General features: G+C 41.4%; 2 protein-coding genes, 1 long non-coding RNA gene and 1 pseudogene across 13 annotated transcripts; 2 read left to right on the top strand and 2 right to left on the bottom strand.

Moving 5' to 3' along the window:
* Window positions 1–52,897: 52,897 nt before the first annotated feature.
* On the bottom strand, window positions 52,898–95,842 carry GAD1 (glutamate decarboxylase 1). 4 transcript variants are annotated; one of them, XM_070241995.1, is made up of 18 exons: window positions 95,619–95,842; window positions 92,021–92,351; window positions 90,449–90,592; window positions 86,979–87,041; window positions 81,147–81,305; window positions 79,521–79,763; window positions 74,593–74,683; window positions 67,768–67,880; window positions 66,520–66,635; window positions 66,359–66,438; window positions 66,080–66,134; window positions 64,670–64,786; window positions 63,411–63,475; window positions 60,390–60,468; window positions 59,133–59,282; window positions 56,968–57,075; window positions 55,392–55,481; window positions 53,115–54,567 (listed from the first exon to the last, which is right to left on the bottom strand). In XM_070241995.1, the coding sequence occupies exons 3-18, from the start codon at window positions 90,528–90,530 to the stop codon at window positions 54,394–54,396; spliced, it is 1,785 nt and encodes a 594-aa protein (XP_070098096.1). In that variant the 5' UTR covers window positions 90,531–90,592; window positions 92,021–92,351; window positions 95,619–95,842; the 3' UTR covers window positions 53,115–54,393. The 4 variants fall into 4 exon arrangements, with proteins under 4 accessions (XP_001498306.1, XP_070098096.1, XP_070098095.1 ...); XM_070241994.1 differs by lacking the exon at window positions 95,619–95,842 and adding an exon at window positions 92,810–93,164; XM_001498256.6 differs by lacking the exon at window positions 95,619–95,842 and having other exon boundaries at window positions 52,898–54,567; window positions 92,021–92,060.
* On the top strand, window positions 95,099–112,980 carry LOC138918780 (uncharacterized). The gene is made up of 3 exons (XR_011428529.1): window positions 95,099–95,444; window positions 107,316–107,619; window positions 109,252–112,980. It is a non-coding gene; the product is annotated as an uncharacterized lncRNA (long non-coding RNA).
* On the top strand, window positions 100,824–103,653 carry LOC138918759 (large ribosomal subunit protein eL31-like; annotated as a pseudogene).
* On the bottom strand, window positions 107,281–135,805 carry ERICH2 (glutamate rich 2). 8 transcript variants are annotated; one of them, XM_070242003.1, is made up of 13 exons: window positions 135,667–135,793; window positions 134,919–135,049; window positions 134,757–134,802; window positions 127,947–127,982; window positions 126,936–126,966; window positions 126,686–126,734; window positions 126,423–126,459; window positions 124,231–124,326; window positions 121,686–121,834; window positions 118,606–118,793; window positions 112,996–113,053; window positions 108,355–108,426; window positions 107,281–107,479 (listed from the first exon to the last, which is right to left on the bottom strand). In XM_070242003.1, the coding sequence occupies exons 2-13, from the start codon at window positions 134,944–134,946 to the stop codon at window positions 107,358–107,360; spliced, it is 912 nt and encodes a 303-aa protein (XP_070098104.1). In that variant the 5' UTR covers window positions 134,947–135,049; window positions 135,667–135,793; the 3' UTR covers window positions 107,281–107,357. The 8 variants fall into 8 exon arrangements, with proteins under 8 accessions (XP_070098104.1, XP_070098102.1, XP_070098098.1 ...); XM_070242001.1 differs by lacking the exon at window positions 134,757–134,802 and adding an exon at window positions 135,455–135,528 and having other exon boundaries at window positions 135,672–135,771; XM_070241997.1 differs by lacking the exon at window positions 134,757–134,802 and having other exon boundaries at window positions 134,919–135,528; window positions 135,672–135,805.
* Between the last annotated feature and the right edge of the window lie 4,848 nt (window positions 135,806–140,653).

Genomic DNA, 140,653 nt, shown 5'->3' with positions numbered 1-140,653 from the left:
GGAGGATCAGTCAATCTGAGCGATGCCAGACTGAGAAGCACATTTGGATGTCCTCGGTGTTCCTGCTGCTGGCTGCCTGATCCCGCTTCCTTTAGGTGGCCAAGTTGTATTCATGCTTTTCGTACTCCATTGCCTCTTTTGCTCCTTCCCTCTAAAACCCACAGATACGGCCGCTGCTCAGGGATCAACGTGACCATCTCTAATGGTAGATCAATCAGATATCAGAATATGTGTATTCTGATGTGAAGCAATGTGAAATAAATATTATCACCCATGAAGTATTCTAGCCCGAAACGTTTAATTTGCTTCTATCACATTTTTAGTTAGATTTTACAGTTTACAGGAATACAGAGGATAGAGGAACAAGTAAAATGACATCACAAGGAAGCAACTAGGCAAATACAGGAGGCAACTGTTCTTCAGAACTGCTGGCCAGTTCTTTTCATCGTCAGAATAATAAGAAAGGGACTATACTGGATTAAACGAGATATGAAAGACATAACCAAGAGATGCAACAAAAGGTGTTGAATTGGGGCCTGGTTTGGAGAAATTAGCTGTAAAGGACATTTGTGGTTCTACTGGGAAAATTTGAATACGTACTGAGTATTAGAAGAAAAGCACTTATTGGCTTGGAAAAGTGGCAATTATTGACTAAAAAAAACAGATTACAAGACAGAATATATCTGTAAACAATATGAAAGTATTTTTGTAGACAAGATACATATTAATACTTATATACATATGTGAAGATGTGGGAAGACATGAACCAAGAGGTACAGTGCTGATCTCTGGGTGATGAGAGAGATGTTTTATTTTTTGTTTTTGCTGGTTCTATATTCTATAATGCTCATGGAATGTTTCTATAACAATAAAACAGTATTTAAAATTTCAAAATAAAAAATCGTTTCTCTTTGCTGTCAACAAACCAATACTAGGTTTTTAGGAGGTTTACACATAAATGAAATCTCCAGTTATTATGCTCCTCAAGGACAGACTGCAGTGGGGTCAGCTCTGTGTTCCCAATGCTTAGCAGAGTGTCTAAGAGCTAATTCAACAAATTAATAAATTTAGCACAAAGGAATAAATAAAAAACTAGGGGCCGGCCCGGTGGCGCAGTGGTTAAGTTCCCACGTTCTGCTTCTCAGCGGCCCGGGGTTTGCCGGTTCGGATCCTGGATGTGGACATGGCACCGCTTGGCACACCATGCTGTGGTAGGCGTCCCACATATAAAGTAGAGGAAGATGGGCATGGATGTTAGCTCAGGGCCAGTCTTCCTCAGCAAAAAGAGGAGGATTGGCAGATGTTAGCTCAGGGCTAATCTTCCTCAAAAAAAAAAAAACAACAACTACATTTGATGATAATGTTCTTCTTCAGCTTGGCAATTATAATCTTCATGGTGGTGTCATAAGCTGTTGCTATGTCAGTGATCAAAATTTTTCTTTCCCAGATGCCTGACAGTAGCCACGGTTTGCAGAACCCAGGCTGCAGGCATTTGGGAGTTCATGAGTAACTCCAGCCCTTCCTTAGAGCTGTATTGTGTTTCACCCCCACAAATGACTACCTACTCTTCCCCATGCAGGCCATTTACTTTCTTACCTTCTTGATTTTATTCATGCTAATCCATATGTCTGGGATGTTCTTTCCTACATTTTCTACTTAGAGAAGTTCTAACCATCCCTTAAGGCCCATCTTGAATGTTACTTATTTATCCCTAAATTCAGAATGAGTTTCTCCTCACTCTGAGTTACTGAAATAGTTCCTTCATTTTTGGTAACATCATCATCATCATCACAGGCCTGTCCATCATTCAGGGTGAGGCTCATGTTTTTTTCGTCTTCAGATCCTCAGTTTCTGGTTGAGCATTGGGAACATGGTAGCAGTGTTTGTTGATTTGAATTGAATGTGTGTAAGGAATAGCTGCAAAGCCTTTTCTTTTTCGGATCAGTTAATAAATTACCTCTGCTGCTCCTGTTTGTGCCTCATCAAAACCTGTGTTATTTCTTTAGTGGCAATTGGTAGAGGGTAAAGTACAAGGATCACCTGATTTGGGACTGAAATAATGTCACTACCCTTGCTCCAGTTTTCCTTTTTTAGTTAGGGAACAAGCTCAGAGGACAGAGAATAAAATCCCAAAGATGTTGCCAAAGCTGATACAAATAAATACAACATGATGTAGGGGAACACATGGGAGATTACTGTCCAAGTCAGTTTCAATGGAAGTAGGAATCTGCTGCAGGCAAGTTGGCATTCTGAAACATCACAGGCAGCAGAGAAGCAAAGCCCAGCAAAAGAAAATATCTACAGACTGAAAAATCAAACCAGAAGAAATCTATTTTCTGGAAGAAGCATCTGAGATGCCATTTTGTGTGTCTCTTCTGGGTTTCATTAATTCCGAGTTCCCATAAATAAGCAGTTTGTGATGGGGGCGTCATTGTGTCATACTGGCTAGTGTAGCCTAATATTTTTGCCTCCAGATTGCCCTGGGAAAGTTTGGCTCCTCAAGCATTTGGATGACAACCACTCTGCACAGTCAGACAGCAGGGCTCCCTCATCCAGGACTCCCTCCCGACCGAGTTTGTTTTGGTAAGGGAGCAAATCTCAGAAGGGGTCACGTTATGGGCCACGAAGCCCCAGCCATAGTTGACTGAAGTAGAGTCCTGACCTACTGGCAACCAACACCTACACTAACCAGTAACCTATGAAGTGGCCTGTTAAGAAAAGCTCTGCCCTCACCCCTCAAAAAAACTACAGATGGTGACTAGAAAGGTGAATCATATTTTCTCTTTGGGAACTTGGAACTGGGAAATACAAGAAAAGACTCAGTCAGTGTATATTTATTTGCATTTTAGAATGTAAGCTCCATGAATTTCTTGCCTGTGTGACTACTACTGTATACTTAGTACTAACAAGGGGCTGGCATAAAATAGTTGCTCAATACACTTATGTGGTGACAGTCAAGAAATAATGTACAGCTGAAATCTCACATTGATGTAAACTATTATGAAATCAATTAAAAAAATAATTACTCAATAAATGGTTGTTGAATGAATGAATGATGAATGGTCATGTTAATGGCAGAGTGCTAAGCAGTGGTTCTCAAGCTTGGATATGTACCAGAATGATCAGGGAACTTTGTGAAATTACAGAAGGCCAAGTGCTAGTTTACTTCAATGAGCCTGGATCCCAATAGTCTTTATTAATTTCCAGGTGATTCTAATACACACAAAATTTGAGAACTACCCCACTAGAGCAATGCTCGATAAACCCCTGCTGTTTTGTGGGCAATGAGATAACAAATGAGAATCTCTAGAGCTGAGAACGATGCTCCTAGGCATCAATCACAGCGACAAGGCCCAATTTGCCTTGTCAACTGATGTTCTTGTGTTTCTTTGATGTTCTCATCAATTTTATCATCAAATTTTTCTTTTTATTTAGTTTTTTTAAACAAACTTTTTATTTTGGAATAATTTTGGATTTATAGGAAACTTGCAGATAAAGAGTTCCCGTATGCCCTTCACCTAGTTTCTCTTATTGTTAACGTCTCACATAACCATGGTACCTTTATCAAAACCAAGAAACCAACATTTGTACATTAGTGTTAACGAAACTCTAAACTTAATTCAAATTTCATAAGTTTTTCCACTAATGTTCTGTTTCTGTTCCAGCATCCAATCTAGGATCCTATACTGCAGTTAGTTGTTCTATCTCCTTAGTCTTCTCTGGTTTGTAACAGTATCTCAGACTTTCCTGTTTTCATGACCTTGATGGTTTCAAAGAGCACTGATGAGGTGTTTTGCAAAATATACCTGCATTTGGGTGTGTCTAGTGTTTTTCTCATGATTAGACTGTGCTTTGGGTTTGGGGGAAGAAGACTACAGAGGTGAAGTGCCTTTTTCATTACGTCATATCAGAAGTGCATGCTAGTAACATGACTCATTACTGGTGATGTTAATTTCGATCACTTTGTGAAGGTGCTGTCTGCCTTAATAGTAAAGTTACTATTTTTCCCTTTTTCCTGGAAGTAAGTTACTTAGTCTAGCTCACCCTCATGCTCCACCTCCTGGAGGGGAGCATCCACAGAAATAATTTAGAATTCTTCTGTAAGAAATTTTACCTCTTCTCTCCTTTTTATTTGTTCCATCATTTTATTTATATCAGTACGGGCTCATGTATATTTATTTTGTACTTTGATTATAATCCAATACTATGTTATTTGATGGTGGTGGGAATGCAAAATGGCATGTTTTGTTGTTTAAATTGTTCCAGCTTTGCCCATTGGGACCACTTTCAGGTTGGCTTCTGCGTCCCTTTCCCAGGCTCCCAAGTTCTTTTGTGTGGTAAAATACACACAACATAAAATTTACCATCTTAACTATTTCTAAGTATATAGTTCAGTGGTATTAAGCACATTTACAGTGTTATGCAACCATTCTTTGTTATTTGAACATTTCCCTACTTTCCGGCACTATAAAATGCTCCAGGCTCATCTTGTATTTTTCCTGTTCCAGCCCTGCAATCAGCCATTCCTCCCAGGAGCCCTGATTCCTTTAGTCAGAGAATGGTATTTAAAAACCAAGATCTGGGTGCTGGGTGCTCATTGCTGCGGAAGTGTTACTGCTTTTAGGCCTTCTCATCAGAGCTAGGAAACATGTGAAATATATATATATGTGTATATATATATACACACATATCTAGAATTATTTCTATGTCTATTTGTATGTACACTAAATATGAGTTCATACTGTCTTCAACTCTAACTGAGAACCAGAGGATTCATTCTAGCATTTTCCCTTTGCTTATTTGTATCTTCTTTCTCTGACAGTGAGAAACCTAGCTCCCATTATCTACCATTTATTTACTTATTTTTTTCAACCTTAGTATACGTATAAAGTAGTTTCAGAATTGTTAACGCATACTCCTATGAGAAGCTAGTCCTGGTGGCCTAGTGGCTAAGATTTGGTGCTCTCAGCACTGCAGCCCAGGTTCATTTCCTAGTCAGGGAACCGCATCACTTGTCTGTAGGTTGTCATACTGTGGCAGCTGTGTGTTGCTGTGATGCCGAAAGCTATGCCACCTGTATTTCAGATACCAACAGGGTCACCCACGTTTCAGTGGAGCTTCCAGACTAAGATAGACTAGGAAGAAGGATCTGGCCACCCACTTTCAAAAAAAAAAATTGGTCATGAAAACCCTGTGAATAGCAGTGGAGCATTGTCAGATATGGCACTGGAAGGATGGTGAGAGAATGGAAGAAAAAGACGAGGCAGGGTTTGGCTCTGCAGTACACAGGGTCACTAGTAGTCAGAATTGACTTGACGGCACTAACAACAAACTCCTGTGAGAAACAAATTTACCAACTGGAGTATTGTATTTATATACAGTTTTTTATCTTTCGCTTTAAGTTTTCCAGTCAAAACATCATTTTCCAAAGTTACGCAGGTTGGTTCCTTTTTCCCTCTACGCTCTTCAGTACAGTGAAGAGATACGGCAATATTTACCTGTGCAGTACAGTTAGATTCATTAGTTCTAGTCTGTATTCCATCCTGGGATCCCTGACATCCTGGTTGATTTTCTTTTGATTTGCACACATTATAATTCATTCTTTGTGATGTACGGTTCTATGGGTTTTACAAATGCATGTATCCACTACCCTACTACCATACACAACATTTCAATCATCCTAAAAATTCCCTTGTGTGTCCCCTTTGTGATAAACCCCCTCCCTTATTTTAACTCCTGATAACCACTCATCTGTTTTCCATGCTTATAATTTTGCTTATCCTAGAATGTCAAATGAATAAAATCACACAATCTGTAGACTTTTGGATCTGGTTTCTTTCACTTAGTAAAATGCATTTAAGATTCATGCATCTTGTGTGACTCAGGAGCTCACCCTTTTTGTTACTGAATAGTATTCCATTGTATAGATGTACTATGGTTTGTTTTTCCATTTACTTGTTAAAAGACATCTTGGTTGCTTTCAGTTTTTGGTGAGTATCAATAAAGCTGCTATAAACACTCACATATAGGATTTATGTGAACTAAATTTTTAATTCACTTGGTAAATAGCTAGGAGTGGATTTGCTGGGTTTTATGGTAAATTTATATTTAACTTTAGAAGAAACTGCCAAACTGTCTTCCAAGGTGGTTATACTATTTTGCATTCCCGCCAGCAATGAATGTGCATTCCTACTACTCCGCATTCTTGTCAGCTTCGTTATTGTCAGTTTTTGGATTTTAATCATTCTATTAGGTATGTTGTGGTATCAGATTGTGGCTATAATTTGCATTTACCTAATGACAAATGCTATTGCACATATTTTTATATACTTATGTGCCATCCATATATTTTGCTAGGCAAAGTGTCCATTCAGATATTTTGACCATTTTTAAATTGCATTATTTTCATATTGTTGAATTTTAAGTGTTCTTTATATGTTCTGGATATGAATCCTTACCAAATATGTGACTTACACCCAGGTTTTTCCTTCTCTTAACAATGTCAGTCACAGAACAAACATTTTTAATTTTCAAAAAGTCCAATTTATCAATTTTTTTCATGTATTGTGCTTTTGGTATTGTATCTAAAAACTTATTGTTAAACCCAAGGTCACACAGATTTTCTGTTTTCTTCTAGAAGTTTTATAGTTTTACAATTTACATTTAGGTACGTGTCCATTTTGAGCTAATTTTTGTATAAGGTGTGAGGTGTGTGATGAGGCTCATTTCTTTTGCATATCGACATCTGATTGTCCCAGCCCATGTTTTGAAAAGACCATCCTTTCTCCGTTGAATTGTCTTTGCACTTTTGTCAAAGGGAATCTCTAGAGCTGGTGCAATCTTCCCAGCAAACAAGCTCAATAATAAGGCCCAAAATGTACTAATGCTCTTGCATTTCTTTGACATTTCCATCGCCTTTACAACTACATGTATTTTTAACTAAAACCTCTATTACTTGAGGTAGACTGCCTGTCTGGTTTTTTGCAGATAGAAGAACCTACTGAAACAGCTTTCCCAGATCTACTTCTTTCAGCTGTCTCCTAGCAGCTGAGTCCTTCTAGCAACTTTGTAGGTGTCTAATTTTATGGAATGAGTGCTTAGGTTAATTATTACCTGTGGGCCCTTTGAAGATGAAGGTGCTGGTGGGACTGGTGATTAGTGCAGTCAGAACAATGTTGACCTCCTGATACCCATCTTACTTGCTTGAGGGGTTTTTTTCCCTTGATATTGTGGAGAGATGGAAACTCATGAGCTGTACCAAATTACTTCCTGAGAATGGGGAAGAGGTTGGTAGAGTTTCTATATGGTCCTGGGTGACAGAGAAGAACCTATCTTGCCAGCCTAGGCAGTGTATTTCTCCTTGCCCCTGCTCTGTATCATGGACAATATAAATCATTTCGTTAAAGCACAATATGTACAGAGATGTTAAGGGTGATTGTTGAAAGTCTCTTGTCTAAAGGTCACAACATGCTCTCAGGGACTTACAAAGGGTTTAGTAACACATTAGTCCTCATTCCCCCTAGAAATTACCCCAAGGGGATAGCTTTTCATGTTAAGATAAATTCTTCTCCCCATGACACTTAGATATGGGTGGGACAGTCATCTTAGTCAAATTGCTCGCCAGCTGTGAACCTGTGAAATCAAACCTGCTTACAAAATACAACGGCAGGACAGGCATCCTTATCACCAGAGCCAGGGAATTCATGGAAGGAGTCTGCATAAACAAACCTTGTTACTTTTACTAATTTACTACCTCAAGCCTAAACTCTGCTCAAATTCCTCACTAATTACATACACCAAAGCTAAGTGTTTTTGTTCTGTCAACTCCTCACAAACTTATTCTTTCTTTATATAAAAGATATAAAAGCAGCCTGCTTTACCCATCTTGGGGAACATCATTTTTTTCTACGATTTCCGGTCCATAGGTATTAAATTGATTTTTCTCCTATTGAAAAAATACAATGGTGGGACAGGCATAGGATAGACATTTCCATTCCAAAAGGGAGAAATAGGAAAGAGGAAAGGAGCAGCAGGTCCAGAACAAGTCTAAAACCCTAAGACCCATGGTGGGGCTCAGAGGTTCTACCTCCCTGACATACTGGGGCAGGTCTTGGGCACCCCAGACTCCAGGCTGCTCTGCCCCCACAGCTTGGCGGGATGCAGGCCTCTCTGCAGATCTCCTGGATAGACAGGGAGGGGGGTGGCCCCATGGCTCCACCCATGGGCATTGCTCTAGTTGGGGCACTCTGCAATGACCCCAACCCCATGGCAGCCCTCTGCCTGGGTGTCCTTTGAAATCCACGGAAAGGCAGCCACACCCTCATGGCTTGTGCCCTCTGAGCCTCACTCAGAGGCTGCCAAGGTTTACCACCTGTGCCCTCCCAAGCTGCACCTGTCGGCAGCAGAGGAGACCAGCATTGGAATCCAGAATTCAGGCAAGTTTTTTGCCACTTTATAACAAGGATCGCCTTTCCTCCAGTTTCCAATAACATGTTCCTCGTGTTTATCTGAGACCTCATCAGAATGGCCTTTACTGTCCACATTTTTATCAAGATTCTGTTCACAACCACTTAGGTATCCTCTAAGATGAGGCTTTCTCCAGAGCTGTCCTCCTTCTGAGCCTCCAGGAGAATCTTCTTTAACAGTCCATTCACAGTAACATAGGCTTTTGCTAGCATGCATCTCAAAACTCTTTCAGTCTCTGCCCATTACCCAGACCCAAAGCTGCTTCCACATTTTTAAGAATTTGTTGGAGTAGCACCCCGACTTCTTTGTATCAATTTTCTGTCTTAGACCATTTGGGCTGCTATAACAAAATACCACAGACTGGGTAGCTTATAAACAATGGAAATTTATTTCTCACAGTTTTTGAGGCTGGAAGTCCAAGATCAGGGTGCCAGCGTGGTCACGTTCCCTGGTGAGGGCATTCTTCCTGGTTTATAGCTGGCACCTTCTCACTGTATCCTCACATGATGGAATGGGCAAAGGAGCTCTCTGAAGCCTCTTTTTATAAGGCACTGATCTCATTCATAAGAGCTCCACCCTCATGATTTAAGCACCTCCCAAAGGCCCCACCCACCTCCTAATACCATCATTTTTGGGCCTTAGGATTTCAACATACGAATTTTGGGGAGACATAAACATTCAGACTATAATAACACTGTTAACAAATTATACTCACTTGGAGGACACACAGTTCAGGCATATCTAGGATTATGCAAAGTTCTCAGTTTGATAACTGCGACTTAAGTCCTTTCTTAAGAAAGCATATTGAAATGTAAGTAGATGAGAGTAATATTATTACAAGAATTCTTTGAACTTGCTTTAGTGCATATAAAATGTCATTTGCAAATGCTGGTACTTTAGGTGTAGTAACATATTACTTGATGTAACCAGGGGTCAAAAACTCATTTGTCCATGGAGGGAATGAATTGGGCTGGAAATGAGAGAAGTGGGAGTGCTGAGGGCCATGGGGAACTGGAGATCTCAAGCCCCTTCTAAAGAGACTAGCTACTGCTCATCTTCACCTAATTAAGGACTTTCAAGAATGTGGGTCCAGTGTTGCCAAATTGGATTCCTCAAGAGAAGCTAGAAACTTAGGGTTCTTTTATGGAATCAACTAATTTTTTAATGTTCATGATAAATTCACTTAAAAAAAAAAACAACACAAACAACACTGTGGGCCAATACAATGCAGACCAAACATATAAGTGTGGGCTGGATAGAAATATCCACAGGCACTCAGTCTGTGATCTCTGATTTAGACAATATACTAGACCGCTGTGCCAAGAATGGTCAGTACTCCCTAACATATAAAATAACAATGTCTTAGACGTGTTAGAGCACATTAGTATTTATGATGCAATGTCATATATCTTGTTTGATCCTTACCGCAGTTCTTAAGGTAGGCAGGGCAAGGATTTTTATTTCCATTTTATAGGTGAAGGAAGAGAGAGGTTCAGTGACTTGCCTACACTGGAGCACCTGGTAAGTGGCAGAACCAGATGTGGTACCCAAGTCTTTTGATCATTGTCCAAAACTCCTTCCACTACACTAATAATTAGAGGAATAGCAGTAGCTCTCATTTATTGGATAACAGCCGCATCTTCCTAACTCCCTTGACAGTTTATATGCACTATCTCTAATCATCAAAACAAGTTTGTTAGTGCAAGGTAGGTATCATTAACTTCATTTTTGTAGAAGCTGAGATGCAGAGAAGTTAAGTGATTTGTCCAAGATTCCACAGCTAGTAAATGGCAAAATCGGAGTTCAAATCCAGGCCTGCGGATTCCAAAGTTCCTACCCTTTGGCTAAACCATCCCGCCTCTCCCTGGAATGCAAGTGGAATTGAAGAGTTGTACCTGCGTTTACCTCCTCACCTCTCCTGCCCAGCTGGAGGAGGGAGATCCCAGCCCAGGGCCACGCAGGAGAACACTGGAGACAGCCTGGAGGGTTTGTCTTGTTTTCACAGTCCTGTGTGGAACAGGGTAGGGAAGTTAAACTGGGGACCTCACTATGAGCATCTTAGAATCTCTGAGCTGGCGGGAGGAGCTTCTGTGACCGTAGAATACATTTTAGAAAAGTTCAGAGACTACATCTAGGTTTCAGTCAGAAAACGTTAATGGTAATATTGCTGCACTGGTGTTTTTAAGATATTGTGAGGCAAAAAAACCACAACCTCCAATCTGATCAAGCCTCTGGAAACTAAATACACATTTTCAGTAAATACAGCACACCGAGGAACGTGTTAAACAAACCAACTCCAGGCTGTGGGATACTACAGGACAAACAGCCTGGTTTCTTCAGCAAATTAAATGCAAGGGAAAAAAAAACAAAAAGAGGGGCGATCTATAGATTAAAAGAAAAAGACCACTAAAGAGGTACATAAACAAAATACAATGTACAACTCTTGTTTGAATCTTGATTTGAACAAACTAACTGTAAAGACATTTATAAGGCAATCAGGGAAATTTGAACACTGACTAGATATTTGATGATATTAAGGAGTTACTGTAAATTTTTCAGGTGTGTTAATAGTTATTTTCTAGAGATACACACACACGAAAATTGTGAGGGCTTGGTCTTGCCTTGTGTCATTTGTGATATTTTAAGATCTCGTTACTTTAAAAAAATAACTTACTTATTAATTTTTGAATAGGTAATACACGTTTGTAACAAGATTCAACATATATAAACGAATGAACAGTGAAAAACAAGTGTCCCTCTCGCCACCGTGGTGGAGCCACTCAGTTCCCTTCCCCGAAGGCAACCAATGTGTAGCCTGTTGGAATCATTCAATGTAATTTATTTTGATGTGAGTAGTAAGTATAGATCCAACCTAATTTTTCCCCCAAATAGTTACCCACTTGTTCTAAAACTAATTAGTGAATTATCCAACTTTTCCTAGAAGAAATATCATCTAAAATACCATCTTTACCAAATACTAAATTCCTATATATTTGATTCTATTTATGGTCTTTCTATTTTGCCCATTGTCTATTCATGAGCTAGTGTCACATTTCATAAATTACTATAGTTTACAATATATTTCAATAGCTAGTAGAACTAGCCACGTTTCATTATTCTTTCTTTTCAGAATTTTCCTTCTGTTCTTGCTTTCTTGTTTTTCTGTGTGAACCAGATCAAGGGTTGGCAAACTTTTTCTGTAAAAGGCCAGATAGCAAATATTTTAGGCTTTGTAATTACTCAGCTCTGCCATTGTATAGTGAAAGCAGCAATTAACAATAAATAAATGAGTGAGAGTGGCTAGTGCCAATAAAACTTTATTTATAAAAACAGGATGCACTGGACTTGGCCCATAGGCCATAGTTTGGTGACCTCTGAAGTAGACAAATCAATTTGCTTAGTTAAAAAAGTGGTTTTAGGGTTTTTATTGGAATCTTGTTAATTTTATAGACAATTAAAGAGAATTGACACCTGTATGATGTTGACTCTTTCTATCTTAGAATGAGAAATGACTTTCCATTTGGCTAATACTCATTTGGCAGCCCTCAGTAGTATTAAAATTTTTTTTCCTATACATTCAAATATATGTTCAGAGTCAATATTTTAGTTCTCAATATTAGAGACACTAAATGTCTATATATTTCGATATTCCTTGGCCATTTTCTATATCTATAATTTTTTCTCTAATCCTCTTTATCTCTGTTCACCTGTATCATTTTTCTTGCTTTTCTTAATCTTGTCCTCCATGTCTCTTACTGTGTTTTCAGTAAAGTCTGTTCTCCTTTGTGTTGCCTTCAGTGTGAGCTGTATTGGAATGCTTTCAGTTGCAAGTAAGATAAGCCAACTAAAAGTGGCTTGTAAGTTGAGGACATTTTATTATTTCATGTAACAAAAAGTTTAGAGACAGAGAAATTCCAGAGTTGGTTAACTCATGGTCTCAATGATATCAGGGCACAGGGAGGGTGAGCTTCTCTCTGCTTCTCTTAACATTTCACACATGAAAACAAGATGGCTGTAGCAGCTCCACATATTACATTGCCATATGACAGCATATGAGAAGAGAATTCATCTTTGGCCTTGTATCTTTTTTAAGACCACACAACACTTTCTTAGAGCCCTCCAGAACAGTTCTTATGTTTTATCAGCCAAGGTTGTATCATATGCTGATGCCTAAACCAGACTCTGACAAAGGGAATAGCAGCCTTGACTTAGACCAACTGACACTTACCCTTGGGAGTAGGGAGGGGCCCATGAAGCATGTACTATAAAGCTTTAGTAACCAAGTCATGCTGATATTGGCTACAGTATAGACACACAGGTCAATGGTACAGAATAGATAGACCCACATATAAGGTTAATTGATTTTTGACAAAGGTACTCAGGCAATTCAACGAAGAAAGGATAGTCTTTTCACCAAATGGTGCTGGAACAATTGGACATCCACATGAAAAAAAGGAAAGAATCTCAACCCACACCTCACATCATATACAAAAATTAACTCAAAATAAATAATATACCTAAACGCAAAACTTAAAATTTTTAAACTCCTAAAAGAAAACAAAGGCAAAAATTTCTTATATAGGACACAAAAAATATAAACCATAAAAGTTGGTACATAACACTTCCTCAAAGTTTAAAATTTTGGCTCTTCAAAAGACACTTATTAAGGAAAAGAAAAGACAAGCCACCTACTAGAAGAAAATATTTGCAAAATATATATCTAATAAACATACACACAATATATAAAGGACTCTCATAACTCAGTAATAAGAAAACAACCCAATTTTTTAAATGGACAAAAACCTTGAATAGATATTTCACACATACACACATACACAAAGATGTACAGATGACAAATAAGGACATGAAAAGATGCTTAACATCATTAGCTTTAGGGAAATGAAAACTAAAACCACAATGAGATACCACTATACACTCAACAGAGGAGCTAAAATAAAGACAGTTGACAATACTAAGCTCTAGCAAGGATGCAGAGCAATTGGAATGCTCAAATATTGCTGGTGGAAATGCAGAGTGGCCCAGCCACACTGGAGAACAGTTTGGCAATTTCTTATGAAGTTAAACAAACATGATATCATTCAGTGATCTCCTTCCTAGATATTTACAGAAGGTAAATGTCTAAACAAAATGTCTATACAAAAACCTAAACACAAATGTTTACAACATCTTCATTTATAATCTAAAGACTGGAAACAACTTATTGTCCATCAACTGGTAAATGAATAAACACATTGTGGTACATCCAAACAACAGAATATTACTCACAAATAAAAAAGGAACAAACTACTGATCTGACCTGGATGAATCTCAAAAACGTTATGTTAGCTGAAAGAAGCCAGACAAAAAAGGCTATGTGCTATAGATTCTATTTACATTCAGAATGAATAAGCCAAAATTATAGGGAGAGAAAACAGATTAGTCCCTGTTAGGGCATGGGGGTGAGGGAAAGGAGCTGATTACAATTCCTAATTAAAGTGTCAGCTTGGCTACAGGATACTTATCTCCATCTCATATGAATCTAACTGCATGGGAATATATTTTATAACATATCAGTTAGACATCTTGAGTGAGACATTATTTTATTAGAAAATTAGAATTCTTCCATGAAATATATGATTTTAAAAGAAAAAAAGTATTGAGAGGCCAGTATAGATGTTTGTGAAAAGATAGAAAGTGGATAAGAAAAATCAAGACACTCTTCATAGAGGAAGTAACTATAGTTGTGATTCAAAGCAAACCAAATGTATTGCTACATATAATTTCAAATGGATCTCGGTAAGGAGTTGGGTTATGCTAAACAAAAGGCCTCAATAGCTTCCCCAATCAGGACGGGTTGAGGTGTGCGGGTTGGAGGAGGGGCTTCAGAGAGTTGAATTGCTCTGTGTAATGAAGGTGAGGGACTACGATACTGGGGAAGGGTAGGAAAGGGTGGGGACCAGGAGGAGAGAAGACAGCCATACCAGCATGGTGGGGCATTTGCATGGTGGAGGGAGGAAGAGTCAAGAGACCCCAGGGAAGAGCACCCCAAAAGGGTCTCCCTCTGACTCTGAGTGCCACTTTCTGCAACCATCAAGCCGGCTCTCAGGGCTGGAGTTTTCTAAGCAGGGACAGGAGAGCCCATGCCCCCAGGGAGCCTATCTCCAGGCAGCCCCCTCCAGCAAGAGGCAAGGATGCCACGTTCCTTAGGCCACCTCATCATTGCCCTAGACTCTGCCTTGGGGGAAGTGTCTCTGTTAGTCAGCCAGAAAGTACTTCTCCAGATCTACCTTGGAGGAAAATTTCTTTTAATGAGAAAATTCGGTTCAGGTAGAGAAAATTGATGAGCTCTCATGCTAGTATATTCCTTCAAGAGGATGCTCTCTGTCTCCATTAGAACTGAGGGCATGTATTCTTTCCAAATATATTTGATTCTTCTAATAGAAGAGTGCTGTCTTCTGTCTGTGCCATGTTTGGGGTATAGGGTTAGGCTATCTTAGGAGTTTGGGCTTAGAGAAAGGAATGGGTTGGCTTAAGCTTTGTCGCCCACTTTGCCTTCTAAAAGGTAACAAGGGGCATGGAGGGAAGCTAACCATGGTATTGCACACCACCCCCATCCTGAGGATCTTCATTTGCACCTGCTCAGATGTCCTATTTTAAAAATAATTTGTGTTTTTACAATACACTCATTTACAAAAACAATACCAAAACAAAACAAAGACAAACCAAAACAAAACTCTACTATAAAAGCATTCAAGGGTTTGTCAAAATGAGAGAAACCAATAAAGACTCCACTTTAATATCTGGCTCACCCACTCTAGCATCTGCTCCCTCACTATTTTGAACTCTACGTAGCCAAAGGGTAAGAGACAAGCAGCATACTTGTCACAGAGTTGGAACTGGGAAGTTTGGGGTAGCTAGATCTAACTTCAAAGAGGTGGGGAGAAACCTGTGACCCTGAATCTGTTAGTGGGAAAAAACTGCCAGTTGCCCTCAAGATCACTTACCTTCCTGATGGAGGCTGGAGAGGTGGGCCCTGTTCCCCACCTCTACACTTTACCTTAATGTAGCAGGTCATCGCCTTCTCCTTTCTCCACCTTGCACATTCTCTAGAGCAGTAGGGGAGACAGTGAGTCCAGCTCTGCCTGTGTAGGCTGGGACCAGGCAGAGGCTGCTATGGGCCTTGGTCACCTCCCGGCCCCAAACAGAAAGTGTCTTATGCTTAATGGCCCTGTTCGTGGTTAACCAGTTTTCCCTTCCTATCAATCCCAGAGAAGATGCAGCTAGCTCTGAGTGGAATGTGTACACGAAAATGAGTGTAGTAATCTTGCCTTGCTGACCATTGGACTCTGTGTCTTGGGGATGATAAAGTAGTACCCTTTCTCTCCTCTTCTACCCCCAACAGGGGAAGACCAGAGGGAAGGGAGAGCAGAGGAAATCTTCAGCAAGCCTAAGGGAATGAGGAGAATGCTATTTATAAGGAATCTCTACTTATCTTTAATTAGCACTCATGTCACTCTCTGATCACTGGAGTTGGAACTGGATTCAAAGTTAAGACACGAAAACTGACTTCTGGCTGGGCCAGCTCTCACATCCTCTCCTCCTTCTCCTTCCTGACCTCAGGACAGTTCAGCTCTAAAGGGAGTCGGCTACAGAACATTTTCTTAAAGTCAGTGGTACTTTGCCTTCTAGAAAGAGTTGCTAGTGTCCAGTGGACCCAAGTGGGCAGACACTGGGTGAAGGTGCATGTATAGGGGTACTGCCATGGTGGACCTAGGCTGGCCAGGGCAGGGCCAAAGAATAGGGGATGAGCTGCTTAAGGATTTGTTGTGTCTTTGTTGTTAATCTGTCTGGGAACTGAACTTGGAACTCCACAGTGAGTTCTCCCCACTAGGTGTGTATCTTGGAGAAGGGAAGCCCTTCACCAAGGAGTCTCTTCATGGTGCTTGGCTTGATGACATCACCACAGGGCAAAGGGATCACTTGACCACCCATGGTGGAAATATTCATGATGAGGTCACACAGCTGCTGAGGGAAAGTGAGGGAAAGGCTGGGGATAGAATGAGTGGGAAAGGAAGAAAAAGAATGATTGAATGAAGGGAAAGAAAGATCTAGCTAGTGAGAAAGAATGAAAATGCCCTCACCATCTCTAATCATGAACTCTCCCTCCACACACACACAGACTTGACGGAGGCCCTCCCTCCTTGAGGTTGATTGGGACACTGTAGGGCACACTGGTGCCATCTGAGAAGTGCTTGGGGTTTGTCTTTGAGCATGAAGAGAATGTCTACAGGAATGTCAAGCTGGCCATCAACCTCTTGGTGCGGATGACTTTAGTGCCTTCCTTCCAGCTATGCCACTGAAGGGGAACAGAATTTGCCACCCCAAAATATCTCTCTTTGGCATAAGGATTATCTTGAGCTGGTTATTTTTAAGAACTATCAAACACATAAAAATTTCTGAAAACCTAGTAGAAGTTACCCTTTTTAAGAGACAATCAGAAAATTTGTGAGGGTGTCTCCCTCTCTGTACCAAAAGAGGATGACTAAGTCTCTAGAAACCTTTAATAACAGAGAAGACAGTGATTTTAAATCTGCATAACAATCAAAGCTGTGCTTTGCCTGATAACCTCCCATAACTGACTCCCCGATCACCCAACATCTTTTTTTGTCTTTAACTGGAGATGGTATTTAAGGTGATGGCTTGGGCCATTTCGGGGAGTTATTCAGTTTTTCTGAGCATCTCCCATGTATACAGGAAGTATACATATTATTAAACTTCTTTTTGTTTTCCTCCTGTTAATCTGTCTTTTATTACAGGATGGTCTCAGCAAACAGCCTAGAAGGGTAGAGGAAAAATCATTTTTTCTCCCCAGCACTATGATGGTGCCAAAGTAATTCGATGGAAAAAGAATTTTTTTTTCTACAAATAATGCTTACTCACTGCACTTGGTAGGTGGTGTGGGCCTGGTATCCATTGATTCATGGTTCTCAGGACGGCAGAGGGAATAAATCAAAATCTGACTCACAACTAGAATATAGAACTATGTACTGGGGGGCTTTGGGGAGAAGCAGAAGAAGAAGAAAAGAACATTGGTAACAGATGTCAGCTCAGGTGCCAATCCTTAAAAAAAAAAAAAAAAAAATCTGAAAGCAATGTGCACGTCGTCCTCCACACGACAACCTCAGGTTGTTTCACTGTCGACTTAGATCTTAAGCCCAGTGGGTCCAGTGAGTATGTAAAGCTGGAGAGTATTGGCTTGAATGCTTATTTGTCCTCCTCAGGTTTCCATAGGGAGGTAATTTCCACATGCTTTCAGGATGGAAAAGTTAGGAAGGATCCTTTGAGCTTCTCCGTCCAGAGACAGGAGTGATATCATTGGAGGAGCGTCTGGGGAAGGAACTGAGCATGCTCAGCTCAGGCCCTTCTGCCTAACTCCTGCGTCCTGTCCTTCTTTTGGTTCTGCAGAGATTGAAACGTATGTGTTTACTGCCCCTAAAACCCAAACGTGGTGCTGAATTTGATCGCTGCTCTTTTATTAAGACCAACTATCCCGCACTTCAACCCATAAATGCCAGAATTTAGTGATGATGGAGACGACTCACATAGACCGTCTTTGCTTGAGCTCATTTAGTCTTATACCTCTATGCCTTTGCTCTCGCTGTCCCTGCTGAGAAAACCCCTCTTGCTGATTCTATCTTCGGTGAACTACTGCTCGTCTTTCCAACTGAGCTCAAGCATCACTACAGGAAGCCTTCCTTGACTACCTCTCATTTGATTAAACATTCTGTTTACTAGATATTTAGGTGATAAAAGTGATACACTCTTATTTTTAAAGGACACAAAGATGTATAATTGAAACAATAAAAAGTTCACTAACTTTCATTCTCTAATTCTCCTCCTCTGAGATACCCAATGTTAAGAGTTTGGTATGTATAGTTGCACTTCTTTCCCTAGCCAGATACAAACTGATACACACCTATGTACACACACGTTGGTCGTTCCTTTCCTGTCACACACACACAAAAGGGTCACATTACACACAGGACTCCACAATTTGCTTTCCTTCCCTCTTTCATTTAATAAGATATCATGGGCATCCTTCTATTTTAATTGTAATGTCATAGGTCACAATTTGATACTTGTACAATGCCTAATGTTATTGCTTTTTTTTTTTTAAGAAAAACTCGCTATGTTATCTAAGACTTCCAAGACAAGATGATTACTAGTGGTGTCTTACTCCTGCTTTAAATGGAAATGTATTTAACAATTTATTATTTAATATGATGTTTATTTTTAATATTTGCTAACTAATCTTTATCAAGTTAAGATGGAATCCTGCTAATTCTACTTTAATTCAAGTTTTTATTAGGAAAAGCTGAATTTTTCAAATGAATTTTTGACATATTTCTACTTAATCTATGACTTTTCTCATTTAACTTATGTTTATAGGTTTTTAAAAATGTTGAAGCATTTTGCATTCTTGAAATAAGCCTTTTTTGGTCATTGTATTATTGCTTTACCATACTGCTGGGTTCCATTTGTAATACAGTATTTTACTTATTTAGAAATTGAAAATATATATCTATAGCTGAAATTGCTCTGTAGTTTCTTTTTTCTATCTGTCAAGCTCTATGTCTCTATAGCACCCTAGTCATAACTCTATCATACTACTTATTACCCTGATGAGAATAATAAATCTAATTGTCTATGAATCAGCAACTGAAGAGCAGGAACCAGGTCATATTTGATTATCTGTCCTTTGTATTGAACATAATGCCTAGGACAAGGTAGAAGCTCAATGAATCTGTGTTGAATGAAGGAATGAACAGCTTTTAGAAACATTTTCCTGTAATCTAATTTTCCCTACTGTTGGTAGTTTGCCATATATTATATCTTTGTACCTCTTTTGTTCCAATGCCAGTAATGTCCATGCTTCTGTCTTCACTAGTTCCCTTGCAGAAATACCCTTGTTGACTACAATACTGCAGTTAAAATGAAGAAACTAGGGCCACATGTGTCAACATGGATAGATCTCAAAAGTATAAAGTTAAACAAAAAAGCCAGGATATGTATAGCATATGCTATCTATCTAGAGTTTTAAAAATGCAAACAACACTGTGCACATGGGCTAGTAATGTGTTGTTGGCTGTCCCCTGATTCCAGCCTTTCTGTGCTCTCTTCTGTATTACAAGGGGCTGGAAACCTATAAACTACATGTCACAGGCTCCCTTGTCACCTGATTTCTGGTTAGGTTTTGCCAGTGCCTTGCACTGACAAAGAGGTTAGAAAACAGAAGAAAGGTAGATGCTATTTTCCTTTCTCTTCCTGGCAGTGCTTCCAGAAATGATGGCAGCAGCAATAGTAGGAGTTATTGCTGAAATGAGCATTTCAGTAGGATCAGTGGCTATTCTGGCAGCAATAGTTCCAACTGATAGCAACTTAACAGGGAAGAAGCCAAGTGAGCAGATACTCTGATCTCATTCTCCTCTTCTCCTCAGCCTCTTGCCAGCACTTCCCACTGGCCAAGACCAATCGGAAGTCAGAGATCAAGGGAGTCCAGTGTGGCGGTCTGTACTGCTCAGTTGTCTGAGCACAAAGAAAAGTGGAGAGTTAATCTGGAGGGGAAAATGGATGAAACTGAACATAGCCCCCTTATTCTGTTTGCGTCTTCAGCCCTTTGTAACCAATTCTCAGTATTAAATCTCCCTTTATATGAAATACATAAAGTGGTTTCTATTTTCGTGACTGGACAGTCTCTGACTCAGTATAATTTATGGATACAAACATATGTAGCAAAGAACAATAACTTGCATGGGAATAAAAACTCCATCCTCAAGATAATGGTAACCTCTGGATGGAAGAGGATAGAATGGAATTGGGGTAAGTACACAGGCAGAATCCTGTGTATCTGAAATATTTAATTCCTTCCTTCCTTCCTTTCTCTCTCTCTCTCTTTCTTTCTTTCTTTTTTTCTTTGAGGAAAATTAGCCCTGAGCTAACATCCACTACCAATCCTCCTCTTCTTGCTGAGGAAGACTGGCCCTGAGCTAACATCTGTGCCCATCTTCCTCTATTTTATATATGGGATGCCTGCCACAGCATGGCTTGATAAGCAGTGCAGGGGTCCATGCCCGGGATCCCAACTGACAAACCCTGGACAACCGAAGCGGAGGGTACAAACTTGACCTCTATGTCACTGGGCAGCTCCCTGAAATATTTAATTTCTTAAGCTGGAAGATAAATATATGGATATTTCTAATGTTATTCTCTATGGTTGTTATATTATTCTCTATTTTTTCAAATGCCAGAACTATTTAACTATCCTCATAATTACATATGTGTGTCTATATATATATATATGAATAAGTCAATGAATGAACAAATAAATGAGACCTGACTCTGAATTCTGACTCTGTCATTTAATAATTATTTGAACTGAGATGAATTAAGCTGCTTAAGTTCTCTTAGTCTTTGCATCCTCATCCATAAGGATAATAGTATCTACCTTTCAGGACTGTTGTGTTGATTGAGATAATATATGCAAAGGTCCCAGCACAGAGCCTAGCACATGGCAAGCCCTCAAAAAATCATAGTTTCCTTTTTCTTGAACTTCCAGGAAGAATATGGGCTTGATTTTGATAAATTTTTAATTTCAACAATTGTGCTGTGTCTCAAGGAGGTGCTTTCATTCCTTTCTTTTTTTAAAGCCTTTAATGTTCCCTCTCTGATTACAAGAATGGTAGTTGTTCAGTGTAGAAAATTTGAAAAACACAGAAACACATAGGGATGAAAATTAAAATGTACTGTAATTCTACCCCTCATAACTGCTATAAATTTGTATAAATATTAAAAATTATGATAACACTATATAGTCCCATGACATGATTCTTTAACTTCACAACATAAGGTAAGCATTTTCCTGTGTCAAATATTCTATGACATCACTTCTGCTGGCTGTATAATATTCAAGTGGTTGAGATATTTAGGTTTCTCTAATATTTCACTGCTATAATTAATGCTGCATCGCACTTCCTTGTTGATAAATCTTTGCCTGCATTTCTTATTATTTTCTTGGACAAAATACTTGTGGAGATCTTAGTCAAATTATATGTGCATTTGATGACATTTTATGCCTATGGCTATCTTTCTTTCAAGAAAGATTGTACAAAAAGAAAGAAAGAGGTATTGTGCCTCTAGCACTGTTAGAGAGTACTACTGTTCCACACCAGGAATTGCTTTTAAAAAGAGAAACTGGATCAGACATGGACTTACTAGTGGAATCTACAATAGACTCTAACTGGTTTTATTGTTTTATTTTATTGAGGTAACTGGTTTATAACATTATATAAATTTCAGGTGTAAGTCATTATATTTCGATTTCTGTGTAGATTATATCATGCTCACCAACCAAAGACTGATTACCATCCATCACCAAACACAAGTGTCTAATCACCCCTTTCGACCTCCTACCGCCCCCCCCCCCACCTCCATCTTGTAACCACCAATCCAGTCTCTGTCTCTATCTGTTTGTTTGGTGTTTGTTTTTATCTTCTATTTATGAGTGAGAGCATATGGTTTTTGACTTTCTCCCTCTGACTTATTTCTGGTTTGATGTTTAAAGAATACCAGCAAAGTGCTGCATCTTCGAGGAGCAGAGGACTTCCATGGGCCGTTGAAACCTAATTTTAACAGGTTGCCATGCAGAGGGATTCCAGTCAACCTCTATCTGGAATCAACTAAACATAGATAACAGCTGGAGGTGATTTGGGAACCAACTGATCTTCCCGTTTCCTAAAGCCAGACCCGATAGTAATACAGTTGGAAAATGATGGAAAATGAGCCAAGTGCTCTGCTCCTGGCCAAGCCCTGAGACTTGGATTTCTTGTGTCTTTAACATTCAGCTGTTACGTTTTCCCTGCCTCCAGTTTGAAGGGTCTTAGACCCACTCTGAACTGTTTAATGAGAAAGAGAAAGATAGCAAAAAGCATCAGCTAATAAGAGCTTCCATTCTTTCTTAATTAATTTCTGCAACTCTAAACCTCTGGCATCTGCCAGTTTCACTCTGTATTGGAGCCAATGAATTTCAAAAATAATTAAAGTTAATGAGCTGCTCTTTGTGATAGGACCCTGAAAACTTAACAGCCATAATTAGTAGGAAGTACAAAGTGGGCAAAATGTCACTTGCTGATGAACACAATTTCCTCATCTTGTTGATGCAAGAATCCTGCCCATATGTGAAAGTGATGCTCTGCTGAGCCAAAGAAGATGTGTGAGAATGGGTTTACAAATTGAAAGCAAATTGAAGGACAAGTATCAATCTTGAAAACAATTTCCCTAGGCTAAAATCAGACCATTCCCCCAAAGTTCCAAAATTATTCTGTCAAAATATTGGTAAGAATTCATGGTAAAGTCTCTGGCAACCTTAGAGGGTCAGTCATCACAGCCAAAATAGAGCATCAAACTTTCCATCCATTAGTAACAAAAATAGACATGGAAATTGTGGGCTCAGAGGAGTCAAATACTAAATTGGTGGCAGGTCTTTTAGAGTTTAGTTTGGGCAGGATTTTTCAGTGTGAATTTCTTGAAAGCAAATGCAAGTAGAGTCTGGAAATGGTGGAAATGGCTCAGTGGCTGGAAGAAAGTGACAGATCTGAGCAGGTGGAAACTCATCTAAATGTGGGGTTTCCTCAAGGGATCCTGCACATATCTGCATTCTACTAAGATGATTTTAGGTGGTAAATGGCCAAACGTTTTTTCATCTTAATGGTTATGGATTTATTATAATTCATATTTAAAACATTTGAGTAGCACATCAAAATCTTCACTTTACATTTATAGGAATAATATACTTTTTCTTTCAAAATAAATGCATGTAAGTTTGAAAAATGGGATGAGTTTAAAAATTAAATATAAATGTAGGAAGAATTTGGTTCTGCCAAAAATCGAAAATTTGGAATGTTGGAGAAAATTTCAAGGTAACTATTCTAGGATCTTCTAATTATTTCTCGAGCTTTAAAATGTACTATATTTCGTCAAATCTAAGGTGTTAATTGTAAAATGAACTATTATTTTATCTACCATGAAGAAACAAGAAAATGTAGAAACAACTAAACTATGGCCTATGCTTTCTTAGCACTTAAAATTTTCTTTTATGTTTAATGAAAGCTCTCTTTTAGACTTACTAGGCATAATTTTTTATCATATATTGCAGTGCTGTTTCTGTGCCTTCCTGTATGTACAGTAACTTTTCATTTCAACCTAAATCATAGTGTAATCTTTTTGAGGACATTTTAACGACGATAAAATCTCAAGTCCTGTGGTACCAACAATTCACGTAACTCATATGAAGTGACAGCTGAGCGGCTACAACCACTTCCGCACGCACAGGCTGTGGCAAAGCTTTCTTGCTGCATCTGACTTCAAAGGAATAAAAAGGTGAAAAAAATGTGCATCTTAGACTCAGTGACATACAATAACACCTTCTTCAAGGTTCTTTTTAAAGGTCACTCGGAATTGTTTCCTTTCTTGTGTCCTGGGCTTTTTCCAGGAACAGAGATCATCGACAAAGGTGAGGTAATTTAGAAGGCCTTCAAGGAAATAATGAGTTGATATCAGAGCACTGTGACACTTCATATCACCCCGTGATGTATGGAGTCCTGACTCAGTCATAGCCAGGCTGGTGCTACTGGGCAATTTCATGCAGCATCTCATTGCTCAGTTGTGATATTTGTGCAAAACCCCAACCAACTCCAGAGTAGAGTTTATGCAGGATTTACCTTTGTGGCTTCATCACCCTCCATGCCTTGCACAAAACAGGTAATAGATGAACAATAGTTGACAGGACAGTTAGTTGTAGATACTTTACAATCTCACTCCTCAGTGAAATAATGATCTTTCAGTAGTGATATCCTCTAATAAATACTCACTAGGAGTGAGCATTATGAGGACTTACTATGGGCTCAAGCACTGTTCTAACTGCTTTACATTTGTTAACTAATTTACTACTTAACAACCCCAAGGTAGATACTGTTATTATCCTGATTTTACCTATGAGGAAACTAAGGCACAGAGCAGTCCGTTATCTTGCCCAGGATCACACAGCTGTGAAATGTCAGAGCCAGATTTAAACCCAGGCAATTTGGATTATCATTCATGCACTTAACCATTATTCTTTATTGCCTCTACCATATAATGCTGAAGATCTATAACAAAAGAATAAAAATGCATGTGATTGTCTAAATCTACAGCTACTTAGTAAATATATAAAGTAAACCATGCTCTCTGGATCCTCAATAAACATTTGTGTACTGATTGTTCAAAGAATGAAGCAGAAAGCAGTACTCCATGGTGAGTTAAAGTTAACAATAACAAAGCCCATGCTGTCAGCGAACGCGTTGGAGAAGGATGGAAGACTGGCCATAAGACTTTGACCATGAAGTTGAGGCAAAATGTCAAACCAAGGCAAAAGGTTGCAGGCTCTTCAAAACTCACCTATTGTAGATCCACTACTTAGCATTCAGGTGTCCTTGCATGTGCCAGCCAAGGGTTAAGTCCAGGCCTTATTTTGACCACACAGCCCTGAGACAGTATTTGGGATTTAGTGAGCTGCAGCAATGAATTACCTTGACCTGAAATGGAGTATTATGAAGTCTCAAGTCATTGTCTGGATACCGGCAGGCTGTGGTGAATACCGCGTTAGGGAAGTTAATTAAATTGAGAAATTGAATTTTTCTTTTTTAAAGAAATGGCCATTGGGTGTTAATCAGCTGTAAAGAAGAAAGCAGAAAGCCAAGGGAATCCATAAAAGCTTTGCCCTGTAAGCACAGTTACCTCACCTCTGACCTCCATAACTGAGAAAGAATTTGGCTCCTGAAATATTCTCTGTGAAGTTAGCCGCCTGAATCACTGCCACCAGCAAATGAGTTTTCTCTACTAAGAACGAATTCTCCTGAACTGCTGAAACAAAAGTCTGTGTTCCCAAGCGGCTATTATTTATTTGGAAGATTGCTAGAGATACTGCAAAATCTGTTCCCTATCCCCACCCCCTTGCCTGGAAGCTGCAAGCTGTGGTATTTAGCCTCTGGTCATAGGGAAGAAAACTCACAGAAAGGAAAAACCACGGAAAAAGTGATATGCCAGGGTGAAATGTGAAAACTGCCTCACAAATATGGAGACACACGTAAAATGAGCAAGGAATAAAGAAGGAGGGGCTTATTTCCTGCACTGCCTCGGACCTTTCAGATAGTCCACATGACTGAATTACTGATTTTTGATTGCACCAGATATTTGGCGGCAGGCAAGGAAGAGAGGCTGAACTCTACTGATTTTGAACTCTGACTCAGCTGTAGCAAATTACTGAACAGCTGCCACAGGTCGTATTCAGAAGTTTCCATTTCTCCCATGTCAATAGCCTGGAGATTTTCGCATTAAAATGTTAATATATATCACTGTGAAAACAGCTAGATGTTGCAGTAGCACTGCTGGTACTGCTTCTGCCACTACTCAGTACAAACTCTTGCTAAGTTTCCCTTTTGTGAAAACATATTCCCACCTGGTGAGTTGGCTGGGAATATCACAGGGTTGTATCACTTCCTCCAAGGAAACCATTTAAGGCATTGCTGCAAATCCTTATGTCACCTCCACGTCCTGTCTAATCACATGGTTCTATAAAAATAACATATTTGGAGAAATATCCCATTTCATCCATTCCTATCCTACCCCATTTAGTGTTCTGAACATGCATTCTATTTCAAATGAAATGCCCCTAGTCTGATGAATGCCGAAAATGGAATCCTTTTGAAGAAACAAAAACCAAATAGTTATACAAGTAACAATATTACTCTAGTGTATTTATATTTTTTGGCAAGTGCAGTCCCTGGCTCATAGTAAATACTCAATATTTATCAAACAACTAAAGCATAAATGTGTGGTGGATATCAGTAACGCAGCTAGACATTTTGGAGACACTCCCAACCTCATGCCTTGCTCACTGTCTTCTAGTCACTTTTTCTAATTGATGGCTCCTGACTGCTCTGGATCTCCCTGTGTCCTGACTCTGCTATGACGGCCAAGGCTCAGGTAGTGACCTGGAAAGCTCTTTCAGTTCCTTCCACATCCTTAGGAGCACAGGTTCTGCCTCCCTCTCCTCTCTGTGTTCTGGAGTGGGTTACCCAGGGGCTAGGGATGCAGGATGGGGATGTGGGGAGCACAGGGGCTTATTTGCTAGCTCCAGGTACCCCTAGATTCTTCCTTGGGGACTCTCTGCCTCTTCACCCTTTCACCTGTCATGTCCCACCCATCTGTCAAGTTTAAGGTGGCAGCAGCTACATCTATACAAGAGAGCCCAGAGACAGTGCCAACAGAAAAATGGACATAGGACATGGACAGTTTTCTAGGGAAAATACGCAAATCTCCAAGAAAAATAAGCAAAAAGAACAAATCCCATTGGTTGTCAAAAATGAAAAATCAAAAGCAATAGGATATACCTATGAGAAAGACAAAAAGTGAAAGGAATGAGGGAGAGGATATGGAAAAGGCATTCTCACTGCTTGGGGAATGTAAATTCATACGATTTACTGGAAGACAATTTGGAATATGTACAAAATCCTTAAAGAAGGATACTGTTGAATTCACGAATTTCACTTCTAGGAATTTTTCCTAAGGTAAAGAAATTAGACAAGATACATATATATATACATGGATGTACAATACAGCAAGATTTACTACAAAAAATGGGAATTTGGCTAAATAAATTTTGCTGTGTTCTTACAATGGAGTATTATGTGAGCATGAACATGATGATGTATATATATATTTGACATAGAAAAACATTTTGAATATTGTGTTCAGTGAAAAAACCAGATCACAGAGCAGTTGATTGGATATGATCATATTTTTGCAAAATATTTCTGGAATGTTTATGCTTAGATAAAAGTGTGGAAGGATATATACAAAATATTAACAGTGGTGAGAGTATGGAAGATTTACATTTTAATCTTTCTGCTAATATGTATTTGTACTTTCTGGCAAAGTATGTGTGCTATTTGAGTAATAAAAAAATGCTCATGTGCAGTGAAAAAAATATAGGTAAGTTCTCATTTTTCTATTCCTAATAAGAAAACCCACAAAATTATAGTATTTTAAAGCTGGAAGCTTTCTTAAAGAATACTTTAATGCCTTATTTTAAAAATAAGGGGACTAAGGCTCTGGGAAGTTAACTGACTTGCCCGAAGGTGTCACCCTGGGGCCATGTCAGAGTGAGGGGCTGAAAAGAAAAAACCTGCACAGTTTTTCCCTCCTGAGTAGGGAAAAACCCACTTCTCCCCTACTCCTGTGTCCTTTACTCTCACACGGAACACTCACTTCTAGTCACCAAATGTGTGGAGGTCTTTCCTCACAGCAAGCAATTCTCTGTGACACCAGCTGGTATCCTACAATTTAACTCAGTTCTGACACTACCTACCCAGAGATGGAGTCAGAATCCACAGGTTAAGGGCTCCATCCCACAAGACTGCTCCCATCCCACTTCAAAATTCAATCGCAAGCAGTAGGCCCCCAGGTTACCCACAACTGCTATCCGATTTGGCTGCAAATTGGAGGTTCCCATGACCTCCTCCTCAGTTTTGATTACTTTGCTAGAAGGGCTCACAAAACTCAGGGAAACACTTATTTACATTTACCAGTTTATTGAAGAATGTGATGAAGGATACACATGAACAGCCAGATGAAGAGATACACAGGGCGAGGTCTGGGAGGGTCCGGAGAGCAGAAGCTTCTGTCCCTGTGGAGTTGGGATGCATCACCCTCCCGATGTGGATGTGTTTGCCAACCTGGAAGCTCTCCAAACCCTATACATTTAGGATTTTATGGAGGCTTCTTCACGTAGGCATGATCAATCATTAACTCCATTTTTAACCCTTCTGCCTTCTCAAGAGAACCGAGAGTAGGGCTGAAAATTCCAAGCTTCTAGTCATGGCTTGGTCTTTCCAGTGACCAGCCCTCATCCAGGAGCCATCCAGGAGCCTACCTAGAGTCACCTCAATAGAACAAGACACTCCTATTACCCAGAAAATTACAGGAATTTCATGAGCTCTGTGTTAGGAACTGGGGGCAGAGACCAGTATATATATTTCTCATCATAAGTCCCAATATCACAGGGGCAGAGTCCGAATCTGAACCCAGAACAGCATCTCATTGCTCTTTCTAAAGTGACATGGTACCTGAGAAAGGGGCTCAAGCACAGAAGTGTTGCTAGGAGGGCTGTGTGGCCTGTGCAGCCCTGTCTGTGGGCACAGGTATTCTCTGGCTCTCAGATCTTGATAATGGCCCAGACCATGGTCTGTGGAACAGCTGAGGGAAAACTCTCAGAGCCTGAAAAATGCTCTACCAGCCTGCCTGACAAGCTGTATTTTCCCATTTGGCAGGTGAAATCCTCTCTAGAAAAATGCTATAGTATAAAGAACTCCCTTCTCTGAGATGTCAATGACATCTTTCATGAGGAAGTCTCTAAGGTGATAAACTAGATGCCAAGAATAATTAAGCAAGCCCTACAGCCAAGTGCAGACTAAATGGATGAGCCTCCATTCAGTGCAGGTTGGGCCCAGTGAATAGATCAGCTGAGATCAATAAAAGAAAAAATAATTAGAGATTCTTGCTCATGTGTGCTGCCCTTGCCGTGAGGTTAGTTCTCGAGGTGACATCAAGGGCCTCACTAATTCAACTCTGGCATCTGGGTGACACTCTGGATTGATTCCTGCATCTTTACATCTCTATAAGGGGCAATTAGCCTATATGCAGAGGAACCTTAGACAGGGCACCTTCCCCCAATGTCTCCACCCAGCCTCCACCTCCTGATGACACCCAGCCTCCCTTAGGCTTCCTCCAGGGACTTGGACCAAAATCCAATAAGATTTCAAATCATTTTCTTCTGGTCAGGCAAAGGGCCATCTTAACATCTTGGTGCTCGTTAGCAGAATATTTTCAGTTCAATAACAATACCATCTTCAGTTATGGAGTTGATGTGGCAGCTATATATTTTTCCTCAGCTGTCTTTTGTACTTTTTCCATGAATGGATCTTTTCTCCTGGCTTTCCAGGGGGCTCAGGGCTAGGAGGAGGACTCAAGTATGTCCTGGAAACTTACCCAAATGGTGAACCCTCCTTGCAATATTTGGGTTAGGTTGGGCTGTATATAACAGAAGAACATACAACATCTGGCTTAAATTGAGAACAGTTTCTTCTCAGTGGTGCTCCATCCCGGCTGCACCCGAGTATCAACTGAGGGGCTTAAAACTATTGATGCTTGAGTCTCAGTCTCAGAGATTCTGATTGCAGGAGCCTAAGGAATTAGATTTAAAAAAGAAAATAACCCCCTTTTCAATGGCCTTTAACCTTGGTGGCACGTTAGAATCACCTGGGGGTGATTAAAAAAGCAATGCCTTGCCCGGGCTCCACCTCGAGATGATGATTCAATTGGCCTGTGGAAGGGACCAAGCACTGGTAGTTTTAAAGCTGTCTCAGGTGATTCTAATATGCAGCCAGGGTTGAAATCCACTGACCTAGATGCTCTAAATTAGCTTAAGTGACCTGACCTGGATGAGTTCCAGAGTATTGAAAGCACTTGCAAATGAAATTGTTGAACCTCTTTGATCTTCTTAAGGAACTGTGAAGATTGTGTTGGAGGAATATTAGGGGTGGCTTTGGGAAGACATGAGGTGAGCAAATATGATCCCAATTTTCAAGAAGTCAAAAAGAAAAAAAACAGAAGGCGCTCTAATCTGTAGTTCTGGCAACTTGGCCTTAAGCCCAGGTAATATTTCTTCTTACTCAGAGTTGGAGAATGAGTGAGGCCCTTGGGGAGGAGAGGAGCTGTGTGATCTGGACAGGGTGGGGTGGAATGAGAGGAAGGGGAGAAGAACTCCCTTCTGTGGCATAGGAGAGGGGGGCAGGAGAGCGAAGAGCTTCTAGCATACGTGGAAAGGACATTGGGAACTCCATACTGAGTGTGGTGAAAATGAGATCTTTCTAACGCTCTGGGATTAGTGTAAGTCCTGCTGTTCCAAAAAGGGATAGAAAGCAAGGTATGCTGAACCCATGGGAGGACAGAGAAGCCAGCAGATTGCCCTGTGAGAGCTGGTGCCTGTGAGTCTCCGTCACTGGTCAGCCAGCTCATCCATTGTCCTTTAACCGGTTGGCCTCTGACGGCCTAACCACCTGGATTTGGGGGTCCTTTTTATTAGGTGAGCATCTACCTGTCCTAAAGATTTCTTTAAAGAGTTAAAAACACCCTGAAAAGGGCATTTGGCTTGCTGAAAGTGAGGAAATAGAATCTGGGTCCCCTGGCCCAGTGTTTTTTATATGTTGGGCCATTAGTTAGGACTCCCTGGTCATAGCTAATGGGACCCATTTCATTTACAATATTTATTCCACAAATATTATTCAGAGTCTTCTGTGCTTGGCCCTGAACTTACAGTGGAAAGACAACTATCAACAAGAAAACCCCAAACCAAATAAATACATAATTCTAAGTTGTAGTCAAATCGACAAAGACTAAGAACAGGATATTGTGTGAGAATAGTGGGAATGGGGTGGAAGGACAGCATTGGATTGGGCGCTTGGGTGAGGTCCCTTTGAAGCATAGGCATTTAAGCTGAGACCTAAAAGATGAGAAGGTATTATTTGGGGAAGAGGATTTCAGGCAATGGGAATACTATGGGGGAGGGTCGTAAGGAGGCAAATATATGGTTACAACATAATGAACAAGGACAGCAGGGGCCAGAAGTGAGGACTGAAAGGGAGCCCAGATTGTGGGGGCCTTGAAGGCTGCTGTGTAACAAATTACCCCAAAACTTACAGGCTTAAAACAATAAATGCTTATTATCCTCACGGTTTCTATGGGTCAAGAATTTGGGAGCAGCTTACCTGGATGGTTCTGGCTAGGCATCTCAGGAGGTTTTAGTCAAAAGGTTGGCCAGGAAGATGTGGAAGCAACCCAAGTGCCCATCAATGGATGATTGGATAAAGAAGATGTGATATATATACACAACGGAATACTAGGCAGCCATAAAAAAAGACAAAATTGTCCCATTCGCAACTACATGGATGAACCTTGAGGGCATCACATTAAGCAAAATAAGCCAGACAGAGAAAGACAAACACCGTAAGATTTCACTTGTATGTGGAATATAAACAAACTTACAGACAAAGAGAATAAATTAGTGGTTACCAGGGGAAGAGGGGTGGAGGGTGGGCACAAGGGGTGAAGGGGCATACTTACATAGTGTATGACAAACAATAATGCACAATTGAAATCTCACTATATTATAAGCTATTATGACAGCAATAAAAATTAAAAAAAAAAAATGTCAGCCAGGGCCTGCCTGGGGCTGGAAGATCCACTTCTGAAGTGGCTCACTTACACGGCTGGCAAGAAGAGCTTGTTGATGGTGGCAGTCCTCAGATCCTTTCAGCTTGGGCCTCTCCAAAGGCTGCTTCAGTGTCCTTAAGACAGAGCTGCTGGAGTCCCTCAGAGCGGGCAGTGTAAGAGAGCAAGGTGGGGTGGCAATGCCTTTTATGACTTGGTTTCGGAAGTCACACACTGTCAATTCCACCCCATTCTCTTTCTTAGAATTGAGTCACTAAGACGGGCCCACATTTCAGGGAAGGGAAGTTAGCCTTCACCATGTGAAGAGAGGAGTGTCAAAGAATTGGTGGATATATTTTATTTAATTAATTAATTTTTTAATTATTTTTTTATTGTGGTAACAGTTTCATAACATTATATAAATTTCAGGTGTGCATTGTTATATATTTCAATTTCTGTGTAGATTACAACATGTTCAGCACCCAAAGACCAATTACGATCCATCACCACACACAAGTGCCTAATCACCCCTTTCGCCCTCCTCCCTCCCCACCTCCCCTCTGGTAACCACCAATCTAATCTCTGTTTCTCTGTGTTTGTTTGTCGTTGTTTTTGTCTTCTACTTACAAGTGAGATCATATGGTATTTGACTTTCTCCCTCTGACTTATTTCACTTAGCATAATGCCCTCAAGGTCCATCCATGTTGTCACAAATGGCTGGATGTCATCGTTTCTTATGGCTGAGTAGTGTTCCATTGTGCATATATACCATATCTTCTTTATCCATTCGTCCCTTAATGGGCATTTAGGTTGGTTCCAAGTCTTGGCTATTGTGAATAATGCTGCAATGGACATGGGGGTGCATTTATCTTTATGCATTCTTTGGATAAATACTCAGCTGTGGAATAGCTGGATTGTATGGTAGTTCTATTTCTAATTTTTTGAGGAATCCCCATACTATTTTCCATAGGGGCTGCACCAGTTTGCACTCCCACCAGCAGTGTATGAGGGTTCCCTTCTCCCTACATCCTCTCCAACACTTGTTTCCTGTTTTGCTAATTATACCCCTTCTGACTGGAGTGAGGTGATAATCTCATTGCAGTTTTGATTTGCATTTCCCTGGTAGTTAGTGATGTTGAACACCTTTTCACATGCCTGTTGACCATCTGTATACGTTCTTTGAAGAAATGTCTGATCAGATCTTTTGCCCATTTTTTAATTGGGTTGTTAGTTTTTTGTTGTTGAGATGTTTGAGTTCTTTATATATTTTGGATATTAATGCTTTATCAGATATATGGTTTGCAAATATCTTCTCCCAGTTGTTTCGTTGTTTTTTCATTTTGTTGATGGTTTCCTTTGCTGTGCAGAAGCTTTTTAGTTTGATCTAGTCCCATTTGATTATTTTTTCTATTGTTTCCCTTGCCCCATCAGATGTGGTACATGAAAATATGCTACTAAGACTAATGTCAAAGAGCGTATTGCCTATGTTTTCTTCTAGAAGTTTAATGGTTCCAGGTCTTACATTCAAGTCTTCAACCCATTTTGAGTTAATTTTTGTATATGGTGTAAGATAGTGGTATAGTTTCATTCTTTTGCCTGTGGCTATCCAGTCTTCCCAACACCATTTATTGAAGAGACTTCCCTTTCTCCATTGTATGTCGAAAATTAGCTGTCCATAGATGTGTAGGTTTATTTCTGGGCTCTCGATTCTCTTCCATTGAACTGTGTGTCTGTTTTTGTGACAGTACAATGCTGTTTGGGTTACTATAGCTTTTAGTATATTTTGAAATCAGGGAGTGTGATACCTCCAGCTTTGTTCTTTTCTCCAGGATTACTTTGGCTATTTGGGGTCTTTTGTTGTTCCATATAAATTTTAGGATTCTTTGTTCTATTTCTGTGAAAAATGCTGCTGAAACTTTGATAGGGATTGCATTGAATCTGTAGATTGCTTTAGGAAGTATGAACATTTTATCTATGTTAATCCTTCCAATCCAAGAGCACGGAATATCTTTCCATTTCTTTGAGTCTTCTTCAATTTCTTTGAACAATGTTTTACAGTTTTCAATGTACAGATCTTTCACTTCTTTGGTTAAGTTTACTCCTAGATATTTTATTCTTTTTGTTGTAATTGTAAATGGGATTGTATTCTTAATTTCTCTTTTTGCTGCTTCGTTGTTAGTGTATAGAAATGCAGCTGATTTTTGAATGTTGATTTTGTATCCTGCAACTTGACCGTATTCATTTATTATTTTTAAAAGTTTTCTAGTGGATTCTTTAGAGTTTTCTATATATAAAATCATGTCATCTGCAAATAGTGATGGTTTCACTTCTTCCTTTCCAATTTGGATCCCTTTCATTTCTTTTTCTTGCCTGATTGCTCTAGCTAAGACTTCTAATATGATGTTAAATAAGAGTGGATATACTTTAAAAGCATTACATAGGTCATGGCAAGAGGCCAGTTGAAGCAGAACTGAGTGCTTTGTTATAAGGCTGTATGGAGCTCATGGATCCCTAGGACAGGAAGATATGAAGCTGCGCCTCAGCCAGGGCTAGGCCCAGGGGCTAGAATGCTGTCAGAACACTTTATCTTTATATCTAGTCCTCTCCTGTTGACTTCATTCCCCTTTCTCTTCAGATTGGCTTTCTTGCTTTCCCTGTCCACATGGTAGCACGTAATGTCCACATGGTAGCACATAATATCCACCGCCACCCCCACCCCCTGCTCCTGAGACTGTAAAACATTCATAGACCAACTAAGTTCAAGTCTCAATTCCAAGTTCCCGGGCCAGAGAATTGGATTGGCCAAACTTTGGTTAGATGTTCCCCTCAGGTCCAATCAACTGTGGCCAAGGCAGAGGGGACTTGTAGTATAAACATGGCTGCCAGTGGCCCAACTCTGTGGAAGGGGGTGAGAAAGGATGTTTCCTGAGAGAGAGACAGCTAGGTAGCACCCCAAACATGTCTACTTCAGCCTTTCTACCTGTCCTGTCAGTCTGTCATTTCATCCCACACAGCCAGTAGATTTTGTACAGGTGGTATTTCCATCAATCAGAGTCTTCTAGAAGTGGTTGAGACTTTGATCACAGGAATTTAAAAAGTGTAGCAGTCTTGCTTGTTAAAATGGCCTCAAGAAAGGACTCATGGAGCATTTTATGGGGCACTTTCAGAGACTTAAATAAAATTGTTTAGTCATAAAACAGTTGGAATTAATCAGTTTAACAAAAATATAAGAGGGCCATTTCAATGAGCTGGCTAGTGTAAGTCTTATTAAAATTAGAAATAGGAGCCCATACCTGTAGCGAGACAGAGCGTGAACAAACATCTTAATAGACTTATTAAAGTGTTTCCCAGGGCAATTCACCAGTGAAAGGCAGGAGCTTCTACCTTGGAAAAGCTGCCACAGAGAAAGAGGGCATCAAAAACTAAGTCTTGATGCTGTCCTTGTGGCTGTTTTCAGGCAGGGACTTCCATTCTTCCAGCAGGAAAGTCAGGTTGGTGGGCAGTTTCATTGGCTGTACCCACAGTTGCAGGAAGGTAAATTGACAAGGCACAGCCTGTGACATCAGATTTCAGAAGCCACTTGGCCCTCACTCCAGCTGTGGTACCCTAAGATGGGGAGAAAAATCTTTTATTCACTCCCTAGAGGTGATTTTACAGAATAATTTTCAATGGGAAAGGAACTGGCACAAGATGAATCATAAAAGCAAGCTTTGCTCAGACATGCTCTGAACATCTAAAGGTGAGAGGAGGAGGAAGGGGGCCAGGAGGTTACTGGGACTGAGAGCAAACTTTGAATCCCTAACACTTCAGCCTGGGGTCCGTTCTGAATGAGGAGTGTTTCCCTGCATTAAAAATGTCTGGGGAAAGTCTACTATGGCTTAGTTTAAAAGGGAAAAAAGTAGAGGAGAAATATTATTTTCAAGTACTTAAATGTAAGAAATCTTTTAATGGGCTTCCTCTAGAGAAAATAAAGATTTTCTAAGAAGTGGGCCACAGTTGTATGTTCTGGTCCAGGGTCAGGTTACTGAGAGGAAGTGGTGGTGGATCTGGGCACCATGTTCAAGGAGCTTTGAAGGGAGGTTGGAGCTAGGTTTGTTTTGGGTAAAGCAAATGGAGCTGACTTAGTTTGAGTCATCTTTGTGGTCTATTGAACTTTCACATAATAAACAAAACCTTGAAATCTTCCCTTTAATTTCACTTATTGTTCTTCGAATGCCATTCATGAGGTAAGGCAATCCATCTAATTGAGTGTACTTGTATAGGCAGGTGTTCCCATTAGAGAAATAAAAATCAACGGAAGATTGTGCTAATTTTCACAGCTAACAATATTGGCCTACATTATTGGACCATTATTATAGTTAGTTTGCTTTCTGTTTATCTGTTGGTGACTTTTTTTTTTGATGATAGCATTAAGTGTAATTATCAAGTAATCTTAGGGCATAAAAGGGAGCTTCATTCAACTCCTCAGTAATAACAGTCATTATTGTACTCTCTAAAAACAATCGGCTAGTTACTTGCAGCTTCCAAAGAGCTCCCCAATCCGGAAAACTGCAAATTACACAGTAATGATTATTGAGGTTCTGTGGTGACTCCAGTCATAATTTCAATGTAATTGGTAGAGCACGAATAACTATGAATTATGTCATATATACAACCTATTTACAGGGAATTCACATAGTTATTTGTAGTATGTAGTAACTTAAATTGAATGTTAATTTTAATAGAAATCACTTTTATACCTCATTTTCATTTGAATGGATACCATCTGTTTCAAGGTGCTAGCAGGGAGCAAAGTAAAAATGAACTTTGAAAATACAATTATTTGTTGTTTTCCACCTTTTCAAATCTAATGCCGAAAGCCCATGAGGGAAACAAAGACTTTGATAAGGTATTGCTTTCCAGGGCAGGGGATTATCAAAGACATTAATAGACATTAACTAAGAATATTAGGATTTTTTCGCTAAGCATATTAAGCTAAGAAAGCTCCTGGATTCCAGTTTAAGTTTTCAGAGTTTTGGTCATTGTCTAAGTTTAGGGTCATCCAGTAGCAAACTTTCAGACTAGGATTTGATGACAAGGCGTTTACTTGGGAGGTGACCCCAGGAAACACCAGTAGGGGAGTGGGGATGTGAGGTCAGGAGGGGAAGGAAGTGAATAAAGCGTGCATTCCCACTGTGGGCAATTGGTGGTTGGTGACATTGGGGAATCTGGAGACAATTAGGAATGAACCTCAGAGTTGTCCCAACCAGGGAATGAGGAAGTTGGGGTATTTACCCACCAACACCTCATCTGAAAATGGCTAGGGGATGCTTTGCAGGCATTGACTCTCCAGGCCTGCTATGAGAGTGAGCAGAGCAGGACAAGCAGGCCAAGACTTCTCCCTCAGACAGAGAATCACATTCTCTAAAGCACCACTAACCTGAGTGTTGTTCGTATGTGGCAGAATTTTCACTGAAGGCTTGAGGTAATAGAGGGCATTTGTATCTAAATGAACATACTCATTCCAAATGAACAGAACATTTAAACCGAATATTAAACATTGCTGTTCTTAAAGGTCCTTGCTATCCCTCCCCAGAGAAATTCTCACCAGCTGTCTTTCTTCTCACCATTTGTTATGGGTTGAATTGTGTTCCCTCAAAAACAGTATGTTGGAGTCCCAATCCCCAGGACCTCAGAATGTATCCTTATCTGGAGATAATGTCTTCACAAAGGAAATCAAGTTAAAATGAGGTCACTACGATGGGCCCTAATCCAATATGACTGGGGCCTTATAAGAAGGGGACATTTGGACACAGAGACAGACATACATAGAAGTAAGATGACAAGAAGACAGGCAGAAGACGGCCATCTACAAGCCAAGGAGATAGGCCTGAAGGAGATTCTTCCCTCAGAGCCCTCAGGAAGAACCAGCCCTGCCAACACCTTGATCTTGGACTCCTAGCCTCTAGGATGATGAGACAATAAATTTCTGTTGTTTAAGCCACTCGGTTTGTGGTACTTTGTTATGGCAGTCCTAGGAAACCAGCACACCATTGTACCCAGATCCCTCCTCCACCAAGACTTTTCTCTCCTGTAGTCCCACAATCTTGCCCTTTTGTACAACAGAGGAAGATTCAAATTTTCTGTGATTTTCTCATGAAAAGCAACTGAATTCTCTTTAACTAACTCTTTCCCATCTAGGTTTATCTGCAAGGAGCCTAGCTGTTCATAACCAATCCTGTCCATTAGGCTGTTTTTCTAAAACAGAAGAGCAGTTCTCTCCCTTCCAGTCAACTTTGTGGCTTACTAGAATAAACATCACATTTCCTGGCTCCCTTGCACCTAGATTTGGCCATATGACTACGTTCTGGCCAGAGGAATATAAACAGATGTATCTCATGGTGGCTTCCAGGAAACTTTCAAGGAAAATGACAGGACGTATGAGCCCTTTACCCTCTTCTTTGTCCTATCTTCCTTCTTGCTGGTTAGATTATGGACATGGCTGGACATGGAATCATCATTGGGGACCAGGAGAAAACCATCCCTTGGAAATGGAGGCCATGACTTCCAAAACAAGATAGAAGGAGCCTGAATCTCTGAGACCTTTATGGAGCAGAGCCACAAAACTAGCCCTGGGCTGCTCACTTTTGGACTTCTACGTATAAGAAACAAACTTCTTTTAAAAGCTGCTGTTTCCTCCCCACCCGACCCCCTTTCACAACTCACCACAATCCTAACTGATATATTCCTTTAGCTACAATCCCACCACAAATTGAAAAATTCCTTTAGTGTTTGCTAGTTGAAATTTCCAAGAGGAAGATAGATCTGTCTCGCCCCATCTTTTAATACCTGCAGCAGAGATGGCTGGCTTCCACTAGAGATTTTGTTTTCTTTCTTTTGTGTGGAATTGTGGTTGGAAAGTAGCTTCACAGTCTGGGACTACAATTTCTAGTCTTCCTTGCATATAGGTGAAACTGTGTGTGTCACTTATGAACCAAAGCTCCCAAAGAGCCCTGTTTTCACTTCTCCGTCCTTTCTTTCCCTGTTAGCCAGTTGGAAGAGATCTCTGAGGCCATAGGGGATGGTAGAGTAATTATATGGAAGGAGACTGGGATCCTGAGTTACCACGTAGAAAGCTGCCTGCCAATTATCACACTGAATTGTAATGTGAAAGAGAAATAAGCATTCTTTGCATTAAGCACCTGAAATTTAGAGGTTTATCTGTTACAGCAGTTAGTGTTGCCCTAATACAATGCAAATCTGTATATTAGGGTCCCCCTTCCCAATTATGGATGGGCTTCCTGTGGTAGACTGTAACTGCTCAACAATATCTGGTTCCCCTCTCTGAGGAAGGACTACAGTTCCCCACCCCCTTGATTCCAGCCTTGGCCATGTGACTTGCTTTGGACAATGAAATGTGAGTAGAAGTGATACACTTAATTTCCAGATAGAAGCCTTTAGGGGCCAAAGCATGATTCATCATCAGAAAGGAAGAAGTTAGCAGCTGGCCTGCAACCTATTCGACTTCTCCCAGGGATACAAATGGGTGGTAGGCAGGATTAAAAGAAAGGAATTATTCCTGGTAAATGTGCTGAGCACACCTCCTGATGACAGCTAGTGGAGAGGCTTTGCCTATGGAATGCTTTTATCAGGAGGTACTTGATATGTCTAGATTGTTTATGGTAAACAAATCTGGAATTTATGCATTTATGGGGCATGGCCCCCTGGAAAACTGTCAATCAGCCATGTAATAATTAGAGTATAAACTGGAGATATTTCATAACTGAAAAGGCTCCCTTTCTCCAAGTGAAGCCCTTCTTAAAACCCACCATTTTAAATGTGAACCAGAATGTGTCCTAATGCAGAAAGAAAGGGAGAACTGCGTTGACATTCCCAAATGTCTCCATGTTCACTGGTACCTTGAGATTGCCTGTATCCTCTGAATTATTAATACATTTTGGTATTGGGTAAGATCTACGATCCCTGTGAGTTTGATCTGACAATCCAACCCTTTCTATTACTTCAGTCATTTTCTTTTTCCTTCTGCTGTAGTGACCAGCAATGCTCCAGTAGGTGGCTGCCCCTTCAACCTGTCCTGGATTGAGGACAATTTGGAGAGGAACCCCCAGCTGACATGTTATGGAGATGGAGTATGATCAGGAAATAAACCCATGTTCTTTTTTTCCCATCCATGTTCTTTTAATCCGCTAATATTGTGAGTGTTATTTGTTAAGGAAGCATAATCTAACCTATCCTGACTGTCCTGGTGGGGTCAAGCACCTGCTCCTGGCCAAGTGCGGAGTTAGAATAACAGGCTTAGACCCACACCTTCATCAAGATGTTCTAGGCAACACAGTCCTTTACAAGGGGATATGGGCAGGTAGGTAGAGAGATCATGTTTACTGCCTTACTGCCGCTTTCTTTCTGACCACTGGCATGCTCCATAGTCCTTAGCAATAAGACAGAGCTGCTGTACTATTTAGGATTCTTTTGATTGTAAACTCAATTCAAATGGAACTGGACCATTATCTTACATCATACACAAAAATTAACTAGAGGGGCTGGCCTGGTGGTGCAGCAGTTAAGTGTGCATGTTCCGCTTTGGTGGCCTGGGGTTCGCTGGTTCGGATCCTGGGTGTGGACACGGCACCGCTTGGCAGCCATGCTGTGGTAGGCGTCCCACCTATAAGGTAGAGGAAGATGGTTACAGACGTTAGCTCAGGGCCAGTCTTCCTCGCAAAAAGAGAAGGATTGGCAGCAGTTAGCTCAGGGCTAATCTTCCTCAAAAAAAAAAAAAAAAAACTCAAAATGGATTAAAGACTTGAATGTAAGACCTGAAACCATAAAACTCCTAGAAGAAAATATAGGCGGTAAGTTACTTGACATTGGTCTTGGTGAGGATTTTTTGGATCTGACACAAAAAGCAAAGGCAACAAAAGCAAAAATAAATAAGTGGGACTACATCAAACCAAAAATCTTCTTCACAGCAAAGGAAACCAAACCATCAAGAAAATGAAAAAACAACCTACTAAATGGGAGAAAATATTTGCAAATCATATATCTCATAAGGGGTTAATATCCAAAATATATAAAGAATTTACACAACAGCAAAAAAAAATCTGATTAAAAAATGGGCAGAATATCTAAATAGATATTTTTTCAAAGAAGACATACAGATGGCCAACAGGTACATGAAATGATGCTCAGCATCACTAATCATCAGGGAAATGCAAATCAAAACCACAATGAGATACCACCTCACACCTGTTAGAATGGCTATTATCAAAAAGACAAGAAATAACAAGTGTTGGTGAGGATGTGGAGAAAAGGGAACACGTGCACTATTGGTGAGACTGTAAACTGGTAAAACCACTATGGAAACCAGTATGGAGATTCCTCAAAAAATTAAAAATATAACTACCATATGATCTAGCAATTCCACTTCTGGGTATTTATCTGAAGAAAAGGAAAACACTAACTTGAAACATGCACCCCCTGTTCATTGCAGTGTTATTTACAACAGCCAAGACAGGGAAGCCACCTAAGTGTTGCTCAATGATGAATGGATAAAGACTGTGTGGTACATGTTGTGTGTATACACACACACACACACACACACACATATATGCAGTGGAATATTATTCAGCCACAAAAAAGGAAATCTTGTCATTTGCAACAACTTGGAAGGACTTTGAGAGCATTATGCCAAGTGAAATAAGTCAGACAGAGAAAGACAAATACCATATGATCTCACTTATATGTGGAATCTAAAAACAAACACAAAATCAAAAAAACCCAAGGTCATAGATACAAAGAACAGATTGGTGGTTGCCAGAGTTGGGGGATGGGAGGTAGGCAAAATAGATAAAGGGGGTCAAAAGGAACAAACTTCCAGTTATAACACAAATGAGTCCTGGGGATGTAATGTACAGCATGGTGACTATAGTTAATAATACTGTATTGCACATTTGAAAGTTGCTAAGAAAGTAGATCTTAAAAATTCTCATTGTAAGAAAAAGAATTTGTAACTGCATCAGGTGACAGATGTTAACTAGATTTATTGTGGTGATCATTTTGCAGTATATACAAATATTGAATCATGTTGTACGCCTGAAACTCTTATAATGTTATATGTCAATTACACCTCAATTAAAAAAAAAAACCCTAAATTCAGACTGGCTGAAATAATTCCTTTTACTTAGACTCCCACGGACCCGAGAAGTCTTTTCCAGGCCCAGAATGCACATGTGTTGGTATAAAATACAGAATGGGTCAGAGGACAGATGGTCCCTGCCTAGAATGAATCTCATCACTGTATTTCTGCTGGCTGGTGCCACTGTCTTGAATAATAATGACCTTCTAATTGGCAGACCACTATCTTGAGGACCAATGAATTCCAGCCTGCCTCACCAGGCACCCTACTTCCAGACCCTACGCTTGTTGCTGACCAAAGATAGCTCATCAGCCGCTGCCAGTCTTATGCCTCTCTGGCTCCAGACTCCTGTCTTGAGGCTGGCAGCCGCCAAGTCTCCTTTGTCTACCCCAGCTCTCGGGGCTCCCTGGCTATGCAGGGCCACTTTCCACCAGCTCGGATCAGCTGCTGCCTCTACGCCAATGTGATGGGCAGCCTTTGAAGGGCTAAAACACCATTTACACCCCTGTGATGGTCAGGTGAAGTGAGGTAAATACGAAACGTCAAACCTGGGCTGGCCAGTTGCTGCCTGAGTGTAAGCCAGTTGTTTGCCCACTAGGTGGTGTCTGTTGAGCCTGAGGAGGGAATGAGAGGCTTCCTGTTAAAAAGGCACAAAGGAAGTGTTCTTTTGCTTTGCTTTTCCATTTCTATTCCCCCAAACACCATCACCACCCCCACTACGGCCAACCCCCAAAATAACATTAAAACAAGGCAGCTTTCTATTTCTCCCTCCCGAGAGGATTCTAGCTTCTCCCAGACTCCCCTGACCAGAGTAAGGCAAGAAGGCTGTTCTTTTACCTTAAGTCTGAAAGGATTGCCCAACCAGTTTCATTTGCTTTTAGGTTGTAATTGGAGCCACTAAGCAGCAGTAACCCTCACCTCATTCCTTTCCTTCCTTTCAGCTGATCGTCTCCAAGTCCCACAACTGTAAGCCACAGGTGTCATTTTCTTCCTTCCCCTCCCCACCCCCCTCCTCTTCTCTTCTCTCCAGGTGATTTTTCCCTTCTAGGAAAGGGTAGGACAACTTGCCTATGATCAAGAGAAAATAAGATCCTTGGTGCTTATTCTGTCATTACTGTAAATTCATTGTAAACATTTTTGAACAATCCTAACTCAGTGGGGTAAAACATGAACCTATTTTATCTGTCTTCCAGTCTCTGGTCCCAATTGTTGAACCACTCTTTCTCACCATGTGGGGCACCCCTTAGCAACAGCTTAGCTTCCATAACTTCCTTTCACTTTTGATTACTAAAAGATGGTGTAGGGGAGGAAGACAAATCTACCCTCTGGGTCCTTCTGGCTGGGCTATGAATTAAATTCACATGAGACAAAATAACAGAAGAAAGTCAAACAGAGCTTTACAACATGTATACATGGGAGAGACTCAGGAAAACTGAGCAGCTCACCAAAATGGCGGAGGCTCTCATCTTAAATACCATCTTCAGCTAAAGGCAAAGGAGGATGTTGGGGGTGGGGAGAGTTGGTTATGGGAGATTACCAGAAAAGCACAGTAAACAAGAGTAAGGTTATTATGTAGATTTAAGTCCTTGCCTTGTGCATTGATAAGAGTTTCTAGAGATAAGGACATCCCCCTTCTTCCTGGTACAGAGAGGGAGGTACTTTTACAGATGGAGATTTCCCTTACAAATGTAAATGTCTTTTATAAAAGGTAACTTCTACTTTTCAGAGCTTCTCCCATGTCTGCAGTTTTTAAAAGTGACCAGCCCAAAATAATCCTCATGCCAAAGAGACACATTTTGGGGTGGCCAATTCTGATCTCCCACAATGGTCAAGCTTTTCAAAGCTGTCCACTTCCCCATTGACAAATAAAAATGGCAAGCAATAGAATATCTTGGAGTATATGAGGAAGCCATTTGGTATAAACCTAATTCGGCCTGACTTTGTTTTTTCCAAAAGGGCCTGACTGTGGCTGTTGAGCATGCATTGTATATCTGCTTAGACATTTCCTATGGCCAGAACAAAGGCCCTTGAGATAAAGGTGGAACTTCCCCCCACATTGGCATTTCCTTAGGGATAAGCATCTTTCCTTAGGCTAGGAACTGATTGCTGCACTCACCTTTGACCACCCAGCTCACCTGTGACGACTCAGCTGGAGACGACAGACTGCCACCCTGCTGTGTTCACTGAGACAGAAGACCTACCTGCTGTTTCTATCAATCGCTGTGCCGACAGAGCAGTCTCGCAACTATTGTAAAAGGGACATTTCAATCCTATGTGAAACAGCCTGTTTGGGGGTATATAACCACTCTGTGCACCCCACTTCTTTGGTGCCCTTTCTTCCTTTGGGAAGAAAGGCCCTGGGTTATGATCCTCAGATTTAAGCTCAGAATAAACTCACCCAAATTTTCATTTATAGATTGATTATGGATTATTTTCATCGACACCACCTTTCTTTTTTTTTCCTCACCATCTCTTTGATCAGGTGTTTATTCAAAATCAGCTGTCCAAAACCCCACTTCCCCATCTTGCCAGGCTTGTGACTTAAGGGACTGGAGTGGGAGGGGCAGGGCCATGAACTGCTTGTTCCTCTTCCTTCTGTCCTCACCTCAGAGTGGAGGGTCTTGTGTCTCCTCTGGAATGCCTCCTCCCCTTCAGCCTCCAGGCTCCAGCTGCTCCAGAGTGTTGGGCCCCAGCTCACAACCCTCACAAATCCCTTCTGTCCTCTCTGGGAAGGTGGTGGGGTTGGAGGCCTGGTCTGAGGCTACGGGTGGTTTTAGAAGGGCCAGTTCTACCACCTTCCAGTAACCTGCGAGCAAGGTGAGCAACCCACTGGTTGTCAGTTCTCTTTAACATGTGAGGTACTTACTGCATTTTTGTCTCCATAATTGGATCCTAAGTACTGTTGACCCAAATAATCCATAACTGATCTATAAATCAAAATTGGGGTGAGTTTATTCTGAGCCAGATCTGAAGACTAGCCTGGGGCCTCCCTTCCCCCAGGAAGGAAGGGCACCAAAGCAGTGAAGTGTACAGAGTGGTTATACACCATCAAAAAGCATGTGTTACATATGATCGGAAGGCCCATTTTACAACAGTCATGAGATTGCCTAGTGGGCTCAGTGATTCACACAGCAGGTAGCTGGTCTGTTGCCTCAAGCTGGGTGGTCACAGGGTAGGTGCAGCAATCAATTCCTAGCCTAGGAAGAGATGCCTATCCTTAAGGAAATGCCAATGTGGAGGAAGTTGCATCTTTATTTTAAGAGCATTTGTTCTTGCCTTTGGGACACAGCAGATGCTTAAAGCAGATATACAATGCATGCTCAGTGGCCATGTAAGGACTTTTTGGAAAAACAAGGTCAGGTTGAATTAGGTTTATACCAAATGGCTTCCTCATATACTCCAATATATCCTATTGCTTGCCATTTATTTATCATTACCAATTTTGGGGCAAAGAGAAAACCCCATTCAGTAACCTGTTACAGGGTACAAAACCATCCCTCATACCCTCTTCCATTTCCCCCCCACACACATTTGCTTTGAGGACCAGGAGCACAGGCAGACCCTGAAACAGCTCACTAAGCCACATCCTCCTGCCATTTGGTCTGCCTGTTGTTCCTCTATTCATGCCTGCTGGAGTGACCCGGGTAATGGCATGATGGCAAGTTGTCCTGGCACTGGAGCAGAAGCATCTGCAGCCCTGGCAGCAGGATAGCTTTGTCCTTTTCACCCTTTCCCTTCCCTTGAGGCCTTGAAATGTACTTATGGGTGGTGAAAAATACTTTCAACAGTTAACCACTTTGAAGCCATCACTTTTGGAGTCCCTGTTCTAGCCAAACTTAATCCATAACTTGAGGTCCACCTTGCCAGAGAACCATTGGACTCCACTCCCAAACACTCCCATGTGGATTCCACTCTGTTATGTGGCTACAAAGCCGTACTAGCATGTGCTCTAAATTTCTCACAGTTTGTAGTGAAATGATTTTTCTTCTTACCACCTCCTCTTCACAGATTTCTGGTACGAGTTGATGGGGCTGAGGGCAGGCCGTTCCAAGGTGTGCCACTCTGGTATGCAGACTATTTCGAGCTGAAGACAATGAAGCCTCAAAAGACTCAGAAAGAGCATCTGACCTTCCCCCAAACTGCCTAAAGAAATTTAAAATAAAGGTTGTCTCCAGGACAGGCCATCACCATAGATAACTATCCAGTACACTTGGGGGGATCCTTGCTAAGTCCACTCTTATCAAAGTCCTGCTTATCAAACTTTTGCATTCCATCTCTATGAAGATTGTCTTTCTCCCCTTTGAAGTCCCAGATCATTATGTCCTCCTTGTCTGTAGCTGAGGGTACTTAAACAGGTGGACTCAGCCAGATGGCCAAGTTACTCAGTTTACCCTAGGTTTCTCCCATGTATACATGCTATTAAATTTTGTTTGATTTTCTCTTGCTAATCCGCCTCTTTGATTACTTGACCAGCCATAAGAACCTTAAGGAAAAGCGGTGGGAGGAATTCTCCCACTTCCCCGACACAGTTCTTAAGAATAACCCAAGGTCTCCCTCTCGAAAAACTAATCTCAATAAGACATTCCTTGCTGAACTTAACAGATTCCTGTTCACACCAACTCATTGTCCTTAAACCATCAACTGTCTGTTTTCCTCAGATGATGTTTCTGTCAGGAGGTAGCTTGGTCCCTAGCATATTCTCTCAAAGGAAAATTAGAATGATATGATTGGAAAGAGAGAGAATTGATGCTGGACAGGCATAAAACACTGACGTCCATTATGGAGATGGAGGGAATGAGGAGGAGGAGTTTTGAAGTGGTTTTATTGGAATATTAAAGCAACTTGGTATTATAAATAATCCATTCTTCAGCCCCAAATATAGCGAGATCCCCCTTTTTAAATTATTTTACATCATTGGGTCAGATTAAAGAATTTTAACATTCTTTCAGGTAAATTTGATGCATGTATCTGGTTTCTTTTATCTGTAAGAGATAACAGAATCCCCATAATGTCTGGGTGCAGGGCCCTTGATGTGACTGGAACATTTCCTGTTAACAATCTGCCTTATCTAATAGTTACCATTTCCAGCTTCAAGGCAGCAAGTCACCTGGATCACTGTGCTTTCAAAGCAGCCTCACAAATGAGGCTCAGAAAGCAGACAAAGTTAGAGAACCCATCCTCAGAAAGGGACTGTTAATAGGTTTCGCTAAAGAAAAGTTCAAACGCATGTAGATCAAGGAAAAAGAAAATGACCCAAATGGAAGGTCTAAGATGTAAGAAGGAATCATGCACAAATGGAATGGTAAATACATGGGTACATCTAAGCAAAAGTCAATTGAAGAAAACTATTAATAATGTACAAATTGTAGGGTTAAAAATGAGAGACCTAAAATACTGGGTAACACTGGCATATATATTGAGAGAAGGACAATCAGAGTAAAAGTATTCTAAGGTTCTTATATGATTCATGAGGAGAGTAAAATGATTAACTTTTGAAATGGCAAAGTATTTATGCTAATATATCTAGGGTAAGCAATGAAAAACAGACATAGGGAGTATAACTTATGAGCAGTTATATTCCTATAAGTTAACACTGAAGAACAACAGAAACAAAAACAAACCTCAATTAATCCAAACCTTTTACAAGAAAGGAGAAAAAAAGAACAGAAAAGGTGGATCAAATAGCACAAAATAAGATGGTAGAATTAAATCCAAATATATCAGTAATCACAATAAATGAAATCCTTCAGTTAAAAGACAAAGATGGTCAGATGAAAGATGATAAAATACAGCTATTTATATAAGACACACTTAAAACATAAAGATACAGAAATATAATTCAAAGAGGAGAAAATATACATTGGGCAGAGACTAATGAAATGTGATGTAGCTATATTAATATCAAACAAAATAGACAAGAAGGCAAAAAAAAGGGGTCACTGCATCATGATAGAAGTTTTAAATCTCCAGAAAAATATGACAATTAGAAAAAAAGAAAAGCTCAAGATTAATGATCTAAGCATAGAACTTGAGAAGTTAGAAAAAGGAACATCAGATAAAACTAAAAAAACAAAAGTAGAAAAAAATAAATATAGAAGCAGAAATTAACGAGGCAAAAAACAAACATACAGTTGAGAATATTGGCCAAGACAAACATTTTCTGAAAAGCTTAATGAAACTGACAAACTGCTAAGATTAATCAATAAAAAAAGAAAGAAGATGCAAATTATTACTAATAGAGAAAAATAAAGAATATAGCTATAGATGCAACAGATTTAAAAAATTAAGGGGATATTATGGACAACCTGATGCCAATAAATCTGAAAACTTTAAAATATGTATAAATTCCTGGAAAAATACAATTTGCAAAAACTGACTCAAGAAGACATGGAAACTTAAACAGTTCATGAGTAGTACACATTAATGAACCACTTATTTATTATAGAAACTCTTAGCAAACTAGGAATAAAAAGAAATTTCTTTAACCCAATAGAAGGCATCTAAAGAAAAGCCTAAAGGAAACATAAAACTAAACGGTGACTGGTGAAAGCCCCCACTCGAATGCCGGGAATAAGGCAAGGGTGCCTGCTCCAAACGCTTCGTTTCTGCATGGTACTGGCTGTCCTGGTCAGTGCACTATAGCAAGGAAAAGGGGGAAAAATGTATCAGGATCAGAAAGGAGTAAATCAACTGTCAATATTCACAAATGGTGTATTTCTATATTTGGAAATCACTAAAGAACCAACATTATTTGAATTTTAGCAAGTTTTCTGGATACAAAATCATTACCCAAAAGGCAATTACATTTCTATACATCAGCAACGAGTTAGAAAACACAACTTTAAAATGATGCCATTTAAAATAACAACAATATAAAGCACCTAGGAATAAATCTATCAAAAGCTGTGCATGTCCGTTACAGAACTTGATTGAAAGATATTAAAGATGACTAGTTAAATGGGGATATATACTATGCTTATGGTTATTATATTCACTATTGAAAATATGTTAGTGTTCTTCAAACTGATCTACAGACTCAATGAAATTCCAATAAAAATTCCAACAGGATTTTTTTGTGGAACTTGATGAATTGATTCTAAAATTTATATGGAAGAGTAAAGGGCTAATTATAGCCCTTTCACTCTTGAAGAAGAACCAAATGCAAAAATCAATTCAAGGTGGATTAAAGACTTAAATATGAAAGGCATAAAACCATAAAACTTAGAAGCCAATATATATATGAGAATATCTTTATGACTTTGGGATAGGGAAGAATTTCTTAAAGAACATACACAAAAAAATCAGAAACTATAAAGAAAAATATGGATAAATTCTACTACATTAAATTTAAGAACTTATGTTTTTCAAAAAAACCATTAGTTGAATGAAAAGGCAAGGCCCAAATTAAGAGAAGATATTTGCTGAACACATAATCAAAAAGAATTAGCACTTGGAATATATAAAGAACTCCTGAAAATCATGAGAAAAAGACAAACAACTAAATTAAAAATCAGACAATGGGCATGATTTAGGCATTTCATAAAGAGAACACAAATGGTTCATAAAAATGTGAAAAGATGCTCAACCTCATTTGAGTCAGGGACAGACAAATTAAAACCACAATGAGATACTATTTCACATCCACCAGACTGGGAAAAATTTTAGGGCAAGTGATGGTGAGGTTATGGAAAATGTGCAACTTGGTTTGACCACTTTGGTTTACTTAATAAAGCTCAACAAGTACTCTGTGACCCAGCAATTTCACTTCTAAGCATAAACCTTAGAAAAGTTTTTGCATACGTGCACCAGGAAACAAGTGCAAGAATGCTCATAGCAACATTGTCCCTAAAGGCAAAAAACTGGGAAAAAAAATTCTTATATCTACTCCCGATAGAATGGATAAATGAATCGAAGTATATTCAAACAATGAAACTGCATTACAGCCATAAAAATGAATGAATTACAGCTAGAAGCATCATCACAGGTGAATCTCAAAGACACAGGCTGCCGCATAAGGCTGAGCTTGCAGGCTGTGCGAGTGGGTTCAGTAAGCAATAGAATCTATTACACGCTCCACGTGCCAAGCTGTACACACTGGCACAGGCATGACTTCCCTGAAGGAAAGGGTGCCCTCTTAATTTTTTTAACTGCACACAGGTTTCCTGTGGGTTAGCTCTGGCCCTACAAAATCATAATGTTGAATAGAAAGACAAGTCATGGAAGTATATATATTCTGTATTATTCCATTTATGTAAAGTGCAAAACCAGGTAAAACTAAACAATGATGATTCATATGTATGTGGTAGAACTATATAGAAAAGCAAGAGAGTGATTAACACAAAATTCAAAACACTGGTCATTTCTTGGGGAAGGGGGAGCATCTAATTACGAAAGAGTTCGGTAATGAGGTTTGAGAGGTCTAAGGTATTGATAATGTTCTATTTCTTTGGTTGAGTAGTGGGTACTCAAGTACTATGTTCGTCATTCTTTATCCTATACATGTATGTTTAAAAAGCCCTCCTTATATAATCTACATAATTGATTTTAAATAAAAGAGATTACACCCAGGAGTACTGCCTGGAGGAGAGGGGACCCCAGTGTAAGGTCTGGGCAGGGTAGATTGCCAGGGGCCCAGGGGTGACGGTCTGAGTCCTAAGTGGTCACAGGAGGAGAGTCCTTGACTGCCTCATGTGCGATGAGATGGGAGGACTCCAATGGAATCCTTCAAAAGTGCTTCATGAAAGAGCAAATTAAAACCACAGCAAGATACCACTATTAGAATAAAAACATATGTCTGTACAAAAATTTGTACACAAACGTTCATTGTACTAGTATTTACAATAGCCAAAAAGTGAAACAACTCCAATGTCCATTAACTGATGAATGGGTAATAAAATGTGGTATATCCATACAATGGAATATTATTCAGCAATAAAGGGAATGAAATACTGATAAATGCTATAGCATGAATGAACCTTGAAAACATGCTAAGTCACTTGTGGTCACAAAAGACCACATATGGTGTGATTCCATTTATATGAAATGTGTAAAATAGGCAAATCTACAGACAGGAAGTAGGTTAGTCTTTTTCAGGGGCTGGAGTGGATATGTGTGTGGGAATGAGGAATGACTGCTAATGGGTACGAGGTTTCTTTTTGGGGCAATGAAAATGTTGTAAAATTGACTGTGGTGATGAATATAAAGCTGTGTGAACATACTACAGGATGGGGAATTGTACACTTTAAATGGGTGAATTTTATGGTATGTGAATTATATCTCAATAAAACTGTAACCACGACAACAAAAAGAATGGCTTATATTTTTAAAAAATGACTATACCAAGTGTCAGCAAGAATACAGAGCAACTGGAAAATTTGTACATTGCTAGTGAGAATGCAAAATGGCACACAGCCACTTTCGAAAACAGTTGAGAAATTTCTTAAACATACTCCTACTATATGATCTAGCAATCCTATACCTAGCTATTTACCTAAGTTAAATGAAAACCTACGTTCACACACAAGTGTGCACACAAATGTTTATAGTGGTTTTATATTAATTGCTCCCATCTGCAAACAACACAGATTTCCCTCTAGGACGGAATGGATAAACAAACTTGTATGTCCATACAAATGGAATGCTATGTAGTAATAAACGGAAGGAGCAAGTGATACAGACATCATCACAGATGAATTTCAAATGCACTGTGTTAGGTGAAAGACGCCAGACTCAAAAGGTTACATATTATATGATTCTGTTTACATGATGAGAAAGGCAAAACTTCAGGGACAGAAAACACATCAGAAGTTTCCAGGCATTGGGGGAGGTGTTGCGTACAAAGGGATATGTGGGAATTTATCGGGGCGATGGACCTGTTCTAGATCTTGATTGTGGTGGTGGCTGCATGACCGAACGGGTTTGTCAAAACTCACAAAACACTGTACACAGCACACTATAAAGAGTGAATTTTACTGTATCTTAATTTTACCTTAATAAAAAAAAATCCCCATTTCCCCCAAACAGTTGTCCCATGAAAAAAACATCTCATGGGTCATGGGGCCCCGACGCCAGATGACAATTTAACAGCTAACTAAAATTGTGTGTTTGTTACTTTAACCCCTTCTCCCTTTAGGCCTGACCCTGGATGAGGAAATACCGCAGCTGAGGAGTACAAATGAGTTGAAAGAGTGAAAAAAGAAACGGATTTTGCCTCACCACCAGCCTTGCTCCCCCTGCCACCATAGGATTATCGCCTGAAACGGTATCAGATGGAGGGAGGGGAGCAACTCTAAATTGTTTAACAATTTGAGGTCTTGCTTATTACATTGAGCTAGACATTCAGTTGCTAAAATAAGACTGTTCGTGTGACTGAGAGGCCAGAAAAGCTATGGGATTGGCCTAAATTCAAATAGGGGCATGGAAACAGTCAGCTCACAGAGAGGATTGGAAGGAACAGTGGGAGAAAGAATAAAGCGACTTTATGATCATCTCCTTATGGAGTCCAGTTTGTTTAATACAGTAGTTACACATGCAATCAGTATGCTAATTACAACTCTTACCTAATCTCTACATGGGCTAAATAGGGAACTCCTTTTTGCTAAACGAGATAGCATTGCTACAGTTTAATAGAATATCGTAGAAAATGGGACCTATTTCCTGATGATCCAGCACCAAAACATATTTCCTGAGAAAGTGAATTGGGTTCACTGTACAAGCACAAGCAGCAGAAAGGCGCGATTCTGTGATCTTAAGGTATTCAGATCCCACAGACACCAAATGATGTAAGATCTCTCCTCGAAGCAAAATTTGTCTGCCACTCACACCACTGTAACCCTGGTACCTAGAACAGTGCTTGCTGCAGAGGAAGGAAACATTTGTTGAATGACTGAATGAATGGAACACCATGATGCAAATAGGAAAATGAGAAACAGTGATGGCTTTTCTTTCTCCAGGTTTGAACTGCAAATTTTATTTAATTGCAATTAAATGATTTTATAGATAAGGGGTTCGGGAACCTATGACAGTGGGCTGAGTCCCAGCTTAATAAGGATACTGAGCATCATTTAAAGTTGGCTAGTAGAAACTGAATGGGTGATCCAAGTCATTGTAAATTGGAACCCTCTCTTCCTGCATAAAACACAAACTGCAAGGAAAATTTTCTTCGAATTCTCCATGGAGAATATTTTTATTTATTTATATTCTTCTTGCATACTCTAAAATGCACAGTGTGAATTTCCTTTCTTCAAAAAACAGTTGTGAGCCTGGTCAATTTTTCTGAGATCTTCGGAAGGTCTTCGGAAACGTTGCCTTAGGTTTGAGCTAAGCGAGTCACAGGGATTGGTCATGAACTACTACAAAATTACAGGAAATCTAGTTATTATCCAACAGTTACTAGAAAAGCATAAGAGAACATCAGACATACAGCCAGAGAGGGTAATAGAAGAGCAGATGCTATTTAGGTAATGGGATTTCCATACATACAACTCTATGTACAGTATCAGAATTCTCTTACAGACAGTAAATTTATGCTTAAATCATTATTTTAAGGGCACTCTAATATAAATACAAGTCTCACTAATTTTAATCTTTTCTCTTTGGCTCACAAATGCATGAAAATACCATAAACAGTTTTCAGAACTTACTGCATTAATATATAAATAAGATACATTACAAATGGGAAGAAAATACAAGATGCCTCTTTAACATGGTAAATCTCTGAATATAAATAAGCAAATATTTCATTTACCTACAATTAAACAGTCATTGAAGTCATACATGTGTTCTTCCCCTCCCCCCCAAGGTCAGACAACAGAAATGGACACAATCTACACAAATTAATCTCTAAAAATACAGCAATAATACACCTGTAACAATGACTCTGCTACTAGTTTCCCCTAACAGGATACAAATAGGGAGGGCAGGACTCTTGTCATCTAGTGGTGCTTTTTCTCATCCATCATCACTTCAGGTGGAAGAAACACTGACGACAAGGTCAACTCCTGCCAACAGCATTTCCCTTGGTCCCGACAACCTGATATTTTGAAAAACATCTTTCCTGGGTTGTTGGGCAAGCTGGTTTGCAGCATGTTTGGTCCCTCAGTAACTGCTGAAGGTGTTAAAGTTAATTCTCTTGGAGTAGGAGACATGCTGTGATCTATTACTAAGCCACACTCACTATACGTACATATGTGTATATATAGAGAGAGGTATATATAACTGTACATATATACTGTGTTCCTAATGTGCAACTTTTTAAAAAGAACGTTATTTCCTGCTAACTATAACAAGCTTAAGTAAGGGTTTAACAGTATTCTTCAAGATATTATATTTTCCCTCAATGAAATGGCCTGTGTGTTTCAGTAACTTACGGAGGTTGTTCTAGAGTGTCAGAGGGGAAAGGGAATTCGCATAAACTCATGTTCTACAGAGGACAATTACAGATCCTGGCCCAGTCTTTCTATCTCCTCAATGAGGAAGTCGATATCAGACTGGGTAGCAGCTGGGTTTGAGATGACCATCCGGAAGAAGTTGGCCTTGTCCCCCTGAGGCTGGTAGCCAACCATGGTCGTGCCAGACTCCATCATCAGGGCTTTAATTTTGGGAGCCACCTTGTGATAGGAAACACAAAACAAGACTGAAGACTGATATTAACACCCCTCTCTTTTTAACAAGGCAAGCCATTTCTTGGTTGGAGAAAAGAGCAATTTGCTTTTTACTATTTATATTTACACTGACACAAACGCAAAGAAATAGTTTATGTCTAGGTTTCTTCAGTGACTAATATCTAACGACTATTAAAGACTACTCAATCATATGTTCCCTCAGAAAGTAGTGTGCGACTGAATTTTGAAAGTCAGTCATGGAACAATGGTAATAAAATAAAAAACAAAACCAAAAAACTCTCATGGGCAACAACACAAATGAGGGCTTCGGTATAATGTGGAGCCCAGGATACTGCCTGGCACATAGACTGTGCTCCACAAATTTTTGTTGAATGGTTAGATGAATGAAATATTATATAAATTAAATATAATACCAACAACTATAAATAATATGTAAACTAGATATAGAACTCAACAACTAGGATGAATCAGCATTAGAGTAGACCTGAACTTAGTAAAAGATATTTTAACACAGTTTAATATGGAATGTTCCTAGAAACATGCATATTACTCAGTTGCCCTGCATACAGCTGCTTTAATGAAGAAAACAAACCCAAGACAGGGGTACATCTTTTAGAGGCTCCCATTGTATCTGAACTACCACAAGGGGGACAATCCAGACCCAAGAAGACTACAACAAGATGGCTCCCTACCACCCCAAGTCTTTATTTTTTATTTCTCCCCTGTTAGAAAAACACATTGGAGTGAGGACATTCTGACCAGCAAGAGAAAGTGCAGAGGGTTAGACGAGACAAGGAGAGATTCCATACCCTGTGGAGTTTTTCCCGTCGCTCAGGGCTATCCGGAACGCCCCTGAGGCTTTGTGGAATATACCAGAAACAGACGTTTGTATGCTCAGGCTGCAGAGATTTTCACAAACAAGCAAACATACAAACAAAATGGAAAATTATGAGAACTTGAGAGAAAGCTTCTTCCAAACCCCTATGCACCCTTGGTGGAAGTCTCTCAGACACACACACACACAAAGCTTCACGTCCATCTTGAAGGCAATGATACTTCTATACTAGCGAGAACAAGGCCCAGTTTATCCAATCATGTCTGGCAAGAGAGCTGTTTCCCATAACCAATTTTCTAGATGACCAAAGTTACCACCTTCAAATATTGAAATGTTAAAAAATAATTTTATTTGGGTAGTTTTAGAAAAAAGGGTATTATCCATCTTGCCATTTTGCAGTGCCTCATAAATAGAACATGCTTGAAACATAGTTTATTTTATTGATACCGAATATTTTATTGAGTTTATTATATTGATGCTGAATCTTTTCTTGATGGCTCAGGATTACCATAATGAACATTAATACTGGTTCTAAACCATAAGACAGGGCTTACTGAAATGCCCAGAACTGGTTAGTGCCCTGCTCTAAAGACTCCTATGATTCTGAGTTCTTCTGTATTCTTGCTGGAGTTATTCAGCTTCCTTCCTAGTCGCTGTTTGCCATCACTGTGCCTGCCTCTAACTGGCTTGAGATATCACATTTGTTTTTAATCTCCCAGTAGGATGTTTAAAATAGTATAAATGATCAGAGTGAGGTCCTGTGGGTAAAATGCATGAATACTGTATGATTGATTTGAACTGCTCAGTGCTCTTGCTCATTTGCTAACTCTCCAGTGTGTTCTTAATAGTTTAGGTTGCCTGATAAATGTACTAAGTTGAATGTAGGTGGTGTTATATTATACGAGGTTGTGAGTGGATTTTCTTTTATTCAACACTGGCTCCTATTTCAACTTTCTTTATCCAAAGGCAAGCTCCATTAGGGCATAGACAGTATCTGTTTGGGTCATTACTGTATAAACTAGCTCTTGGCATGGGGCAAGGCACACAGCAGACATTCAGTCAATAGTGGTATGACAAGTACTTCACTGTGCGCAATGTGGATATGAACTAAGGGCAGAGACATTTTTATCTTGCTCTCCTCCTAATGAATCTATGTGAAACAGAACTTCATTTTAGAGCCAGTCTTGGGACACAAGGATGCACTCATTCTAGAAGCTTCTTGGAACTGAGAAACTCTTTATCATGGAGGTTCAACACAATAATAAGAGACACATTCTTATGATAAAGAATGATAAAGGCTTCCGACCTGCCAAAGAAAGACCTCTTGTCTGCAAAATGCTGGCCATGTGCTACACCATTTTAGAGGAGGAAAAGTCATCCCCATGCTATGGGGAGAAAAGTTCATGGACCCAGAGGGAATTCAATGAAGAGAGCATAAGAATGAAAACTCAGAAACAGCTCCTGGCAAACGTGAGAAAATTTGGCTTCAAGAGCTTCCCTTAATAGATTTTCCAGAAATTCTGTACATATAGTCTGTGATGACAACTCACCTCACCATCAAAAACCATCTCAAATTCTTCTCTGTTTTTAATCTTAGCATAGAGGTATTCAGCCAGTTCCAAGCATTTGTTGATCTGATTTTCAAATCCCACTGTCCCCTGTTTTAAAAAAAGAAGTCATGTTTGTTGGTGAGAGGTTGCATTTCCCTGAGACGGGCATTTGAAAAGGCTATGCTGCCCTTGTCTATCGGAGATATACATGGGTATTCTTGGAGATGGTTAGGAAGAACCATCTAATTGAATGTGTACAGCTTCTTCTACCTGCAATAAAAGCAAGTGTGCCAACTCTCTTTTGAAGGCACTCTAGTCTCTGGGCAGTTATTCTCAATAGGACTTTTAGCTTCCTGCTGGTTATTCATGGCCTGGACCTGAAGCCTATTTCTGGTTTGCTTTAGGACAGTGCTACTCAAAGTATTATTTATGGACCGAGGCTACTCTATAGACTGTAACTAGCTCATGACAGGATGAGTACAGAAATTGAGAGGAATCAATCAGAAACGTTTATATCAACTGACAGAGTAACTTTATGTCTACTGAATCTAATTTAAAAAATTGGTGTTTGTACTTTGTATGGTTTTTAATTTCATTTGTTTAGCAATTCATCTTTATTGTCTTGGTGTATAATAGGTTAAAAAACCCTGACTGGTTCTTCCCCACAGGTAGTCTGAGAAACACTACTTCAGAACCCACCTTCATCAGCGGTGAGTCCTGGCCAAACATGTCCCCCACACTCCCAGGCAGGCTATCTTCCACACAACTGTGTATCATCCCTTTTTGGTGACAGGCAGGCAGGAAGATGGGGAAGTCACTGGTCTCGGTACATGCCCTGAGATTGCAATAGCTCCAACTATTGACAAACTGGTTGAGCATGAGTTTCAAAAGCCAGCATGGCTGATTAATAACAGCAGCGTGGGGGTAGTTGAGTGGGTCGGTGTTAACAAGGAGAGCAGATGCACAAGGCTGGCTTGTGGATGGCGAATGGGCCTGGGCAAAGTCCAACACTGGCAAAGCAGCAGGCACTGCTAAGCACACACCCTGGCCAGTCCACTTTCTGCTTGGGAATGAAGCTCGCACCAGGATCCCACCTCAGCAACGAATTCACTATGAGCCAAACTTCTGGCAGATGGTTCAAGACGTTATGGTTAGGCAAAACCAAGACTCAAATTGCTGAGACAGACCACGTGGCTTTTATGTTTCTAAATGATAGGGCTTATTCTCTTGTTGCAATTACAGCTACTTATATGCTTAAAATACGTCCAATTACTTTGGGGTAGAGATCAAATTCAGACTATTTCTATATTAAGATAAAATGATTTAATGAGAAAAAACCTAATAATCCATCAAATTCTTCCTACAGAAGAAATATTTGACTAGATATTTCTCTGGAAAGCCTTGTCATTTTGGTATTAGGTAGGCCCAATCTTAAACACGGAAATTATTAAAATTAACTTACAGTAGTGATATTATAAAGCTATGAAATCAAAACCACCTTTACTTGATTGCATAAAAATACTTTTGAAACAAGTAGGCAAATGGTAATCCTCTTCCTCACCCATATTTTTGGGGAAATTCCAATAGTTTGCTTTTTTTCTAGACACAGAAATGCAACCTGAAAGACTGATGGATGCAGACACATCGTGCTTCAGTCGAGCAGCAGGATTTCTCAGAATAAAGTATACATTTTCCAGAATAGTGTATAAAGTACAAATAATGGCAAAGCCATTATTTTAAATAGAACTTAAAACTTTCACGTATATCCCATGATTCGTGGCTTTATAAAGGAATTCAGGGTTCTGCACAGAATAATGCAAGAATTTTATCTTTATCTCTTTCTCTACATCTGCACTAAATAATTTCAGCATCCCTAAGGATTGCTGTGGAAGTCCTTATCTTGGCATAATTTTTAGTTCTTATAAGAGAAAGTTATAAAAAAATTTCATGCTAATTCAAATGGAAGAGATTGAACGGAGGGAAGGAGAACTTGATATAAGGAACAAAGTGATTTCATTTGCAAACAAAGAAAATACAGTTAACTCAATTCTCTAGATATTGATTACAGATAGCGAATTGTCTGTGATATATCTTTGCCTCTCTTTTGCTAGGCAGCCTGTGCAAATTACATTTCTGCTCTATTTCCTGAATTTTCTCCTTCATACCTTTGCTTTCCACATCAGCCAGAACTTGAAAATGTCCACATGGCGGCCACACTGAATTGCCTTGTCCCCAGTGTCGTAGGAGACATCATACTGCTTGTCTGGCTGGAAGAGGTATCCTGCACACATCTGGTTGCATCCTTGGAGTATACCCTATCATGAAAATCAAGACAATTGTGCATCTGTATCCACAGGTCGGACATGTGGATGGCTTTGAAACAGGGCTGGCTGGACTCGGGGCATGTGCAACCTTTCTTCTAACGTCTTTAGGAAGCCTTGCACTTGCTCTGATGTCCTTCTCTAAAACCATCCCTGGAAAAACCTTTGCCCCTTTCCCTCTGTCACCTTGATTAGAAAACGATCTTTTGTCTCAGACGCCTACAACAAGGGCCCCACTGTCCCCCTCGGGACATTTGGGAATGTGTTTGGGTATCTCAGGTTGTTTCAAAGACTGAGAAGTGCTATGGCATTTCCCCAGTGGGCAGGGGTTGTGGATACAAACTTTTCAGTGGGTGGGACAGTCTCATGCTGTCAAGAATTTTCCTCACCTAAACCTCCCCCTAAAAAGCCTTCCAGTCTTTTCCAGGGTCTCCTATGAAATAAACAGTCACTCTACTTAGAAGTGGAGTAAGGAGAGGAGTAAAGAAGTGTCTCCTACAGGCTGGAGACAGACTTTTTGGGAATGCCTCAGTGTGCAAAACTTTTACTGGAGCACAGTGCTTTCGAGGGCAGGGTCCTATTATTGGACGCTTAAAGGAGGAGATAAACCACTAATTCACTTACAGAAGCTTTTTGGTCAACATTCCTCGTTGTCCTAAGTTGACATTTGTAGTTGATGTTCCGCCTAGTTTATTTCAGCTCTTGGGACCAAAAATCATGCTAAGAACTTGAAGTATGTTCCAGTGACCACTTTGTGTCCTCACTGACGTGAGAATTGGTAGCTCACCCAATGGCTCTCACTTTTGTTTGTACTAACATGAAGGAATGGGAAATGAAGTAGTGTCCTTATCATTTCTGTCACTGAGAGGGCCTGGGCACTGAACAAGGAGGAAGGGCAGTAGAGATCAGAGGCCAAGAGGAGGCACTGGGCTAGCTGAAGGCTAACAGATAAGGCCAAGAAAGAACAGCAGTGGCAGGCTCAGTGGGCTGTCAATCTTGTGAGTTCGTCCACAAGTACTGTAAAAGACCCCACGCTTTGCTCTCCTCATGCCTTCTAAAGGATGTGCAGGCCGCCAGCTCATCTTTGGAGGGAGTACAGACCTTTTCCTTGACGAGGATGGCAGAGCACTGCAACAGCACGCCCATCATCTTGTGAGGGTTCCAGGTGACTGAGTCGGCCCTGAAAGAAGCACGTGATAGTCTGAGGAGAAGGTACACGAGTCAGCAAGAGACAACTGTCCTCTTGAGGAAAACAGCCATCACAACTCAAGTCAGTACACATTTTTGATGCTTAGTCCCCTAAATTGGCTAATTAAGTAGTAAACAAATATTTTGCAGGCAGTCTTAGGGTACTAAGTTGCAGACAGACTCTTCGAACTAACTGCTACTGATAATAGATAATATTTATGAAGAACTTATTATGTGTCCTATTGTTCTGAGAGATTTATAGGCAGTACGTCAGAATGGTGTCATGGTTAAGAACTCAGGCTTTGAAGCCAGACTGGCCAAGTCTGAATCCTAGCTCTGACATTTGCTAGCTTGGGCAAGTTACATAACTCCCCTGTGCCTCAGTTTTCCATCTGTAAATGGGGAGAATAATGTCTACTCACAGAATTGAATAAAGGATAAAAGGAATTAATAAATACAGAATGCTAATAACTCTGCCTGGATTACTTAATTCTCACAACAACCGTATGATGTAGGGACTATTATCACCTCTATTTTAGATGGAGAAACTGAGGCACAAAAGAGTTAAATACAGCACCCAAAGTCACACAGCTGGAAGTGTTGGAGCCAAGATTCAAGTCCAGGGGAACTAACTGCAAAGCCAGTGCTCAGAACCCCTCCACCAGCCTGCCTCCCTCTAGGCAACAGACTTCGGCTTCTTTCTATCTTCCTGTTCTTATGTATAAAATGGGCTGGTGATGCTGACCTACCTACTTATGAGGTAGTGTGAAGAGTGACACCTAAACGCAAGGATCAGTTGGACACTTCTAGACTTTGACTACTTAGCAGCATTGTTTACATGCTAAATGAATATGATGTTGCCAGTTTTTAGGCTGCAATGATAGCTTAACGAGATGGTCTCCTAGCAACCACATCACTCTGTCAGACACAATTAAATGGTTAAGGAGCATACTAGCTAGGATGTTACGGAAACAACTAAGTGTAATATATGATGATTAAGACTGGGGTAAGTTGCTTCAGTAGTTTACAGACTCCTTCCCAATGGCCTGGCCCACAGCTGGACTCTGCGCTTTAATACCTATGAAGGATGTTTTCCCCAGACATAGCAATTGGTTCAGAATTATGCTGCCTCTGCTCTCCCTGGAGCTAAATCCTTGCTGTGAATTTTTAACCTCTTCATCTTGCGTAGGTCCTACAGAGGGAAAATAATTTAGTGACTATAGGGTGTGCTCTGTGTTTCAACGAGAAGAGAGAAAGGCCTGAAGTGCATTTCCCCTAAGTGCCTAATAGAGAAAAGCTTTGTGAAAGAGACCTGTGAAAAGTTATAAGAAAAGTCGAACAAATGCTTATCCCATTAAAAAGCATCAGAGTCAAGACATATTTAAAAGGTAGTGGATTTAACCAATTTTCTCATAGCTTTCATCACTGGGTCTTTAAAAAGTTATATTTAGATATCATAAACTATCTTAAAGAAAATGGTTTTCTAAAGGTCGTAAAGGTCTGAAGTAAATGATTCTTTGCTGCTACAAATGGAAAATAATGAAACATACTATGGATTCAATTTCATTCAAAAGACATATGTACTTTAATATGTTAGAAAAGAAAAAGGCTAGTGCAAAATGTTTCACATTTTCCTAGACTTAAAGATGGAAAATGAAAATTGCCTGAGAAATTTCTTTGCAATTGCACTGGCTCATCTAAACTTAGTATGTTATCCTCCAAGTTATAAAGTCATATAACTGCTTCAAAGAGTCAGTCCTACTCACTTTGACACTGGCCTTTCAACACTGACCCTGAACGGAAGAAGCACAGCAGATGGAACAAAAACTCAAGCCAGAGTCCTTGATGTGAGAAGCCACTGGTGTGCTTTCCCTGATGCCTGCTTCCCGTCCACCTCTCCAACCTCAGTCTGCTCTTACCACTCACTTTGCTCCAGCCACACCGGCGCTTTGATGGTCCTCTAACTTGTCAAGAACAGTCCTGCCTCAGGGCCTTTGCACTTGCCCTTCCCACCACCTGGAATACTCTTCCTTATATCCTTGCTTCCTGTCTCCCTTTATTCCAGTATCTGCTGAAATGTCACCTTCTCAGAAAAGCCTCTGACCACCCTGTCTCAAATAGCATGCCTTGTCACTCACTGTTATCTAACCCGGTCTTATTTTTCTCTACTGTGACCAGATTAAATATCTCTTTATTTATGGACATCTAGCCCACTGGCATGTAAGCTTCAGGAGGGTAAATCTCTTGGTTGATTCATGTACTGGATACACACTTTTTAGAAAAGTGCCCTAGATGGCTGGACTGAAGGCAGGTAACTGAGTACTCACATCCATGCCTGCCTGGATCATGGTAGGTGCTCAGTAAATATTTGCTGAGTGAATAAACAAATCAATGTGAGTTCCTTTTGGACCAATATTTGGGAGTCAGGTCAAAATCCTATTTGGCTTAGAACACCCACTGAACTTGAACGATGAATAAGAAAATAAGTAAGTTAGGTGAGCTGAGGGTCCGCCCCCTTTCCCAGCAGTGAGCCGAATGAGAAAGCAGAGTGAAATGAATCACTGCCCCTTCCTACACCATTGGCAAACCCTCCTTTTACCTCCAGATCCCTGCACTGCTTAGTCTCTCTCCTCTCCCACCTGGGCACCTAGCGATAACACCTATTGTCGCGCTCATCACATTGTGTGCAACTGTTCATTTGTCTTTCTAAATTGTGAACTCATTGAGGTGAGGCCTCATTTGACTGGGAAACCATTCAGTTTTGATTTCCCAGTGTCTAGTATACAATAAGTGCTCAATAAATGCCTATTGAACTAAAATGGGCTTAATCAGATTGAAATAAGATATGTGGAATCCAGGCAGGGACATCACAGACCCCGCAGTGCAGCATGTTTGATGGCCTGAATGGAAGGAGGCCAGGAGCTCAGCCCTTACCTTTCTATGCCACTGAGCTTATGGCGGTGCTTCCTGGACATGAGTAGCCCACCGCCCCAGGCAGCCTGTGGGGCAGAGAAAGGAGAGAGAGGGGGAGCGACGACATTTAAGAATCCGAAACCAGTCACTGCACACCTCTAGTAAAACATGAGAGAGAGCGTAAACAGTGAAAAACATAAGCCTCTCCGACAAAAGGAACCCACACTGATTGTTCAACCAGTGGCAGTTGTAAATAGTCGCCATTTGTCATTTCCTCTTCAAAAGTTCCTCCAGGTTAGTGTTACAGTAGCTGTGTGAGTGATACAGGTAAATCAGGTTTGAGCCTATGGTGCTAAGACCCACGGCCCAAAGCACTCTGGAAAGCCAGACACACTCCCTGAGCTCCCCCAGGAGGCTCTGGAAGTGACATGAAGGACCGGAGCCTGCCATCTGACTCTCCCCAGGGTAGATTTCTAAGGGCTCCTGAAAAACTCAGAAAGCAGCAGCTGGGCTTGGAGGTCCCACAGCAGCTCCTGCAACAGCATGACATTTTTCTGGGTACCCTGATGCATGTCAACTGAATAGCTTGGGATGCCATGGGACACGAGAACAGCCTTTGTTAGTCATTTGTTCAACAGCAGGGCAGGTTACCCCATTTTCCCCTTGTGAGAAGTTATATCCATAAGAGAACGGAGAGAGACAAAGGAAAAACACACCACATATGTGAAACCCAGCCACACATGTGAAAATGTACCTTTTGTGTTCCTGGGAAAATTTGGCACTAAATCTTAGTTGATAACACCTTCCACATACCACCTTATTTTTCCTACATGCACCGGATACATTTTTTTTTTCTTCTCCAGAAAAGTGTCACAGATGGCTGGACTGAAGGCAGATACCTGAGTGTTCAGATTCATGGCCACTTTCTCTATGTTCGTTGTATCTTATATTTTTTTCCCCTCTGAAATCAGTTATATTTAACTCTGTAGCCATTTGTCCAGACAAAAGTTTCCTGGCAAGGTGATGGGGACCATATTCTAGCAGGAACCACAGTAGACAGCAATTGGCCAGTAAGAAATTGGATGAGTCCCAGAGCACGTACAGGCCCGAGGTGTGGCCCCGTCACGAATGGCCAGCTGGGGGCCAGAGAAGAGTGGGACTAATGTGGTGTGGAGGGAGAGCCGGTTGGGGCATTGGGAGAAGCTGGAGGCAAATCATAAAGCAGAGCTGCTTCCACTCCGCCAAGTGGACTGGTTCGCGCTGTGAGTTATAGCACTTACATCGACGTGCAGCCAGAGGTTATATTTCTCGCATATATCTGCAATCTCCTGTATCGGATCAAAAGCCCCATAAACAGTTGTGCCAGCAGTTGCATTGACATAAAGAGGAACGTATCCCTAGAAGGGAAGAGAGACAGGCTGATTAGCCTTATTAGCCTTCCTCCTTTCCACTTGAAGTAGAAGAATTGTAGTAGCATTTATTTCTAACAGACATCAGCTAAGTTGGTGTGGCATCAGATACTCTATCTGAGGACATTCTTCGTTGGTTCATTCACTCATTCATTCATTTACTCAACAACTATGTTTTGAGTGACGTTTATGTGCCAGGCCTTATAGATGCTGGAATACAGCAGTGAGCAGAACTGGCGAAGATTTACATTCTCGTGGGGAGTGACAGACAATAAACAAAATTAAATAAGCCAAATATACAGTATGTTTGACAGTGGTAAGTTCTACGGCAAATAATAAAGCAGGAAAGAGTAATAAGAAGTGTTTGGAGCGATGGGCAGGTAGCTCTGAATGTCATCTAGGTATTGTACGTTTGAGAAGCTGGGTTTTTCTAAGTGTATTGATGTAATATTTATACTGAAGCATTGTTTGGTTATTTAAAACATGTCTATATACTGTGAAAGCTGAAACATTCACTAGTAGTGGACGTGGTAAAATTTTGATGTGAACAAGAAGTAAATGAGGAAGGGCAGTAACAGGGCTAAGACAGGCTCGGGGAAATCTATGAGTCCCAGGGGTCTTTTTGATACTCAGCTCCACCTACGCTCCTTGCTCAGTCCTGGTGACATTTCCATCCATCTCCTCTACTGAGACCCCAGCAAACAACAACAGTCAGAGGAGGAGGTACAAGAATGTAACCAAAACAATGAGTTGGTAAATGGCCTGACAGCTACCTGGCAGTGTCTTGTGGATAAATCTGTTCTATGAGATTTTTTTGTTTTAATAGAATTTATTGGGGCTGGATTCACCAAGCATCATGGGCCATCTGCCAGGGCATGGAAGCACTTTGCTAAACAGAATCCTAAGCTAAAATGATATTTGTTAAAATAAGATCATACCTAACAAGTAGCAAGTGAAAACAATTAGATTGTATCTTCATGATGCTCGGTAGTGGATTTATTGAAGTACATCAAACTAATCATTTGGCACAATGAAGATAGGACAAGTGGTTTAATAACCGAATTTTCCATTTTTGAAAAAAAAAGTTGACATTGTATAGATACAGCTTTAAAGCCAAACCATCTCACAAGTTGGAAGCAAGCAAACACCTGAGAATAGAATTTTAGAAACACAATAAAATTATCTCTTATATTATCAAAGACTTTTATTGTCTAGGGCAGAAAGAAGTTATTTCTAAAAATTTGTATTCACTAGAGTCTAGATGCACCATAGAGTACATACCTTTTGCTTGGCTTCAAGAATTTTTGCCTGTAAATCAGCTGGAATTATTTTCCCCCTGTAATTATTATAAAAGGAGAGAAATTAAAATGAAGAACCAATGAAATTGCACATGAAAAAAACTTTAGCAGCAGCAAAAAAGTAATTTAATAGGATATTCTCAACAGACCATTAGCAGCTTGGCACACTGTACTGAGTCAGTCCTTAAGCACAATAAAACAAATTTAACAGATGAACACATTTAATACATCAAGAACCTAATATTCACTCTCTCCTGCCTACCTTTCATTGCACTTTATCAAAATCACATTGTCGGTTCCAAAGCCAAGTGCAGCCCCAGCTTTCTTTATGGAATAGTGACTCTGCAACAAACAGAGGCTTGAGGTTAGAAGTTAGATGGTCTCTTGGAAAACACAATCCATGAACAGGAACACCCAACTCACATGTTCTGAGGTGAAGAGGACCAGTTTGGGCACCGCCGCCATGCCCTTTGTCTTAACTTCCGGGAAGTACTTGTATCGAGCAGCCATGATGCTGTACATGTTGGATATAGCTCCCCCTATCAGCAAGCAGACACATTGGGAAGTGTTGAGGCTCCCTCATTATTGTTTCTAACAAAATATGACCTGGTGTCTCAAGAAACAAGGGAGGTCAGAGAGGGGAAGGACACTATCCTGAAAGGGTTTGCTGGCTTCCCTATTGCCAGGGCTTCCCTCTGGACCCTTTGCCCTGGGAATACAAATAATCATACTCATTACCAAAACCATCTAGGCAATTTGGCTGATTCACCTACTCCAGCGTCCATCCCACCTGAAGCCTACACAGAAATCTAAGAGGTGGCAGCAGCAGTGGCTGCAAAGAGATGGGTGAATTACAACCTTCCTGCTTCCACTTTCTGTTCAGTCTATTTACTGAACAAAGATGAATCTGTTCTCTGAGTCAGAAAGACAGAGAAAGAGAGAGAGTAATGGAGCCTACAGAAGGAAACTGTGACATTGCCTGGATACTCTCCTCAAAGAACAGCCCAACTGAGCTGACTCATTTAAGAGACCTCAAAGTTTATTAAAATAAATCCAAACTCATGTTTACTCAAATAAAGATGCAAGGAGAACTGAGGTAATTAGTTATTTCTGGCCCATACAAACTAATCACTTTTGCATCAATCACTTGGCAATTAAACAGGCAAATTCATGGTTAGCTTGTATTGCCTGGACAATTGCAATTCTTATTTCTTCTCTTCCCCTTGTACACGATCACACTGTCTCTGATGCCATCCCAAACTCCTTCCTACTTCCAAGAATATCTGTCTTTGTTTTAAAGATTCTTATTGTATCTACATCGAACTAGAGATTCAAAGTAGATATACTATTCTGATCAAATCGCTCAGTCAATTGATAATCTTGATTCACTGATCCCCAGCTTAATCAAACTACTGTTAACAGGTCAGAGTTGTTTAGCACGACTTAGGTCAAGCCTTTGTTAGTTTGTACAGATTTAGGCACAGCCTTTGTTGGTTGGGACACAGAGAATCTGGCACTCTTGCTAGCCTTCACCCTGACAAAGACAGGAAGGCAGAAGTATTGAGAAATATATTTTAAGGTCATTATTCTTCATGTTTAGTGTTCTCAGGAGTCCCAAGAATCCATACTACAAACCTTGAGGAGAGTCAGGGAAAGAGAACAGAAACCTACCAGGAGAAAATATCCCATCACCATCTTTACTTGACCATCCAACTATCTCTCTCATCTTCTTAAGTGTTATTTGCTCCATGAGAACAAACACTGGTGCAATTTCATATGTAAACCTGAAAACGTGGTGAGAAAAAGAATGAAAATAAAGAAATCAAACCACTTATTTGGGGAACACACATGATTGGTTGAGTATTTGTATTTGGGTTCTAAAAAAAATTGTTCAAAACCACTAAAACAATTCATTTCCTGGAAATGCATTAAGTTACCAATCACAAAATGTCAGAAACCAGCCTGGGTTACCGAGAGAGGTGGTGGAAGTCCCTGCCTGGTGATTCTCCACCAAAAAAATAGATTCTTATCTGAATGGAATGTCATAGGTGTCGTCCACCCAGAGAAACAGAGGGAAAGAAAATGATTTTTATGGGTCCCTTTCACCTCTAAGACTGTAGGACAATTCCAATATTAATTGAAAAAATATATTCTAAGTTCTACATAAAATTGGTTTGCAGCATTTTAAAAAAACCTGTTTTATACAATCTATAAAATCCAGAGCCAAAGTCTATCTTTTAAAAACACTGTAAACATCTGAAAGCTAACTGTGAAGGTAATTGGAAATATTGACCCAGGTTTTAAAGATCTCAATATAATTATCTACATGGTTTTTCTACTGATAATCCCCAAAGACAGCTATGTTTCTGTAATTCTCTGAAGTCAATATCTGTCAAGAATAATTATAAGTGATGATTTTCTAATTACAATTATAAATATCAAGACAATGGTCAACTGGCATACACAGCCAACGGTGGGCATCAGATATCCTGGTAGGTTAGCTTTTTCTTCTAATGAACTGATTTAAAGGTAGCAAGCCATGTTCTTCTCAAAGCAATTCAAAACAGAAGCACAGTCTGGTAGACTAGTCATTGAAACAAGATCGTAGTACCAAGGATAGGGCTTAAGAGAAATCAAAGAAGGTCCATCCATAGAAAATTAAGCCAGAAAACAAAAAGCTATTTACTGACTCTGAGGCTCTTTGCCTTTCTTCTTTTCGCTCGGTCTTCTTAAGCATTAGAGTCTGTGGGCTTGGTGCAGACCATGCTTGCTGAAGAGAGATTCCTAGATTGACTCACCTGAGTGATATGGGGAGACTTTATCATTGATTAGGGTGTTTGGGCTGAATGCCAGTGCTGAGGACAAATGGCAATTCTTGCTGCCTTGATAATTTGAAAATCTATTTGCAAGGATGAGATAACAATTGTTGTACATAAGACACAGGTGAAGCTACTAAGTTTTAATCATGGAGAAAAAAAGCAATCAAATTAATCACATAGGGGTAAAAGAGGACAAAGAGATCCTGGAGGATCCTCAGGATATATCTGTTGGTAGAAGAGTTTTGTTTCCAAAAAGAATATGTTCATTTTCCTTGGACCCTTGAAATTTAGGAGAAAGACCCTTGGAAATCATGTGTTCAGTTACCATCACCTCTGGAGGTCACAATCATGCTTTGGTTCTGCTCTGAGCCCCATCACCGTAGCAACCAACACTCCCTCATGTCTGATGGCCTGATAAAGGAAGAAGAAGAGAAGGATTCCTGGTTTAGCCTGTGCTGCTGAGTGTACCAAGAGGCAAACTCATGATGTGCTTCTAACCATTCTTGAACAAATGTGTTATCAAAAGTGTCACTGATTTTTGGAAATGTTGGAATGCCAAAAATGTTTGTGTGGTGAAGAGGAACTGGTGGCAGTGTGTGTGCTGGAATTGCACAACACCCAATGAGAAGGCTCTCTGGGTTAAGGCAAGGAACAAATGGAATCATACACCGTAATATCAAAACCTTATCAAGGATTGGATGGAAGCTGAGTTGGAGTCAAGTCAGTGTTAGATGCCAGGCAGGAACCACATGGGGAAGGGTGAAGGGATGGAACTGAAAGGCCAGGGGCTTGTTCCACATCATGATTTGAATCAATTTGGGCCCCAGGTTTGCATGAATTATTGATCCTGTCTAAGGACCAGAATATGAGCATTACTCTCAGGATTAGGAGGAAGAGTCTCGAGAGTTTGATCACGAGACTATCTGATCTCATCGATTTCAATTTCCTTATCTGTACCAGGCACCCAATTCCTAAACCTTTCTTTCAGTTCTGTTCAACAAATACTTACTGAGTGACTATTCTCTGTCAAATGGCATCTTACGTACTGAGGAGACAAAGATGTTATAAGACACCATTCTCAACCTTGAGGCGGAAGCTTACTAGGATGAATTCAGCATCTTATTCTTGACCTTGGTGCATTCTGTTTGACAGACTCTGCCTGGGTTTGAAAGACTAGTTATCTCACAGCTAATACCAAGCTTATCCCAATTCATGGTCTTAGTCCTGACAACCTCTCCTGGAAGCTGGCAGATTGGTCCATAACTGTTGATCCTCAGCCAGTTCTGACAAACGGGCTAACATGGTGTTCCCTGTTCATGACGCTTCTCTGACCCTGCCTTCCCATCCTAGAATATGTTTACAACTGAGAGTCTGCCTGCACCCAAAGTCTTATAGAAGGCCTTGAAGTTCACTCTAGAGCAGTGGTTCTTAACTTAACTGGGGTCAGAGATGCCTGTGGGAATCTTAGGAAAGCTATAGTCCCTCTCTCCAGGAAGAAAATGAGGATATGCGCATCATTTTGAATACAATTGTAGGAGATTCTCCTTTTGCAACCTGAACTCTAAGTTAGGTACCCTTTCCCTAAATGACAGAAGAAAGCAGATAAAGTCAAGCGATCAAAGGCCAAATATGGATTCAGAAGAAGCTGGTTAAATACTAAAGCCAGAGCAGAAGATGATGTTTCAAAATCAGAGAACAAGAAATGAAACCTGCAAAAAGCTCTGAGGTGAAGCATAAGAACCAAGAACGTGGGATTAGAAGTAAGGGTATAAAATAGCAGGATGGTGACACTCATGGAATGACACTAGGAGAGTTCTGAGCCTCTCTTTATGCTGAGTAGGGTAGTGAGTCAGCCCTTTGTTAGTGGTTCAACTCACCTTCCCAGTGGGATTCACTCTGAACTAAGGCAAATTAATTAAGAAGCTGTGTTTCTCTTACAGCGGAGTCTGCTGGTTGCTAACCAATATCATTTTTCCCTTGCTTCATTCAATTTTATTTAGAGTTGCAATTTACCCAGATCAAAGACTGCATTTTCCAGCTTCCCTCCCCAGGTGTGGCCATGGGACTAAGTTCTCACTAAAGGATGCTATGGAAAATGTTGTGTGGAGCTACTGAGATGGTTTCTTTAGAAGGAAAGACTGTATTCCCCTTTTGCCCACCCACCCTTCCTCCCCTCCCTTCCTTTCTTCCTTTCTTACTCCCTTTCTCTACCAATTCCTCCTCCCTCCCTCCTTCCTGAGTTCTAGAACACATAAGTGATGGTTAGAGCTCCAGCAGCTAGCCTGCACCATGAGGTGACTCTGAGGATGAAAGCCGTGTGCCACAATATGGATCAGAAAGGCACAAGGAACCTAGATCCTTGGTGACTGCCAAACTGGGAACTTCTTTAATGAGAGAAAGAAATAATTTTCGATGTTGACACTCCTTTTAGATTTCCCTGCCTTACAGATGTGGCAGGTGGTCCATCTTTGCCTTAAAAGGAACTTAGTGAACCCCTCTGGTATCCAGAGATGAGGAGAGACAGAAAAAAGAGCTGGGGGCCAAAGGGATGGGTATGAATGGCGACAGTGACCTGTTGTGTGAGGGGGAGGCTGTCTTTCCTAGGTGTGTGCATGGCACCTTGCATATATTGGGCAGTTAAGACTGGTGCCTTTTCTAGTCTTCAGAATCACTCTATAGGATGGATATTATTACTCCCCCATTTTCCTGAAGAAGAAACTGAGGTTCAGAGAAATTCCATGCTTTGTTCTAAGATCTCACAGTTAGTATGTTTCAGAGTCAGAATTCCAAGTCATTTACATCACAGCTGCTTTTCTATGACAAATGAGACCTGTTCACTGCAGGTTCCTCTCTAACAACCTGCCTAGTAGTATAAAATGACTGATAGCTCCCATATAAAATTCCTCCTGTGTAATTTCTATGAAAATAAAGCACTAGATACTTGAAATCATAACCTCAGAACAAAGGGCTGTGATAGATCTTGCCATTAAGATTATGTATTATCACTAGGAGCTTGAGGGCAGGCTATTGTTTACAGTTGGGCACTGTTCAACTTGCACAGTTGTACTTGGTGGTCCTGTTTTGGAAAAAAAAGAGCTGTACGTGCTGTGGACAACCACACATTTGTAAAGTTTTCTTTGGATCTTCACTGGGTCCTTGCTTGGACGAGCACATCTCGAAGCTATATGCACAGGCATGTATAAAAGCATGAACATAAGTGTTCTTTCTATTCTAACGGATACTCACACTTTGCCACTTGAATTAGGATATTGGATAGTTCTTTTAAAAAGACTACACTGAGGCATGTAGTTACTATTCTCTATTACCAGTGCTACCCAAACTCAATGATGGTACAGTTCAAAAAAATGAGTATATCACTAATTAGATCCACTTTGCCAGAGAAAGATCCTTTTGCCCCTCTTTCGCAGACTTATTTTGAACACTGTTCCCAGTTCGAGAAGGAACTGTCACAAGGGAGCAAATTTCTGCATAAACTCCTGACAGTGCTGCCACATTTCATGATCTTCCAGGGGAACCGGCTTAGAACAATTTCTAGATAATAGTTATTACTTCTTCAGACAATGCCTTGTCTCTAGCACTGACAGGAACTATTTCACTATTTTAAATAACCTTCTCTATCGATCTGTTGGAATCGGATCATATTTTATAAATATCCACTATTCAGTACAGCTGCAATTACTATGTGCCATTTAGTTGGACTGGCCTTGACCTCAGATGGCTGGGACATATTTTAGTGTTTCATGGCTGAGCTGAGGTAAGAGAAGAATGAAGGACTTTGATTTTATGAACATATACAAAAAAAAAAGAGAATTTGTGAGATTTCTCTGGTTGAAAAAAGACTTTTAAGAGAATATCAGGTCATAAATGATTCAAAGGGGTGAGTTCCTTTTATTCATCTGGAGATTGGGCTATATATATTAGGATATCGCAGCTGAGAGGCCTACAGAATACACACTTAAAGACAATGGGTGAATTCAGTGCCTATATTAATAGGGGTACTTGGGCCTTAATGGATATGTGCCTTTTACTCTATTTTTCTCATTTATTTTCCAAATAGTTAAGCTTTTAAAATAGCTGTACACTCTAATTAAAATAGTTCCTTGGGGTGAGATGCTTCAACTCAGCATTAGTGTCTTTTTTGAAGTTATAATGAGTATGTTATGATGTCTGTGCTTGCTATTTTTATCTCATAAATCATACTACAGTAAAGATTGCAAAGCAGAGTTTTTTGTTTGAGGAAGCCATACAGGCAATTGTATCTTTGATCCCAATTCCTCTTGGCCCTTTGCACACTTGGTGCTCCAACACGGACATGCCGTGAAGTTAACCATGACTTGCAAGCAGGGAGCATGAAAACCATTTTTGTTTTCAATCAACTGAATCCTTTATGCCTTTTAGCACTAAAGGCTTCACTTGTCACATTCCCTTTTAAAAATTTGTCATTGTTGTTTTAAATTAGCAAACAAAGCAGGAATCTTTAATTAATAGAAACTTTTCCAAATGTAGTTAAGTATTGAGAGTCACAGCACTAAATAGCTTTGGAACATCCATGAGCCAAAATATAATTTTAAAGTGTCCTTTCAGGTTTTGTGGCTGGTAGTAGTTTGTTTAAGAAAAACAGAATACCTTGAACTTCAGTGACTTACATTCTATCTTGATGTCAAATGGAATTTCTCATTTTAAACAATACCACCCTTTCCCCTAAACTCATTTTTCAAATCTACTTTACCATGAACTTAAAAAGTGAATGGTTATTTTCTAAATATTTCCACAGTGACTAAAATCCATAGAATTCTTATGTAGCCATTTGAAAATTATTGTAGAAACTTGTTTCATTATTTTCCTCTGGATGCTTTAATAGAACATGGTGCCATCATCTGGGTGTAAAACATTATCATAGTGTTGAGAGGAAAAGACAGGACTCAGTAGGCTATGACGACCCTCCATCAACTTGTGACCTGTCTTTGTCTTCAAAGAGGGCATGGCTATGCAGAAGAAACTGTGGGGTGATTGCAAGAAGACTACCCAGCTAGTACTTGCACCCACCAGGACCTTAGAGTCAGTTTCATATAAATTTACAAAAACTTAGAAACAAATGAAGTCTTTACCTATTCAAACAAGGACAGCAAAAAATGTCAAATTCAGAAAAACAATCAGTTATTTTGAAAGGAATATATAATGTATCACTGCCAGCTGAATTCTGTTTCAGAATTTTTAGCTAAGCAATAGGCTGATCAGATTGGCTTGTGGCTTTATAGAAGTTTTAACTATGAAGGAAATATGACTTAAATGATAAGGACCAACACTCTTAGATGCGAAAATGGACCAAGATCATAGTCCGAAACATGACCTCTTCAGATACATCATTAAGAGATATGGAGTCTTTTAACATGGAATTTCACACTAAATTTTGAAAGCTAGAGTTGTTATTTTTCATGACCATGATCTTATTAAATTGCATTATTCAATTAAAAATAGTTTATCGAGTATTTACTATTAAATCAGAACTGTGATAAACCCAAAAGATATTAAGAGAAAAGATGACTGGGGCAAGTGTAATAAAATGATTATAAAACCATCAGAATTGGACTTTTAAAGCAACAAGGCATAATCATACATCATGGTTGCTTATATGAAAATAATATGTGAAACTCACATATTGGTATTGGCAGTTGATGTCAGCCATTCGCCGGCTAAACCAATGATATCCAATCCAGTGGAGAGCTGATTGAAAAATCGAGGATGACCTAGAGAGACAAGTAACAGGCAAGCATTAAGGCAAAACCAGATTTTTCAAGCTATCTTCAAAGTAAAAGACTGGCCACATTGATGGGGCCTCTATCCCAATGATCTGTCTCATAGGGCTGCCCACGAATATCAGAGAAGGAATGGTAGGTTGGCCCATCCTATTCCAAACTTAATGATGTCCCCCAGTCTTATATGTTTCTAAAGCATAAGGCTTTTTTTTTTGTTTCCCAAAAATTCTTTTTTTTCTGAGGAAGAGTCACCCTGAGCTAATATCTATTGCCGATCTTCCTCTTTTTGCTGAAGAAGATTCGCCCTGTGCTAACATCTGTTGCCAATTTTCCTCTTTTTGTATGTGAGCCGCTGCGACAGCATGGCCACTGACAGATGACTGATGTAGGTCCACGCCTGGAACCGAACCCAGGCTGCCAAAGCAGAGCGTGCCGAACTTAACCACTAGGCCACCAGGACTGGCCCCATAATGCTTTTACATTGAAAAAAGAAAATCCAATATCATGAAACTAATAATTTTTCCAGTATCTTATTTGTTGATTTCCAGAAGAACTCCTCTGCTGTATTTATTTTTTTAATTAGAAATCAGGAGGTGGTGGTCCTGATTTTCCCCATAAATGTTTCAGCTTTTAATTTAACATCCCAAGGATTTAATCCACAAAGCAAGGTTTACTGACAGATTACTGACAGAGGAGAGGCTGTGGGCCTCAGAGAGGGTTCATGGCTCTGTGGACTACACCAAGCCTGGGGAAAGTGTCAGCTCTAATGCTGATGCTGAGGGCGTGCCATCACTCTCTGGGTCTCTGTGTCAGTCAAATATGATGTCAAGCATTGGTGGTGTTTTGCCCATATATAGTCAGGTGATTGTTAAACTAAATTTATTGCTGAGATGACCTGGCATCTCCTCTGTGAAACAGGGGCAGACACAGCCTCATTCACTAGTTGAGTTGTTGATAAAATAATTGTTATTACCATATAACTCTAAAGCCATTTGCAACACAAAGTGTGCTTTAACAGGCTTTGTTCTCAGCAAATTCAGGATTGTTGCCAAGTTTTGGCCAACTTGGCGTTCACAGGAAAACTCAACCCCACATCAGCAAGCTTGGCTCAGCTGTCATGGAGGCATCAATGCAATAGATTATCTAGGGTTGTGAGACACAGAACTGGTGTTAGAAAGATATGCTGACTGCTGTGTTTCCAGTGGAAATTGCTTTTGCCTCTGAAATAACTGTTAGAGAGCTAGTGTTTGAACGTTCCTGGTCTAAGCACCCTCTCTGAGAATGTCTCTTCTTCCCCAGATGTGAGGGGGACTCATTCAGGACATCCGGACTGTGACTTCCTAGATCAGAATAAAACAATCCTTGCATCTCAAGAGTCATCAAAAAATACTACTAATCTTCAGGAAAAAAATGAAAGAAGTATAAACAGTAAGCTTAGTGTACGCATGGGACCATATTCCAGAAATTTATGTAGACTACTCTAAATAGATTAAGTTAGCCCATTTTACTCTACTTTGCTCAGTGCCAATATAATCTATGAGATCTCCTGCAACATAACTGATTTTGTTGAAATCCATTAAAAAATATATGCAATACCCATTTGAAAACTTTTAACAACAAACATTACATTTTAAGACAGGACTGAATCATAAATAAATCTGATCACACCATTTGACAATGAATCAAAACTATGTAGCATAGCAGAGACAACAGATAGACAAACAGACTGACACAAATGCCCTCAAATAAAAGGGAAACAGTATCTCTTTGGCCATTAAAATATAAAGGACATGAGTTGTCCAAAACCTTACTTTTATCTTACGGCTACAGCCTTATGCCCTCCCCGCCAAATCTTATGCTGTGCCAGAATTTCTATCAAGTAACAAGACGACCTACTTTAAATTCAATTTCAACTCTCTATATGCAACGAAAATAACAGATGATAGAAGTGGTACTGAGCAGCACATGGCCTAAAGTCAGGCATGGGGAGACCGACACAGTTATTTTTCAAAGTAAAGTTTTTCAACAAATAAACTTCAAGGAAAAACAAGAGAGATGGAGGGGGAAATCTATTGATTAAGGGACATACTAAGCAATTGCAATGTGAAGGACTTATTTGGATTCTGACTTGAATTATAACAAAATAAAACAAAACATTTATGACATTCATGAGACCATTGGAAATTTGAACACTGACTGAATATCTGATACTAAAGAACTGTAAATTTTGGAGTTTTTGGATGTAACAATGATATTGTGGTTATTTATATTTTAAAGAGTTCTTGAGGATAAAGAATATTTATAGATGAAATAATATGTGGGGGATTTGCTTCCATCTAATATAGAAGAGGAAGAGGGTGGGGGTACAGGTGAAACAAAACTGGCAGGAGTCGATAACAGCTGAAGCTGGGTGTTGGGTATATAGGGTTCATTATACTATTCTACCTTTGTTTTAAGTTTAAAATTTTCCATTAAAAAAAGAAAAACCAAGAAAGTTGGCACATCTACTGTGGCTGAGGGCTGACTAGTATCTGTCTCAGTTCTTGGAGAATCTATACATACTGGTTCCTTTTTCAGAAGTCTTTTGTTAATTTGTAGATAAATTTCCAAATGCCATCATCATCCCTTCACAAGCTGTACCCAGATCAGTATGTTTTCACAATTAAAACTCAATTCATTATTTTGGCTGAGCATTAATATCCTTTTTCTAAAAACAATCTTCCACTGTGTGCAGCTACCTGCAAGGTTTACCCTATTGCTCTGGAGTCTACATCTAAATTACAGACCAGGAACCAGGAGCTGTGCCTTCACCTGGCAGCAACAGTACACTTTGCCAGGGTCCACACCCTGAGACGCAGCAGAAGGAAGATTATGAACTCCATAAATGCAAATATCTGCTCCCAGAAGCTGCTCTGAAGAACAAGGATGGATGGCTGCAGGCTATGTGTCTAAGTGGATTCATACACTGGACCAATAAGAGTCCATGCTTCTCTGATCATGTGATGCTTCAGTTGTAGGCAATATGAGTAACTATTATAACAAATCTATGTATTTTTCTAGGCTTAAATGATAAAAATATGTGGTCTCATTTCTCTGAGAAAGTGTGTGTAGAGTGACCTGACAAAATAAAAAACACTGGACCATAGCAAGTCAAGCTAAAACACACATGGAGAATTCTGACTCTTTTTTATCCAGCCAAATAACACTAATTGATCTCCATCAGGAACAGGTTAGCCGTCAGACCAAGATGTGATGTAACTAAATTGATGAGCGTGCTTTTCTCTAAAAATCAGTCTGCAATATAATTGTCTTGTCCGTTCTGCAGTTATTTAAGGAAGCTACACTTATTCCACTGGTGTTGGCAGACCTCAAAAGCTGTTTGGGATTCCTTATTTAAAAATGCCTCTTGGGCCAGCCTCATTATTTCATTACAACACTTGTTTTTGATATCCAGTAGCCTTATTCAGCTCTATTACCACCAACCTCCCCAGACTTATGGTCAAATGACTAGGAAGAGTGAGAGCGATAATAAAGCAGAGGGAGAGAGAAAGAACAAGGGGCAACCAGTTGTGGCCTCAGGGGTTTCCCTGTAGTGGCAACTATGCCATGAAATGCCAATTACTGTAGGTCTGTCTGCTCAAGAGCTCAAGAAAGCCAGGTTGCATGGGGGAAAACGAGTAGGGAGAAGAAACCACTGCTTCACTCCTAGGCTAGAAACAGCCAGCCATAGATCCAAAAAGTCCTAGACCTTGAGGCAACTGGAAAGTAACCACTTTGGTCAGGATTGCTGATTAGAGAGGGTTCCTGTAACATGAGTAGGAGGCAGGAGGGTATCCTCAAGGGCTCCCTTTTGGAGATGGGAGTTGGTGACTCAGGGTGTCTAAACTCCAGAGGTTGGAGTAGAATGTGAAGGACGTGTACTTGTGTAATTTTCAGTGTAGCCAATAGAAGGTGTTGAGGGTTGAACTGTGTCCCTCAAAAAGATATGTTCAAGTGTTAACCCCTGCTTCCTGTGAGTGACTATATTTGGAAATAGGGTCTATGCAGATGTAATCAAGTTAAGACAAGGCCATATCGGATTAGGATGGGCCCTAATCCAGACTGGTGTCTTTATAAGAAGAGAGGAACTTGGACACATACACAGGAAGAATGCCATGTGAAAGTGAAGGCAGAGATTGAGGGTTGCATCTAGCCAGGGAATGCCAAGCAATACCCTCGACCACCAAAAGTTGGAAGAGAGAATGATGGATCCTCTCCGAGAGTCTTTGGAGACAACATGGCCCTGAAGGCACCTTGATTTGGAACTTCCAGCTTCCAGAATTGTGAGAATAAATTTCTGTTGTTTCAACTCACCCAGTTTGTGGTAATTAGTTATGGCAGGCCCAGGAAACTAATACAGGAAGGGAAGGAAAGGGGCACAATTCTCTCCAGTTTCAGGGACAGGCAAGAGTAGGATTTATCAGAATGACATAGGCATGAAAATGGAAGCGAGAAAAGAAGTAGGGGATGGGTCGCTCTGCTCTTTAGGTTGTGAATAGCCTAAAACCAAGAATGAAAACTCTTTACACAAAACTTGAAATAGGACCATTTATCTATATCTTTTAAATCTGCTTTTACAACAATAAATGATGACGGGCTTTCGCCACAGTTGGAGTCTTCCACCAAATGTCGCTGCCCAAGGTCGCTCTATGGTCACTGAGCACTTTGCTGCCTTCCCTCACCAGGGTTTGTGTTTCTCCTTCTACATGAGTTTGATATCCTCCCAACTGGCAAGGGTGCGATGGAGGGCAAGGTTCCCACTCCACGTCCACCTGGCTCTCACCCTTACCTGTACGGACCCCGTACTTCAGGGTGTCTCTGCAGTCCACCAGGATCTGCTCCAAGGACTCGGGGTGGTCAGAGAGCTCCAAGTTGAAGCCCTCCATGCCTTCCAGCAGCTGGTGTGGGTGATGGAAGTCCAGCACCTTGGTGGAGCGATCGAATGTCTTGCGGACATAGTTGAGGAGTATGTCCACCACCTCCAGTAGGAACTGCACAGTTTGCTCCTCCCCGTTCTTAGCTGGAAGCAGATCTGAGGGGGGAAGGCCAATGAGTGGTTGTCACCTGACTCATGTCTGGATTTCTTCAGCCCAGAAATCCTTAATATCAGCCGTGATATCTTTACAGGCCTAATTTCATTCCAGGATATGTATCTGCATTGAGAATCTGATGTACGTTCTCCCCAGAAAAAGGCACATATGCCTTTACACAGAAGTTTTGCATATACTCTCTGGGGGTTCAAAGACTGTCTGATAGTTAGGTTGCTCATAAATGGAATGGCGTGCTTTGAGAAGCCATGAGCAGCCTGCAGCTGCAGGTGTCCTTTTGCAGGCTGGCTGGGCACCCATCAGTTATGCCGGATGGAGAGGATCTCTGCCTTGCTCCCCTGGTGCCAGGTGTGTCCCTGTACATCCAGTGCAGACACTAGGCTTTTGGTTTGGTGTTATTATGTACTTGATCTGTTGAGGGCAGAGAGCAAGGCCTCTGTGGGTAGAGGCTCAGGTCTCCCCTGAAGAAGGTGGCCCTCTGTACTGTCCTTAGACAGGAAACTAGAACTGGAACATGGGGCTCAGGAAGGTGGGAGAGGGAATTCCCACCTCTCTCTTGACCTCACCCTTTTGGGCCTGGACTTTGGGGTGCCTGGAGGTGACATTGGGTTACTGCCTCTGCTAGGCAGAGTCAGGCTTGGGGGTTAGCCAGGGAGGAAAGCTGTAGGGGGCCGCAACTGAGGTTGTCAGCCACAACTCAAGAGTAGATTGGCTGAACGTGATATTCTGTGTCTATTCCCTGGATGATCTCTGAGGTTTAGTGAAGTCTTGTTGACTGTTCTGGTCTGGCCTCTATGGCCTGTGGGGAGTGAATGGAAGGGGTTGGTGGTGGCTTTGCCTTGGAGCTGCTCGGGGGAGACTGGGAAAGCACCTCATGAGACCAGAGCTATGGGGGCAGCAGTAATTAATGAAAGATCTCCAAAAGGAAAGTGAGTTTCAGGACAGCACTTGGTCATAGGCCCAGCCACACAGCTTCCCAGAGAGTGATTTTGTTGTTGTTATTGTTGTCAACCTTGGAGGATAAATGCTACTAAAGGAATCACTGGATTTTCATACATGTGAGATTCCTTTGGAATCTGAGACTCTGTGAACCCATATTTGGCCCTGCAAGTGTCTTTAGAGTTGACTGTTTAACTGCCCTCATCTGGTTTCCAAAATGATGGAGACCTGAGCGGTAGGGAAGGAGGGATTCAAATGTTAGAAAAGCAGTTTCAAGACGGTTCAGAGAGAGTAATGACGTTTTTTGGTAAAAGAAGTAAAATTTCAGGAAAAAGTCAAGCGACTCAAGGAACCTACTGGATAGCAGTAGGGCTGGGGGGGGGGTGAGGTGGGGGGGTGAGGTGGGGGGGTGAGGTGGGAGGGTTTACCTCGAGCAAACAGGTTGGAGAAGTCGGTCTCCGTACGCCGGAAGCGGCCATCTCTGTCACTGTTTTCACAAGAAAGCAGGTTCTTGGAGGACTGCCTCTCCTTGAAGGCGCTCACAAGCCGGCTCTTCTCTTCCAGGCTGTTGGTCCTTTGCAAGAAGCCTGTAGCACAAGAAGCTGGGTCAGAGGGAGTGCACTGAACTCCCAGCCTCAGAGGGTCAGCTGGGCCAGGTCGACTCTTCAAGCAGGGTTCTCCCTTTTCCTGAGAAGAAGCTGAGTGTCTGTGTTTTATATATAAGGGCTCTGGCACTGCTCACCTTTAGGCGAGGAGGGGGCAGTGCCAAGTGTCATCAGTGGCACAGACTCAGTCAGGCAAGAGAAAAACAGTGAGCAAAGCCCATTCTCCTCTCTGAACGTGACAGTGAACTCAGAATTAAGTCAGTTGGACAGCTTCCACTCCAGTAACCAGCCCCAGGATGGAGTTTTGAGGGAAGAGACACTATTGAAGAGGATGCTGCCAGAACTGGGCTTATGGGCTGTGCAACCAGAGCGAGGAGGGGGTGAGGGCCAGAGGGGGGAGGGAGAGAGGACTAGAGGGAGGAGGGAGTGAGGACCAGCAGAAGGAAGAGGGAGTGAAGACCAGTCCTGGGCATTAGGGAAGATGCTTTCCTTGGGTACCCGGTAATGCTTACAGGGTTGAATGCAAGTGTAATTCTTCTGACCGGAACCTGAAGTGCAGTTTTCTCTGTACCACTCCCTCTCCTTGAATAAAGGTATTGGGTAAAGAGAGAACCTCTTATTGAGCACCTATTATGGAAAAGCACTTTGCTATGCATTTAGGACGGGGGACAGATAGAGATAAATGAGACAGTGAGACAGATCCCCAACCCTCCAGGAGGTTACGGTTTGGCAGGTGGTGACCAGTGCTGTAACAAAGCTGGAAAGTCACCCAAGAACTCCACAGAGATGACCTCCCAGCCCAAGGTGGGATTCAAAGTGTCTCACCTCAGCCCCTCAGAAGGAGTGGAAATCTCTACCGCCTGAGGTGAGCAGTGCAAACACCACCAGCAGCAAACAGAAGCAGGCTGAGCCAAAAGGGCTGGAGACACTGCCACCTTGGAGCAGGCTCCCTCCCTCAGTACCTCCACTCATCCCCTCAGGGCTCTGGAGCCTGCAGACCTGCTCCTTCCCCCAGCATCTCCTCTAATTCAGCCTCAATTTTAGCCTGAAATGCAACATACTGAAAAGAGGAAGAAAGTTCTAAGCTTCTTGGTGCCCCAAAAGCTGGCTTTGAAGATACCAAGATCCTTGGAGGCTCACGCCTGTCACAGACAGGCTTGGAGGAAAGTCACAGGAGGTTCAAGGAGAGGCGAGTTAATCTGGGGAATTCAGCTTTACTTCCCCAGGACTGCGATGCAGTGGTGAGAGGTGGAGGAAGCAGGGATGCAGGGGGAAGGCTGCGTGATTAGAATCCTCCCACACGCGGGAGCAGGGTCTATTTTGGGAGGGGAGAATAGGAAGGCAGAGACACCAGGCCTTATCTTTCCTGGCACCTTGTAAACATCCCTAAAGCCCTACAGGACATCAGAAGAGGGGAGTACACTATAAGAGAGCTCCGTGCTTGGGTACAAAGACTGGGGTGCAGGGGGATGTCCTTTCCTCACCTCTTCTCCTCACCTCTGAATTCCTCCTCCAAATCCTCAAAGTCCAAACCAGGAGGCAGCACTCATTTGCCAGAGGAATGCAGGATCACCTGGCTCCTGCATTCTAAGACTGCCCCCACCCCCACCCCACACCCCATTTCTGGAACAGCGAGCTGTGGAATTTGCCAGACTGAAAAAAACAAATCCACGTGGCCTAACGGAGGTGAGGTCCTGCCTAGTGACCTCCTCCTTTAGGCCTCTGGGCTCTGTTGGCTCTGACTCACTCCCTGCAAAAGCCTTAAGTCTCTCAACCTTGAATCCCCTTAGCAACTACTGCAGGACGGGGCCTCCATTTAGGCTTTGGAGATGATCTCCAAAGAAGGGCCTGACACAGGCGGTCCAGAGATGTCCTGACAGGGCTGAGAGATGACGATTATGACACAAGTTTAAATCTACATCCCATTCCTGGACCACCCTTCCTGGAGCGCCCCAGGACTCTGTGTTTTCTATAAATCCTGTAAATTATCTTATGAATAGCACACTTACATTGCATTATAATTTGTGTTAAAAATCATTAATTTGCTAATATAAATGTTTAGTGTATATTGTTATTGGAATAACAATTCTTTACAAAGTATTTGTTTTCTAAAATACCGGGAGCTTCAAAAAGGGAAATGACCCAGGCCTCCCTGGGCTCTGAGAGGTTCTGGAAAGAACCATATGCTTCTCTCAGGAGAGGAGGTGTGGATGACATTGAGGTCAGTGCTTTGACAACTTCCCTGGTTAGCAAGGGGTCCTGGAGCAGGGGTCCCTGAGACTGGAGCAGACTGTACTCCCTCTTGCTCTACACACCAGCTGTGAGGACCCAGTTTAAGCCTGTGAGTAACTGGTAACCAAGCTCAAAATTAAGAGGTAAAGAGGCAAGAGGAGAGTCAAAGGGGCTGCCGCTGGCTTTGGTCAGGTTGTGGCACTCTGGCCAGCTTCAAGGTGAGAACAGGAGGTGAGCCCTGTCACGGCTCCACCTCGGGGCAGAGGGGAGATCCTGGTGCTGGTTCCCTACCCCTACCCCTAAACTCAAAGGCCTAGGGGGCCCAGTGAGTGAGGGGAGGTGTGAGGAACTAGAGAGCACCTGGCTAGAGCTAGTTTCCAAGTTGTTTCCAAGTGGGGCTGCGAGCTATGCATAGCATAAGGGCGCATGGCCAAGGGGTTAAGTGGGGCCTGAAGCCCAATGCCCCTGCTCTCACTCGCCAAGCTCTAGCACAGAACTGCATCTACCTAGAGAAAGAGGCTCTTTTTCTGATTTTTACAGGCTAACGGTACCTGCCAGATTCCTACCCCCACCCTGCTTTTTACTTCAAGAGAGGCCAGAAATATAGAATATTTGAAGTCTATGTTTAAAAGTTGGCAACTGATGCAAAATTAAATGCACACAAACAAAAGCGTACACACACACTGCATGGGTTAAATGAGATCAGAAGCTGTAACTGGCAGCCAGTTTGGGACTTTCTGCATAGACAAGTGATGGAGAACCAAGGATCCACTAAGAAGTCAGCAGAGGTGAGCCAGAACTTAGGGCTTCCTGCGTTTCCTTCTATTTAGGTCATGCCACCGTGCCTGTATCCACCCCACTCTTGGCAAGACCCTGAGTTTCTTCTAGCTGATTACTCTCCCAGGGGATTCTGCCTCCAGAGCTAAGGGTACCACTCTTGAGACCCTGGGCCTTCCTTGCAGCTTCATTCTCTGGCTTCCAGGGAAGAGTGGTAAGGGGGGGGGGGGGAGCAGAGGGGGTGGGGGTTGAATCTTGGCAAGGCACTGAAGACGCTTATGAACGGAAATGGGAAGAGGACCATTTGTTCCTCTGTCTTAAGGGGAAAAGTCAAACCAACCTGATGTTATCAGGTCAAGAGGGCTCTGTCCAGGCCCAGGAAGGTCTGGGATGAAGGTAGTCAGGGTGTCTGTGTGAGGAGGAGGAGAGGGGGCATGGATCCCGGTCAAAACCAGACTGCAACCCGCGTCCAGTAGATGAAAATGGAAAGCCAGAGTTGTCCCAAAGTATGGAAAATAAATCCTCCTGATGTTTTGTTTCCTTTCAGAATTAAATCTAACGTGAAGCCTCTTACCCTGTGGCCTCCAAAGCATGTATTTTAGGAGAAAGCAATTTCCCCTCAACAGACTACTAGCCCTCTACTCCTGTCACACCAGTTGCAACTTCCCTGAAATTAGTGTTCTAAAGGGAGGAGAGGGGTAGAAACAGAGAAGAAAGTGTTCGAGTGCCCCAGAGCTCTCCCTCAGGGGAAGGTGACGCAAACCCTATTCCTGGACCCACAGAAGTTCAACTCTTTCTGCCCCTTTACCCTTTCGGGACACTTCGGGTGTGTCCCCCGAAGAAAAGTTTAAGTTTAGACCTTTTCTTTGCCCGGACTCCGAAGGCCTGCAGTCGGCGCAGCAGAAGGCACCACCTGGGGCCGGGGCAAGGAGGCCGGGATGGGGGTGGCTGAAGGCTGCCCCCCAGGCAGGCCCAGGACCGCAGAGAAGGCAGCCTACACCCCAAGCCTCCCTCCACCCGGTCCTGGACCGCGGCGGGCGCCCAGGGCTCACTCAGTTCTGCTTGCCCAGCTGCAAGACAATGACAGCTGCAGAAGCTGAGCGCCGGCCGCCGGCCGCCGAAAGGACCTGGCGAGAAACGGGCCATTAAGCCGGGAATGGCGGCGAGGGGAGACGGCTATTTATAGAACAAAGCTCGGCTGCAGGCAGCTGCCCCGCGCAGGGACGCGGCCCCGACCTCGCCCTGCTGGGCCTCGCATGCTGGGGAGAGGGCCAAACCCCGGGGCGCCCGCGGCCGGGCCGGGCTTGCCCTGGGAACCGGCTAGCTCCAGGAGTTGAGCAGCCCTTCCTCACCGTCCTCGCCGCTTCCGGGATCGAGCGGACGGAAGCACAGAAGCGCAGGCAGGGCGCCGCGCGGCAAAGCAGGGACGGGAAGGTGATTCCCAGAAGCTGCTAAATAACCCCTCTCCGCTCTGGCCCCGAACGGCCGCCGCCCTCAGGGCCCCGGGACGCCGCAGGCCCGGAGAGCAGCCTCTCGCCGACCCGCTGTCGGGCGCTCCCGGGGAGACGGCGGGCGGGAGGGCCCCGCGCGCGATCCACCGCTATCTCCCGCGCGCAGCAGCTGACGGATGGCTCTTTAATAAGCCCCTCGTTAATCTTCCCCCGCCTCTCCACCTCCTGCCCGGGCACGTCCGTATTTTCTGGCCCGATAAGGCTGGAGATTTTAGACGGTGAAATGTAGCAGGGAAAGCAAGCCCTCATTGTTCAGCCGGAGCCACTCAGCTGTGTCCCTTCGAACAAATCTCCTTTTTTCCGTAAAAAAAAAAAAAAAAAAAAAAAAAAAAAAAAAATTACATCCCCTGGGCGTTTTCATTTCAGACCGTCACCGGAGAGCAGTTCTCTCCAGCTCCCAGGTCTATTTACCTTCCTCTCTGGCAAATCGTGCCGGACACCCCCTTTTCTCCTCTTGCAGCCCCACGACTCCGCTGCCCCCTTTCCCTTCCCTCCTCTCCTTCGCCGGCAAGCTCGGCCAACCCTCAGAGCTGCGTCGCCCGCACCTCCCCCTGGCAGGCCACTAAGGGCTGCAGGCAATGCCTTGTCTTGGCTTCCGAGGCACCTCCAAATGAAATCTGAATGCGTTATGACATCTCGGGCAAAATCTCAAGCCAGGAGGCAACTTGCAACGCGCGATGGTGGAGAAGGAAGGGGGACGACGTGTCAACCACCGCCTTAGGCAGATACCGCGCCTTAGGCCTGCTCTCCAGGAAAGCCAGACCAGTTCACCTTTTCTACTCGATCTTCGGGCAGCGCGGGCAGAGCCCACCGGTCCAGGAGGCCCTGGCGCCAAGAGCGGGGCTGCCGCGCGGGGGCGCAGTGGTCGTGCTCTTGCGCCCAGACAGAGGGAGCCCTGCGGTCTCAGGTAGTCTGGGACTCAAGAGGAAAAGGTCCCTCCGGGCGAAGTCAGGGGAGAGCAGGGGAGGGTCAAGGCCTATAGAGGAGCGTCTCTGCCGGGCGGGAGTGCTGTAGGCACATTAGAAAACCAGACTCAAGAGCCAAGATTCCCTTTCGCGTGAGTCCCACTCTCCCAAATCCGCAAAGCCCGCGCGCCGCGAAGCCCTAATGAACCCCAGCGGGCCATTTCACTTACCGCAGATCTTGAGCCCCAGTTTTCTGGTGCATCCATGGGCCACGCCGCACCAGGTGTCATACGCTAGAAAACAAGAGAGACGCGATCAGCGAGGCTTGGACCGCGAGACCTGGTCGAGGGCAAAGGTTTTCTGGGGAGTGTGGGGGGGCACAGGTCTTCGCCACTGCTCCTCATTAAAAGCTTTCCTAAAAAGAGCGAGGAGCCACATCTGTGGGCCAGTGGGCACACTCATGCCCTCCGAGGCCCCATCACACTCCCTTCCTGCTCCCACCTTCAGGTGGAGAACAGTGTCTCCGAGAGGCCGGTACCCAGCGCCCAGCCCGGCCTCCAACAAACACCCGCGAAAAAGCCGAGGAGGCGGGGTGGGATTCAGGCAGGGCTGACCCAACGCGCAGAGGGCCAGGCCCCGCCGCACGAGTTGCCCAGCACCCACCCTCCAGGCCCTGTCCTTTGGTCTACGCCCCGCAGACTCGAAGGGCGACCACAGTAGCCTGGAAAGGGAACACAAAGGCATCTGGGACCCAAACGTCTCATAATTTCTTGGCGGGTCTCCAGCCGAGTGGCAGCTTAAAATAAACTGGCATGAAATGGGGTCGCGGAAGAGTTCAGGAATTAATTGGGTGAAAAATAGTATTTGACTAGATGATGGGGCTCGCATGGCTGCTCTCCAGTCGGACAGGGGCGGGGGTGTCGCGGGGGAGTCGGGAAGACAATGGTGCGCCTCCCGTTCTCATTCCCGGACCCTTCTTCCCAACCTGCCCCTTGTTAACCCTTCCCTGGGACCTCTCGGGTCTGGAGCAGGCGAAGGCGAAGAGAATCAGGCACCTTTCCTCTGGGTCCAAACCGCGGGCCCAGGTGCTGCCGTACTTTCCTTCTGGGTCCATCCTGCCCTTGGGGTTGAACTTCCAGCAAGGTACACAAGCGTGCCTGCGGAGCCCGTGCGCGAGCCCGCACTCGGTGTGGTGAGCCCAGTGTGACATTTCCTTCGGATCCCTCAAAGCAAAGCGCCTCCAATCACTCCCATCCCCCACCCGACCCTGGCCGGTGCCTCCCAGCCCGGCGCGAGTGTTGGCTGCGATAAGGAGAGTGACATCCATTAAACCCGAGGCACCGCAGATCCCCAGCGGGTAGAAGAAATAGCCCCACGTCAGTGACACAGTATGTCACAGATGGAGTTCCTGTGACAGACAGGAAATCGGTGCGAAAGCAAAACCCTAATAATAATACCTGGCGGGTAAAGAGCTATTTCCACCCCATAAAGTGCTTTCCTTTTAAACACCATCTCAGCTAATCCTCATAACAGCTCCATGAAACAAGAGGAGTGTTAATCTAAGACTCACTTTACAAATAAAAACATTGGGGGCTCAGAGAGGTTAAGCGAGTTTTCCAAGGTCTCTCAGCTGGGGCGTTGGGAGTTCAGACCCATTGCACTGTCTTTCAGAGTTGGGGATTACACTGAAAGAAAGGGAAAGAGAGACGGAGAGAAGTGAGAGAGCTCTAATGTACTGAGGGTCGGGAAGACAAGTGGTGGAGGGCAAGGAGGAGGGGGTCGCTGGAGAAAGAGGCCGAGTAAGGCTGTGCGCATTGAGCAAGGCCACTTCCCAGGTGACCACGGAGGGGCAGAGAAGCGGAGCCAGCTGGGCGGGCGAGGGTGTGTCTGCAAGGGAGAGCGAGAGCGGGGAGAGAGCCCGGCGTGCGCGGGCAGCCTGGGATGCTCATGCCACAGCTGAGTTGTTGGGGGCCAGCAGCAGCGTTCTCGGAGCAGGTGCCGCATGCTCTTCCCGCGCCGGCTCCTTGTCTACCTTCCCTCCGCCTCGGCGGCCCCCGGGCGCGCCAGGCCATATGCGAACTCTGGCCAGCGCCTCTAAGGGGTCTCGGACCCGGGGTCGGCAGTTAGCGCCCCATCGCCGGCTGCGGCCGGGAAGTAAGAGCCGGAGTCGGCGGTGGGGGTGCAGGAGTCAAGGGTGAGTGAACCCAGCCGCCGCCCAGCCCCGCCAGGCAGCAGAAAAGGGGCGGGAAATGTGGAGACGACTGGGAAAGAAATCCGCCAAGGCCGGAGCAAGAGACAAAGGCGCGCAGGCCTCGCGTTCCTCCCGGCCTGTTCCAGCCAGCTCGGCCGCCCGTACCGGCTCACGTGCCACCAGGGCTGGCGGCTCTCCCGAAGCCCTCTTTGTTGTGTGGGTAATTGTAGCTCGCCTGCGGGGTGGGGAGAGGGAGCTGTAAAGGGAAGTGGAACGAAGCCTAGGGACTTAAGACAAGACCTCCGGCCTGGGAGCCAGTGACAGCACCTATGGGTTGGAGAAGGGGCTTACCCATAACATCCCTCATCTTCCTTGATGGGAACAATTGACGTTTTCTCAAGCTTACAGAAAGTGCCATAAAACCGCAACAGTAAGCGCCCTCCTTCTGCCATCCTTAAGCCCCTCTTATATAGAAATTCTGGGGCCGTTACTATCTGGAGCTGATGGTTTGGGGGGGGGGGGGGGAGCATTTCAATCCAAATTGGACAAAGAAAAACCAAACAACTCTCTCATCCCTACGCCTCTACACATAGGTGGGAAGTCAATCTGAATTAAAGACAGATTCTGGAAATGAGTTACAGAGCACACTGAGCTAGGGGTGGGGAAGCATAAATCCCCTCCACCCCTTTTATCTGGTTCCCCTTTTCTTCCTCTCTCTCCAGGATGTGTCAATTGCTGACGGGTCTCCTACCCGGGAGAGAGAAGAGAGGTGCTCTCTCCTCCCGCCCTGGCAAACCTTCTTGCCATCTCCTGGTTCCCCACCTCTCCCTGCTCAGGATACTGCCCGCTCCTTTATTTTCTTTCTTCCTTTCTTTCTTTTTTCTTGCCTCTGAAATTTAATGAATTGTCTGAAATGTCGAGGCTCAGTCTCAAACGGTTTAATGCACCTTTCTCGCCCCTGGCTTCTGCCTCACTCGTCAATAGCTCGACGCAAATTTGGAGCAATTAGGGACCCCGAGTTTTCTAAAAGCTGCAATTAACGTCGAAATTTCCGCTGATTATAGACTTCTAGTACAGCGCAGGGGGAAAGGAGGAGGGGGTCAGATCTCGGCTCAACGAAAGCCAGAGACAGAACTCTCCCTTCCCGCTGGGACTCCTGGCTCCTTACACCGCCCCTGCCCTGACTCCCGTCGTCCCACCAAGCAAAGAAACCACGCACAACACGACAAAAACAACACTCTCGCCGCCCGTCCATCCCCCTCAGCGAAGCCCCTAAAGATCGCCGCTTCTCCGACTGTGCATGGTTTCCGTTCTCCAGCGCCTCGGAATAGCCTAGCGTCCCTGGCAGTCGAACGACCTCTGGCCAGTACCCGGGTCAGGGCCTCATTTCTTTCCAGCCTTCATCATCTCCGCGCTCCCCCTTCCCTTTCTGTCAGCGCAGCCTCCCCACGTCCCAGCGCCCCCATCTTATCCGCAGTTCATTTGATAGGAAACTGGGGCAGGACCTACTTGTGGGGCGCAGGTTAGTAGTATTAGGGTCTGCTCCCGCGTTCGAGGCGGTTGCGGACGAAGAAGGGGTCGAAGACGCCATCGGCTCGTCGTCCCGGGGACTCTGCTGTCCGGGGTCCTCGTCTGGTCGGGCGCAGGAACCGGCTGCAAAGAGACGCGACAGCTGTGCGAGGAGGACTTCCGGGGTCTTGCGCGCAGGAGGTGACTGAGAGGCAGGGAGCGCGGACGCTCCCCCTGAAGTCCGGACTCGGGAGAGAGAGGCCGGTGGAAGGGCAGCTAGCAGGCTGGGTCCGGGTGCGCCTGGGGGAGGGGGAGACGTGCGCGCGAGCTCGGGGACTCCGGCGCTGGCAACGTAGCCCCGGGCGGCTCTCCAGTCTGGCGGCACAGCGGGGTGACCCGGAGTAGGGGGGCCCAAGGCCAGTGCAGGACGCGAGGGCGCGGGGGATTGGGCTAGGAGGGCAACGGAGGCTGAGCGTGCGATTTTCCAGCGGAGCCGCGACAAGCCCCATTGGGCTCTCAGCAGCCGGCGGGCGGGCAGGCGGGGGGAGGGCGCACGGGGCGGGCACGTCTGGTTGGGTGTCTGGTTCCCGTTGTTGTGTCTGGCTAATTCCCTGGAAAGAAGGGGGCTAACTGCTCCGAGGCCCGGGGACTTAGATGAGACAAGGTGAGAGGAAACAAGGGTCTATATCTTTACGTTCTCTCTCAGACTTGGCCGGGGAAGAACTATAGGCACCTTGCACTACCAGACAGCTAGGAAGCAGCGGGCTGGAACCCCGCTCGTCTCCCTCTTGTCCCACCCCGCTTGGAGCCATCTCGAAGCCCAGGACGAGGCTCGGTCCGGGTTTCTGTGTTTCCCTTCGACCCAACTCTCCGAGGACCCCAGATTTCTCGCGGTACAGACCCGGAGAACGTGAAGGAGGCAAGAAAGGGGAACGTCACCGGTGAAACGAACTTGCGCTCAGTGCGCCAGAGTCGGTGGACAAGGATCCGTGCGCGGCGCCTCTGCTCGGCGCTGGCGCGGTGGCATCCAAAGGCCCCGGGACAGAGAGCGCGCGGGCGAATCTGGGTAGATCTAACACCCAGCAGAGCAGCGCCCGCCGGCCACCGCCTCCACACCTTCCATAGGACCCCGCACCTCGCCCCGCGCGCCCACTCGCACAGCAACGCAGGCAGCAGGTAGAGCGCGGCTTCTGGGGAAGTAACAGGTTACCGCTCCGAGTCGCACCTTCGGCTGCTGCTGCCCAAGGACCCTTCGGTGAGATGGGCGCTCGCAGCAGGGAAGCTCAGGGGAAAATCGCTCTCCTTCCACTTCAGGGCGAGCTTCAGCCTGTGTGCATCCCCGGGGCGTGAACCCCGTTGGTGCGGACAGGGAGGGAGAGTGCGAGGGCAGGGGTCCCTGCGCCGCGCACCAAGAGAGAGCCAGGACTGGGGCGGGAGGGATGCGCTCTGCTCAGGAAGGTAGATGGCGGTGGCTGGAGGTAGGGGTTGGCCGAGAAACCGCGGGTGAAGAGGACCCAGCTGAACCGCCGAGGCTGGGCACTGGGAAGTCCCGGCGGCCGCGCGCTTACCCACCTCGGCTTGGTGGCAGCAAGCCTGGCGCTCCCGACGCTCCTCTGCGCAGCGCCCAGCGGTGTACTCGGCTCGTCCCGGCCCTGCCACAGGCGTGATCTGTCCGGCGTCACCTCCAGCTGCTGCCTCGCTCCCACTAGCACCGTCCCGCACGCGAGCGCCGGGAGGAGAAGACAGAGATCCGGAGAGGTGGCAGCTCGGCTTCGGGGGAGGCGGGGGCGGAGTGGGGAGGCGGGGACCGGCTCGGCGGGGGAATCACGAGGCCGCTGCTCGCGGGGGCAGCTCGTCGGTAGAGCGGCGGGGCTCCTTTGCAGGTGCCTGACCGCCTCTGGAGCTTTATAGGGCGGTTATAAATCCAGATCACGGTTTTGCGCCCGGAAAAACAAAAAAGGCCCTATGAGTAATCCAGAACGTACTCAGCACACTCTATTTTTTGAAATAGGCACAGTGTCGGGTAAGACGAGGGAAAAGATAATTCCTATGAAGGCTTATGCCTCGCTGAGCGCTTCTTCCTCCTTCCCCTCCCCCTCCTATGTCTTCGAAAAGACAAGAGCAGTGGCTTTGCCTCTCTTTCTTTCCCCGCGACTCCCCAAGAACTGCGACCCCGCGACGCTTCTTTGAGCGAATGCTCCCTCTCGATCCTGTCCTCTCTGGCTCTCTGCTGAGCCAGGATTGTTGCAAAAGCAGAGGCAGAAAGGGGAGGGGGCGGCACTCAGACCCTGGAGGAATCTCCATCTGCTTTTCACTATGGTTTCCTCATCCACCTGGGGAGGTGGGGTCAAATTACCTCACCTGAGCGCAGCTACCCGGTGCCACCGTCAGGGAAAAGGGTCCCGTTTCCCACGCACTATGCGTTCCCTGCTACCTTTGGTCCCCTTGATGGTGGGGAAAGAAGTCCTCCTGATTGATCACATCTGAAGGTTAATAACACGCACGAGCGCCTCTCCACACACACAGGGAACTCGAGCACAGAGGTGGCCCCGGGCAGGGGCTCGGGGCGGGGCGGGGGTAGGGACGGATAGGCCTTCCCTGCCCAGGCCCCCTCCCCTCACTCCCCCTTCAATTTCATGCTTTAAGGATTCTCCTTTCTCAGTATTTAAGCATATTTAATGAATTGCCGCGCTCGGAAAAGCCCCTCACGATAAACAGGCGTTCCCGAAAAATTTTCCACCAGAGGGCGCCAGGCGCCCAGAGACCGAGAAGCCCGCTCCTAGCTGGGTCTTTCCTCCCGCGCCCGAGCCCACACCTGGAAGGGCCGGCCAGGCTCTGTCGCTCTCCTGCCTCTATAAGACATCACCCCAGCCAGCCACTCTCGTCGCCCATTTATGTTCTCCTCTTTCCTCTACCTCGGTTTCTTCTTCTTTAGAGCAAAACAAAGTTGATCTTTGTGTGTGTCTGGGTGACACCATGTAACCAGTGATTCCTTTACTCCTTTTCACAGTGATCTTTTTCCTCTTGTGGTGCTGCAGGCGTGGGTTATTGATGGACACGTCTGCGGCCTTGCTGGTCCACCCGAGGCCGGTCCCTTCTCTCTGAATGTCTTATCACCTTTCACCATGACACAGTGGGAATGCCAAAAATCTTACAAATCACTGAAAATTTCATAAGGGAGATTGAAGATTCTGCCCTGAGAAGATACAGTCCGATCAGTAAGAGGGATCTCGCTATGACGTTTGAAATAAATGCGTTGCCCTTGATACTAAAGAAAATACTGTCGCCCTCTCTCCACCTTACAACAAAAGCTCCGGCCCTTCTTAAGGACACAAAGGCATCCTGAACGGCGAGCGTGCAGTAACCACAACTCTGGGGCGCGAGCTCCGGGCTGGGCATGGTGTGCGTGCTTGCTCCGCGCAGCTTCTCCGCTATGCTTCAAATGAGCGGTTTATTAGGAGGTCAGGCTCGGAATTCCACCCACGCCCCCTCCTCGAGCTTCCCTGAAAGAGACGGTTGCACCAATCAGGGAGGCTGGTGCCAGGGACGCGGGACGGGATTCGGGACGCGCGCGGGGCAAGATGACAGGCGAGAGGCGGCAACAAATCCCGGCGCCCCTCGGGGTCAGCTGTCCCAGGAAGACGCCCGCTCGCTCTCTGTCTCGTCAACCTTCTCCCAAGATTCGAGATTCTCTGGAAAGGAAGATTTTTACCTTCACCTGTGGCATCAGACTGAGAAGTTTCCAACCACGCCCTCTTGTGACCCTAGTGTCCAAAAAGCTCAGCCCAAATGTTCTAGCCAAGAAAATAATCTCGTTGGAAAAAGAAATCTCCTACAAGACTAGGCATCGCAAATTAAAGCTAAGTCCGTCCAGCTGTGAGGACGTACCTCACTTTCTGCTTTATGGAGGGGAAGGGGAGGAATAAAGGCTCCTGCTCGTCTTTAATTTAAAATTGTTTAATCAAATATTAGTAATTAATTAAACGAATATTTATGAATCACCTACTATGTACCAAGCACTGTTCTTACAACCGTCCCAGCAACTTATATTATCCCTGCCCTCAAGGAGTTGACATTCCAGTTAAGCGAGGAGAGCTACAGACTTGGGGAATTCATGGCTTTGATTTATTTTCAGATTATCTCCCATTCCAATCCAGACTCGGGCGCAGCGGAGATAATAAGGAGCTGAGGGCCTAGAATCCCACACAGTTCCGGCACATCTAGTTCGGAGCAGGGCCCAGGTCTTTCAGCACCAAGGACAGCGTCCACCATTCGGTCCCTTGAGCCTCGCTTAGGTCGGCTTCAGACGTCAGCCCTTAGCCAGTCGCCCCCGCCCGCCTCCCTCCTGGTAGTAACGGCTGTGTTTGTTTTCCCTTGTTGAGAGTATTTCGCCCCCATTTCTCCTCGGTAAGAATTTGCTCGGAGAGTGGTTGTGGTTGTCTTTTGGCTCTTCAGAACACTTGGAATCTATATTTTTGTTTGTGTTTTTCACTCTTCTTTTCATCTTTTATTACTCTTGGGGGAAGATGCTTTGAATAACGGGGGGTGGAAATAAGATATCCTCCCTGGGGCCTCGAACCGGTGGTGAGGGGTGGCCCGGAAGGGAGTGGTATCCGCCCAGCTGTTTCGTTTGCATTTGATCTAAGGTTTAGTGCTTTGAAGAGACGAGAACACGACGCCCAGAGGCAGAAGGAGTGGGCGAGCGCGACCCCTCTGGACTCTCTTTCCAGGGGTTCGCGAGCCTGCAGCCCCGGCTACTCGATCCTGCCCGCCAAGGACAACCTTCCTTTAGGTCAACGATGGCTGGGACTTGGGAACACGACCCTCCACCTACAACGTCCTTTCCCCTGGAGGTTTAAAGATATTCCAACCGGATCTGGAGGCGAGCCTTTCGGCGAAGGAAAAAAGGGAGTAGGTAGGAGGAGAGTAAGGCGCAGAAGGGTCACCCAAACAGGCTGCTGGGATTTTTATGCGTAAAAATATGGTCCAAGTCTAGGTGAGTAAATAAGAAACGTCAATCTATTTTGTTTTGACGCATTTAGCATTTTTAGCCTCCAGGAAAAGTAATTTAGAGCCACAGTGTTGGTTCATTTCAGCTGGCTCTTTAAAGTCTATTTTAAGTATCTAATTTATGACCAAAAAAGAGAGAGAAAAAAATGGCACTGCTCACCGTTTAAACGTCTGTCTCCAGAGACGAGGGCTGTGGGAAGCGTTGTTAACCTTACGCTCGGCTTTTCTTAAGTCGGAGCTAATGTCTGTTCGGTGTGTTTGCGTACTTTAAAGATAGTTCCCCAAATAATTCTGGACTTTCTTTGAAGACAATAGCTAGATCGACATCTCTACCCCAACAGACCACACCACACTCGCTCCTGGGAGACAGGAAAGGGTTAAAATGGTGGCGAGGGAGGCAGAATTCCAGCCAGAACGCTGGAGAGGACTCCGGAAATTACAACGTTTTCTTCTTAAAAAAAGAGAGCCGAGTCCCTCAGATAATCGTCAAATAGTCCCTTTCCCCTTGATATTGAGAAAATGAAAATATTCTAATATTAAAGAAATTAATCAAGGCGGACAGAGTGGTTTGTATTTGGGCAAGTCTTGTGCAGATCTTAAGACGCCCAGTTCTTGCTATTCCAAACACGGTGACAGAGGGACGACCACCAGATGGCGATAGATTACAATTTCTGAAAAGAAAGGAGAGGCCCCTTCGCACTCATACCCTGCCATATTTCACAAAGCAGGGGCCTTTTTTTCATGCTGAAAGATGCTGCCAGAAGTGGCCTGAAATACCCAGAGTCTCTGTCCCTTTGGTGAAAGAGAAGAGGATGCGGAGTATCCGTTTCTTTCCCACACAGCTGCTCCTCAAAGGGAGCCTTAGGATGGGAACTCTTTGATATCAGGCAGTGTTTCACCGCAAAACTGGAGACCAAGGAAATAACAGATCTGAATTGTAATTCTAACAGTTTTTAAGATGTATCTGTTTTAAATTCTTCTCTCCACAAAAACTAAGTCTAAATCAGTCTTTCCAAAAAGAGTGGGATGAAAGAAAGATGATTTCCTACATGAGAGGCTTTGAGTGAAAGAGTATGGAATGGAAGACTAGGTATAGTAATATTTTTGTCCAATTTTTTCAGCGTAAAAGCTCTTGAACTATTTAAAATAACAGGTAGTTAGCCCTTGTTTTCAGACTTAGGTGCCTGGGACTTCTGTTTGTGAGAAGGTTCTTAGTTGTGGAGAATCTGGTAACTTAAACCTCTATTTCAAATCCGATTCCTTCCCTGATCCTACTCAGGGGAGAAAACTGGAAACTTAGGAGGGATTCATCATTGCTGCTCGAGCTCAGTCCTCTTCATGTCAAGAATTACAGGTAAGAGCTCATGGAATTCATTCACACCTGAGGTTCTCACTTGTATCATCTGCAAATCAGTGCCGTGGTTTTTCCCAAAGCAGTTAGTCACCTGGACCCCGTTCTTTCTCTCTTACCTTCAGTTGCAAGGCTGGAGTCCTGTCTTCTTTGCCTTTGGGTGAGTCAGGAATCCTTTAGATCTGCACAATCTGAAATCTCAAGCAGTCCCTAAATATGCAGATTAAATGATAATACCTTCTCACTGGGGCTATAGGCACACTGTCTCAACTTCTTAGCCAGGGACAAGTACGGACAAGCTTCGGAGCATGGGGAGACTTGAACTGGCAAAACTTTTCTCTTCCCTAGCTCAGGACTGTACATTCCACTCCACCCCACCCCACCCTCCTCTGATTCCTAGAGAAAATTTTCTGATGGAATATTTAGACTTACTTGAAAAGGGTGAAAGGAAGCCTGTTTTGTGATGAAGTTCTTACTCTGTTCTTACTCCAGTGACACTCGCCTCCTGTTTCTTGAACATTCTAGGCTTGCTCCCACCTCAGAGACTTTGCAATTACTGTTCCTCTGCTTAAAAAGCTCTTCCCCCAGGTATCTGTAGGATTTGTTACTTCTTGTTCTGGCATTTGTTCAAATGTTCAAATGTTATTTTCTCAGTGAAACTTTCCTTTATCCTTCTATTTAAAATTGCACTTCTCTCCCTGCCATGGTACTCCCCATCCTTTCCCTGTTTTTTTTCCTATAACACTTTTTACCACTTGACATACTATATATTTTACTTATTTATTGCTTTTTTCTTCCCACTAAAATGTAAGCTCCATGAGGGCAGGTATCTTTTTAAAAAAAAAAACAAAAAACAAAAAAACACCAAGATATTCCCAGAACAGAATGGTTCCCAGAACACTATAACCACTCAATGCATATTTTGCTGGTTTTTATTTTGTGCAGTTGAATAGACAATGTATTCCTAAAATCTTCAGGTGGTCATCTGGAAGGCAGCTGGCAACTGCAGAATGAGTGTGGCAGTCGTTTCTTTCTTCTCTACATCTGGATTCAGATGAGTTGAGAAAACATAAAGAAGAAATAAGTCCCAAAAAGAGCCACCGAGGAGAACTCAACTAGCCTATGAAGGAGTAGCCAGTTACACTAGTATTCAAATCATTGCTCTAATAGGTTATAAAAGATCTCACTTTAGGAAGTTTTAGTTTGAGACAAGTTTCAGACTCTTTCAACTCCATTTAGTACATATGGTTTTTAATATTTTTCCTCGTGGTTTCCTTCATTGGTGGATTGCAAACTAAGAGAAGATAGCTTTAGGATGATGATGTTATCTGCTGATTCAAGTGTTCTGCGCCATCTTTGCTTGAGTTCTGATGCCAACAGGAAGAAGCTGGATTTGGTACCCATTATGATAAGGAGGAGATTTTCCTCCTAATACACTGTCTGGTGGTAGACAGGGAACTGTGAAATTTACCATCTTTGCAGGATGCTCACCTTCAAATAATCATTTTTATGAAAACACATTTAGAATAATTTTTATTAGAGATGAATGTACTTAGGGACCTGATGGCATGAAACACCAAAAGCCTTGTTCCAGAGTAGAAGAGGAGGAAAGCTAAAGTATTAAAAAAGAGGGAAAAGAGCTCATGAAAGTTAATCAACTATTAAAAAAATATTTTTACAGTTATGCAACAATAGGAACTACATAAATTTTAAGAAAACAGGGACTTTTGAGGGGTTATTGGTGGTGGATTGCAATTATCCCTACTTAAATTTTCCAATTAGGCATAAGGGTAGGCAAGTTTGTGAGTGGACTAACTGGTTAATCTTCCATGAAGATCAGCAAGTTTCTGTCTCAGATGACATTTCTTTTCTGAACATAATGACCTATTTATTTATTAGTATTCATCCTCATTAGAAGCTTCCAGCACACCAAAAAGGGAACTAAGGCCTGCTAAAAATGCCTCACATACCACAGGCACTCCACAAATACTGTGTTTTGTTTCTTCCATTCTAAGTGTTAACTTTCCTGTACCTCAGGTCACTTTTACCTTAACTCTCAAAGTTTGCTTCTTTAAAAAATACATAACTTTTCCTTTAAAGTAATATATCATTGTTAAAGAAAGTATATGACTTTATAATAAAGAAAAATGAAATAACCTCATCATCCAAACACAACCATGGTTAACCTTTTTATTAAGTGTGAGGTATATATGGCTTATAGTCTTAGAGGACATTATTGGTATCATCATGCTTGCTATGCTGTGGCAGATACATTGGGTAGGACTTTCTCAGCTGCAAGTAATAGGAAATCTGAAACAGGCTTAAATAGTAAGAAAATTTGTTGTATTACATAGGATATTCAGAGATAGGATAGGTACTAAACCAGAGTTGGTTGAGTCAGTAAAAAACGTCAACAAAGACCAGACTCTTATTTTTCTCTCTGCTCTGCTGTCTTTAGCACTGGCTTCAGCATATGGCCTCCTCATGGTTCTAAGATGGCTGTGAGTAGCCATAAGGGCTACACACTTTCTCATCCACATCTAACTCCTGCTCATATTTTATTGGCTGAGATTGGCTGATTCTGTCTATGTCTGGTAATAACTAGTAGCAAAGGGATATTGGTCAGAGGGTACGAAGTTTCAAATATGCAAGGTGAATAAGTTCTGGAAATCAGCATGGTGATAGTTAATACTACTTACTATATACTTGAAATTTGTTAAGAGGATACATCTTAAATTAAGTCTCAACACATGCACACACACACACACACACACACTGGTAACTATGTAGAGGTGATGGATATGTTAATCAACTTGATTGTGGTGACCATTTCACAATGTATATCAAATCATCAAGCTACATGTCTTAAATATATATAAAAATATGATTTTTATATGCCAATGATATCTCAATAGAGCTGTTAAAAAAAAAAAAAAACACCACCACCTAGAGGCCAGCTGGGTGGCGTAGTGGTTAAATTTGTGGGCTACACTTCGGCAGCCCAGGATTCACAGATTCAGATCCTGGGCATGGATCTAAACACCATTCATCAAGCCATGCTGTGGTAGCGTTCCCACAGACAAAATAGAGGAAGACTGGTATAGATGTTAGCTCAGCGACAATCTTCCTCAAGCAAAAAGAGGAAGATTGGCAAGAGATGTTAGCTCAAGGCCAATCTTCCTCACCAAACAAAACCCCAAAAAACAAAAAACACCTATTAGCAAGGAGGATGGGAGTACCAAGATTAGCTTACACTTATCATCTAGGTCACAATGGGATGTAGGAAAATCAATCACAATGTCTGCTATAGGCTGTCTCCTGGTTCAAAGGTACATTTTGAATAAGGCTATGCAAGCCAACTTCATCTCCCAGTGCGTCACTTCACAAGCCTCTCCAAGCTCTGTACACTTCCCTCACCCCATTACAACTCATATCCCATGGCAGCTGGGGAGTTTATTAGGAAGGCCAATCAGACAGACCTTTGCCCTCCTTAGTCTGGCCTTGGTGGCCTCATCTTACCTGCCTCTTGTGAACTCTCAATACCTCATGATACAGGACACTTGCCCAGAAATGCTAAACATTTCCAAGAGATCTAGGCTTTCCTTCACATCTGGCATCATGAGTTCTGTTCATGTGCCTCCCCTTGTCCAACATCAATATTTCAGCCAAAAAACAAAGTTACATAGATCTTACATGTCAACCAGGGTAAAGTTAAAGGGAAAAAACACACCTCAATTAGAGAGAATGCAGGTTATCACACTGTTTAATATATAAGGAAATGTGGAATAACTGAAGACTATACTCTAAGGACTAATACTGGAGAACAAAGGAGAGGCAACACTGACTCCATACTTGGACTCCTGGGGTAGCAGTCCAAATGGAACCAACTACCACACACTAAGGTTATGTTATATACATTTTGTAAGGTTATTAGATAGACTTTACTTCACAAATTATCCCCCTTTCTTCAATCTGTTTCTCTCTACTGTTCTCTTAGAGGAGAAAGGACGTGGTGAAAGGCAGAGCGTTAGAATAAAATGACCTAGATTTGGGATACCGCACACTCTTTCTTTCCAACCTGGGCCCAGTAGAATGGCTGTTGCAAGGGGTGGCAAGAAGAAGGGCCATTCTGCCTTCAACGAGCTAGTGACCACAGAATACACCATCAATATTCACAAGCCATCCATGGAGTGGGCTTCAAGAAGTGTGCCCCTCGGGTGCTCACAGAGATTTAGAAATTTGCTATAAAGGAGATGGGAACTCTGGATGTGTGCATTGCCACCAGGCTCAACAAAGCTGCCTGGGCCAAAGGAATGAGGAATGTCTCATACAGTATCCGTATATGCTTATCAAGAAAACGTACTGAGGATGAAGACTCACCAGACAAGCGTTGGTTACTTATGTACCTGTCACCATAAAAAATCTACAGTCAATGTGGATGAGAACTGACCATAGATTATCAAGTAAAGTTATAAAACCACCACCAAAAAAAAAAAAAAAAGACCTAGATTTGAATCTGCCAATTCCCAGGTATGGGATCTTTAGAAAGTTACTCAATCTCTCTAGGCCTCAGTTTCTTCATTTGTAAACAGGGATAATAATGTCTACCCCATTATGTTATGAAAACGAAAAACATTAACATATGGAACGCTTAGTGCAGTGCCTAACACAAAATACACTATCAGCACATCTAATTATCATCCTTCCTACTAAATATGCTCATCTTAAAAAATTTTAAAATAATACTCCTTTTGCCTTGTGTCTTTCAACAATACTTCATCTTTTTTCTTTACTTCATACTCAAACTCCTTGTTCTCCTTTTCCTTACCTCCAGTGCATTCAAACTCACTGGAATATGGCTCTCCCCTACTAACTCAACAGATTCTCCTCTCCCTAATGCCACCAACTGCCTCTTTGTTGCTATCCAATCAGTCTTTTAAGTTCTTATCTTCTTGTCCTCTCTATAACTTATGATAAAGCAGATTTTTCCAGACCTACCTACCAACTGTTTTCTGAGTTTCTGCAATGTATTCAATATCGGGACACTTTTGGCAGCAGGTAAAAGAAATCTCAATCCAAACCAGTTTGCACAATAAGAAAGTTTCTCTCACAATAACACTAAGCTCAAACAGAGGGCTGGCTGGCTTCCAGAGCAGTTGATTCCATGGCTGAATATCACCAAGAACCTAGGCTCTTTTTGCTCTACCATCCACAGCATCAGCTTCATCCTAAGATTAGTTCCTCTCATGATCATAAAATGGCTGCCAGCAGTAAGCAGGGCAGCATGCTTCCTGGTTCCTAACCAGAGGAATGGAGGAACCTCTCCTCCCAATCATGAAATAAAATCCTTGGTCTGATTGGGCCAATGTAGGTCACATGTCCACATTTGGAAAAATAACAATCACCAGAGAAATGCCATGTACTGATTGGCTGTGGGTGTCTTTCCTGAGTCCCATGGCTATGCGTGGGGAGTGAATATTTGATCAGAATCAGGGCTCTCTTAGCAAAGAACCAGGGAGGGATAAACTCTGAGTAGGCAACCAATGGTATCCACTGTATTTGCTTTCCTGATTTTCCTCTTGGCTGTTCTTCTCAGTCTTGTTTGTGCCTTTTTCTTTCTTGGACTACCACTTAAATGTTCTTAAATGTATTATTTAAGATAATTCTATGTTCAGTCCTCTTCTGTTCAGACTACACTTTTTCTGTGGGCCACCACTGCTTATCTTTGATTATCTCTAATCAAAGAGATATCTCTGTTATGTGTTATCTAATTGAGTCTAAACTGATAACTCCTAATTAAGGTATGTATTTCCAGCCAAAGTGTCTCTTCATATCCATGAAGCTCCATACCATGAGTTCCAAAAACATTAACACTTACCCAATCCTTCCTGTGGTAGGCAGAATGCGTCCCCCTACTCCCAAAGATGTCTATGTCTTAATCCCCAGAACCCATAAATATATTAGGTTACATTGCAAAGGGTAATTAAGATTGCAGACGGAATTAAGGTTGTTAATCAGCTGAGTTTAAGATAGGGAAAATGATACTGGATTATCCAGATGGGCCCAAAGTCAATTACAAGTGCCTTGAAAGGTGGAAGAGGGAGGCAGGGTGTTGAGAGTTTAGCTAAACTATTCCATAATGTTGCTGCCTTGGCATCCATTTTGTGTGGCTAAGCAGCCTACAGGGGCCTTGAACTGACACTAGCCTCTCCCTCAAGTGAATGTCCTAGACAAAAGCCCACGCACCAGAGATAAGAGCCCACAGAGTCCCAAGTAAGTTCCTGATGTGACTTCCCTAATGCCCCTGATGATAAATAGTCCCTCTTGCTTCCCAGTTCCTTCCCCTTGTGTGCTCCTGAGATAAGACCCCCATGGAATTTACCAAACTCTGCTCTTTTTGGTTTGACTAATCTGGCCTCAGCCTGGGAACCCCAAAGCAATCACTCATGGACTCGAACAAAGACATGTATCCCAGGTCCTGCCGCACACTCTGCCTGCACCTTGACCTCCCCATGTGGGCCCTCCAAGGCGGGCATTGTACCTCCTCCAGGACCTGTGAGTAATAAACTTCTCCATTTTACTTTCCTTGGTGGTCTTTGTTGAACCATGGCTCACCATCTGACCATCCAAAGTTCCACTTAAGTGTTAATTTAACAAAAATCACAAACAGGGGAGAGAGAACTTGAGCGATGGCAATGTGAGGAGGTCTCAGTCAGACATTGCTGGTTTTTAAGATGGAGGAATGGAGCCACCAGCCAACGAATGCAGGCGGGCTCTAGAAGCTGGAAAAGGCAAGGAAACAGACTCTCTCCTAGAGCCTCCAGAAAGGATGCAGCCTCGCTGACACCTTGATTTGGGCCGAGTGAGACTCATTTTGGATGTCTGACCTCCAGAACTGTAAGATAGTAAATGTGTGTTGTTTTAAGCCACTAAGTTTGTTCTAACTTGTAACAGCAGTCATAGAAAACTAATATTTCCCATGCTCAATTTATATAAGTGAACTGCCATCTTCTCCAGCAAATCCGCTTTTCTTTCTGTGTTCCTTTTTTGGAGGAGAGCACCACCAAACACTCAGTTATCTAATTGGAAGTCATCCTTGACCTCTACCTCTCCCCGACATTTAACTCATCACCAATTCCTGTCCATTCTTTCTACCTCTCATCTCCTCCCTTCCATTACGTCTCCCTGCTATTACCTCTTTTCAGGCTACAATTCTGAACTGCTAGAAATAACTATGTAACAGTGGAGTTTTGTATTCCACTCTAGTCTGTCCTCTACACTTTCAGATATATATTTTTTAAATTGAGATCCATAGGAAGAAAGACGTTTCACATCAAGATCTAGGACACATACACACTCTTGAACCAAAAGTTTCACAAAACCGTAATTCCAATACTCATTTGCAATTTGCTATTTTCTATTCTATGTATTTAATTTAAAAAAACTCCAGCTATTAGTGACTCACTACAATGATTTCATAACTGACCAAAGGATCATGACCTGTAGTTTGAGACATTTTTCTACCTGGCTACTAGAATGCTCTTTCTGAAATACAATCATTATTTTCCTTAAAATCCTCCAATGGCTTCCCACTACTTTAAGGACCAAGTTCTAACGTTAACGCGGCTTATGAGATCCTCCATTACCGAGCCCTTTTATCATGGTAGTTTCATCCATCTCGTCTCTAACTGGTTCATTTTCATTTTGAATCCAACCTTACCTACTTACTTGCTGGACTTAGAATGTATTTACTGATAGAACGTTCTTCGGCACATCCTCTTCTTGTAGCTATTTCTTATTCGTTCTACCTTCTCAACTTAGACTTCCCTTCCCTCTCAAGGCTTTCCCTGGATGCCTGGCCTGGGTGAGGTGCCCCTGCTGTGTGCTCCCGTAGCACCCTGGACTTCCTCAATGGTGGTGTTTATTAGCCTGTATTTCAACTGCAACAGTGCTGTTTAAGAATAGGGACTGGGTTTTGTTCCCCATAGTATACCTAGGAGGCCTTCAGGAAATATTTCAGTATTTATTGAATAAATAAATGAAACTATTTCAGTGCGTTCCCATCTTAAATCCATTGAGTAAACATTCTCACACATTCCCATGTTGTTGGATATTTGGGTTCTTTCACACAAGTGTAACGTGTTATAAAGTTTTGAAGATGGCACACGTCTGGAACTGAACACTTTACATAGACACAACTTGCTTGCTGATTCATCACACGGTTTCTAGAGTTTAGCTACGTGTGAAGCAATGGAATGCTGAGTTCAAGATTCACTAGATCTCATACTGGGACATAACCTAGCATCTCTAAGTCTAAATTTCCTCATCTAAATTCTAATACTCCAGTTAACTTTAACCCTTGGATATCCCTAAGCATCCCAAATTCCATTCACGTAACTGACAGGGATAAGCATGCTCTTGGCACTAGTGTGAGAAGCCAGTGGGTTAAGTGATATAAAAATACTTTGCAGATTATTTCTTAGCTATTACTACTACAGACACACATGCCTATGTTAGGTTATGCCAACACTCTAAGTGTCATTGACTAAGGAGTGCAAGTAGTATGAAGAATATAGATAGAAGGGGACTGATCATCCTGCATGAGCAAACCCTGCAAATTCTTAGATTTAGGTATAACATAGCCTATGAGACCATGGCTATTTATTCAGAGAGCTTTGTCCTCAGAACTTTCCTGTTCCTTTAACAGAGAACAAAAATCTCACCAGTGTAACTTATTTAGTCTGCAATATCAGTTTTAGGTTATTTTATGGACTTCTTATGGGAAGGGGAGCTCCATAATCAGGTAAGTGTCATCAGATTGAAACATGGTGGTTTTCCTGTGGTGGGGAGGAATAACAAACCCTCAAATGAAAAGAACAAGCCATTCCTGAGGTCTGAGTCAGCCAGCCCTCCCATGCCATCTGACTATTTATGTAACTAGAGGATTTCAGTCACTCCTATGAAATGGTGCAGAATTTTTTCCTCTGAACATTAGCAGGCTACAAAATGCCCAAAGAACAAACTATGTTGCAAGCATTTTTGGGTATGACATGATACTGCGCTCATATAAGAATAAAAATTAAAAATCCCTATCCCTGGGTCCGGCCCCGTGGCTGGATGGTTGAGTTCGCACGCTCTCCTTCGGCAGTCCAGGGTTTTGCCAGTTCGGGTCCTGGGTGCGGACATGGCGCCACTCATTGGGCCATGCTGGGGCAGTGTCCCACATAAAATAGAGGAAGATTGGCACAGATGTTAGGTCAGCGACAATCTTCCTCAAGTAAAAAGAGGAAGATGGGCTCAGATGTTAGTTCAGGGCCAATCTTCCTCTCACACACACACAAAAGTAAATAAATTAAAAAACATGGGGCTGGCCTGGTGGCTCAGCAGTTAAGTTCGCACGTTCCACTTCTCGACCGCCCGGGGTTCACCGGTTTGTATCCCAGGTGCAGACATGGCACTGCTTGGCAAAAGCCGTGCTGTGGTAGGCGTCCCATGTATAAAGTAGAGGAAGATGGGAATGGATGTTGGCTCAGGGCCAGTCTTCCTCAGCAAAAAGAGGAGGATTGGCAGTAGTTAGCTCAGGGCTAATCTTCCTCAAAACAAAAACAAAAACAAAAAAAGAACATAAACATTTTCATTAACTTTCACTACATTCACTCATTCACTAGTATATATATCCTGTTACTTGTGAGGCACTTGTCCATTTCTAGGGACAGAATGGTGAAAAAGATAAAGTCCTGGGGTCAGCCGGGTAGTGTAGTGGTTAAGTTTGTGCACTCCACTTCAGCAGCCTGGGGTTCGCCAGTTCAGATCCCAGGCATGGACCTACTCACTGCTTATCAAGCCATGCTGTGGGAGGCGTCTTGGTAGAGGAAGATGGACGCAGATGTTAGCTTAGGGACAATTTTCCTCAGCAAAAAGAGGAGGATTGGCAGCGGATGTTAGTTCAGGCTAATCTTCCTCCCAAAAAAAAAGATAAAGTCCTGCTTCATGGAGGTTACATTTTCTGACAGAAAGGGAGAAGATGAAAAGAACACATAAATAAGAATTTCAGGTACTGATACATGCTATAAAGAACACAAAACCGATGACGTTAAAGTGCCTGAAGCGGTAGTCAAGGGAGGGTCTAAGAGTATGGATTCTGGAGCCATAATATCCACTAACAAATCCAGGCTCTACCAATCAATAGGTATATGATGCTGGGCAAACTACTCACCTTCTCTGTGCCTCAGTCTTATCTGTCAAATGGGAATACTACTGGTACTTAGCCCATGGGTCTGTTGGATTAAGTAAATTGATGTGTGTAGAACAGTACCTGCCACACAGTTAGTACTATGTAAGTGTTTTTAATTACTATTTTCCTCTCTGAGTAACTCATATTGAACTAAGACCTAAATATTAAGAAGGAACTCAAACAAATACAGATAAATTAAAAGAACTCTGTACCAAATAAAGAACAATTAGACTAAAATGCAGCTCCCTTCTTTATGTTTCCATCATATACAGAAATGAAAATACATGAAGATTAAACCACAGTGGCCGCTTTCGTCACTCGTCTTCACACTCGTCGGAGCTTTCTTCACTCAGATCCTCACTGCTCTCCCCTTCACTCTCACCGCTACTGTCTTCTTCACTATCTTCATCATCTTCCTCAAGAGTTTGAGTTTTCTCTACCACAGAAAGGAAGAGAATTGTTTAAAATGTTTCTTAATATTTCCTCTCTTTGAAAAATCATAATTCTCCTTGTTTCTCCCTCCACCAAGAAATAGACATTTTTGGAACGTGAGAACTGAGCTGAACTTTGCTAACTGTAAGTAGAGTCAAAATAGTAATACAAAGAAGAATATATTCTTACGGGCAGAAAGATGTTTGGGGATTTAAAATAAATTTAACACATAGGTCTATAACCATTGTGAACACAATTCTTACTTAAATAGAATAAGAGTGAGTAAGACTTAGGGTAATTTAGAGAATACTGGCTTTCCTTGGAGTTGTGGGATAATCCCTTTAATACATGGGGCAATTAGCATATTGTCTTCCCTGTGAAGACTCTGTCGGTGCCTGATTGCCTGCTGCCCAGGGAGCCTGCTCTGCTTGGGCAGTTCCACTCCACAGAGGAAAGGGAGTCATCTGGACCGTCCAGAGGACAAGCTGGTTTTATTAAACCATCCAAGACAACCATTTGGACTTTTCTTTTCTTTTTTTTTTAAATTATTTTATTGAGGTCACATTGGCTTACAACATTGTGTAAATTTCAGGTGTACACTATATTGCAGCTTCTGTATAGACTGCATCGCATTTACCATCGATAAGTCTAGTTTTTATCTGTCATTATACGGATATACCCATTTACTCCTTTTGCCCTCCCTGCACCCCCCGTCCCCTCTAGCAGCCACCAATCTGTTATCCTTATCTATGTTTGTTTATGCCTTTTCTTAACCACTTCCGGAGGATGTACTTCACCAATCTGCTGGGATAACGAGTTTTTAAATAGTGACTGCTCATAGCTCTATGAGAAAGAAGGAACTTCAATTTTTAGATTTACCCATCAGCAACATTTCTTCAATAAGTGAGAAAAACTCCTTGGCCTCAGGATTTTCTGGCTCATAGATTAGAACTGAAAATGGACAACAGGATGTGTGTTATTAATGTTCAAAGTGTTTTAGTAAACAGGCTCTTCAGAATGAGATTGAAACTGTCAATCAGAGTAAGTGAAAATGCAGAAAGCGATAAACACCAACAATTATACCACTGGTATATCTAAGTGTAAATACAGAAGAGGCTCTACTTATCTTAGGTGCTTTGTAAAAGAGATAATCCTCTTTCTATTTTCTACTTCCTGTCCAAAGAATGCAATCTCCATCACTATGAGGCTGCCTTAAGAGGCCTGTAGCCAAAGTGTTTCTTGACTATAATTATTCCCCAAACAAGGTACAAATCTTGAAAATACAGAGACTTCAGTAATGAGAGGACTGTGTGCCTAGAGGTCTACTAACCCCTCATCTCATCTCACCCACCCAATGTCTACGTGGCATCTTTTACTAAAGGCCTCATCCGAACGCAAAGGAACGGAGCTGTTTTGTTTTTGTTTTTGTTTCATGCAAGCTCTTCTATAGTAGAGATGTCATTTTTAAAAACTCATCCTTGAAATAGAGAAAACTGATGTTTCCTCTTTCTCATCATCAGGAAACTTTTACCTTAGTTCACATCCCAGTCATCACCTGCTTAACAGTGTCCTGCCGTCTTCAGCAGACCCACTATTTTTAGCACTATTTATTCCTTTTTTGCTCACCCTTTATGTGAATATGTCATCTTTCCTTTGGGCCATACCAATAGATTTTTTTTTTTTAGGCTTGTTGGGATGTTACCATTGTCCTAGAGGCCAGAAAGATTTACACCTTTTGCTTCAGAGTTTTTTAAACTATTTTATTTATTCTTTCAGATCTCACTCTACAGATTTCTCTCTGTCTTCTTCCTACCTGCCTTGAGGAGTATTCATAATCCTGCACCATCCATTTAAGATTGTGATGCCTGTGCAATATCCTGATGGCCCCTAGGGGGCACTGAAACATCAAGTGTGCTATTCACCTGGCTAAGCATGAGAGAGAGAACTTGTGGATGGTTCAACTCGGCCCTATTGGTTCACAGGACCTCACCCCATATGGCTTTCATCCTGACACACCAAACCAGTGTCTTTATTTCCTAATCTACTAATATAACAATTTACCATCAATCTGGGTTAGCATGACTGCACCTGGCTCAAAAGCTGCTTTCAAGGATCTTATAGGTATTTATACAGCTTTTAAGGTTTCTAATAAAAATAACTTTCTATACATTTTAACTTGGACTAAAATATGCTTATCATTAGCAATCTAAATCTTTCTTTGAGGCTAAGCGTCTTTCTAGAGCAGGGTTTTTCCAACTGCTCCTTGAGATACTAGTTTCTTAAGACGTTAATACATATTTGGGAAACTAGGTTAAATTAAGTTAATTAGGTAAAGCTTACAGTAAGGAGCAATTGCAGGACTTTTTACAGAACCATTAATATGCTCACAATTATTATGAATCTTATAGAGAAGAGAATGTGGTTTTCTCAATTTATTATTTCCATGGAACCTTTTTTGGTGGAAAACATATTAAGAAATCTTGAACTAATACTCCTTGGAACACAGTTTAGAAAATTTCATGTTGGAATTAGGATTATCCCATGAGATTGGAGTATGGGAACAGCTACTCTCACGGTTTAACAAAAACTGCTGGCAATTGTCAATTTTCAGAGTCGGGGTACGGTATCTGTTTTGAGACTTAGCCCAGCAATATCCATTCTAGGTGATAAATCAAAAATTCTTACTCTTTGACAGGCTAGTAGGGTTTTCAAAAAGGTAAGAGAAGCTTTTAGCACATGCAGTTGGTATCCTCGGGGTTGTTTCCCAACCTGGGCCCATACGCAGGGCCCAGTGTGGCCCGAGAAAAGCTGGTCAGATGTAAATCCTGGTTCTGCCACTGTCTAGCTGGGTCATCTGGGGAAAGTATTTACTGTCTCTGCACCTCAGTTCCCTTAACTGTAATAACACTATTGACCACATCAGGGTGTTCTGATGAATCAATGAGATAATGTAAGTAAAGTAGTTAGTCTAGTTCTCGGTGCACGGTGAGTGCTGAATAAATGTTCATTAATATCTGTTTTCCTGGAATAGTTCTGGGCCTAGAGACAGGCTTCTTCCTTCCTAAGCATTCAGTGGTTGCTCTCTTCTGGCTGAAGGGCTGAGGTGGGGAACAGAGGGGTTCTGCTGCTGGCGGGGCTCTAAGTCTCTCAGACTGGGGGCTGTTCTAGGGTAGACACAACACTGGTCTTGTGCACTGTTGCACCTCTAGGAGAGCGCCTGGCACAGAGCTGGAGCCCCAGCATAACATCTGGTACATAGCTGGTGCTCAGTATGAATTTGTTGGAAGGAAGGAAGGGACTGAGTTTTCAGACAGATATAACCACATTAAGATAGACCAGTTTGAACTTTTTCATCCCCCTTGACCTGGCACTCAATGTATGTTTACTGGTTTGAGTTAGGTCAATAAGTATACTGCACGGCTAACAGCCAAAAGTGACTAAGAGATGTGGTGATATCAGTACATATACTGCGTAAGCTTCAGCCAGAGGCTTTCCAAAATGATTGATGAATGGGGAATTTATATATAAGTTTTCCCACAATTAGGCTCCACAAGAAACTCAGAGAATAGGGAGCCAGAGCTACAGAATCACTTCCACCCTGGCCCCACAGAGAGAAAGGTGGAGTGGGAGAAGGAGGCTTGGGTTCCAGCTCTGGTTGTGTCACTATCTCCCTGGGTGGGGCTGAGCAAGCTGCTTAACCTCTCGGCTTCAGTTTCATTATTTACAAAAATAGAGAATTGGACATGGTTCTCTCTAAGGATTTCTTCTGATTGGAAATTCTATGTTTGTGTGCCACCAAAAATAATTTCGATCAAAATATTTTATTTGATGGCTTTAAAGGTCAAAAGTGCTTGAAAGGATTAAACAAGGCAAAGTATTTACCTTGGATATAAAATAGGTAGTTTTAAAGCATTCAAGGAACCCATTTTAAAACCCAGCCAATGATTCGAGAACTACTGTATCCACGGTGGAGACCCTGTACGCGGCAAGGGGCAGACCCCCACAGTCCCTACAGCATTTACGCCAAGGACTGCTAACTGAAGTCTAACACTAGTTAGTATTTTGAGTCCTATTATCAATAAAGTTTCATTGTAAAGTTGCCATTTTCTCTTTTAAAATAACTATGAGTAACGTATTAGAGAAAAACACAGGCAAAACAGTTGAAAAGACTGCGGATTTCAACAGAGAGCTGGAATCTTTCAAAATCATTAAATGGACTTTCTGAAATTGGAAAATACAATCTTTGAAATTAAGAACTCACTGGGTAGTTTTATCTACAAATTGTACACAACAGAAGATAAGTTAACTCAAAAACAGGTTGATAGAAAATATCCAAACAGGAGAGAAATAAAAAGAAATGGAAAAAACAGAGATGAGTATAAGATACATGTGGGACACCATGAAAATAAGTCTAATTTATGTCTAATTGGAGACCCAGGAAGAGAAGAGAGAATAGGGCAGAAGTGATATTTGAAAGGAAATGGTTAAGAAGTTTTCAAAGTTGATGAAAACATCAACTCACAGATTTAAGAAACTCAGCAAACCTGCCAAACCTCCCTTTGTATAAATACAAAGAAAATCACAACTAGTTTGAACATCAAGTCAAACCACTAATAACCAAAGATAAGAAGAAAATCAAAGCAGATCATATTATTCCTCTGCTCAAAAGTGTCCAGTGGCTTCCCACCTCACTCAGAGAAAAAGCCAAGGGCCTTAAATTGTGAAAAGGTGCCCTGCCACCTGCACAAGCCCCAGCCCGTAACCTCTCTGATCTCATCTACACACTTCCCCTTGCTCCTTCTGCTCCAGTTACACTGTCCTCCTTGCTGTTCCTCGTCAGGCGCACTCGCGTCTCAGCACATTTGCTGTTAGTCCTGCCTGGAACACACTTCTTCAGATATCCACATGACTGATTTCCTCAACTCCTTCAAGTCTCTGCTCAAGTCTGTCAGTGAAGCCTTCCTGCACCATCCTATCGAAACCTACTTTGCCTCCTCCCAGGACTTTCTAGTCCTTCCTCCCTACTTTATTCTTCGCCACAGCACTTATTTATGACACCATAGTTACATATGAGTTTATCATCTGTCTGAACACTAGATACAAATATGGAGTTGTTATCTGTCTTGTTGACTGCTGTATTTCCAATGCCTAGAACAGTGCCTGGCACATGTAGGCACTTAGCTATTTGGGGAATAACTGCATATCAAGTAAGGCTTGCTGCGCTACCTGACACTTCTTTGGAAGTAAAGGCATAAAGTTACTAATCCATTATTATGAAGGTAAGGATTTTGACTTATTTTCCAGTGGTGGTGATTAGTCTCTGTTAGTTTATCCCACTCAAAGTCATTCCAGAAGTCTAAATTAGTCCTTATACCAATCAACCTGATTTACTATCAAGGAATCATTGAGATACTATCAGAGCATTCACTAGACTTGCGATAATCAAACCATCTTACATATTATGGAATGTATGTAGAATTAAAGAGAAGATTGGAAAACGGAAAAGTAGTTTGTACTTACTCATCTGACATAATTTTTTTGCCAAATGGTAGTCTTGGCTCATTTCTGCTCTCAGGAACTGGAAAACATTAAGAAATTCTTCAGATAAGTAGTTTCAGAGGGAATTTAAATGTCAATTATAAACTCCCTAGAAAATATTTCGTTCATGATCAACTATTTTGCTTTTAACATTTACATGTTTTTCCAGGAGTGAGTGTGTAATCAATCAATTAATTAAGAATATTTAAGGATTTCTCATGGCAAGGCAACACAGAATAAGTATGATACGTCTGCTTTGCTGCAGCCACACTATATATGTAGTACTGAACAATTTGAGAATACATAGCTTGGTTCAACTGGTAGAGATAGTGAAGACACTAATCACCTTAATGCCCCTTTGGTTCAGATACACCTTTTATTTGTGACCTTAGGCCATAAGTACATGACAATACTTAGCAGGAAAATGTAGACTTACAATTATGTGTATTCAATATTTTCCAGTATTGTTCTTATGCCAGCCAGTCTTGCTTTTACTATTTTTATTAAATTTTTCTTGTTACAAAGTAATACACATTTTTGTATGTAGGAAATTTAAAAGCTCAATAAACCCATTCTGTCCCTAATTAAAAACCATCTATATTTCTACTATCCAGAGATGTTTATTTTTAACATCTTCAAGTATGTTTAGTGTTTTTTTCCCCATAAATGAACACATTTACCAAAACTAGGATTATTCAGTAACTTTTAGAAAATAAACCACACATCATGATGATTTTCTCCCCATGGAGTTAAACATTCTTATATATTTTTTACTTGGGCTATAATTTAATAACTAACCTTCTATTATTAAATTTAGACTGTTTCCACTAAAATAACCCTACACTTGGATGATTGTTTTTGCTTGTGTGTGACATATTCTGAGCCATATGCAGGTAGACCAGGTTTACTCTGCAAGAGATGGGGCATTGAGTGATATATAAAAGACACTTCTCACACGTTTCCAGATCTTTCATAAATACTCAGGTGCCATTTTAAGAAGCAATTCTCTACCAGTTTTCTCTGTTTCTCCCATGAGCACTGGGATTACATATATTTTTCTAATATAAATAGAACTCTTCTGGAGATTTTTCTATAAGCCATTAATTCATCACAATTCTCATTTATTCACATATTAAAATGCTTGTTGACTCATGAAATAGAATTCTCTTATATTTTAAAAATCTCTTCTTGTTTAAGGTTAAGACACGTTCATTTTCATCCCTTTTTGGGTTTTTCTTCCATTTTAATTTTGATATGTAGTGGTTTATCTATGTCATTCTCCAAATATCCAGCACTTGAATTGATATATTAATTTGGTTTTTAGTTTGAATTATTAGTTTCTTTCTTTTTCTTATTTTCCTTATGTTTATTTTGTTCTTTTTCTACCTTCTTGTATTAATATGTAGTTCATTTATTGTCATTCTTCCTGGAATCATCATCATCATCATCATCATCATCATCATCAAAGCATTTGAAACTTTATGATCTTTTCAAAAGTTTTAGTATTTACGGTTGTGGCTATCCTTGTTTTCTAAATAGTTTGTAAGTTTAGTTATGAGTTTTTCTTTTTTGGTGAGGAAGATTGGTTCTGAGCTAACACCTGTGCCAATCGTCCTCTATTTTGTATGTGGGATGCCACCACAGCACGGTTTGACAAGTGGTGTGTAGGTCCATGCCTGGGATCCGAACTGGCAAACCCAAGGCCGCTGAAGCAGAGTGCATGAACTTAACCACTACGCCACTGGGCTGGCCCCAGGATTTTTATTTTTAATTCAGATGTCATTTAGAAGAATATCTTTCAGTTTTAAGTATTTTAAATTTGTTATTATAGTTATTTTTGTTATCAATGCCTAGTTTAATTGATCACAGTCAGAGAATGTGGCCAGTATAATACGCAGTTATAGTCTATATTTTAAAAATCTTCATGGAAAATTTAAATATACACAGAATTAGAGAAAATAGTAAAAGAAATAACACGTCCCCAATTCTCACCTTCAAAAATTAACACTTTGCCAATCTGGTTTTATCAATATCACCACACACTCTTTTCCTCCCTCTGCCTAGATTATTTTAAAGCAGTTTATAGATATCATCTCAGTTCACTTTAAAAACCCAATCACAGTATTGCTATCACATCTAACAAAATTAACAAGAATTTCTTACTGTCAACTAATATCTAGTCTATTTAATAAAGCATTATATTAATACTAGCCTCAGAAAATGAAAAGGAGCATGGAATCAATTTCAAAGGCTCCTTTGCATTGACCTATTTTGTTGTTGTTTTAATGTAAAATATATTTTCCTTTAACAGTTCAAAAAGCAGTGAAATTAAGAAATTCACGCAATGAACATTTCTCTTTTGTGAGAATTACTTAAGACCGCCAAATTAAGCTGAAGACAGGTTTAAAAAAAGATCCTATATTAAATTATTTGTGACATTCAAAAAGAGAAATGCTTAACAACTAAACTCAAAACATGAATTTAGATGGAATCCTGACCAGAAAAAAATACAGTTATAAAAGCCATTTTAAAGACAGATTTGGAAATCTCAATTTGAATATAATGTATTTTATTACAAAATTATTAATTTTCTTAGATGTGACAAGGATATGATGTTACATTGAAGAATGAACTTATTCTCAGGAGACCCATGCTCGAGTATTTAGGGGTGAAGTTTTATGACGTCTGCAACTTACTTTCAAATGTTTCTGCCAAAAATATATATCTAGGTTTTATCTATAGCTTATCTATCAAAAGAGAGAGAGAAAGCAAATGTAATACAATGTTAAAAAGTGGTGAATCTAGGTAAAGTATATACATGTGTTCATTGTTATACTCTTTCAACTTTTTTATAGGTTTGAAATGTTCAAAATAAAAAGTTGGGAAAATTAAAAAGGGATGCATTCTGAAAACAAAAGATCTTATGCATAGGCACAGTACAAGATAGGAAAATAAGCAATCTCACACTGTCTGAATACTTATATGAAAAGGAATTAATGGATTACCTTTATAATTAAATGTCAAAAACAAAGAGAGAAGAAATAAAATGAGCAACTCCAGACAGTTTGGTTATGGCAAACAGGGTCTCCGAAGGCTCCACAATTCATGAACGATTTAGATGTCCAGTCAAAAGGACGTTTGTCAAGTGAAATCTTTCCAACACTTCACATCAATTTTTCCCCCTTATTAAAAGCACCTTATAATATTAAGGAAGTTTCAAATTTTCCTAAATATGTTTTATTATAGGAGGAAAACCTAATAAATATGTCTGATTTCCTTATATGATTCCATGGCTGGCATATGGGTTAAATTATCTAAGGAGGCAAGCACGTTAGCATTTTCCTTGTGCTAAAATTTGAATTGAGGCTTCTACCTATGATGGAGTTAACAGAGATCAAATTTACTCTGCTCTCCTTAAAAAAACAGAAAACACAAATAACAAACAGACAAAATAAGTGAAACAACAGTTTTCAGACACTGGACAACAGACATTACAGGACAGTGATCTCTGAGAAAAGGGAACCAAGATGGGTCCTATAATTGTCTCAGTTTACTGATTTTAGGCTGTTTCCAGGTGCTACCATGGGTAGGGAGAATCCAAGCGAGATGAGTGATCTCTCTGAGTTGAAATAACACAGTTTGGTGTTCAGAGAGGCCAATGGGGCTATAATTTTCAAAAGAGGAGTGAGCTTCACAAAGAGAGCTCCTGCAATCTGCAGAGCTGTCTCCTTGAGTCTTTGGCTGGTACTTATCTGCATATATAGAACGAAGAAACTATCTGAGGATAGAGAATGAATCACTGGAATGAGCAGGTGGAACAATCACTGGACCTCACACAGGGCTGAGATGAGCTCACATTCTCTCCAGCCAGAGTGGAAGATCCTGATCCTGCTAATACGTGGAGCATTGGGAAGAGTCCTCACAAGGTATTGCCTTAGCAGTGTCTCTATTCTAAAAAGGTTGCCCTGGACTCTCCCAACAAAGCCTAAAAGCAAGACTCAAAAAGAGAAAATTGCTTCCAAGTTACTCAACTGTGTCCCAGATCAAAGTCCCAAAACATTTTTTTTTAAAAAAACAAAAGTTTGCACCCAAGAACATAAAATTTACAATGTCTAGGATTCAGTAAAAAATTACCAAGCATGCAAAGATGCAGGAAAATATGACCCATAAGCAGGAAAACAACTTAATCAATAAAAACTGACCTAGAATTGACAAAGATGATAGCATAGCAGACAAGCTATTATAAACACATGCCATATTCTCAAAAGTAGAGAAAAATATGAACACGATGTGGAGAGAAATGATAGATATAAAAATATTTAAGTAAAACTTCTAGAGATGATAAATAGAATATTGCAAATGAGTCTACACAGAGAGAGAGAGAGAAAAAGAGAGGGAGGGAAGATGGGATTAACAGCAGATTGTAACAGCAAAGAAAAGACCATGAACTTGATGACACAGCAACAGAAATTTCTAAAGTGAAATATATAGAGAAAATAAAAAAAAAAAGAACATCAGTGATCTTTGGGACAATATTGGGTGATCTAACATACATGTTAATTGTAGCCTAGATGAAGAGAGAGAGGGCAGAGATCAGAAAAAAATATTTGAAGACTTAAAAATTGAACATTTTTCCAAACCTAGTGCAAACTATAAACTCATAGATCCAAGAATCTCAATGAACAGAAGAAATATGAAGAAAACCACATCGTGGCACATCATAACCAAATTGCCAAAAATAGTAATACAGATGAAAAATGTTTAAAAGACAGACAAAAAGACATATAAATGACGTCTAAAGATAAGACGAATAAAGATAAGATGATGAATAAATATAAGATGATGAATAAAGATAAGAATAACAGCAGACGTTTTGTCTAAAACTAAGCAAACTATTAGACAATGGAGCAATCTTTCAAAGCACAGAAAAAACCTGGTAACCTAGAATTCTTCAGGTAACGTACCCTTTAAAACTGAAGGTGAAATTAACACTTTTTCAGACAGAAAAAAGCTGAGAGAATTCAATGCCAGCAGAACTGCATTACAAGAAATACTAGAGGAAGTTTTTCAGGTAAAAGGAAATACTATCAGGTAGAAATTTGGATCTACATGAAGCTCTGAAGAACAGAAGAAACGTGTACCAAAAAAGATACTTTCCAATTTTAAAAAAATCTTTTTAAAAGAAAATTGGCCATTTAAAACAAAAATAATAATGTATCCTGGGGCTTATATGCAGAAGTAAATGTATGACAACAATAATACAAAGGAAGAGAAGGGAGAAATGAAAATGTACTGTTATGAAGTTCTTACAATATACATGAAGACAAAAAGTTGTGCAATATTAATTAAAGGTAGACTGTGATACCAATACAAGTGAGGTAAAATTGCCTTGTTATTCATAGAATTATCAGTAAATGTTTATGTGCAATTTTTGCATGTGACATTTCAGGCTTCAACGCCTTTGCACTGCTATTTCCTATGCCAGGAATGCCTTCTCCCTTTGTTTACCAGATTTTTTAAATCTTCAAGGCTATACACTATTTAGTTATTTTAGTATTTTTAAGTTTCTTAAATTATCCAAGTAAAACTTACTTCTGCCATTAACTCTAATGGGGCATGAGTATCCTTATTAGAGGTACTGTCTTCGTCATTATCTTCATCATTGGTATCATCTTCACCATCATCATCTGTTGATTCGGACAACTTATCATCAATATCTTGAAGGCAATATTCACTAATTTTCTCCTGCTCTGCAATGACTGCATCTTTGCCAACCCCACCTAAAACAGAATATATGTAATTTAATCAATAAATATTGAAAAATTCAAATATTTAAAATGGTTATTCCTAAATTATAATGTAGTAAGTGTACATGTTTACTACATGGCTTCCTGTTCTGGAGTTTATTTTTTTTTCATGACTAAACAGCACTGCAATAAATTTAACCCAATTTCCATTTCCAAAAAAGGTAATAAAACTGCCAAGTGAAAGATGAAAAAGCCCAAACCAATTAATATTGAGCTGATGTCAGTGTTAATTGTTTAGTGCATGAAATTTTAATAAACGGAAAAAAGTTTTGTTTGTAGAATATAATAATTTCAAGAAAAAAGAAATTAATGCTATTCTATCTCCAGAAATATATTTCCTCAATTGTTCTAATGAGAAGGTAAATACTAAATAAAGAGCTTGGAGAGGAAAAGTAAGACTGCAGAGGCTGAGAAGCAAATAAGTTGTCTTAGGCAGATCGTGTCAATCCTTGGATATCTGAGAATAAAGTTCTCTCTCTCTCAACACACACAGACACAGATTTAGGAAGAGACACATGTGAAGTATTCTATCAATGACCAGAGGTTACATAACATTCTTAACGATTCTTCTTAATGTCAAGCCACAGTACCTACGACTAAACACAGATGACTGAAAAATAAAAAATAAGCATTACTAACTACTCGTTCAGTGCGCAGCACTATGCTGAGACCCAGGAACACAAACATGAACAGTCCTTGACCTCAGGGTGCTCGCTCACACTCCAATGGGGAGTCAGAAACATAAGGGATAATGATAAAACAGTATGAAAGTACAGTGATAAAGATGAGTACAAGGTAAATGGGAGCACAGAGGAGGGCCCCAACTTGGTCTGGAGGGCGTTCAGGAATTGCCAATCTGAGTGGATCAGTTTTTCCAAGGGGAGGGGACAGCATGAGCCAATGCAGAAATAAGAATGTGTGTGGAGCTACAAGCACTTTGATGCTGCTTAAGGGCAAAGGTTGAGGCTGAAATGGTGACAGACGCGGCTGGAGGGGCAGGCAGGGACTAGCGGGATAATGGAGGGTCTTGCTGGCCAGCAGCCTTGGAGTTAGGACTTAATCCTAAGAAAGAAGGGACTACTAACGAAAGATTTTAAGGAGGGAAATAAGTATGATCAATTCTGCATTTCTGAAGGAACACTTGGATAGCAGGGTGGAAAGTGTATTTGAATGGAGACTAAAAAAAAAAAAGAGCAAGGAGAGAGGTTAGAGGTCTCTTTAAAAAGTCCAAGTGAGAGATATGATGAATGATAGGGCACTGGTAAAACAGGAATGGAGAGGAGGGGACAGAGAAATACTTAGGTAAAATCTCCACGGCACAGTCTATTGGGACACTTTCCAAACTTCAGTAATTCCTATTCTACCTTCACCTATTTTGCCATATATGAGTATCATCTACACTATTAATAGTTTTCTTTGAACCTACTTATAAATTGTCAGATCATAAATATTATCATCTACGAAACCGATGGATATAGTAATAAAAGTAACATAATAATCATAACTAACATTATATGCCATTACTCTTCTGAACACTACATATGTTAACTCACTTAATTCTCTCAACATCCCAATGAGGTGTGTACTATTTTTATCCCATTCATAGTCGAAACTGAGGGACCGAGAGATTAAATAACCTGCCCAACTTCACACTACTAATTAAGTGGTAAATCTGGGAGTCAGTTTGTCTCCTGAGTCCATATTCTTAACTATGTCTTATATTATTTTTTTCTAACACACATTAAAATATACTACTATTAAAATAATTTTTTTAAAAACAGTACTATTTGTTTCCTAAAATTATCTCTTTGGGAAACACTACTGTGTGAGCTGAGCAGCTCCTTTGGCCCTACAGACGTCTTCCACAGTTTCAAACTGAACTTGTGCCACACCACCCCTTTCTTGTAAGATTTTGAGTGTCTGGGAAGTCTTGTGAGATGCTTTCTTTGATGGGAGTGCGGCCATGAGCTACTCTAAATAACAGAAACACTTGTGTTAGAAAGAAGAAAGTGAGGAAATCCAATACTCAAGAGGAGACAATGTTAAGAAAACACAGGCCACAAAAAAGGAAAAATTGGTAAAACTCCTGACTTTAAAGCAAACTCCTGACTCTAAACAAAAAGTGCTACCCTGAAAAGGATACCAAGTCCTTCCAAGAGGATGGCGGGGCTATTCAGGCCATCTACCTGCTTCTGTTTCATTTACAGTCTCCATCGGCTCACAACCAGCCTGATCTTCCAGTATGCACCGCCTGTTCACTGACTTATCACACTGATGTCATCAGGGAAGGTCACAATAGGGAATTAGGGACTTTATGTGATGTCACAGGAATGGTCTCATGTCAATCCACAAACACTTACTGAGCATCATGAGAGAGGTTTCCTGATCCCGAGATCTAAGGTGGTCTTCTTCCAGGTGCCATTTATTTACTTCATAGCACCCAAAACAACCTGTCATTGTCTTATTTGTGTTTTTTTTTTCATTATTTTTAACAGCTGGCTATCTCCCACTAGAATGTGAACTTCATAAGGGCAAGGATCTTGCCTATTTGCCAAGTGTTGTATCCACAGCTTCTAAGCCAGTGCCTGGCATTCAATAAACCATTGTTGAATGAATGGAACTTGTTAATGCTTTCATAGGTATTTTAATTCACTCTAAAATTTAATACTCTATCATTATCATTTTATGTAATGTATACCCATGAATTCCTTGCCTGACTGCATATCAGAATTATCCAGTACATGAATTTGAAAAATTACTGGTTCCCATGACCCACCCCAGACCTACAGAGTTGTCAATATCCCAGAGTCATGGATAAGGAAGGCTAGATTAGAAGCTACAGTTACTCAAAACAAATATTATTACCTTTGCTTTCTTTTAAGAAGGAAGATGACCATAGCTTAGACTGTAGATTTGTTTCTATGTCTTTATTCTCAATACTCTTTGAAGATACTCTATTTTCAGTATTCTTTAAAGAGACTTTATTTTCAATATTTTTTGAACAGACTTCCTTCCTAAACATTGAAGTAGAAAATGAAAACATACTTCCTTAGGTCACAATTCTGTTTAAGGCTTTATATGGATTTACACACACACATTTAATATAGATACACAATATACCAACAATAAACTAAATAGCTAAACAGCAGTATCTTCTTTGTGGAAAAGCATTAAAAATAATTTTTACTGGGGCCGGCCCGGTGGTGCAGCAGTTAAGGGCACACGTTCTGCTTCAGCGGCCCAGGGGTTTGCCGGTTTGGATCCCAGGTGCGGACATGGCACCGCTTGGCACGCCATGCTGTGGTAGATGTCCCACATATAAAGTAGAGGAAATGGGCACGGATGTTAGCTCAGGGCCAGTCTTCCTCAGAAAAAAGAGGAGGGTTGGCAGATGTTAGCTCAGGGCTAATCTTCCTCAAAAAAAAAAAAAAAAAATTTTACTGATGAAAATTCTATTTCTATTTGGCATTTATTGTTGTGTAATGATTCTAACAACCTTTTCAGAGTTCTTTAACACAGAACATGTAGGCATCAGTTACATGAATGTCCTTGGCACATCATTGTGATAGAAGGAATAAAACTATTTAAGGAATACTAGCTTTGAGGGTTTTTTTCTTTAAGTTTGTAAATCAATTCTAAACATTGCTAAATGCTACACTTATGGAGAGAGTCCAACACTGACATTAACCCTTGGTCATAATACAAAAAGCGTGCTTTTTCTTTAAGTAGCTGAAATAGAAACAGCTTAATTTTCTCTTTTAGCCTTTAAGCGTGAAACTGCATGTTAATAAATAAGGCATTGAGACAGGATTCTTGCATGGTGCACTCTGTTTACAAAGACAGGCACACACGCTGGTAGAAAAGTAACCCCAAGTCTGTTTTTCATGGTCTTAAGATTCTTTTAATATGTCTCCTTTACCAAGTTTAAAAAATTCAACTTCTAGTTTTCATGGAAAGATATAAACTATTATTTTCCCCCCCGAAGTTATGGTGGATCTCTTTTTTCCCCACTGAAATGTGAATCCAGAACATTAGTTAAGTTAGTGGTCTTGGACTGTGATTTAGCGAATAGGCTGAACAACATGTCACAGTCTTAACACTAAGACTTAATACTAGTCTTAATACTAATACTTAATACTAAGTATTAGTATTCTTAATACTAAGAATGGAATCTTCACTTCCCCAGTATATGCTGCTAAGCAAAATCCCTCTCTGGTAATGAAAAATGCACAGCAAAGATAATTTACATTTGTTCTGCCTCTGCCCTCCTCGATTTTCTAATTGTGAAATAAAGCATCCACGAAGAAACTCTACATATGAAAAGTTGAGAAGTCACTTAAATATTCAATTTCTAGCATGGTGAGATTCCTGTTATGCCAAAGGTCACCACAAGTGATTATTAGAAATTATATGCTCTAATATCTAATCTAGACAAAAGGGCTTTACTGTCTTTTTTCCCCCCACGAATTACAGCATTTTGTTGAATCTAAGATATCATCTACTTACTATAAGACATAGCACGATTTAAGAAAGAAAAAGCACTGCCAAGTTAAAGTGTGAGATGCCATCAATTGTAAGAGATGTTAAAATATGAAGAAAATATGTGTGCTTCAGAATCTATGAAACATAGTCCCCATATATTCACTAAGCTATATGTCTAAGGAGGGGAATTTATCTAGTATAATTCTGGGTATTTGAATAATTGGAAATACCTTTAAAAATCCTAATGACACAACACACAGGAAGCCACATACTCAACAGCCTGAAGATAAATGGGATATTACTATTTGGAAGCAGTGAACATGCCATAAAATAAGTATGAGAACTGAACATCATTTTAATAGGAAAATATGAATTCCTCTTCTGCTCACTCTCTGTAGTCGTTCTCATCCACACTTTCAAAGAATCAAAGGCCCAAAGTCCAACCTCCTCTTCAATTACAATCTATTGCCTCTCATTTGAAAAAGTAATGTTATTTATGGTAATAACGCCTCTAACCATTTAAGAAAAACAGATAACTAGTATACGCAAAAAAGATCTGTTTTCTTTAATTTAAATACAATTTAAATTGTAACTATCACTTCCTCAAGTTACAATTGAGGAAAGAATTCAAATTTTTACTTTATGTAATATCCTTTGTAAATGGAAGGTATTTAATTTACTATTTCCTAAGGTTAGAGGGTTAGTCCAGTTAGATATCCCACGGGAACATACTTATGCTAGGGGATAGATAACCTAGGTGTTAGGGTTGTTCCTCAGTATGTTAAGAACATTAGGCGTATTTATGAAATGTCCCCAAATTTGTATTGGAATTAATAATTTTTTCAGGAAGTTTATATTTTAAACTTTGTTTTAAAATGATTTATATTTGCCAAACATGGGCCTAAAAACAAAATTAATTAAAACTTACTTTTCTGAGAATGTCTTAGCTACATTCAGAGAGACTTGTGCTGGTGAGGCATAAAGTTTGCTTGCTAATCTTGGTCTGCGTTCAAAGAGGCATTTACTTAAAGCAGGAAAACGGAAATAAAAAATAACCTGTTATTTTAGAAACGATAATACATATGATTATGAAATAAGCTATAGATAAAATTTTTTCAACCGTGCTGCGGATGTGCTTCAGCCATTTCCCCCTCACATCTTTAAGGATGCTCGAAAGCTTGACCAAAAAACCAACAGATCCAAAGTCCAATACCTAAAAAACTTTGCCCAGCATTAAAGATATATTTTACTTTTACTGCTGAAAATAGTTAATTAAGTGCAATTTGCTGGGTAGACAAAATCTTTCACACATGGATCCACGGGGAAAAAAGGAAATGATACACGCGGGCTTTGTGTGCACAGAAGTTTGAAACTCTTGGTTTATAAAGTCCACACACTTGAGTCTCTGCCTAGAAAGAAGAATCAATTGAAAGATTAAAGCAGAGAACTGGTGCAGAAAGAAAACCTCTAGTTTTCCCTAACCCAACTTGGATAGGACCTTTTGGCAAATTCCACTTGCCAGTCAGACTATGGAGCCAGTAGGAGGGTGGAGATTAGAATGGAAGCTACAATGGCAAAATTTATCAACTGTGCAGGTCAGTTACACTGCTCCACAAGCAAAGGGCCCCCAGGATTTTCTGTTTTCTTACTTGATCATTTTTTTCCAAGACTGGCCCTGTTTACCTCCAACTCTGGGTAAGGTACCTGGGGTGACAAAGCCACTCACCCGTGAAGCTTACTGGCTACCCTAGTCATTCCTCCTTCTCTCCTATTCCAAACCACCACCAACTCAAACTCTTCTCTGCAAGTGAATCGAAGGGAACATGATCATTTAGCCCTTGCAAAAAGCAGTGTCGTAAGCAGAAACAATTATTAATGAGATCAAGAGAACACGTGATCACTTTGCTTTTCTATTTTTGCCTAGGCTGCCTTTGATTCACCCCTGGATTTAACTACCCCAGGATGTAGATTACCCCTTGCTCCAGTTTCAACACTGTTACCACAGTCTATGAACAGTGGGACTCATAGACACAATAGTAATTATCTTCATTAATGGCCTATTAACTTCCCTTATTATTACTGAAAGTTATATCATATTTCCCTCAAAGACTACCAAAATTTTCTTAGACCTTTTTATTTAAATATGTTTTCAACCATGTAATAGGATATATATATTTACATATAGATTAACAAATTCAACAGGATATTTATTTTTTCTGATTTCTATAACATTTAATCTGAAATAAACATAGATTCTCTGTCATTGATCTGGTATACATTACTTTTTCTTTAATATAAAATATGTATTTAACATATAATTTACAAGGTGGATTCTAATTTTAATTTTTAGCTTTGATAGTAGGAAAATGAAAATATGTTATATAAGTTGGAATTTTTCCCAGCCAATAATATTCAGAATAAACCAAAACAACATCAATGTGAATAGAATCCCACTAGAATGGTGCCCACCAATCTGTCAACAATTGATCTCTATGCATGTGTTTTATGATCAACTTCAAAGCATAATTTTTCATTACAGAATAATGGAAACAATAGACTATTTTTTTCAGGGGGCAGGAGATGATCATAACAGGAAGGGCTTTGATGAATTATCAGAATCAATCCCTTGAACAAAGCGAGTACTTAAGGTTTAGCTACTAAATTGAAACTGGACTGATTCTTTTTAACACCAATCTCTTCAACTAGTTGGGTGATTATTTTCCGTATTTATGAACAATTCATCTCACAGTAAATAAAGAATCTGTTTAATTTTAAAGTATATATTCATTAAAGAGATATTCTGAAAGAAATGAGCAAGTATCAAAGGGAAAAAGAAATGAGCAATGAAAATTATCTAAGTAAAATATAGACTAAGTGGTTAAGCATTTAAAAAGTAGAAGGGAATATTATCTATACCTCTACATTTTTATCAAAATTCATTTTTCAATTTAAATGTCCTTTTATCTAGGAACAATTGCTTTGACTGAAGCAAAAGCTAAAGTGCTAATCCATGCATTTCTGGCCTTTCAAAATTAATTGGGTGACAAATGATAGCATTATCTAGTTCTAATTGCTTAAAAGCCATGTGATAGATCAGCCGTGCAACCAGAGACATCATACTTTGACATTGTTTCACTTGGTTCAATCATCACTTTTTCTGAAAGAGAAGAAAAAAAAACCTCAGTATTTTATCAGTAGTGATGTTCCTAATAGAAATTCTTGATTGGCAAATATTTAGGCACTTTTTGAATGACAGACAATATAATAAAGGATTTAATTGCTAAGTCTTTTGACCACATTCAACCATTCCAGTAGACTATCTTCCTAATACTTAGGACAAAATGGCAGTCAAACATATTCTTTTTAAGTAATAAATCATTTACCCTTTGGATCCAACACAAGCAACCTGCCATTCTGTCTATATTTTGGTGCCTAAAATAGAAGCAGAAATAAAAACTAGCATTATCATTATTTTAGTTTGAGGTATTTGAAATAATTTATAGCCTTTATATAAACATTTCTATTATCTAGGCTAAAAGGTAATTTTATACTAAAGCCAATTATTCAAAAACTATATAAATTGATGATAAAATAGAACTAAAACATTTTTAAAAATAGTTTAGGTAGTCTTACCTTTATAGCATCTGTCTTGTCTAGATAATTCCTGCAAAAAACCAACATATTTACTTCATGTCTTTAAACATTTGTATACATTTAGAACATAAATAAAACAGAATGCAGAACTCAGTCTGTCTGTAGGGTATTGTGGAAGTATTTTGTTTTTGCATTTAGTAGCATTATTTCCATCCTAACTGAAAAACCTCATTCTTCTGGATTATGAAATTGGGTTAAAAAAGAGTCTAGAGAAATTAACTCTTCCCTTTCTCTGCACTTCATCCCGGAGTTCATGTAAAAAGAGCTATAGGAATAATGCTGCATGTTAGAAAGTGGTGTCTTAAATAAGCCTCTAATTCTGTTATCTTTTTGGTTGCACATAACCTGGACTCCACACGTAGATGCAGATACAATCGACAGCAGGTTAAGGACTCCCCTTTCCCGCCGAGCTGACCCGAGAAATCACAGATTCAGCTCGGCTCATGTCTACAGTACCATCTTTCTTCCCTGCTTTAACAAGACGATATGCAAACCAAACTATCTGCCACATTCCAGTTCATCCGTGTTATGAAAAATACCTTTATAGAGTGCATATAAGCCAGAACAAGAAATTTTTCCATATTTCAAGATATAGTATTTTTAATAAAATATTATTTCAATAAATACATTTAGAAATTAACATTTGATTTTATCCAAAAATATCTTTTAAAATATAATTCTTACCTTATAAGTTTCTTATTAACACTTTTTTCTGTGTTTATTAACACTTACAGATTATAATGTTTTCTCTGTGAATGTTTACCTTTCTTAAGTCACTCTATATAGACTGATTCTCCTATAAGTTGGCCCTTTATAGTTTTCGATAAATATCATTCTCATTATAAAGGGAAAAATCAACTCAAGGTTTTTTTTATGAGAGAGGCTACACGTACGTTTTTCATAAGTAACAATTCATTTGCCCTCTCCTCCCCCAACACTTGTCCCCACATCCCAAGCCAGACTTTTAAAACTAGTAGCAGTCATACATACCTAGGAATTTCTGGAATACAAAATTCAAGGCCAAAACTGTGGACAATAAAAGGGAAGCTTCATTATTTTGTGTTCAATTTTTCTCTTTTTCAATCTGTCTCCCTCACACTGATTTGCACTCCCAAATAAAGCAGCAGCATACAAACTTTTGCCTCAGGCTTTCTTTCTGGGGAACCCTGACCAAACCAGACATTATATATGTTATTAATCTGATTATCCCTCTGAGCAGTTCACAGAAAGCTAAAGTCCATCAGAAAAGCAAGGCATCTTTTTGGGAAAAACAGTTGTAGAAGACCAAACTCTAGGAGAAACGAAAGATTTTTTACTCCTAATTCTCTAGGGCTGTAGCGCTCAGAAGCTCAACCAGTGCAATAATGAACCAAATAAGGCCTGAAAGAAATCTAAGATGACCTCTCCTAGGAGCTGCTTTCACTCCACAAATTTCCACAATCCTGTGGGTATCCACATGTCTGGGTAGACATCCCCTGTATATTTAGAGCTCTCCTCTCCTTTCTAGCTCTAGGATCTTTACGGATTGCTACATTTCACCCATTATCTGGATGAAACATCAATGCATATAATTCTCTCATTTTCACTTGGTTAAAGGAAAACCTAGGGTGGGCAGATCCTAGTCCTTGATGGAACTCAGGCTCTTCTAGGATTGGCTTTATTATTACCTAGAAGTGTCTATTTAATCTTCTTTCACAAAACTGAACTCCGTGGGGCAGTACAGAGTAATACTCAAGAGTCGGAGGGGCTCTTGAGTGAAAGAGACTGGATTCACATCCCAGTTCTGCTACTTCCCATGTGAGCTTGGCCAAGCTACCTAACTTCTTTAGGCCTCAGTTCCTCCATCTGTAAAATAAGGATCACAATGGTACCAACTTCACTGGATCATCATAAAGGATGATCTCAGTAACGTGTTTAGCACAGCACCTGGCATATAGGTGGGACACTGTAGGAACAACTTGATGTTTTCTCTAAAGGAAAAATTGGGAAGATGTCCTATGGGGCTGATTAAGATTGCTTAGGGAAACAAAAAGGAGGCTTTACTGTGACTGAGACAAGCAGACTAGCTCTGAAGACTTTTAATTAATTAATTAATTAAAAAATCACATAAGCCCCAAAGTAATGATACTTGCTTAGAAAGATCACTGACTCCAGGGAAAAAGCAGAGTAACAGAACACAGGTAAAGTTAAAGCAGTGCCCAATAAGCTGGGAAGAATGAGGTACATTGTATAGGTAATATATATTTTTCAAATAACTATCAATGTGCAAAAATTATCTCTGAAAGGAAGTGCTTTCAGAAAAGAAACTGCTAATATTGGTTGACTCTGGGGAAGAAGGAATGGCTGCAGAACTAGGGTGGGAGGGAGTTTTTAACTTTCTGTCCATTTACACCTCTTGAACTTTGAACAATATAAATATATTACTATTTAAAAATAAACAAATACAATTTAAAATTTGCAAAACGATTTGTATCTCTACATTTATCCATCTCTTACAGGCATGAGAGCAGTATGGTGGCCTTGTGCTACTTCAATTCTCTTCTCCACCCAGTGGCACCTGTTCAAATTGGGGTCATGGTGTCCAAAAGAACGGTATACAGGCGCACACCTTGTATATTTATTACCATTGATTATGGTTAACATTATCACCACAACATTCATTTAATCACCCCTGCACATCTCCACCAAGTGTACCCCCTGGCTTTTGGAACGTGAGCAGACTCTCCTAATGTCTTTCAACAGTTCCAATGGTAATGGGAACAACACAGTTACAACAGTTTCTAATTTTCATGTAATATTCAATGTCTACTTAAAACAAACATGTGATAAGCACCTACTATATATTGATATGTCTGTAATAAGCTCTGGGGATACAAGAGAAGCTCAGAATTTTATAGGGGAAACAAGTACTAACTCCCTATATATATGGGACAGACTAAGCTTCAAAGTACTGTATTAAATGCTTCCCTCTAAGGGGCTCCAATGTAATTTTCCATACTGCCCAAACAGGATCAATCGAATCCCTTCCTTTGAGTTCATGAACTGGAGATACCCAAGAGTCAGTAGGCAGTGAAGGCAAAATTGAAAAGACAGAGGAAGAGCGAGTCCAGCGAATGGAGCTGTCCCTGAATAACCTTCCAGTTCCAAAATCCCATTCTGAGGCCTATTCTCTGGGTTTGCTATATTCCCCCAGGTATTATAATTTCTACAAGTGTTCTTAGAATAAGGTGTTGTCTGTCTTCCTCCTTATGTAGACAAGAGATCCAGCCCACCTGAACACAAGAGTAGCACTGTCCTAAGACAGACCAATTATAGTAATTCATAAGATAACACAGTGACTGGACCAAAGGCTGAGCCAATGATCCAAGCTAAGCTCATCACAACCTTTCTCTGAGACTTTTCCAAGTGGAATTGTCACAAAGGTAGGAGAATATGAGTGTAAAGCTCCCAGCAGCCATGGTTTTAGCCTTCAGGAAAAAAGTGGCCTGAGAACGAAGTAGAATACACAAAAGAATTAGGGATGAGAGATGAAGAGATGAGGGAGTGGTGAGGCTGGAAGGGGGCAGGGGAGGAGAGGGAGAGAGACAGACAGACAGACACAGACATACCCCTGATGATATGAGTCCCTGTTTCCTGTTCAACCTCTGCCTTTCCCTGGGCCAATTTTTCTTTTTGCCAAAAGAAGCTGGAGTTGTTTTTGTCATTTGAAACCAAAGGAGAACTTGACTAATAGGCTCCTATGCCTTGAAACCAAAAGAAGCTAACACATCTGATAACATGTAACAAGAGCTACAATACTAGAATTAACATAGCCCATGGGAGCACAGTGAGACGTGATTAATTATACCTGCTATAGGAAGCAAGACTGAGTCAGGCTCACAATGAAGGTGGCATTATTTAGCCAAGCAGTCAGTCAAATAGAAGGGGAAGAGTATTCTAGTGGTGTGTCTGAGAACGGCAATAGATGAGTCTGATATGTATGTGGGAGCAAATTTTAAAAGTAATTAATTGCTGTATGCTAAGAATTTGGGGCTCTAACCAGTGGGCAATGGATAGAAAACCAAAGACTTTGAAGAACAACCATATATAATCAGCTCTATCTTAGAAAAGAAATTCTGTGGAGGGTAAACCTGAGAGAGAATGGGAGGTGGGGAGACCAGTTAAGAGGCTACTGAAATAGTCCAGAGCAGGGGTTAGCAAACTCCAACCTATGGGCCAAATATGACTTGCTGCCTACTTTTCTAAATGAAATTTTATTGGAACAAAGACATGCTCATTTGTTCGTATGTTGGCAATGGTAGCTTTCAAGCTACAATGACAGAGTTGAATAGTTTCGACAAAGACCATATGGCCTATAAAGTCTACAATACTTATTATCTGGACTTCTACAGAAAAAAGTTTGCTAAACCCTAGTCCAGTGGAAAACTGATGATGTACAAAGCCAGGAAGGTACACTTGGAACAAAAAGAGAGGTGAAACTGAGAGTCACTGGACACACAAGTGAAAAAGAAAAGAATTTGATGGTTCTAGCTTGGATGACTAGGATGAGGATACAAGGGGAAGAGCACATAGTGAGGGATGATGAGTTTGTTTTTGGAAATTCTGAGCTAGAGATGCCTGTAGGTCATGTGAAATCAAGTGTTATTCTATTCTATTGAAAACAGAGTTAGAACTCAAGAGAAAAGATATATGAGACAGCTATGAAAAAGTGGGAATGGATGGTATGGCCCATGCAGAATAAGACAAGGCCAAGGATAGAATCCTGGGAAACACCAACATTTAAGAAGCAGATGGAAGAAAAAAAGATCAGTCAACGAAATACACATAAGTAATATGTAGACAGACAACTAGAGTGGCGGAATGACTATACCACCAGCATAGAAAGTTTTTGGAAAGCAGAAGTTTCTGGAGAGCAGTTCTTACTCATGAGTGTGGGTCTCCCACCACTTTAAAGGTACTCAGATATTGATTGAATGAATAAAACCAGTGGAATTATATAAAGTAACTTAATTGCCTTAGAATGCTCTTATAATTAAAAAGAAAGGCCCACATAATTGGAAGGGATGATTCCTAGAAAGAGTAGGGGAAACGCAGATATAGATTTATTTTTATTAAGAAAAAAATACTGAAAGACTTACATAGAAAGATGGGTAGTATTAATCAGAAGATGAATGTATCTGGCTAAATAAGTATATAAAATGTGCACAAGAAAATGATTTGTAAAGGCATAATTATGTGATTATATAAGTTTGAAAATATTCTTATGTAAATTAAAATGTACTTTGGGAGTCAGGGCACATCAGGGTGGAGGTCATCACAGGCTCATTTCTAAAAGAAAGGGCTTGGTTCTTGGCTTCTTAGCTATATTAGTCTGGACTCTCGGTTGCAGAAACAACGCTCAAGTTAGCTTAGGCAAAAAAAGAGAAGTGTTGGCTCACAGCATCCAAGAGTTGAAAACCCAAGCTGTGTGGAAGTCAGGACACAGAGGATACAGCTGTGTTCAAGGAGGTGCGTGGGGTACCCCGTCCCTTGTTCATCTCAGCTGCTTCTGCATGTGGGCCTCACTCTTCTCTCTCACTGAAGACAGATTTTCTACACATGGTGCAAAACATGGCTCCCAGTAATTCTTGAGTTTTATGTGATATAGTTCTAGGCTTTAAGGAAAAACTGACTTTCTCAATAGCCATCTAAGTTAATGGCCCAATTAGTTCAGCTAGTTGGGCTACAAAGAATAGACAAACTCATGCCACCCTAAAAAATATCTCTAGTGCCTAGTGCATAAATATTTGTTGAATGAATGGAATGGGAAGGAAAGAAACAAGAAAGCAAAGGAAAAGAATGTATTAAACTAGAGCTTCACTGTCCAATATGGTAGGCACCAGCCACAGGTGGCTATTGAGCACTTGAAATGTTATTAGTTCAATTTGAGATATGCACACCAGATTATAAAGACTTAGTACCAAAAAAAGAACATAAAACATCTCATATCTCCACTCCTTTAGCTAAGTGTTCACTAACCAGCAGCCAATAGGGCCAAATAGGTTTTATTTGGCTTCTATAGGCTTCAAAAAAACCTTTTATAAAATGAGTTACCAACATTTAAATTCAGATTTCACAAAATTCTCCTTTTTGGTTTCTCTTGTAATACTGGAAGACATATTTTTTTCTTCATCCCACTTGTGCAATTGTTTTCTGCTTTTGTACTACTTGTTTCTATAAGCCACCCTGTGTTCTAATAGGCAAGGAATGAATAAATAAACAGACAGCTACATGCTCAGGCCCTGCAACTGTGGTGGGGAGAGAGCGCTGACGAAGCACCACCCTCCATCCTAAAGGAGCTTAGTGGGGAAACATAATAGGATGCGGGGGCAATATTTCACTGCATAGCCTCAAATGTGTATAAAAATGGTTTCAATGATCATCTATCACTTACATTTATATTTAAAAATGACTACCTATAAATTTTATATATTTCCTTTACAGCATAACATAGCGCTAGGAGCCCAGACTCTGGAGTCAGAATGCCTATGTTCAAATCCCAGCAAACTGTGTGACCTTAAGTAACTCCTTAACCCTTCCATGATTCGCTTTCATCAACGGTAAAATGAGGATAAAAATACTACCCACCTCATGGAGTTATTGTGAGGGTTAATAAAGATAGCTAATAATAAATAATAGTAGCACCCATCTCCTATTACAATTATAATTACAATTCCTCCTCCTCCTATTACTATTGTTATTACTAACTACAGCCTAGCAAGGATGGTGTGAAGGTGAACTCTGACTAAGGAAGCCAGTTTTAAGTGCACAATTGAGACTGCCTGGGGCAAAGAAGGGGGTGAAAAGACTGTAGATTTAGCTCAAACGATGGGGGTAGGAAACCGGCGTTCTGAAGTGGTGCAGTGGAATTGAAATTCAACTGTGGTAAACTCTTAAGAGCAGTGCCGTCATTTTCCTGAGATTAAAAAAACAAAACAACTTCAATTAGCAAAAAAACCAAAAAATTTAACAAGATGGATTTGGGGATCCTTGCATTTGGTTTTTAGCCCAATGAAACAAAAGACATTTTTCTTTTTCAGATTTATTTTTAAAAAGCAACTTCCAGGGGTCTTTTGGGGTAACAACGGATATATCTAACTCACCCATGTCGTCAGGGAAGGCAAACGATACATTTATAATAATGACGTATTAGTTTAAATGCTACTGGGGCGCAGTGTGGAGTAGTCAAAAGACCGCAATATCTTGGTTTTGGAAACCTCAAGTCAATCTCGTCATCTCATGGAAGGCTGAAGACTGGACCTTAGAAGAGATCCGTTGTCCAAGCCCCTCATTTTACAGAAGATGCAAACAAGGCGAGGGAGGTGAAATAATTTGCCCAAATTCCACCAAAATTTTTTATGGCCGAGCAAGTTATGTCTAGCGAGTGATGTCTGAACTACAGCCAGTGAGTGCTCGCTTCTATTAGCCATTAAGCTGTTTCCAAAGAAACGTAAAAGTAAAAAAAAAAAAAAAAAGTAAGGGAAAAGGAAGTTTTAAGAAAAGGGGGGGGGGTGGGGGCGAGGACCGAGGGAGGCAGTCAGAAACTCTGAGATGGAACGTGTCTATTTTCATTGGGTTGGTTTTTTGGCTGGGGAGGGGGCGTGCGAATCCGCAGGCAGAGAACGGTGGTGTGGACGCGCCTGTCAGAACTACCCGGTTATCACTCGCACCCACGTAGAGATACACCCCTTCCTCAGTGCCCGACTACAGCCAGAGGAGGAAGCCCAGTGCGAGGCGCACGTCCAGCCTCGCGGATCCTACCTTCTCGCGCGCCGCCTCGGCAGCCGGGGGGCCGCAGAGCCCGAACCTGGAGGGGGCAGAGAAGTTCGCGGGTTCAGGCGCCGGGCCTAGGGGGATCCAACGAGAGGGCTGGGTCGGGCTGCACACGGGGATGGGGGAGAGGGCGACCCGCACGCCTCTTACCCGCTTGTGGTCCTCTCACGCCGGCCATCGAAAGGGCAGACACCCCAAGCCAGCTCTGCTGGCAGCTTGCGCGGGGTTCGGAGCAAGGAGCCGGAGCCGCCCCGTCGCCATGGAGACGAGACCAAGCGCGGCTGGATCCCCGGGAACAGTCGAGGGGAGCGGCGGAAGGGAGGGGGCGGGGGCGGGGGCGCGGGCGAGGGCGGGGCGAGCTCCGGGACGAGCGGAGCGGCAAGGAGGGGGCGGGCCGCGCCCTGGGAGCAGCGGAGGGCGCCAGACGGCGGGGGCGGGACGGGGGCAGCCCGGGGCGGGCCCGAGAGGCGGAGCCGAGGGGGCGGGACGAGCACGGGATGGGGCTGAGGGGGCGGGGCGGGACGAGCCTGAGACAGGACTGAGGGGCAGGGCGGGGGCGGGACGGAGGCCGAGCAAACTCGGGGAGTCACGGAAGGGGCGGGGCGAGACGCCGGGGACCGAGCCAGCCCCGCGGTTCTGGGGATCCCTCCGCGCCGCGAATTGGGTCCACACACCCTCGCACTCACTTGCGCACGCGTACTGGTTACTTTGAGGACGGCAGAAGGGAGGGGTCTTGGGATTTGGTTGTCCATACCTGATCCTGTTCTTAGCGGGCAGAGGGAAAATGAGGGGCCTGGTTAATGTTTAAGCTTGTAGAGTAAAAGGAGAAGTCTTGAATTGGGAAAGAGGGTTGTCCCTAGAAGTGGATGAACAAGTGTCCCCTGCAGGACTTGGTCGCCCAACCTGAGGTCGCCCCCAAAAGATTATGGTTTTCCTGGGGGGTGGCTGGACGCCGGTTTCCCCAGAAACCAGGTTGGAGTGGTTAGAACCAGGGATTCTTCTCTCCCACCAGCTGGGGCCAAGTACCGAATGAAATTGACATTGGCCAATGGGAGCTTTTACTGCTTAAATAACTGCTTTGGTCACAGAAGGGGGTGGGGGAGCGTTTCTATTAGAAAATTCTAATTGTTCCTCAAGCTTGGCGTCTAGGAAGGAATTGGTGGTTTTTCTCCACTTTGGATGTAGGGAAATCACTAGGATTGATTTGTTGCTAGGCATCGTGTTTTGAAGGAAGCCCGTTAGTTGAAATCATATCTGGATTCGAATTTCAGTAAGTTGCCACGTGATGTGAGGTATAATCGGTATTTAATCTCTGGGGTTAGGTGCCTTCTGGGAATAGGTACCTTGATAGATGGTTGTGAGCTTCAAATGATATAAAATGTATAAAGCTCTGACATGTAGAAGATACTTAATAAATAGCAATTTTTAAATTATTGTTATTATAAAAATAGAACCAGGTGGACCATTTCAGGAACCAAGAGTATACAGAGATCGTTATTTTTAACTTCTCTTAATCATCTGTCCACATTCACTCTAAATCTCCTTGGAACCCTGGATGGTAGGAAAGAGGTAAGAGGAAAAAAGCCGGAATGGAAGTTTTTTGAAGAACTCAATGAAGTCATTGACAAATACACCCTAATTTGATAAGGACACAGCAAACGGCTACCTCCTCTATTATGGGAACACCCTTAGATATGATGAAGACTTTTCGTTTAAACAAGGCAAAGGGAAATTCATTATATTTCTTGACTAATACCTTTGAAAACGTTCGTTTTTATGAATTTGCTTAGTACTGATAAATGGGTAATGTCTGACTGGCTATTCCTATGGTCCTACTCCAAGGAAAGTAAGAACACCTCAACTCTAACTGAATGAGCTTCCTCTCCTAACGCCTCTACCCGCCCCAAATAAGATCAAGACCATTTGTAGAATGCAGTGTTTTCAATATTTATTTTTTGTTCCTAAAAGACAGGGCAAAAATGATTTAATGATGTTGGAGAATAAAAATATTTCTCCGCATGGAGGAGTGGTTAGATCTGGCTTCCACCTTGGGCCTCAAGGTCTTCAAGTAGTGGAGATAATATACACTACTTGCCCCTGGCTTAAAACATGAAATGAGAGAAAATAAGCCCCTGACGCAGAGCCTGGCACATGATGATTGATCAACAAGTCCTAGCTATTGTTATTACTTCTACTATAATATTATGTATATGAATAAAAGTGCCTACTTCCAGGGTAGCTGTAAGGATTAAAGATCATTTAGGTAAAGTGCCTGGCCCAGTGCGTATTTGAATCCGTGATGGTTATTTCTCTCTGATGAAAAAACATTACATTTCATCTTTGTATAACTTGAGAAATAATTCACCTACCTCTATAACTTTTGTACACAAGTTTTTGTTGGTGTAATACTCAAAAGTAGAGAACAGTTTAGCTCTGGCTCCTGCATTCAGGCCACTGAATAAATTACCAAAAGTATCTAGTGAAGGTTTGTTATAACAAAATGAAGGGGAAAAGCCACTCTTATATGTACAAATATTGAATCTCTGCACAACTACCTTTTATTAAGTTCCATGGTTTTTAATGGATAAGTTTTTTTTTTTTTGAGGAAGATTAGCCCTGAGCTAACATCTGCTGCCAATCCCCCTCTTTTTGCTGAGGAAGACAGGCCTTGAGCTAACATTTGTGCCCATCTTCCTCTATTTTATGTGAGACTCCTGCCACAGCATGGCTTGATGAGCAGTGCATAGGTCCACACTGGATATCCAAACCGGTGAACCCCGGGGCCACCGAAGCGGAGCATGTGAACTTAGCTACTGCACCGCTGGGCCAGCCCCATCAATGGATAAATTTTTATTACAGATCTGCATGTTAGCAGAACATCATAAAAAATCATAAATAACATTTAATGTTTTTCTGATTGTAAAAATAATTCATGCTCATGATAGACAATTTGCAATGTACAGAGAAAATAGAAAGAAAAATATTAAAACCACCTCAGTCAATAATTTTATTTTTCCTTTTAGCCTTTTTGTAAGCATATACATATTTATAAAATTTGTTTTAATGTACACATTATTAGCATCCATTTTGCTTAACATTCTCTCCAATGTCTTAACATTTCCCCAATGTCTTTAAAAAGTCTTCAAAACATTTTTAATAATTATATGTAACCAAAATTATATATAATTTTCTATAATATGTATGTCACAATTTACCCATAATCATTCAACTAGTCCCCAATTTGGAAATTTCCAAATTTTCTGTTGTGATTAATTCTTTCAAGAATATTTATTGAGTGCTTACTACAAAGTAGGTGCTATGCTAGGCATAAGACTTAAGTGGTGAACAGTAACTATAAATAAAAGGTTTCGGTGAAAATCTTTGTGCAAAAATCTTTGATGGCATCCTTCATTCTTAGACTGAATTCCTAGAACTGTGAAAACATAACTTCAAAAAGCATTTTTCCTGCTTCAAAGGCAAACTTAGGAAATAAAATTCTGAACTGTAAAATATTAACTTTTTGGAAGATTCCCAGCAATAGAATTAATATTTATTTTGTGCAAAGTGTGAACTTACCCAGAAGACGTCAGTGACTGTGAAACATCAAGGGTTTTTGAAGTATATTGACTTTGGCTTTTACTTCTAATTCTTTCCAGGATTTGCAGGTTTTCTCAAAAGTGTGAGATTGTTTGAAGTCTATGCAAATTGCCCTACTTCCTCCTCTCAGGGTTAAAATGTTAACTGTTTTATTTCCAGCTTTCCTCTTGTAAACATATGGCTTTTCTACATTCCTTTCATTTACCTTCCTGTGTGAAACATTTTGTGTTTTCACACTTTTTAACCTGAAGGCAGCTTTTCCTCTTTTAAACCCAAGTTATAGTACACACATTCCTGTAAGGCACTGGGCTTAACATACCCTGTAGTTAAGTTTGGTCAAGAAACTTAATGTAAATTAACCAATGTATTTAGGGAATTTCATAATAGAGATTATTTATTAAAAGTAATAACCATTCCCCCCAACACATGTACACACATCCTACTATTCTTTGACAATTAAATGTTCATATATAAGGTTGAACCAAATGAAATTGCCATTTGTGGATTAAAAAACAGTCAAATAATGACAAATTCATGTGGTTCTGTCTATGTAAATATTTTATTAACTAATTTATAATTTTTTCAACTTTCTCCAAATATTAAACATCCTAATTATCTTACTAAGGATATCCTTTATTACTGCACAAGATGATATTTGCTTTGACTTTCATCAATGCTGGAATCTAGTCAGGAGAGCGCCATAACATGTTTGTTTATTATTTCAGAGACAGTAGAGGGAGCCTGGAGCCAAAACATTGTTATTTTAGGCCTCATGTAAATGATGATTGTATCCAATTCTTGATATGTGGATGAATTTAAGTATTAGTATATATGTGAAATAGCAACTTTCTTCAAAATGTTGGTTGTACTTAAATAACTTTAAAAAGATGGGAAAGGGACAGTTGCCTGCCAGTTCAGGCTAGACCCCATCAGGGTTAACACTGAGACCAACCTGAATCCCCCTGTTCTCTGCTTTTCTCTGAGTAATGCTGGAGACAGCACACTACCACACTCACATATTTGTACTCCACAGTTTTCCCCTTTCAACCAATAATGTAGATCACTCATTTCCATGGGTCTTACCTCATGATTCTTTAATTCATCAGAACTTCAAAAGTGTGTTATCATCTCCAATTGTGTCTTAATTTAAAGTGGATTGTAGATTAGTTGATTGCTTCCTCCAGATATGTGATGGGGTTCAGGGCAGGCCGCCCCAAGATGCGCCACTCTGGCATGCGGATTATTGCAAGTTGAAGACAATAAAGGCTCAGAAGATTCAGGAAGAGCATCTGACCTCCCCTACCCAAAATGCCTAAAAGAATGTAACATAGAAGGCCTGTTCCAGGAAGCAGCTCATACCGTATGATAGCTATAGTATGATGTAAAATAGGTATGATAAAAGTGCACCAACAAACTCATTTTTTTGGCGAAGCCACACCTGTTTAACAAATATTTGCATTCCATTCTGTGTAAATTGTCATCCCTTCTGAAATACCAAATCACTACCCCCAACATCATCCTTGTCTGTAACTAAAGATATTTAAACAGGCAGCCTCAGCTGAGTTACTCAGTTTCTCCCGGGCGTCTCCCATGTATACATGCTATTAAACTTTGATTTTCCCGTGCTAACCTACCTCTTTCATTATTTGACCAGCCATAAGAACCTTAAGGAAAAGTGGGGGGTGGGGCGGGGGGGGGGGGTAGATTCTCCCACTTCCCCAACATGGCACTTTGATCCTGTCTTCAGCTCACACCCTTCTAGGAAGGTTCATAAATTACCAATCCCTTCACGAGGGGAGAATTTTCGTTAGCTGTAATGAAAGATGTTGTCTCTTGCTGACCTCTCCTCAGCCATCTTTATCCTCAGTCCAATCTTTTGTTAATTCCCCTCGGGCCCTAGTGTTATAAAGGGTTCCCCAAGGTATTTGGTGGTGTCACTACTATTCTTCACTGTAGATTGTCTAGGGAGGGCTCCTAGTCCCCCAGGTAACTCGAATCCCTAAATCTAGAGATAAGATAGAGAAGAAACTCTCCATTGTAAAACCTAACAGAATCCACAGAACATAGGTAGAATTAATTTGCTACAGCAGGGTTTCTTAAACTGGTGTTAAGAGAGAATTCTTCTGGTTTGTTAATAACATGCAGAGAAAAAAGCATTCCACTGGCGATATTAGTTTGTTTGTTAAACTGTTAAACAGGGTTTTTTGTTGTTGTTGTTTAATGTAGGAAGTCTCAGAGCTTTAATATGCTGATGCACTTTGTCAGTCTCTCAGAGGGAGATTTTTAAT

Source organism: Equus caballus, chromosome 18, assembly GCF_041296265.1.
Source record: "Equus caballus isolate H_3958 breed thoroughbred chromosome 18, TB-T2T, whole genome shotgun sequence".
In the NCBI taxonomy this organism is placed as follows: domain Eukaryota; kingdom Metazoa; phylum Chordata; class Mammalia; order Perissodactyla; family Equidae; genus Equus; species Equus caballus.
Note: the sequence above shows the minus strand (reverse complement) of the source record. Positions and strands in the feature narration are given on the sequence as shown.

Coding starts and splice junctions, on each gene's coding strand:
- ERICH2 (XM_070241997.1), bottom strand. CDS start 135,520: ATGGACAACCAAATCCCAAGACCCCTCCCTTCTGCCGTCCTCAAAGTA. Junction 127,983..134,918: donor CGTGAGAGGACCACAAGCGG/GTAAGAGGCGTG, acceptor TATTGTCCACAG/TTTTGGCCTTGAATTTTGTA. Junction 108,427..112,995: donor AAAAAAATTATGTCAGATGA/GTAAGTACAAAC, acceptor GTCCATTTTCAG/TTCTAATCTATGAGCCAGAA.
- GAD1 (XM_070241995.1), bottom strand. CDS start 90,530: ATGGCGTCTTCGACCCCTTCTTCGTCCGCAACCGCCTCGAACGCGGGA. Junction 66,439..66,519: donor TCCTCTTCACCTCAGAACAT/GTGAGTTGGGTG, acceptor TGTTTGTTGCAG/AGTCACTATTCCATAAAGAA. Junction 66,135..66,358: donor TTGATAAAGTGCAATGAAAG/GTAGGCAGGAGA, acceptor TAATAATTACAG/GGGGAAAATAATTCCAGCTG.